At 44.4% G+C, this 144,179-nt stretch overlaps 1 protein-coding gene across 3 annotated transcripts; it reads right to left on the bottom strand.

Annotated features, from left to right (window-relative positions):
• Positions 1-27,859: 27,859 nt before the first annotated feature.
• Positions 27,860-120,948, bottom strand: RNF24 (ring finger protein 24). Of its 3 annotated transcripts, none has more exons than XM_044274880.1 (6): positions 120,715-120,948; positions 43,463-43,612; positions 36,325-36,367; positions 35,601-35,642; positions 34,851-34,930; positions 27,860-33,877 (listed from the first exon to the last, which is right to left on the bottom strand). In XM_044274880.1, exons 2-6 carry the CDS (start codon positions 43,603-43,605, stop codon positions 33,739-33,741), a joined length of 447 nt encoding a protein of 148 aa, XP_044130815.1. In that variant the 5' UTR covers positions 43,606-43,612; positions 120,715-120,948; the 3' UTR covers positions 27,860-33,738. The 3 variants fall into 3 exon arrangements, with proteins under 3 accessions (XP_044130815.1, XP_044130813.1, XP_044130814.1); XM_044274878.1 differs by lacking the exon at positions 120,715-120,948 and adding an exon at positions 47,112-47,180; XM_044274879.1 differs by lacking the exons at positions 27,860-33,877; positions 34,851-34,930; positions 35,601-35,642; positions 36,325-36,367; positions 43,463-43,612 and adding exons at positions 91,656-91,936; positions 96,735-96,976.
• Positions 120,949-144,179: the final 23,231 nt, after the last annotated feature.

Here is a 144,179-nt window from a genome sequence, read left to right as displayed (position 1 = left end):
CTGTTGGCCATGGCCAAGGTTGCAGGGTTCCTCTCTTTTGGGGTCGCTGGGCTTGACAGCACCCAGGACATTGAGCAACATAATCTTCAATTGCTGTATCCATTTGTGGCCACCAAACATAGCTCCGGGCCCGCTGCTTCATGCGCACCACACCAGGATGGCCTTCATGCAGTATCCTTAGCATGGTTGATTGCAAGTACTGGGGTACAATCACTCTATTGCCCCATTGTAGGCAACCAGCATTAGTCACAAGCTCACATTTTCTGGCAAAGTACGGACGAAAGTCACCTGAAACACTCCCTGGCCATCCAGTCTGAACATAAGAGAATATCTGAGACAGGAAAGGATCTGTGGCTGTATGTCTGGCAATCAGGGAAGGTGGACATGCAAGATTGTGGCCTGTGTACTTCCACTACACGTACCTCTCTTAGTGGGTGGTCATCTCTTAGTGGCAATCTGGAAAATGCATCTGCATTGCCATGGGTATCATGGGAGCGGTATCTGATCGAATAAGCATAAGCTCCTAAAAATAAAGCGTACCTTTGTAAGCGAGATGCGGTTGTTGTAGAAATTCCTTTCTGAGGGTTCAGTATTGACAACAGAGGTTTGTGGTCAGTGATAAGTGTGAACTCCCGACCATAGACGTACGCGTGAAATTTTTTTGTGGCCCATACAATGGCCAAAGCTTCCTTGTCAATCTGGGAGTAGTTTTGTTCTGCTGAGGTTAAAGACCTGGAGGCAAAAGAAATGGGGCGCTCCGTGCCATCCGGCATGACATGGGAAAGCACTGCACCCAGTCCATAAGGCGAGGCATCACAAGCCAGGATGACGGGTTTCTTTAAATCATAGTGGACCAGAACTCGAGAAGACAGAATGAGTTCTTTAGAAAGCCGAAAAGCTTCTTCACATTTGTCTGTCCATATCCATTTAGCTCTTGCATCCAGTAAGCGATGTAATGGGTAGAGCTGGTGCGCTAGGTTCGGCAAGAAACGGTGGTAGTAATTTAGGAGGCCAAGGTAGGACCTGAGCTGGGTGACATTCCGGGGGGTAGGGGCATGGGTAAGGGCTTTAACCTTTTCTTCAGTAGTGTGTAACCCATGACGGTCCACCGTGTGGGCACAAAACTCCAGTTGAGACTTGAGAAATTCGCATTTTGACAGATTGACACGTAAACCATACTTTTGGAGTCTCCCTAGCACAGCTTCAACATTCTTTCTGTGTTCTTCATCAGTGGGACCAGTGATGAGCATGTCATCCAGTAGACATTGGGTGAAAGGTATTCCTGCCAGTACCTCATCCATGATCCGCTGCCAGATGGCTGGAGCTGGGGCTATGCCAAAAACCATGCGGTTATACTGGAATAATCCTTTATGAGTGTTAATGGTCAACAGATGGCAGTGAATCTGGGTGTACTTGCAGTTGCAGGTAAGCTTGCTTTAAGTCTATTTTTGTAAACTTTTGCCCCCCAGCCAGTGAGCCAAATAAATCTTCAAGTCGAGGCAATGGGTATTGATCCACAAGAAGTTGGTTGTTCAGAGCTACCCTGAAATCACCACAAATCCTAATGTCTCCATTCTTTTTCTTGACAGGCACAATTGGTGATGCCCATTCACTTCTATCCACTTTCGTTATGATCTTTTCAGCCAATAGGTGGTCCAGCTCTGCTTCCACTTTTTTCCGCAAGGCAAAAGGTACTGATCTTGCCTTACAAAAACGAGGTGTAGCACCAGGCTTCAAGAGGAGGTGGGCCATCTTTCCTTTTACGGTGCCCAAAGAGTCCTCAAAAACCTCTTTAAAACGTGACTTCAGGGATTCCACCCAATGGTCTACTTTAGAAAGCAATGTACATTGGCCAATGGTAAAAGGAGGCATGCCCAGGGCTTTGATCCAGTCCCTGCCATACAGCGGAGGACCTCCATTCCTTACAACATAAAGGCGTAGACTTTGACTGTGGTTGCCTAATGTAACAAGGGGCTTTACATAACCCAAGGGCTGTAGTAGTTCCTTGCTGTAGGTTTGTAGCGTGAGCTTTGTAGGTTTTAGCGGCAGGGACAGACCCGATGCCTTTAAATCAGTCCATGAAATGACAGACACAGCTGCCCCTGTATCAACATCCATGGAGACAGGACAGCCATTGAGTGTGACATCCACTTTAATCGCCGGAGTACTCCCAGCTACTCGAAACAGTCCAACATGCTGGACACATGTCTCCTCATCAGAGCTAAAACCGTTATTGTCCATATCCACACGGAATGTCTGTTTACGTCTATCTTTAGTGGTAGTGTTCGGGGAGCGAGAGCTGCGGCAAACGCGCCCAATATGACCAGTCTTCCCACAGCGAAAACAAACGACATCCTTGAACTTGCAAGCAGGCGCACTGTGAGTAGTGTTACCACAACGGTAGCAAGTCGGGGTCCCAGAGACAGAAGAATTAGGGTGGCGAGGTTTAAGCTGAGTGGCAGGGGACGGGCGTCTCGAGCGTTGAGTGATAGCAGTGTGGAATATTTCCTCACCCTGGCTTGCAGGAGTTGTAGGTGGTGCCTTCAGTAGGGCTGGCGTCCCGTGTTGCCAACTCCATGACCGTAGCAAGGTCAGTGGCTTTCGTCAGAGTCAAGTCGGGTTCTGTGAGTAAACGTTTCTGTATGGCTGGGTCGCAGAGTCCCATGACGAACATGTCACGGAGAGCCGTCTGTAGGTAGTCTCCAAACTGACAAGTGGCAGCCAGTTTACGTAAAGCAATGATATATGTCTTTATATCCTCCCCGGCCTGCTGCCTTCTACCGTAGAATTTAAACCGCTCCGCGATTTCCAACGGCTTCGGGTTGTAGTGTGTATGTAGCGTCTGAATTAACTCAGGCAGGGACTTAGAGGCTGGCTTGTCTGGAGAAACAAGGTCTCTGAGGGTTCCATATGCAGCTTGACCCAATGCAGTGAGAAAAACTGCACTTCTCTTTTCAACAGTCACATTATTCGCTTCCATATACTGTTCCAGCCTCTCCACCCAGGAGATCCATGACTCAGCTGCAGGATCAAATGGTTGAATAAACCCTATGAAGGCCATGTGTGCTAAAATCCACAATCCTCGTCGCCACTGTTATGTCCCCTGGACACTCTGTGTCTCTCAGGTGCTGCTGGCAATGCTGCCAGTATCTGCTCAACAAGTTACGCACACAGGCCGATGTACTACTTAACCAGAGCAAGGTTTATTACTCAGAACATTATGGCATTCTTACATGGAGGAGTCTTATTCCAACAGCTTCTGTCCTTATCAGATGTAATCCCTTCTCAGCCTCATGTGTCTGCTTCCAGTTCCCCTCACACACACTGTCTGACTTCCTGGTACAGCTCCTCCTCCCCCATCATGTATCAGGAGAAAAAGGGTAAAGGTCACAGTGATCTATCACAACATCACAGGATCAATCTCCAGCAAGGGACCACTCTGATTGGTCCCTTGCCGGCATTACTGGACTGTATGCTGTCCATGACAGCGGCAGTCATGGGGCAGAAGCTTTAATCCAAGCGTTTTGCAGCGCTTGGATTAAAGAGCTGCTATGACGTTTATACACGTGCTAGTTGCACTGGGTATGTGCAGATAGGACGTATATAGCCGTATGGCAGTCGGGAAGGGGTTAAACTATATAATAAACTCTATTACCATCAAAGACATAGCCATCAGTCTTCTTGACTCCCCAACCAAGATCCGGCAGCAGGGGTGGACTGGGAAATTTAAGTGGCCCTGGAAAAAAGACTAAAAGTGGCCCCATGTTGTTGGCAAATCCAAGCTGACAGAAGTGGGGCAACACAAGTAGTGCGGGAAATTTCCCTGCAAGTTCTATGATTATTCCACTCCAGCCAAAAGTCTTCAGAACTCCTCATTAGTGTTGAGAGAATCTAAGTATCCGAAGTGGACTTATGAATTTCCTCATGCTCCGTGGTAATTTTCCGTAAAATGGCAGTGAAAAAATACTTAGTAACATATTACATAACATAAGGCCGAAAAAAGACATCTGTCCATCCAGTTCGGCCTGTTATTCTGCAAGTTGATCCAGAGGAAGGCAAAAAAACCCTGTGAGGTAGAAGCCAATTTTCCTCACTTTAGGGGAATAAAAATTCCTTCCCGACTCCAATCAGGCATCAGAATAAATCCCTGGATCAACGATCTCTCTCTAGTAGCTATAGCCTGTAATATTATTACACTCCAGAAATACATCCAGGCCCCTCTTGAATTCCTTTATTGAACTCCCCATCACCACCTCCTCAGGCAGAGAGCTCCATAGTCTCACTGCTCTTACCGTAAAGAATCCTCTTCTATGTTTGTGTACAAACCTTCTTTCCTCCAGGCGCAGAGGATGTCCCCTCGTCACAGTCACCGTCATACTTACCTCATACATTTGAGTGTGAAGAGGCTGCCGTGGCCATCTTGCTTAAAGATCCCGCGTAAAATCTCGTGCACGGTGATGTATGACATCACCATGGCAGCCAGCGTGATGATGTCATCACACACCGCACAAGATTCCGTGCTGGATTTTGAAGCAAGATGGCAACGGCGGCCTCGTCACACTCAAATGGATGAGATAAGTAGAATTAAAACTTTTTTTTTTTAACTCATCAACCCCTTAATAGTCATAGTCATATCCAGGGATATGAGATCACTATCCTAAACCATAATGCATAATAGATATCAGTTAACCCCTTAATCACCCTACACCAATAAAGATAAGGTTCTCTAGACCACCAGAGCTATTACAGGAATATTATCAGAAACCCTTAGGGCCAGTTCACACTGAGTTTTTTGGCGCTGATTTTGGAACGTTTCTGTCTCAAAATAAGGTTAAAAAAAATGCCTTAAAACAGCTTCCCATTCATTTCAATGGGAAGCAGCACTAGATTGTCTCAGCTCTCCCTTTCACAGCTCAGGAGGCGTGACTCAGCTCTCCCTATCACAGCTCAGGGGGCGTGTCTCAGCTCTCCCTATCACAGCTCAGGAGGCAGTTGAAGGATGAAGCTGAGCATGTGCGGCCTTCTCAGTGAGCAGGACAAAGAAATAAGAAAAACAAACAGCAGGTGGCGCTATACAGATAGATTTTATTGAATAATTTTTAATTACATGAAATTACAAAATAATTCATGTCCAGGTGCTGGTTTGAAAACTGTAGAGTATTTTTGTGGGACAATCCCTTTAAGAAGGGATGTAGTTACAGTCTAGAAGCTGCTGATTTATGGCCCAAACTTAGGCGAGGCCCACCCAGGAGAAGGAATGAAAGATGTTATTGTCAGGGCCCCCTCAATAGTATTATACAATGAGATTATATACAGACACTGTAGGAAACGGACGAAGTGGCTGCTTAGCCTTGTCTGAGAGAACGATCTTGACTAGCCACAGGAGTAGGGGGTTGCTAAGAAGTTTCGGTGGGGAGAAGGGAGGCATTCAAAAATGTGCTAGTGCACGGTCATTTCTACTTAAGCTGCTACTGGAGAGGTGGTTTTTCAGGTTACTTTTGAAGGTTTGGCTATGGGAGGGGGGGGAGTCTGATATGTTGGGGTAAAGAGTTCCAGAGTATAAGGGGATGCACGGGAGATAAGGTGATAAGAGGAAAGGAGAGAAGGAGGTCTTCTGAGGATCTGAGATTACGTGTGGGGATGTATCGGGAAAGCAGGTCAGGGATGTAAGGAGGGGACAGGTTGTGGACGGCTTTACAGTTGTGTTCAAAATAATAGCAGTGTGTTTAAAAAAGTGAATAAAGCTCAAAATCCTTCTCTCTAATAGCTTTTATTTCCATATACACAAATGCATTGGGAACACTACACATTCTAGTGTAAATCAAAACATGAAGAAAAATATATCAAATTAGTTTTTTTTTTGTTTTTTGTTCACATTTCTTTATTGGTTTTTCATTATTTTTTACCATAAATATGACATCATTGACATAGTATAGATCATGTCAATTTTACATCAGTATTTGGCTGCGACATAAAACATAAAACAATTGCCTGTGCCAGTTTACATGTGAACAACACAATTAGATCCCCTTGCTGCTCAACCTTCCCACCCCCCAATCCCAATCCTTCCCAATCCACATCAGACTATTCCTTCCCCCCTCCCAACCCCTTCTGCTCTTAGCCCCTGGAAATGCCCTCTACCTTGACAACTTAGACCTTGCTACGCGCAGTACTCAACCCCGTTCAGTCTACTTTTAGAACCCGTAGGCCACCTTTTAAGTCTTCCGTCAGATACCAGGATGTTAACTTGAATGGAGACATTATTCAAGGGTATTCTGAGACAGGAATGTAAACAATCAGAAACTTCTTCCACCCCGATACAGTTTTCTCCCCAGAAGTTCCTTATTGTTTAGGGCTTCAAGCCATTCCAAGTGAAACACATGCTTTAGTTGAGAAAGGACCATGTCCCTTGTTGGGACTGCCGACTCCAGCCACAGCTTCAGTAAACAACGTTTCGCTACTATCAAGAGCTTATGACCCAACTGTGACAAATGTAGGGTTCCTCCCTCTCGCCTTCCCCTGAAGCTAAGTCAGGCTGAACAATCGTATGTGTGATAGCCAGCATCGGAGAGATCTCCCCTTCAAAACTACTAACTTCCCCCAGTATCTTACTCATCTGTGCCCAAAAATCAGCCAGCGATGGGCAAGCCCAAAGCCCATGAAATAGATCCGATCCATCTAGCTTACACTTGGGACATGCCATCAACCTGTTCGTATCGCCTTTTTTGCCTGGGATATTAAACCATAAGTTGCGTGTGTAATATTTTGATCTGTGTCTCACGCCACAGTTCATTTGTAACTGCACGATACAAGTCAGCCAAACCTGAACATATGTGTGGATATACATTTTCCTCACCCAACAGAACTCTCCATTTGTCAAATATTTTTTTCCTATCCTTAGCTTTCCATTTGTCCCTCAGTAAATGATATAAAGAGGAAATTGTGGGTCTAACCGAAGTCTTGAGGAAGAGATCAAACTCATTCAGGGTCCATTCCCAGGACAGATAGCTGACAAGGCTTTTACTATAGCTCCTAACTTGCATATATGATAGGAAATCTAGTTCCTGCAATTCCCATCTTTCTCCTAGCTCCTGTAGAGTAGCCCAACGATCCTCCCCTTCTCTAAACAGGTCACCCATCTTAGTTATCCCTTTCTGGATCCACTTGTCAAATAGCCTACTATTTCCGCCCACCTGAAATCTCGGGTTATGAGACAGCGGGAGATGCTTGGAAAATTGATAAGGCAATTGAAACTGTTTCTCAACATTTTCCACGTGAGAATCGTGTCTCTCAATATAAGTGACCTCTTGACAAAGGTCGGAATCTTGGGTATGCTAGTGTGCACCAAGCCATGAGATCCCATGGTGAGGCCAATTGCATTTCCACTTTCAAGTTAGAGTAGTAGGATGTTTTATTAGCCCAATCTAGCAGGTGACGACTAAGGCACGTGAAGTTGTAACCCCTCACATTAGGAAAATTTAGCCCCCCATGCTCCTTCCTCAATTTCTACTTAACCAGAGAAATACGCGGCCTTTTTCCTCTCCACAAGAATCTTGAGAAGCCCTTTTCTAGCCTTTGTATGTCAGCATGCCTAAGCAGAAGTGGGATGGTTTGCAACGGGTACAACAACCTGGACATCCCCATCATTTTATGAGATGGCATCGTCCTACCAGTGAAAGGGAGATTGATCCATCTATCTAGGTCTGCCAAATCTTAGAGATCAATGATGGAAAGTTCAGTTGATATAGGGAGTGAGGCTGCTTCCCTACCTTGATGCCCAACTATTTAATATGCGCCTTGGACCTGGTGATAGGGAGCTTTGCTTTGCCCACCGCTGTGTACCCTTGGTATCTGGAAACAAAGTAATAGCTCGCATTTGGCCAAATTTACTCAGTATCCTGAAGATGTGCCAAACACCTTCATATCCTCAAATATCCTCTATATTTGTTCTTGTGGCCTAGCCAGGAACAGAATAATGTCATCAGCAAACAAAGCTGTTTTAAGACTTTTGTTTTGCCCACCCTGATCCCCTCAAAAAAGGTCGGACTGGCTCAGTCTCTTGGCCAGTGGCTTCTAGAGCTAAATTGAAGAGGAGGGGTGATAAGGGACAACCCTGGCGCGTGCCTTTCTGTAAGGGAAAAGGATTTGAAAGGAAACCCTGTGTGTATACTCTTGCTTTGGGGTTTTCATAAAGTCTGGATAAAAAATTCCTAAACTACCCAACAAATCCCATTCTATCCAATACCGCTTCCAGCCATGCCCACCTAACATTATCAAAAGCTTTTTCAGCATCAATGATGAGCATGGCTGGAGTTTCTCCCTCCCCCGGGTCCTGGCTGACCCTGTCCAGAATCGTCAACACATTTCTTAGATTAATGACTGCGGATCTCCCCTGCACAAATCCTTCCTGTTCAGGGGCAATCAGAGCCGGCAACATAGACCTCAGACGGTCAGCCATAACCTTGGACAGTATTTTCGTATCTACATTAATGAGAGAAATGGGTCTGTAAGACCCTGGGTCTAGTGGATCCTTACCTGCTTAATGTAAGACATGTTCTCTCTATCAGGGAGCGCCTTTCCCTCTAGCACTGCGTTGTAGAGACTCAGAAGAACTGGGGATACCTGGGTGAGCAGAGCTTTGTAATACTCCCGTGAGAACCCATCAGGACCTGGGGCCTTGGAGTTACCCAGGTGACGAATAACTACCTGGAGTTCTTCTATGGTTATACCCGCATTCAGCTGCACTACCTGTTCTTGTGTAAGCGATGGTAATTGTACCTTATCTAAAAGGGTGTCAACTAAACTAGCAGTAGACTGATCTTCATACAAAGATTTGTAATAGTCTCCCACTATTTTACTGATTCCTGCTGGGTCAGTGACCACTTTATTGTCAGAATTTTTAAGGGCCGAAAGACCAGCTTTATTGCCAAATTTATGTAGTATGGCTTCATAAGCCGTGAATCGTAAAGACTCCCTATCTTTGGTGAACCTGTCAAAGTCCCGCCGCACCTTCACCCATCTTTTCTTATTTGTTTCGGTGGGATTCCCTAGAAATACCGTATAAGAAGACCTAACTCTCTTGCTAGCCTCCTCCTGTTGTACCATCACCTTCTTTTTCAATCCAAATACATAATTCATTATCCTTCCCCTCATTACCGCCTTAGACGCCTGCCAGAACAGGCCAGGATCCTCCATATGCTCCTGATTAGCCTCCCGGTACTCTTCCCACCATCCCACTAGCTTATTCTGGAAATACTCCTTAGTTAACAGCTGGGAACGGAATCTCCATAAATAGTCCGGGCCTCTCGGATAGTCCGCGCTTAGGATTAATTCCACTGGTGCATGATCTGCTATCACTAAATCCCCCACACTCGCCTGCTCTACCCTCCCTCTCAGAGAATGATGCACTAAGATGTAGTCAATCCGAGACCACGAGTCCTTCGCATGCGAGTAAAAGGAGTAGCATCTTTCATCGGAATGCAGCTGTCACCAGGGATCCACCAACAACTCAGTCGCTTGCAGCAAATTTGGCAGTGCACTATCTCGGGACCCAGTGTGTAGATCCCCCCCCCCCCCATCACATTACTCTTCCTATCTTCTGGCGCGTTCAGTACCGTATTAAAGTCCCCCCCTACTATCTTGTTGGGACAGGTATCTCGCAGTAGAAGCTCTTCCAAATCCCTATAGAATCTTGCATTGGTATGGTTTGGTCCATAGATATTATACAAGCTGTATTGAGTGTCCTGCACCTTCAGCAATACATAAGCCCACCTGCCCTGGTTATCGGATTCAGACCCCATTACCTGGCAATTAAGCTGTCCATTAACTAGAATCAATACTCCTGCCTTCCTATGTACCGCCGGGGACCCTACCACCTGTGTGATCCATAACTTTTCCATCCTGAAAAAATCCTCCTGACCTAGATGAGACTCCTGCAGCATGACTATGTCTGGCTTCGTCTTTTTTAGGTGTCTGAGAACCCTCCACCTTTTCTGCGGTGACCGCAGACCATTCACATTCCACGATACCACCTTCATTATGTCGGGTTGAGACCTTTGAGGCAACCTGTCTAAACTGAACACCACCTGCGCTATATTATTGGGCCTTCCTTCTCTCTCGAGCAGTATACCAACCCCAGTAGCAATTGTACCCCAAACTAAACTAAAACTACCCCCCCATAGCTTGACCTTTCTTATATATTCTGCTTTGTTTTTTTTTGTTTTTTTCAACGACTCCCTTTTTTCTGCGCTGCAGGACGTTTACCGCCACCACTCGGTTGCGCCTGACACTAAGTTGTACCCCGCATTCAAATTCTCCATCTAGAACTCGATGGATCCAACCCAAACCTACAAGTCTCAGACTCTATTCTCTCCCGTCCACCCAACAGCCAACCCCAACGGTTAAGTAACATAACATAGTATGGCATCATTTCAGTACCCACACAATCATTAATTTTACCTCAAGACACGGAGGCTCATATTGCTTAACTCTTTCTTCACTTGAATATAGCAGCAAAGGAGACAATCAGAAAAAACATTTCTCCAATGAGAACATAAGTCCCTTAGCCCCACATAAAGGGACCTCCTTCACATCTCCACTTCCTCTTTCTTTGCTGCTGCTGTTCCGATAAGTACCCCACCACAGTCCTCTGGGCTGTGGGTTGGTATTTTGTCTTTATATTTTGAATTGTCTAATGTTATATTGCCTTTTTTCGCCTGTTTTTACACTCCCTTAGGAATTGTGCCTTTGTGGGTCATATTTTTTCCCCTTAGTTTATTCTGTTGGGTTATTCCCTCTCTTTTATTTCTATTCTTTTTCCGGTTATTCCGGTCCCTTTTTCCCCCCTTTTCTCTTCTGGGGGGGAAAGTTTTTCCTCCCTCTGGTGGTCGCTGACAGCCTTTTCTGCTCCGAGATCTTACCGGCCACTGAGGGGTCCCCTGTTATATTTCGGTGGTCGCATTCCGGTCGCCATTTTCTTCTCCCTCAGCTTCTTCTTCTAGGCGTTCCTAGCATCGCGAGAGTTCGGTGGCCATCTTGGATGCGCCCGAAGTCTCGCGATCGCAGGATTTCGGGCGCGCTCTCTCCACGGCTGTATTCTGTTGCCTTCAGCGTGAGATCGCGCGAGATTTCAGACGCTTAGTGCCTATTGCCACCGGTCACCTCGTCTTGCTGCGCTCCTGTCCGGTTTAGCTTCGTTATCTCTGGCTCCTAGGTTTATCCTGTTTCTAGGTACTGTAGATTGTTGCCCATTCCTAACACCATTAGAATCATCCATCATGTCCCTGGTTCCAACCCCTTCTTCTCTGCTAGGTAGCAGCCCCACTCTGGAAGCTAGCCAGGCTGTTCCCCAGAGGGTGCCCCCTCCTGTGACAGCCATTCCTTCTGCGGCAGATGCCCATGCTAGGGCTTTACAGCAGTCCATTTCGGACGACATTTTGTCCGCTATGGGCTCTGTTTCCTCAGCCCTCACCAGCTCCCTGTCTCAGGTCCTCTGCTCCCAGACAGTTACTATGACTCACGATACCACAGTGTCGTTGCCTAATACCTCCAGAAACTCCTTGACCGATGGCCTCGTTCCATCATCTGACAGCGCGCTCCGGTCGCGCAAAAGAGCCTGTCCGCGCCAGGCAGAACGTGCACGGAACTGGAAAACGGCTAGATCCCAGCCGCAACCGGAATCTGACTCTCAGGAGTCTGAGGAGGAGGTTGAGTTATTTTCCCCAGTGAACTCTGAGGGAGATGAGTTTGATTTGGATGAGGGGCAACCTGGCCCGGTTACCCGGCCGACTGCGACTAAGTCGTCTGCGATGACCGATGGGCAGGCACCCCTTACGGACCCATCTGGTTCCCCGTTATTTGACCCGGACACTCTCCATCACCCCAGGTCATCCGAATGGCTACCCGCTCCCAATGTCACTAGCTACATTGAGTCCATGACCCGCAGGCCCCTTAGCAAGGAAGCCCGGAACAAACCCGGCAGTACCTAACAGGGTGTGTGAAACTCCCACAGTTGACCCTAAGGTTGTACAATTTTTGTCTAAGTCAGGTTTTAGTCCCCGCAGAGGCCTGGACTCAGCCCTTCGGGCGTGCCAGGACAAGTTATTGGACATTATGGGGCCACTGGCCAAGATCTTTGATTTGGTGGAAACCGCAAAAACTTAGGGCCGACTGGTGGACCCCGAGGAGCTTAGAGGCTGGGTCCAACGGGCCATATGCTTGGCGGGCAATGCCAACACCTCTATCGCCATTGAGCGCAGGAAGGCCATCTTGATTAAGATGGAACCTAAATTAGCCAACATGGCCCTCACTGAGTCGGGCAAAGACGCCCAGGGGCTCCTATTTGGTGACCCCTTTATCAAGGAGCTGGGGAAATTCGTGGGCACATTTACTGCCCTTGATAAGGCGCAAACCTCTATGCGCAAGGTGTTCAGTAACCGGGTTTCCTCCAGGGCCGGCAGTTCAAGGGGCCGTCTGGCCGGCCGTTCTTCCTATCAGTCCCGCGGTTCGGGACGAGGCCTCTCGTCACCATCTTTCCGGTCCTCTGGTCCGGACCCGAGGCAACCTCTATCCTTCTTCCCATCGCGGGGTTCCCTGGGACGAGGCAGATCCCATTGGGGACAGCCAAACCTTCGACGCCCTTTCGGTAAGTCAACAGTTTCTTCCCCCTTTTTTGGATCAATGTGTAGGGGGCAGACTCCGGTTCTTTTCCCATGTGTGGGCCACGATCACCTCGAATCCGTGGATTTTGTCCACAATACTAGGATTCCACATAGAACTGGTGTCGGACCCATATCTCTTAAGGACTCCTCCGCACATTCATGCGGCCCTGTCCGCCCAATCCCTCATCGACGAGGAATTAAACCAATTGCTCCTAAAAAGAGCCATAGAGCCAGCTTCCCAGACCCCTCTGGGAGTGGTCAGCAATATGTTCCTCGTACAGAAAAAAGGGGGTCAATTCCGGCCAGTAATAAATCTGAAGGCCTTAAATTCTTTTGTGAAATACCGTCATTTCAAAATGGAGGGTATCCACCTCCTTCGGGATATGCTCCTCCCACGTGACTGGCTAGTGAAACTAGACCTAAAAGATGCGTACCTTACAGTACCGATTGCTCCATCCTCAAGGGACCTGTTACAGTTCCGTTGGCAGAACGCCCTGTGGCGATTCACGTGCCTTCCTTTTGGCCTGTCGTCCGCCCCATGGTGCTTCACAAAGTTACTTCGCCCGGTCATGGCCTGGCACCGCAGCCAGGGTGTGAGGCTCATAGTCTATCTGGACGATATCTTGATCATGGCCCGGGGATTATTCCACCATCCTGGATCACCTGCATTTGGCAATGTCTCTTCTCACCAGCTTGGGTTTCATTATCAACCGGGAAAAATCCTGTTTGATCCCGTCCAGGACTTTAGAGTTCCTAGGTTTCCTGGTGGACTCAGAGGCTTTGACTCTCAGTCTTCCCCCAGTGAAAGTGCGTACGATTCGCAAGGAATTGCGTCGCACGTTGTCTTTACCTCAGGTGTCCCTTCGTCAGCTGGCCAGGGTGATAGGTCTCTTATCATCCTCCATCCAGGCGATTTTTCCAGCCCCACTGCATTATCGGGCCTTACAGCGCTTAAAGATTGCCCACCTGCAGGCGGGAGCAACTTATGCGGACCTCATCCTTCTGGACTCAGACACTCGGGACGAGTTTGGTGGATTGCCAACCTATCAGCCTGGAATGGGAGGGCCATTTTTGGCCCTCGTCCAGACCTGGTAGTGGAGTCCGACGCCAGTCTCCTGGGATGGGGTGCCCATTGCGAGGGGGTGTCCACCGGAGGCCCTTGGGCGTTCTCGGAGACTTCTCTGCATATCAATGCCCTGGAGCTCCTGGCGGGATCCTTTGCGATCCGCAGTTTTGTCAATGGGAGGGCCAGGGCGTGTGTGCGTCTACGGATGGACAACGTCTCGGCAGTCCGATATATCAACTCCATGGGAGGTACCCGATCCAGAATGTTAACCCATCTGGCCAAGGAGTTCTGGGAATTTTGCCTTTCCAACAATGTGTCGGTGGTAGCGGAGTATTTACCAGGGCTCCACAATACTCGGGCCGATTGGAGTTCTCGTTTCATGTCCGATTCCAGCGACTGGAAATTGGACGAGGGAACTTTCGCCTCCGTGTTATCCCTCTGGGGTCCTTTTTCCATCGACCTTTTTGCGTCTCGATGGAACGCCCAGCTCCCCAGATACTTCAGTTGGAGGCCGGACCCATCCGCGGAGGCGGTGGATGCTTTCCTACAACAGTGGTCAGGGAGCCTGATGTATGCCTTTCCACCTTTCTCCCTGATCCCACGGGTTCTGGCCATGGTGCATTACCAGGCGGCAGACATGGTCTTAGTGATCCCATTTTGGAACACTCAGTCTTGGTTCGCACAACTCCTGGAGTTGTTGGTGGACTATCCCCTGCTATTGCCGCAATCTGCGACTCTTTTACAGGGGCCGGTGGGTCAACCGCACCCTCTGGTAGTCTCAGACTCTTTACGCCTGCTGGCTTGCAAGATTTCGGGAACCCCAATCTACCCGCAGATGTTTCGGAAACGGCTAGGTTCCTACTGGAGAGCGCATGGGCCCCCGGGACCAGAAGAGCTTACAAGTCTGCATGGCAGTCATGGTCTGCTTGGTGCCTGCTCAGGAACCTGGATCCCGTTACGGCCTCAGTGAATAATATTATCCTTTTCCTTTCTTCTTTGTACAAGGATGGTAAGGCCTATCGTACCATTAATGTTTTTAGGTCGGCTATTTCGTCCGGCCATAGGGGGTTCGAGGGCTGCCCGGCGGGGCGTCATCCCCTTATTTGTCGCTTGCTTAGAGGTTCGCGCCTAACCCGTCCTCCTCGTCCTCGTTTTTCGAGTTCATGGGACGTTTCTATAGTCTTATCTTTTCTGTCGTCTTGGCCGGTCAATTCGGAGCTCTCTTTGCGCCAACTTTCGGCCAAGTTAGTTACTTTATTTTGTCTCGTAAAAGGGTGTCGGACGTGCGGGCGTTGGACTACGACCCTCGCTCGTTCACCCCGGAAGGCGTGACCTTTAATATCTCACGTCGCACTAAAACCAGTATTAGGTCAGTGGATTATCCGGCTTTTCCGGAATCCCTGGTCCTTTGTCCGGTGGCATGCTTTAGGGAGTACGAATCTCGGACTTCGCCTCTGCGGACTACTTCTCATTCACAACCGTTTATTTCTTTCCGTCGTCCTCATCTTCCGGTCACCAGTGTCACCTTATCTCGTTGGGTGAAGTGGATTTATCCCTGTCTGGCATTGACACCTCCATCTTCACGGCGCATTCGGTTCGAGGAGCCTTGGCCACGTCCCTAACCCTATCGGGGGCTAAATTGGAAGACGTCATGAGACTGGTGGACTGGTCTCGGGTTTCTACTTTCAGGAGATTCTATTTCAGACCGGGTCCGCATGTTTTTTCGTCCATTGTAAATCAGGCTTTGAACTAGCAATATGAGCCTCCGTGTCTTGATATAAAATTGTGGGATTTTACTAATTTATGACGTAAAGTCATGATTTTATGAAAGACACGGAGGCGAGTATTGTCCCACCCATATTTTTCACCCTCCCCTTTGTTTATTTATATTTGGTGCTATTTTCTGTATGCTATACATTTGATCAACTTTTACCTTTACGTTATCTGCTACTGCATCAGTAGGATTGTTTGGAGTTTTTCCTCAGCTCCTTGCTATTTATATTTATGTTTCTTTCCAGGTTGATTCCAAGGCCCAGCAGTTCTGTGAATGAGTTTCCCCAGTGTTGTCGCGTCCTACCAGGAGGCCGTTTGGGGATTGTTCCGTTTTTTTGGCATCGTTTGAAGTCACGCCGGTGTTCTTCTTGAATTTCGGTGTTCCCAGTTTTCGGTTTTGCAGATCCGTTACCAAAGAAAGAGGAAGTGGAGATGTGAAGGAGGTCCCTTTATGTGGGGCTAAGGGGGAGGGACTTATGTTCTCATTGGAGAAATGTTTTTTCTGATTGTCTTCTTTGCTGCTATATTCAAGTAAAGAAAGAGTTAAGCAATACTCGCCTCCGTGTCTTTCATAAAATCATGACTTTACGTCATAAATTAGTAAAATCCCACAATTATGCTCTACTGAGAAACTTGAAACCTTGAAATATTGTAGTCTCTCCAACAATCCTTAGAGCTCTGGATACCGCGTTGGCATGCTTTACCATGCTGTAATGCACCTCATACGTAGCACAAGCTGGTATGATTAGCTCCTTCCCGCAAATGCCCTGCGGCCTCCCGGAGATCTCTGGTCCCGTGGTAAAGTTGCCCTCTCTCGAGCATTCCAGTGCTGATCAGGAGACTGTCCTTCATCTTGCTTGTCCACGGAGCCTCTCGGAGGGCCCACTCTAGTGGACTCCTCCACCCGTTGATAATCCCGCTGTTCCTTGGAACGAAATAGCATCTGCTCTGCCTCCTGGGGATCGCTGTAAAATCGCACTGAGCCATCCCGCATAGTAACTTTCAAGCGAGCCGGGTATTGTTGCTGGAACCGTATCTCCCGCTTGTATAGCTCCGAGCAAATGCGACTAAAGTCCCTGCGCTGGCAGGCCACCGAGGCTGAATAGTCAGCAAAGAGGAGAACCACATGTCCCCGGATCTTGAGGGGCTGTTTACGGGTACGGAAAGCGCGAAGGATCGCCTCCTTGTCACAGTAATCCAAATAGTGCATTATCACTTGGCGCGGCTTTCCTCCCGCCTCCGCCATATTGCCATCTCTGCGACTTTTGTTGTCCGGCATCTGGCCAATTCGGTGAGCCCTCTCCACCTTGTGTTTGCCCTCCAGGCCGAGAGCCTCAGGAAGCTCTCTTTTACATATTTCCATCAGCGCCTGAGGTCTCACACTTTCAGGCAATCCCAAGAGTCGTACGTTGTTCCGCCTCGATCTATTCTCGAGGTCTTCCAGACGGTCTCTTAGTATGATATTTTGTCTAAACAGTTCTTGGGCCTCACCATCTGTTCTTTCTAGCGCCTCCTCAACCTGCACTAACCTCTTCTCCACATCTTCTATGCGAGAGTCTTGCTGGGTCAGCGTCTCCCGGATTTCATGCAGGGATTGCGTTAGGGTCTTATTCAGAGTCTCTCTGATATCTGGTGCCAAATGCCTCACCACTTCAATCGCCAGTGCTTGATCCGGAGTATCCGGCGTCTGTAGCTGGGATAGGATGGGCGATTGGTCCCCCATTTGCGAGCTTAGCGGCACCGCTGGTGAGGCTGGACGAGAATCCTCCATCTTGCCAAGCGTGTCCTCTCCACGTGTGCCCTTGCCGCCGGTAGTTATTTTGCTCCCGCTCCTCAGAAGATAACGGTCCATGGACCAACTTGCGCCGATATGCAGCAGACCGGACCTCTCATGTTTCAGCTACTATTAAGTGCCGCTACGATGGAGCAGGGGCTCGGTTTCTGTGGTCGGTGTCCGGAGCTCTAGCACACCGCGTCCTGCATCGCAGCCCCGGAACCGGAAGTCACCATCAAATTTGTTTTGTTCCTCTAAAAATTTTTAAGAAAAGTGAATATAAGACTGTTAAAAAAAATAGCAGCGTTTTGTATTCTTCTTTACAAACTCAGACATACACTATATAAACTGAGAAATGTTTGAAGATTTTGCTTTCCTTTGAATCGCTTCACTAATATTTAGTTGTATAACCGCTGTTTCTGGGCATTTCAAGGGCATTTCCTCTTCAGCATAAGGCAGCAGGACCTCTTCAAGTATTCTGATGTATTCACACTGATCCATGATCCCTGGTCTGCGATAAATAGGCCCCAAACTGTAGTATGAGAAACATCCCCATATAATGATGCTGGTCCACCATGCTTCCCTGTCTTCACAGTGCACTGTGGCTTGTATTCAGTGTTTGGGGGTCGTCTGACAAACTGTCTCCGGCCACTAGACCTAAAAAGATCTTACTTTCATCGGTCCACAGAATGTCTCTTTAGGCCGGTCACTGTGCCCTTTGGAAAATTGTAACCTCTTCAGCACATGTCTTTTTTCCAACAGTGGGACTTTGCGGGGGCTTCTTGCAGATAGCTCGGCTTCACATAGGCGTCTTCTAATTGTAACAGTCCTCATAGGTAACTTCACACCTTCTTTCATCTTCCTGGAGCTGATTGTTGGCCGAGTCCTTGCCATTTTGGCTATTCTTCTATCCATTCGAATGGTAGTTTTTCACTTTCTTCCACGTCTTTGAGGTTTTGGTTGCCATTTTAAAGCATTTGTGATCGTTTTAGCTGAGCAGCCTATCATTTTCTGCACTTCTTTATATGTTTTCCCCTCTCCAATCAACTTTTTATTCAAGGTACGCTGTTCTTCTGAACAATGTCTGGAACGACCAATTTTCCTCAGAATTTCAGAGAGAAATGCACTGTAATCAGCAAGTACAACATTCACTGCCTTCCTTCCTTAAATAAGGGCAATAATTGGCACCTGTTTTTCAAAGAATGAATGACCTTGAACTCCACACTGCTGTTATTTTGAACATGCCTGTTGGGTCTGTCGGGTTTCTATTATTCTACTACACCTGCTAGTAAATTATTTGCCATGTAGAAATATAATTTCTACTAAAAACAGTGATTGATCAGGTTAGTGATGTCTGACTGCTATTATTTTGAACACAACTGTATATGTAGTTGTAAATATTTTAAACTGAATTCATTGGGCAATGGGGAGACAGTGAAGGGATAGGCAGAGGAGTAACTAGGGGAGAGGTGGATTAACCGGGCAGCAGAGTTTAGAATAGATTGAAGGGCAGCGAGAGCGCTAGATGGGGGGCCAAACAGGAGGATGTTGCAGTAGTCTAGGCGGGAGATGACAAGGGCATGCAGTAACATTTTAGTTGACTCAGGGGTGAGGAAAAAGCAAATACGAGAGATGTTGTGGAGTTAGAAGCGGAAGGTGGAGGTGAGGGTTTGGATGTGTGTCTTAAAGGACCGGGCAGAATCAAATGTTATCCCCAGGCAGCAGACCTGTGCCATAGTGCCAATAACTGTATTGGACAGGTCAGGTAGGGGGGCTGACTGACATGGGGGAAAGACAATGAATTAAGTTTTCTCCATGAAGCGGTAGGAGAAGAATGAAGATATAGCCGACAGACACTCTGGGATTCTGGATAGCAGGGAAGAGACATTTGGGCCAAAGAGGAAGAGTTGAGTGTCGTCAGCATAGAGGGGGTATTGGAAGCCATGGGACTCTATGAGTTGTCCCAGGCCGAATGTATAAATGGAGAAAAGTAGGGGACCCAGGACAGAGCCTTGAGAGACACCAACAGAGAGGTGCCGTGATGCGGATGTGATGTATGAATGAGAAGCACTGAAACTTCTGTTTGTGAAGCACCACTAGAGGGAGCTAGCTGTATACGGATATACACCGAACAGCCATAATATTGTGTGGATTGCCCTCATGCCGCCTAAACCACTGTGAGACATTGATACATGGACACCACAAGACCTCTTAAGGAGTTCTGTGATATCAGACACTAAGGTGTCAGCAGCACATCCTTTAATTGATATAAAATGTTCAGTGGGGCCTCCATGGATCAGACTTTGTTTTCCAGAAAATCCCACAGATGATTATCGAACTGAGAACGATGAATTTGGAGACAAGTCACTAGCTTAATCTCTTTGTCATGTTCTTCATTCCTTTGCAGTGTGGCCGGAGCACTATCCTGCTGAAAGAGGTCACTACCAGTAGAGGGCGCCTCTGCCATTATGGGGGGTACTTGTCTGTATAATGTTTAGCTTGGCGGTATGTGTCATATCTACATGACACCAGGACCCAAGGTTTCCTAGCAGAACATTGGTCAGAGCCTCACACTGCCTCCACCGCGGCTTGTCTTCTTCCCATCCTAATGCCATCTTACAGATGATGTAGTCATGATTACACGCCTTCTTCTATGCTCCATGGTCCATTTCTGACGCTCTGTGCCCATTGTAAAGGTTTTCGGCTGTGTCAGGGCATCAATATGTCTTGGGAGGCCAAGACCCTATCACCGGTTGTTCTGCCTTGGACCATCCCACAAGACCTGCAATTTTGGAGATGCTCTGACCCAGTGGTCTAGTCATCACAATCTGGCCCTTGTCAAAGTCTCTCAGCTCCTTACGCATGTTCACTGACTGGACAAGACAAGCCTCAAGTAAGGTTCAGCTCCTCCATCGCTTCCAGTCTATCTGGGTGTAATGTAAAACAAATCTCTGTACAGAATGTTCTTGAATGATCAATGCATGCAGTTCACTGTATGACCACTAGAGTGCAGCAAAGGACTGCAGTGTGATTATATCTCATTACTGACACCATAGAGTATTACTTTTCAGATTAACCCTATCATGACCTGGCGATTTTCCTTTTTTCCTTTATTTTTTTTTTCGTTTTCGTTTTTTACTACCAAAGCCGTATGTATATTTTTTATTGTGTTTTTATACTGAAAATAAAATTTAAAATTTAAAAAATTTAAAATTTCTTTCAGTCTCCATATTCTGACCCCAATAACTTTTTTGTATTTATGTGTGCGGAGCTGGGTGTAGACTCATTTTTTGTGGGGCTATTTGTACTTTTTAGTGACACCAAGTTGGGGTGTGTACAACTTTTCGATCACTTTTTATTTAATTTTTTGTGGGAGGAGAAGCGACTAAAAAGCGACGAATCGACCATTTTTACTTTTTTTCCTGTTTTCCGTATGGGATAACATTTTTTTGATTTTAATAGTACGGGCATTTTTGCACGCTGGGATACCTATGATGTGTATTTTTTTGTTGTTTTTTTTTTCATTTTGGGGAATTGGTGATTTGAATTTTTATATTTTTTATTTTTTATTTTATTTTGTCCCATCCACTTCACAGACCAGAGTCCACATACAGGTGCTGAGGTCCACATACAGGACCCTATTAAACCAGGCATACTGTCTGGTAGGGCTGATCCTGCTGATTAAAATAATACCTGTCTGGTGGAAATCGGTTGTGGCGTTCCTGAGAAAACAAAGACTTTTAACCTTCATGCAAATGAGGTCTTTAGTGCAGCGGGAAGGCCCCACCCCTCGAGGAGTTAAAGCCTTCATTTTGATAAAGAACAGAAGTCTTTTTTTCCTCTGGAACTCTGCAACTGATTTTCCCAAGACAGGTATCAATTTAATCAGCAGGATCAACCCTACCAGGCAATATGCTTAGCTCGATAGGGGGGAATCCTGCTGAAAAGTACGTTTAAAGGAGTTTACAATGGTGGTCTGTCCTTACAACAGGTCAACAATTTGTGACTGGTGGAGGTCCCACTCCAGACACATGTGCAGGCATGGAGCTATGTCTTTTTCCGCAGACTTTAGACTCACTTTTAGTGGCAAGCCTATTTTGGGCCTTTAAGGGTTGTACCACCGTTAAATGTCATTCAGCATTAAAAAGCTACTTACTTTTGTAATTTAGTTTCTGTTGAGAAATATGCTCCAGTTGTGAGGTCTTCTCTTTATATTGGCGCCCCCTGGTGTCTAATCTGTATAGTAATGTGCAAATCTACCTACTGAGGCGGTCGCAAAGCCTCAATTCCATCCTTAAGCTGCCACTAGGCATACCTATCAAAACTGTGACAGTTACAGGGAGAGATCTGCAGCATAAGGGACACATCCCCTGAGAAAGGACACCCCTCCCCAAACTGTGATAGGGAGAGTTCTGCAGCAGAAAATAAATCACACACTAAGAAAGGACATGTCCTCTGAGCTGTGATAGGGAGAAAGCTATAGCAGAAAGGACACGCCCCTGAGCTGCCAGTCATTTATGTCAGTCCAGGAGTCATAACTTTTGTCATAGTTTTGCCATCGACATAGCTGTATGAGGCTTGTTTTTTGCAGGACAAGTCGCAATTTATATTGTCATTGTTTTTAGGAGGCTTGTGGGTGAAATTTCATGATGAACCTAAAATGCACTTTAACCTTTACAGGTGAACTTAATGTGATCTTCTCTAAACTTTTGAATGCACATGTCCAACTGTTCAATGTTTCAGTACTTTTTGCACAACTTGCTGTTCTCTAACAAGAAGCATAACGGCAAAATTCACTACAGGTGTTTAATCCCTGAATCGCCCAATAAATTTCCTGGTTCCATTAGAATTGGTATGTAAACAGTCCTCCTCATCATGCTGTTCACATTTTGACATCATGAGGCCAAGACGACACCTAACAATTGATCACCAGTATCTCGTGATTGCGAGGCTTCAAGCAGGATGTTCTCAGACGGAAGTGGCCACTGAGCTTAGAGTGTCACAGAGTATCATCAGCAGGTTGTATCAGAGATACCGAGAGACCGGAAGAGTCACAGAAAGGAATAGAGGTGGACCTCCTTTGGCCACATCTTATACTGATGACCGCTTCATTGTGAACAATGCCCTGCGGAACCGGATGATGAATGCCACACAACTCCAGGCACATTTAAGGGAGGTGAGAGGCACCTAAGTGTGACAGACCATTCAAAACTGTTTACATCAACGTGTTCTGTGTGCTAGACGACCTGCAAGGGTACCTGACCACACCACCAGGCACAGGAGTCATCGTCTTCCATGGGCCAGGGAGCATCTACGATGGCTGAGGGACCAGTGGGCCTCAGTGATGTTCACTGATGAAAGTCGATTCACACTGAGCCGAAATGATGGCCGCTAACGATGTTGGAGACGTCAAGGAGAACGCTATGCATCAGCCACTGATGTCATCAGACGAGCGTTTGGTGGTGGTGGTGGTGGTGTTACAGGGTGGGCAGGTGTGTCTAGTCAATACAGAACTGCCCTAAACTTTGTGAATGGTACAGTGACAAGCCTATACAACCTGAATAATATCATTAATCCAGTTATTGTGCCTCTGCATGAACAACAGAGGCCTAATTTTATCTTCATGGAGAACAATGCGCCGGGTCATCAAGGTCACATCATTAGGGAACGGCTACTGGAGACTGGGGGACCTCAAATGGAGTGGCCTCCACTTTCTCCATACCGGAATCCCATTGACAACCTATGGGATCAGCTGAGTCGCCTTGTAGAGGCTTGCAACTCTGTACCTCAATGACCTGAGGGCCGCCCTTCAAGAAGAGTGGGATGACATGCCTCAGCAGACAATAAGTCAACTTGTGAACAGCAGGAATCGATACTCAAGGCCACCTGACAAGCTATTGAGACACTGAGACACTGACATTTTATGGGGGCATACCCAGCACTGGTGTGGGCTTTTGTTTCAATAAATTGTTTGAGATGAGGAAATTATCATTGCTGCTTCTACTTAAATGCCCGACTTTCATGATAAAATATCACTGGAGCTGGAACTTTTTAAGTTTTTCCATAGATTTTACCCGAAAGCCAAATATCCCAAACTTTTTGTGAGTAGTGTATATATAACATATAACTTCATTTTATTAATTTTTTTGTATTGAAAAAAAAAAACTGCGATTCCACAGTCTTTTTGGTTCTGTTTCACAGCTTTCACCGTGCGGTATTCTCTGGATTAGTATACACGACGGTCATTTTATATATATATTTTTTTTATTTACTACGTTTGCACAGTATAAACCCAAAATCATTTGTTTTTCTGCTAACGCATTCCAAGGCCTATGACATTTTTATTTTTCTGTCACTGGAGCTGTGTGAGGGCTTGTTTCTTGCAGGAAAGTTAACTTTTTTGCAACCATTCTCACATCCATACAACTTTTTGATCACTTTTCATTCCATTTCTTTGGTAAACTGGATGAGCAAAAAGCACCATTTCTGGCGTCATCTTTTAGATTCTTATTTATGCTCACCATGTGGGATACGTAACATGATAATGTTATGTTTTCCGTTGTTACAGAGGCAGCCATACTAGTTATGTGAAGTTTTTTATTTAATTTTTTATAGTGCACTTTTTGTAGAAAGGTTTTGCATCTTTTTGACCTATTGTTTATACTTTGCAATATTTCTGCATTCCAGTATATTGTGCCTGAGCGTGATACATTGGCAAACCACCTTAGGCCCTGCCGCAAGCTCACATGCATGGCAAACCTGGGAGTCCTTGTTATGTCTCCAACCATCATGGCAACCCATCGGCACCTCGTGATTGTGTCATGGGGGAGCCAATGTGCTTACAGAAGGAGCCTTCTTGGGCCACTAACCAGCCACTTTTTTCCCCACCTGAACCCTTGTAGACAGAGCACACAACCAAAATCTGAGTAGTTCAACGGTCAATTTCCCTTGTAGACAAAACATTAATGAATGTTCATCACCTTCTTAGTAGACTTTCTGTCTATGCCAGTAATTTGTCAGATGGTTGTGTGCCCGGTTAAGATGGCGATAAGATGGTTAGGATTAAGAAAAGATCATTATAAAAGTCTTTAGGGAATTAAGAATTTATGAAGGAAAATGCCAAAAGACTCCACCCTCATAAACCCCTTGTAGATCCTATAATCTCTTGTAGTTTGGATGACCTCACCATTGTTATGAAGAAGGAGGAGAACACACCCTGGGAAGTTTTAGAGCAACAGACATTAACTGCTTAGATTAATGGACCTGAAATTTTGAGTAAAACTTAATAGAAACCATCTAAAGAATGGAGTCACCTTGTTTTTGAGGTTTACTATCTTCTAGTCACCAACCTAATCACTCAATTTTCTTGGTGGCGATAGGTAGAGATGAGCGAATTTCATGTTGTGAAATTTGTTCACACTTTGTTTGGAGGTAAAAGCAGAACCGAGTTATGGATTCCGTTACCACGGACCATAACGCAATTCTTTGACGGAATGCCTTTAGAGGCATTCTGTTATTCATTCCGTCATAATAGGAGTCTATGGCCTGCATAACGGATCCGTTATTCTCTCATCTCTAGTGATAGGCATCATGAAACTGCCACTGTTCCTCTAATTTATTAGGACAAATTATGATTAGACAGGTCTACAAAGTCCAATATCACCTTTATTTATGGTCCACAACACTAAACTCTTGCTCCTTGCAGACACCTATTGTTGAAGGTTTGTCTGGGGTACTCGTGTACAATTGGCAACCATCACAGAGAAGGGTAATCAAATGGCTTTCAAATCCACCCATGGTTGTTACCTTAGTCACAAAATATAGTCCACCACCATTTTTAGTGGTGTTAGTTTTACTACTTGTAACTGGAGAGGTCTGAGCAGTGGAAGAGCAACTGCATAAGGCCTATTGCACACGACCACATGTATTTTGCGGTCTGCAAAAAACACGGATGACCTCTGGGTGCATTCCGTATTTTGCGGAACAGAACAGCTGGCCCTTCATAGAACAGTACTATCCTTGTCCATAATGCGGACAATCATAGGACATGTTCTATGTTTTACCAGAACGGAAATACAGAGATAGGGGAACGGAATGCACACGGAGTAACTTTTTTTTTTTTTTTTTTGCGGACCCATTGAAGTGAATGGTTCTCCATACTGTCCGCCCAAAAAAAATGGAATGGACACTGAAAGAAAATACTTGTGTGCAAGAGGCCTAATACTGAAATCCAAGTAATACTAAAAACAAACTCATCACGGTAGATGGGATAGAAGGTAGCCATGACCTTGAACTTCATAAAGAGTCCACTTGGGACCTCCTCTATTAGCAAAATAAACCAAGTTATTTTTGTCAGTTCTCCTTCCAAATGGAAAAAAAAAAATGGAATTAAGAGAAAATTGCTCTCATTAGCGGAGAGGCCTTTGTCGGGGTCTTGGGGGTGCTCTTTCTCATAATGGTGACCACCTAGTATGCATGAGGAGTGTTGAAGTCCAGCCAATGCTGCTCTTAATATATGGAAATTAATATCTTACTGCTGCTGGTAATAGAGAGGCTTAGTGTCCTTTTCTTTTTTGGAAGGAAAGCCAATTTGAATATCTTAACCAGAAACCCAAAGGTACGCAAATTAGCTTTCCTAAGAGTAACATGCCAACTTTCAGACAATTGGAGCATATTTGATGGATTTATTTTTATTTTAAGCGAATAGGACACGAAACGTATTTCAAGAAATTCAATGGTTACAGTCAGAAGTCTCCAGATCCCTTTTAGCAAGAAGGGCCCTGCTCTGCCCAATCCCCTCTGTAAGGCCTCCGACACTCATCCGTGAATCACGGACAGGTGCTGTCTCAGGTCCTCCACTGACAGCACACATGTCCTATGATTTTAACGTGTTTATTTACACCTCAGTGAAAAACCGTGGAGATATGCGTTACTTTGGTCTGCGATGAGAACTAAACAGGCCATTGAAGTCTGTGGCTCCATGCAAACCACTGCCCCATCGTGGATGGCATCCGTGTTGTGTCGTGGATCCTTCATGGACAAACCATCAACTATCTTGTCACGGATGTGTGGAAGAGACTTCCAGCAGAGAAGGTCTAGGTTTGCTTCCGTATATGCGTGTGCATATGTCTCGCAGCTTATATACAGTACGTGTAGTCGTCAGTTTATGCCTGCATTCGCTATGCAAATATGGAGGTGCACAGCCCCCAGCTGCCTTTATAGCTTACACAGGTGCTGCCCTCCATACGAGTGGCTGTGCATGGTACTGCAGCTTGCCCATTCACATCTTATGAGCTGCAATACCAGACGTGTCACTGGTTTGCTTTCCGTGTCTATTCCATTTTTTTGCGGAATGTTTGCGGAGCCATTTGAAGGGGTTGTCCGGGTTCAGAGCTGAACCCGGACATACCTCCATTTTCACCCAGGCAGCCCCCCTGACTTGAGCATCGGAGCAGTTCATGCTCAGATGCTCTCCTTTGCCCTGCGCAGGGAAAGGTCTCTTGTTTACAATAACACACTGCCAGGCAGAAGCTTCCAGACGGCAGCGTGTTCGGTGACGTCAACGACTCTGATGGGCGTGCTTTGGCGCTGCCCTAGCAGTTTGACTGGCTAGGGCAGCACTAAATCCCGCCCATCAGTGCCGGTGATGTCACCGGGCTTCCTGGCAGCCCCGTGGAGAGCCCGGTTCGTCTACGGAACTCTTGAAAATGCCTTTGCCCTGCGTGATTTAGCGCAGAGGAGAGCATTGGAGCATGAACTGCTCCGATGCTCAAGTCAGGGGGCTGCCGGGGTGAGAATGGAGGGATGTCCGGGTTCAGCTCTGAATGCGGACAACCCCTTTGATAGGTCTGCAAAAAGTTACTCCGTGTGCATTCCGTTTCCGTATGTCTGTTCCGCAAATAAATAGAACATGTCCTATTATTGTCCGCATTATGGACAAGGATAGGACTCTATTAGGGGACAGCTGTTCCGTTCCGCAAAATACTGAATGCACACGGACGTCGGTATTTTTTGCGGACTGTTTTTACGGTTGTGTGCATGAGCCCTTTCGGGAAGTAATTAATATTAAGTGGGGTCAGACACCAATACACTATTCTAACAATATTTCCATCATTGCTGAGAAATAAGTTTTAGTATATGCAAATGAGCCTCTAGGAGCAACGGGGGCGTTTCTGTTACACCTAGAGGCTCCACTCTCTGTAACCGCTGCGCCCTCTTCACTTTGAGTGTGAGCATGTTTACACTGCCTTACCCGGTCAAAGTGGAGAGGGTGCGGTATTTGCAAAGAGAGCAGAGCCTCTAGGTGTAATGGCAACGCCCCCATTGCTCCTAGAGGCTCATTTGCATATAATAAAACCTCAGCAATGCGGGCACATATGTACATGGGACCAACACAGATGCCTTCAGCTGCCGAGTGCACATGTAACAGGTCAGCCAGTGTCATAGGTACAAAACTGCTGACAGATGCCCTTTAAGTCCATATTTTGGAATGCAATCTCACAATACCGGCCAACAACCAATTCATTTGTCTTTTCACATTAAACAGATAATAGAGCGGCTCACGACCGTATTCACACACAAAAGCCGTTTTCCGAAGTTCTTCTTTATTTACAGTTCAAGTCAAATCGCATGCAAAACAGTTTTCTTCTTTCATATGAATACCGTAGTTAGCAAAAACACAGTATTTAATAGAAATTAAATATACAAAAATATAGCTTACAAAAAAAGTGAGTTTTTTTATTTACGTTTTAAAAAATATTCTGCTGCAGAATTTTCTCTTTAGTGTACAAACACGTCTATGAAACCGAGAACCTGAGGTCTCACAAACAAAACAGAAACAAACAAAAAGCACTGACTGGACAATAGAACATTGGACTGAAGGACAAGTAAACGCCGCAAAATAAAGGGGGGGGGAAATAAAAGTGTAAATGAGAAAAAAAACAAAAACATTTCTTCAGTATAAAACACTATATTAGGAGTTTCCTGTAGGCCTCATGTACATGACCGGATGTATTTGTCTGCAAACGGCAGATCCACAAAATACGGAATGCGGTCCGTGTTGCATTCACCTTATTTGCGGACCCATTGACTTCATGGGTCTGCGGTCTGCATTATGCGGACACGTGTAGGCCATGTTCCATCTCTTTCGGGAATAACATCCATATGTCCATTCTGCAAAAATATAGAACATGTTCTAAGGGCTCATTGAAGTCAGTGGGTTCTGAAAAAAAGTCGGACAGCACATAGACCCGCTATTTGCGGCCTGCAAAACAGATACAGGCGTGTGCATGAGGCCTAATCTCGCGACACCGAGACTTACTGAACACGTGACGGTATATAAAAAGGTTATTTCGAAACACAAAAATACAGATAATTTTTTTATTTAAATAATAATAAATAAAGGGCCGCGACACTCGTCATTGCCCCTGGCATATTCTTCTAGAGAGTACAAACTAGGAATGACGGATAGATTAAGTCATTGGCACCACCGCTCATTTTAAATTCTAGATACCACTCCCACCAGGCATAATAATGGAGCACAGATTCATACTCCGTTCGATATCGGAGTTTTTTTATGCTCATTGTTGACTCTGCTGAGTGACATTAGCACATAAAATGGCTGTCACTCAGTCTTAATTTTTTATTTTTTTTAATTCCGAATAGATTCACTAGATCAACTTTCAATGCGTTAATACTGCCCCCTATGGGCACTAGCATAGATACAAAGGTCTAGGAAACTCTCTCCCCCTCTGTCTGCAATTGCCCTTTAAAGTGTTAATTGGTGCACTATTCACGTGGCCAGGGACTGGACCTATCACTATCGATATGATACCAAGTGACATTTATTGGACAGGCTTTATAAAAAAAAAAATATAATAATAATACAGGGGGGACAAATCTATTGTCTGTACATCAGTGGCAACACTTTTGTTGGGATTACCTGTACACAACCATGAAGGCCAGTCATGCACTGTAACCCATTACAAAAGGAAACTGACGTCCCCTAACTTTCTGACAGATTGGTTCGGCCTACAAAATGGCTGCCTCCATTTGTGTGGCAAAGATACAATCAACCAATCCATTTCCACATAATACTAGTTAGGCAGCTTCCCAGTGAAGTTATCTGACTAGTTTCCAGTTAATATTCTGCTAGTTAAGATTTTTTTTTAAAAATTTTTTTTTATTTTTTTACACCACAAGATGGCTGCCACCATGGTCCATTTAAAGGGACAAAAATTGTCAACCGATTTGACCAAATGATGCCGACTTTTTTTTTTATGAGACACCGCAAAGAAAAGAAAAATGCAAATATAATTAGCTAATGTCACCAGAGGGCGGATAAATCCAAAGAGATCCAACAAGTAATAATACCAAAAATACCCTAAAACCCATTGTATACTCTACAGACATCTTCCTATAGGCAAGTATGAACACTCGACTATTTAATCACTCAGGCACGACTAGAAATTTACCAGTACACTATACTTAACCAATCACCATGGGCGATTCATATGGAATCAAAAAGCTAAAAAACACTTTAATTTTTATTCTTTTTTTCTTTTAAATCATGGATGGCTCGTCCACTGGAGTAGCACATTATGGATTGAAAGAACAGTACCAAAGCTGTAGATACTGTACATCATGGATCAACCAACAATCCAAAAAGTTTGGTCAATATTTTACTTTTTTTATAGTTTTTTTTATTTTATTTTTATTGTCTATTAGAAGTGCTCACAGATTAATTAGGCTTACTTATTCTGAAATACTTAAAAGGGTAGATGCCTTTTCGGGCTGGGACTCTATAAACTGAGGGCCCCGGAGGGTACAACAGGCCGGGACCGTACAGCTCAGCAACCCCACTGGCACTTGCTGGGAGATTTGTGTAACTCAATCTACAGAATGAAAATGGAGTTCAATGAATGAACGGGAATGGACGCGTAATACCGCGACGCGGAAATCCACGGCACTGTCAAAGCACTAACAAAGTTAGTTAATATTGGCAATACTTAAGTTGCATGAAATCTATACAACGTACATCTAGACCAAGTCTGCATAAAAAGCTGAGTCATTTGCATTAGTTATCCTGTACTGATCACGAGTCATCAATTATATAAACCTGCAGAGCTGCACTCGCAATTCTGCTGGCTGATGCCTTATGTGAAGTGGCACAGCTGAACTCCTTTAATGTTGGGGAAAAGTCAGATTTTCCTGTGTTAGTTTACTGTATAGTGCAGGCATGTCCAAACTGCGGCCCTCCAGCTGTTGCAAAACTACAACTCCCAGCATGCCTGGGTAGCTTACAGCTATTAGGGCATGCTGGGAGTTGTAGTTTTGCAACAGCTGGAGGGACGCAGTTTGGACATGCCTGGTATAGTGTCTGGTGTAAAGACAACGCCTCCCAACACATTACCAAAGCAAGCTCTGGGCAGACACTGAAAAAGAGGGATTATTGCGAGATATAAAAAAAAGCCTGCAGAATTGTGAGTGCAGCTCTGCAGTACAACACAGGATAAGTAATGTATGTACACAGTGACTGCACCAGCAGAATAGTGAGTGCAGCTCTGGAGTAGAATACAGGATGTAAATCAGGATCAGTAATGTAATGAATGTACACAGTGACTCCTCCAGCAGAATAGTGAGTGCAGCTCTGGAGTATTATACAGGATGTAACTCAGGATCAGTACAGGATAAGTAATATATTTACACTGTAACTCAACTTTTTATGTAGATAAATGGCATATGTAAACTTTTGTTTTTGCATCCATCACATTTCACATCAATAAGCCTTTTACAGCTAAAAAAAAAAAAAAAAAAAAAAAAAAAAAGTGCCAAATAAAGTGAGGCCTTGGAGACAAAATACTGGAAATAACACAATGGGACAGACTATATCAGTGTTTCCCAACCAGTGTGCCTCCAGCTGTTGCAAAACCAACTCCCAGCATGCCCAGACATGCCTTTGGCTGTGCGGGCATGCTGGGAGTTGTAGTTTTGCAACAGCTGGAGGCACACTGGTTGGGAAACACTGGACTAGATAATAGACTATCCAGGCTGAAAGATTTCTGAAGAAACAATTATGAAAATCGATGTAGGACAGGGCATGTGCAGGACCTTATGTGCGAGGTCCTAAGATTAGGTAGAGCCAGAAGCAATTTCTGTAGCTAAAGGAATGGAAAAAAAAAAACAAAAAATAAAAAAAAACACAGCTACCCAATTTCAAGAACAGCAGAATAGCGCCACCATTATCACCTGTCTGCATGCGGTATTACTGCTTAGTCTCATTCATTTCATTGTAGTTGAGCTGCAATACCACACGGAACCTGTGGACAGGCGTGGCGCTGTTTATGGAGGAAAATCTGTTTGGTTTTTTAATTCCAGACAAGCCCGTTTAAGCAGCCGAGAACCGTTTTTACCATGGACATGACCAGAGAACATTTGTAAGAGTCACAACTCCTCCTCCCAAAATTATAATACATTTTCATGAAATCATAATTTAAGGCGAATCAAAAGTCAGGAACCAAAACCATTTTGGAATCTCAGAAGTGAATGCAATATGGGGCAGGTCTATGGCTGCATGCATCATAGAAAGTGAGGACTTCCATTCTGAAATCCAAATCCTTCAAACGGTTCACCTCCACAGGTGACTACTCTGCTCCTCCGTGCTCTTGAGACCAGGGTGGTCACCTTCTATTCTCAGCCTCCAACCCCCACCATTTTCCTCTGAAATTGAGATGATTGACTAGTTCCTGACAAAACCCCTTGGGTAATATTATGAGACATGCCGAGACTCCTCTGTGCCAAGGAGGATCACGGGTCACCCATCTTATACATCTTAAGTGCTCTAGTTTGTATACAGTGAAGGCAGACGACATGATGGACCCCGGTAGCAATATATAAAAGGGCCAGTAAATATGAATCTAGGAACCTGAAAAAAAAAAAAAAAAAAAAAAAAAAAATCTAGATTTTCATTTTTCTCTCTATTGACAGTTTTTGAAAAATATAAATTATACCGTCTATTATCATAATAACCGTTTGAGTGGCCCGGCATTGACACTCTTGCCAACAGAGCCCTGCATGAATGATTAGGGGTTATAAAAAGGATTACATTTCCTAAGTGCCACTATCTTTAATGCACTTCACAAATTTTGCAGGTACCGGGTGAGTTTAAGAACTTCCTGTACAACTCCCCTTTAAAATGTGAAATTTGCCTTTCAATAGCTTATTCCTGTATCGAATTGTCGCTACTCTGGCAGGGACAGTGGGCCCCACGGTAACCACCCCTTTATTCTCTCGGCTGTGGTAAATACATGAAAGCTAGATGCTGAAGGAACCTCGGGGGAGTGTCCTTAAAACTGGATGCTGAAGGAACCTCGGGGGAGTGTCCTTAAAACTGGATGCTGAAGGAACCTCGGGGGAGTGTCCTTAAAACTGGAAAACTGATTTTGTAGCCCCTATCAACCAATAAGATTGTTTTCATTTTCCAAAGGGGCTCTGAAAAATGAAAGGTGGGATCTGATTGGTTGCCATGTTTCCATTTAGACCAGTTTTTGACAGATCTCCTCCAGTGTCAGAGCACAGTGACAGGAAGTGTTGTCAGAGGGACACAAAATTAAATTACAATAACTCGGTATGAGAATAAGATATTAAGAAAGCGTTTTCACATATTTAAAACTATGACGGGGTGGGGAGGGTAATCGATTTTGGAGCTCCCCTTTAAATCTGACGTGTATAGCTTTGATTTATAGCGGATGAAACACAGGAATTTTTTGGGGTCCTGACAAACATTCAGGATGAATCCAGTAGTGCAACCGACCAACGATCAGCAAAATTCACCTAAAACATTGGGTGTTGAATCACTGGCGATGGATTTCAGCACCGAGGCGACTCGTGACTCATACCTCGATGCCGTAACTAGACCTAACAAATGGAATATTGGTCAAACTGACAAAATGGCTGCATGCCAGTGACGGGCACACTAAGAAAACCACATCAGTTCATACTGCCGAGGGTTTACATATAGACGCAGGTGTACAGGATAGGTGCGCGGTTTTACGGTAAGCAGTTTGCATAGCGCGCCATTACTCCATCTGGGTTTGTTGCCATCCCTTCCCTTTGCAAATGGACAGTTGTGCCATCTCTGGCCCTGGCACAGTGAAAACTTCTAGTAAAGATTTCTATATAAAAATGTTAAAAAGGGGGGGGGGAGGGGAAGAGTCTCAGCGAAATCTTGTAAAGTGCTTGTCCAAGGCCAAAATACTGCTGCCAAGTTCCCTCGCGTCTCAACGCACAGAGGCAGGCGATGAAAGTGCTTTGGTTGCTACAGAGTCCACATATCCATGTCGGAGAATGTCGCAGGAATCCATCAGCTGCCGACCAATATTCTGGGATCTGCCCCATGGAAGCAGGGTAAGGACATGTGATGTGTGGCTCCTCGTAGGGGCGACCCACGATGACACGTTAGCTGTAAGCTATACAATGTTCTCCGCTCCGGGCAGCGGCCCCTGTGGAGGTCCGTGCTCCTGCTTGCTGTGTAGTTGTGCCAATTGCAGGACGGGCATGTTACACAGGGGGCAAACTTTCCGCACTTCCAGCCATTTAATGAGGCACCTGGAAAAAGACACCAGCAATGATTATGGAACTTCAGTGGATGTAACTCAGGATCAGTACAGAATAAGCAAAGTATGTACACAGTGACTCCACCAGCAGAATAGTGAGTGCAGCTCTGGAGTATAATACAGGATGTAACTCAGGACCAGTACAGGATAAGTAATGTATGTACACAGTGACTGCACCAGCAGAATAGTGAGTGCAGCTCTGGAGTATAATACAGGATGTAACTCAGGACCAGTACAGGATAAGTAATGTAATGTATGTACACAGTGACTCCACCAGCAGAATAGTGAGTGCAGCTCTGGAGTATAATACAGGATGCAACTCAGGATAAGTAATGTAATGCATGTACACAGTGACTGCCCCAGCAGAATAGTGAGTACAGCTCTGGAGTATAATACAGGATGTAACTCAGGATCAGTACAGGATAAGTAATGTAATGTATGTACACGGTGACTGCCCCAGCAGAATAGTGAGTACAGCTCTGGAGTATAATGTAGGATGTAACTCAGGATCAGTACAGGATAAGTAATATAATTTATGCACACAGTGACTCCACCAGCAGAATAGTGAGTGCAGCTCTGGAGTATAATACAGGATGTAACTCAGGATCAGTACAGGATAAGTAATGTATGTACACAGTGACCCCACCAGCAGAATAGTGAGTACAGCTCTGGAGTATAATACAGAATGTAACTCAGGATCAGTACAGGATAAGTAATGTAATGTATGTACACAGTGACTCCACCAGCAGAATAGTGAGTGCAGCTCTGGAGTATAATACAGGATGTAACTCAGGATCAGTACAGGATAAGTAATGTATGTACACAGTGACTCCACCAGCAGAATAGTGAGTGCAGCTCTGGAGTATAATACAGGATGTGACTCCGGATCAGTACAGGATAAGTAGTATAATGGTGATGTTCGGGTGCGATTTGCAATCCCAAATACAACAAGGCTAATTACTTACTTTCTGTGAAAGGCATGCTTGCACGGACATATACCCAGCTCATCCTTAGGCTTGAATTCTTCTAGGCAAACAGCACAAACCTACAAGGAGGAATTACATTTGAAGTTAAACTCATAAAATCCATGAAGAATGTTATAGGGGGGTTTTCTTCTCCATTCAGGTGTTAATTCGGAATTCTGCTGCTTTCTGGTTACTGGGGAGCAATGCATTGTGGGAACCCCTGTTCCATAGCTAGGGCGGAGCGGTTAGGTCACATGTCTGACAGCACAATTGGCTCCGTCTGTATCCAAGGGAAACCAGCAGAAATGTGAAAATGGCAAAAAGATTTTAGAAGATCAAAGATAAAGATGCAGAGAGAAAGAGAGCTAGGCTTGCAGAGGGGTGGGCCATTCAGGACAACATTGCTGTGACATTGTCACCAAAACATCGTCAATATATCCCTATCCTTAAAGGGGATGGCCCATCTCATGCTACTAGGATATGCTATCAATGTCAGATGGGAGTGGGACCCGCACCTGTCTTTAGAACATGGCCTCCGACGTGAAGGAGAGTAAACCAAGTATTCACGGCCTGCTCTCCGTTCATCGCTATGGGCGTTCCAAAAAGAGCGCGGTTGTTTTCGGAACTCCCATAGTGGTGAATGGAAGGAGACTGCGCCCCATTCACTTGGGGGAAATATATTGAATATTTTAGATGAATTTATAACGTAACCTAATGCATACTAGTATTTACCATACAAACAATACCAACCTCATAGAGATTCAGCTCTTTTACTTTTTCTTTTAAAATGACCTGAAAAAAAAAAAAATTATAAAACTGAAATACTTGATCATGCAGTATATATATCAGGAATAAAATACAATGCTGTATGTAGGATAGGATGACAAAAAAATAAAAATCATAGGAAAAAAAATAAAAAAAAAATATGTCAGCGCCCCTTCCCAATAAAATTTTTAGGAGGGAAGAAAGCCATTTTCTGCCACCATGCGATTCCTCTCCACCAATCAGATGAAAGGGAGGCGAGGATTAGCATATATCACAGGGGCCGTTTGATGGGTGCAATAGCACCCCCTAGCTTTCTCTTATTAGAACACCAGTACCCAACTTGTGGCTCTCAAGCTGCTGCAAAACTGCAACCCCCAGCACGAGAGAAGTGATCGGTGGAGGTCCAACTCCCCGCAACCAGCCGTTTGAAGAGGCCGCAGTGGTCCAGCGAGTGCAATGACCTATCACTAGGGCATGGGCTGCAATACCAAGCACAGCCACTATATACAATGGACGGCGCTGTGCTTGGCGAGCTATGACGAGGCCGCAGTGCTCACAAATGGCAGAATGGTCGGGGTGCTGTGTGTCAGACCCCAACTGATCAGACATTGACGAGCTATACTGAGGACAGGCCATCAATAGTGAGCTCACGGAAAAACCCCTTTAAGAAAAAGGGCCACAGAATGCAAAAACTGGGGTCCAGCCTTACCTGTTTATATGCATACAGCTCCTTACGCGTCTGATGTCGCAACCTGTAGGGGGGAGATGAGAACAAGCAGATGAGGAACCCTTGCATCAATGATGGGAGTCGTTTTCATCCGTACATGTACACCGTGCAGATCACCAAGAGATTAAAGGTTTTTGATAATTTTCCATTGGTCGCTGATCTTCGTGGACCCTGGCCTCGAAGGAATGACAAAACGTGCTTCTTGTGGGAGGAAGTGACCCGTCCACTTGTGCGATTGCGATAATAGTGGGGGGTTGTAAAACTGACAGCATCAAATCTAGTAGTCTCTCCAGCAGCACAGAGTATTTCAGAAGAGGGACAATGTAAGGATTTCGAAAAATCATTAGACAGACTGATGGCTAGGAGTGGGATCTTACAGCAGCACAGATTATTTAAGGAGAAAAGGATGCAGATATTGCAGGAAGTCAGTGACCGCTCCGCTCATGGGACTTTGTTAGCAGGAGATCACCCCCAATTTTGAGTCTGTGCACTCCCCATTAATATAACGAGTGGGCAGGTCACTGCCTGCCACAAGATCAGCACATTCCTCTCCTGAAATACTCTGTACTGCTGGAGACCCTGCTCCTGTCACACTGTCCTCACCATCAGAGTGCGCAAATCAAAGCTCAGCATACTTCTCCCCTGATAACGGAAGAAGCAAAGTTTGAAGCAGCACAGAGTATTTGAGAAGATCTATTTGATGACCCTGTGGAGGGTGAGCTCTTCACTCATTTGCGGATGTTTGTGCGAGACTACTAATGTGATGGAGACATCAGGGAGATCACAGACTGAGGGGGTTGAAAAATTAGTAGAACCTCCCAGCAGCACAGAATATTTCAGGAGAACCATGTGTGGATATTAACACTGATTATCCCTCAAGTGGAAGTGATAAAACACAAGCTGATAGGCCATCTGCACAGCAACAAGACACACGCACTAAATACTCCATGTAACCCCGGAGAAAATGTACACTAACCCACATCAACCATGTAATAAAACAAATCACCAATCAAGCAATAAAAGCGTATATCCGATAGGCTGTGATGGGTCGTTTTGCATTTTCGCATATGACGGCAACTATCCCCTACTGCGTGCGAAAAAATAAATAAAAAAATACCGCAATTCGTTTCAAAAGCATTTCCATGGCAACCAGTCATTATAAGGAAAAACATTGTTGAATTTAACTCCATTACAAGAACCTTTAGTGTCTTGGGAGTTCAAAACACAGAAATGTGTAAAACAGGCAGCACAGTCTAAAAGGAAAAAGCGCTTTGCAAAATGCATGACTAATAGCAATGCATCATTTGTCAAAAGAAAAGATCAAAGTCACGATAAATCAATGCAATAAATATATGGCTTCAGGGAAATTGTTAAGTTGTATTTAAATGTAATAAAAAGAACGCTAAAATTAGAAAGACAAATATACAATGACATGTAATAGGAGAGACATTACTTCTAATTCTAGCCACAGGGTAGGAACCGTAATGGGCTCCTCATCCACCCCACATCTTTAGTCTTCAGTTGCAGGTTGGTCCCTGATCAGGAAAAAAAACAAAAAAAACACAGCAACAACAACAAGACCCTTTAGGGCAAGGGTTTGCAAGCTGCGGCACTCCCGCTGTTTTGAAACTACAACTCCCAGCATACATACTTGCTCTGCTCAGAAATCTCATAGAAATAAATGGAGCATGCTGTGAAGTGTAGTTTTACAACAGCTGGAGTGCCGTAGGTTGCCCACCCCTGCTATAGGGCAATTCAGATATCCTTAAGCTTTATACCATTATTTCCTTAACTAGGGAGACTAAATCCAATTTAAGGGATTAATTGTATACTGATTAGAAGATGGAATATCCACAGCACGCCCAATTCTTCTGTGCAAAACATGGTGAAATTTACAGTCCCGGCTCAGATTAATACACAGAAGTGGCAGATAAGAACAGACATTTTTGACCATGTGGATCTTCCTCTGTGGTACCAGGTGAAGGACATGTTTAAGTGCCTGGAATGTTGCAGATACTTCTCCTGATATGGTACAATACCGCTGGAGAAGATCCACAGAGATTGAATCCTCCATTATCATCTTGACAGCCGTACTAACCATATAGTTCTGAGCACTAACCTAAGCCGGGATTGTAACTAAAAGATATGTTTTGCAAAAAAGAATCGGGTGCGTCGTGGTAATTTCTGTTGGTGACTGGAATACATCCTCAGCAAGTATTATTCACTTAGTCCAGGATACAACATTAAAAAAAAAAAAAGTTTCTGATCAGAAGCTGTTCATACAAACACATTACTTGTATATAATCTTAGTCATTGAGTAGGAACAGTAATGGGCTCCTCACCCACCCCGCATCTTTAGTGTACAATACTAGGCTGGTCTCTGTTCAAAGGCTTGTCATTCTTGGGTCTCATATACAGTAGATTCCTCCATGGTCACCATCCTAGGTGCATGAAACCTTCTAGATAACCACTACTGAATGACCTCATGACAAGGAGAACCAGCCCACTTTCATGACAATTCAGGATAGGGAGAGGAATCTACAGGGCGCCCCATCTCATGGGCAAAAATCCACTCCAGACTGTTGTCCAAGGCCTCTTGCACACAAACTTTGTGCATCAGTTCCGTGCATTGGGGACTGCAATTTGCGGTCCCCAATAGACTGGCAGCGTCCATGCAGCAGCCGGGACGGATCGAGACCCATTCAACTTGAATGGGTCTGTGATCCATCTGCACTGCAAAAAAATAGAACAAGTTATATATTTTTTTGCGGTGCGTAGGCACGGACAGAAACACCACAGAAGCACGCCGTAGTACTTCCGTGGGGTTAGGGTTCCGATCCGTGCTTGGGGAACCAGTCAAGTGAATGGGTCCGCCTCCGTGATGTGGAGTGCACACGGGCCGGTGCCCATGTATTGCGGACCCGCCTTATGCGGGCGACAATATGGCCACACAACATTTATGTGGAAGAGGCCTTAAGCTCTGGGCATGCAAAGGCCTATTTATACTGGGAGAACATAGAGAATTTTATGAAGCTTCTGTCTTGTTTCCACCTTAGCAGAAGCCATCATGTACAGGCCGCTTTATTTGAGAAACAGCACCACAGCGGCCCGCAGGTTGTGTCTGGTATTGCAACTCTGCCTCATTCTCTTCAGTGGAGCTGCAATACCAGACATAACCTATGGACAGCCGTGGCTATGTTTCTGGAAGAAAGTGGCCATGTTTATCTAAACCTGGACAACCCCTTTAAAGGATTTGCCCGGTTAAATCATTGTGTTATGAGCTAAGCTGAACTGGCAAAGTGCTGCCGTCAGAGGAAGCGGAAAAAGATTGAGAGCAGCCACTCCGCCATTAGCCTTCGAGTCTGTAGTATAAATCAGATTTTTCTGAAATTTCATTTTAAGTGGAGAAACATTGTTAATATTGGGTACACGCGATCTCAATGTTCCCGCCCCCTCCAAAAGGGGGCAGGGCCTATAGACATCTTCCATACCGCCACCTTGTTATTTTAGCAGTCCTTACATTCTATTCATAAACCCAAAATCTCAGGATGAATCGTGCTACTGGGTTACAAGATAGAACCAGCTCCTGATGGTGAATAGGACTGAGCTGCAATACCAGACACAGCCAAAGGACAAGGAGGGCGTTGTTTCTATTTTATTTTTTTCTGGTCTTATGCAACTTCTATATTAAAACCATTTGTATTGCACAGCTGAGACTGAACGCACAGGGGGTAGGATGAAGGTAAAGAGGGAATATTTGACTAGGACATACGAGCCCTGCCCTCCCGCCGCGCTCTTTTGTGCGATGTTTATTTTCCTACGGACAAAGTACGCAACAGCTTAAAAGAAAGAGAAACCGATACAAAGTAGCCCCCTGCTATGACTCAGCAGCCGCAAAATGGAAGAATGTTACCAAAGTAAACACAGGCGGGGAACTACGGGGGTTAAAAACCTCAGTGTCCTTAACACATGTTTTCCAGCCCTTCCCTACAAAATCTGCTTCTGGGAAAGCTGGGTGACAAATAGGCCGGTGGCTGCCCATTTACTAGATATACAGTACTCTGTAGGGAGCATGAAAAAGTAAGGCGCCAACCCCCAGGAGAAGTGCAACAATGGCCGCAGTGTGCGCAGGGTCCGCTTTATAGAAAATAGGACCCAGGGCAGCAAGAAAAACCAGTTCCTCAACCACTTGTCTAATTGTCCACATAATACTGCCATATAGTGCCTATATGATATGCAGTATCCACATAATGCAACCATGCAGTTGCCACATAATACTGCCATATATCGCCCAAATTATTTGCAGCATCCCCATAATATTGCCATATAAATATGCAGTATCTATACAATACTGCCTTAAAGTGCACAATAGTACAGTATTCACATACTACTATCAGAGTGCCCAATATGTGGTAGTCACATAATACTGCCATAGTTTCCATATAAACACCATCATATACAACATCAACCTATTACTTCCATATAGTTCCCCTGTAATACCACCATATACTGCCCAAATAATATGCAGTATCCACATAATACCGGCATACAGTGCCCAATAAGCAGTATTCATATAATTATGCCAAAATAATCATATGCAGCATCCACATACCGCAGTTCCCACATAATACCTTCACATGGTGCCCAAATATTTTACAGTATCCACATAATAGTGCGATACAGGTGCTAATATCACCATATGGTGTCCAGATATTATGCAGTACCTATATAATACTGCCACATAGTTCTTTTATAATGATGCAATTCAGTACCCAAATAATATCACCATTCAACATCGTACAGCTCCGTCTCGACAGAAGAGAACTCGGAATTATATTCACTGCTGAATTTAGGGGTAGGTGCTCTTTAAGAAACGCAGAGCTGAGTATGTCATGGACGTGAACCACTGTTGTGACGCTCCAGTTGACAAAACTAGAATAAAATAATGACTTAAAAAGTTGTCGTCAGCAGTTTGATCGCCTGAACTTCCATGTCTATGTGCGTCAGGATAGCGCGCTCCTCTTCAGGATTCATCACTGTGGTTACACAAAAATCAAAACTGAGTTACAAGTGGGGGCGCTCTTGCATTGAAGTCTAGGGGAAATGGTTCCCTTAGGCCGTGGTGAAAAGTGGTATTGCAGCTGATAAATATGCTCTATTCACATCCAGAGAGGAATTTTAATGGACTGCATAGTATCCACAGTTCCCAGTCAGACATGGAACGGTGATCTCAGCCTTCTGGCAAGAACGTAGAAGAACTAAGATTTCAACTACAGATGTGAAGAGCGAAAACATCATATATTTGAAAATCTGTGCAAAATAAGTTTGATGATAGAGGTGCAGTGAAAAAATCCTGAATTATTCAACCACCACCTGGTATGCTGGACATATGACCCATACACCGGCTATACACGGTATGTTCTCCAGACACCATAAGTCACACACCGGTTATATCCTCTGCAGAGACCGCCATGTGTACTATGCACTGTATACATGATGTATGCTCTGTAGAGACCGCCATGTGTACTATACACTGTATACATGATGTACCCTCTGCAGAGACCGCCATGTGTACTATGCACTGTATACATGATATACCCTCTGCAGAGACCGCCATGTGCACTATACACTGTATACACGATATACCCTCTGCAGAGACCGCCATGTGCACTATACACTGTATACACGATATACCCTCTGCAGAGACCGCCATGTGTACTATACACTGTATACATGATATACCCTCTGCAGAGACCACCATGCGTATTATACACTGTATACATGATGTATGCTCTGCAGAGACCGCCATGTGTACTATACACTGTATACATGATATATCCTCTGCAGAGACCGCCATGTGTACTATACACTGTATACACGATATACCCTCTGCAGAGACCGCCATGTGTACTATGCACTGTATACATGATATACCCTCTGCAGAGACCGCCATGTGTACTATACACTGTATACACGATATACCCTCTGCAGAGACCGCCATGTGTACTATACACTGTATACATGATATACCCTCTGCAGAGACCATCATGTGTACTATACACTGTATACATGAGATGTATTCTCTGCAGAGACCGCCATGTGTACTATACACTATATACATGATGTATGCTCTGCAGAGACCGCCATGTGTACTATACACTGTATACACGATATACCCTCTGCAGAGACCACCATGTGTACTATACACTGTATACATGATGTATGCTCTGCAGAGACCACCATGCGTATTATACACTGTATACATGATATATGCTCTGCAGAGACCGCCATGTGTACTATACACTGTATACATGATATACCCTCTGCAGAGACCACCATGCGTATTATACACTGTATACATGATATATGCTCTGCAGAGACCACCATGTGTACTATACACTGTATACATGAGATGTATGCTCTTCAATGGGCGACATATATACACACACAGAATACACAAAATATATATCACACACACACTCTGGAGATGGTCCTATATAATATTCATAGTAGACATAAGCTATATCCTCTGCAGAACATCACTACATGCATTCACATCTACAGGATATGCTCAGGCTACATGATAGGCAAACAGTATATAGCCATCCGGTGACCAAGTATGGCAGTTTGCTCTCCCCCAGAAGGAAGAAAACCAGTAGGTGGCCCTAGAGTACAGCTTTCTTCCTTCCATTGGAGAGATAATTTGCATACTTTTCCCAGAGAGCATTGCCTGCAAGATTCCCTGCACCGGCTGGATCTCTGCAAGGAAAACCAGTATCTTCCAAGACAGGTGACTAAGGCAACCCGAGATTCCCATCATGTACTAACACATTATATAATTGTGAAGATACTTTTGAAAGGTGCAGCTCTCCTTTACGTTTTTCAGGTTCAGAGTGTATTAGATGTTTTGCCGTTTTCTCACCCATTGTGGACAACTCTTCCTACTGGATAAGACGGCTCAGGCAAGTCACTCTGCCCACCATAATAAAGTACTTCGATTGGCGTTAACAAGCTGCAGTGCAGTCCAGTACGCATCACACCATGTATGGTGCACATGGTAGTCATGGCTGGAACAGTTTTAGAATCTGAAAGGCAACCAATCAGAATAAGCGGAGCTTACCGTATCAGGTAGCAGCAGAAGAGGAGGCTCAGGATGAAGACGAATATTGCAGTGCCGAACACCACGATGTAGATGTTGAGGGGGAGGTTCTGGAATCCAATATTAGGCATCCTGAAGCTATAGTGCTGGAAATCCGGGCTCATTGATGGGCTGTGAGATGGAAAGAATGGGATCATTAGTAATCATTTTGGATAAAAGTACACAACAGTATGGGGGCAGGGCCTGCACAAAGGTGAATCAAACTGGGACCGCTTAGTTGTTGGTAGTTCATGTCACATCTCACCAATGAGTGGTACCGCAATGGGGTCTACATTCAGTCCAGCTTCCCAAGTGTTCACTTCTGCTGGTAGGAGTTATAGCGTGTATTCCCAATGTTTATGGTGTGAATTAGCAATGTTGTCCTCGTTTTTGGGTCAAGCACCAATCACATGGCCTTTACCCCCAAATGAATGGAGCAGCAGGTAGAGCATGCACTACGCCTCTCCGTTCATTCTCTCAATAGTGCCCAAATAGTATGCAGTATCCACATAATACCGCCATATCGTTCCCATATAATACTACCATATGTGAATGAGAGTCAAGTAGAGATCTCAGCTATTTCTGGCAGTCCAATAGAGGTAAATGGAGTGGCAGCAAGCATCAGTCTGCCGCTCCATTCATTTTGGTGGTCCCACAGGTTTAGGACCCCCATTCTTGTCATCAGTGGGGCTCCCGGCAGTCAGACCTCCACCGATCTAATATTTAACTTCCATCCTCTGGATATGGGATAACTAGATATAACTGGCATACCTCGAGTTTTCTGGTAATAATTTATCAAATACCCACAGCATACCCCTTGAAACAGAAGATTCATACTTACCAATCTAGTCCTGTGCGTTGCCCCCATCTTCCGGTCCCTACGCCGATCATGGTTGCATGCAGTGCTCCAGTGGCGATATGGCCACAAGCAGCATGTCACCACTGAAGCCAGTCATTGGCTGGAGCAATGCATGTGACCATGCCCAGTTGGATGTCAACAGCACTGGGACCGAAGATGGAGACAGCAGATACAGCAAGGACGACCAAAGCGGTATAAATCTTCTGTTTCAGGGGAAATGCCGTGGGATTATTATTATTTTTTTATTTATTATAATTATTTTTATTATTATTTTTACTATTATTTTTATTATTACATTTCATTAAAATTCATGAAATATAAAATTTATTACATTTTATTTTTATTAATGTCATTATTTTTTTATTATTGTTATAATTATTATAATAATTTTTTTATATTTATTATTATTACATTTCATTAATAATCATGAAATTAATATAAAATGTATTAATTTTTTTATTAATGTTCATTATTATTATTTTTTATTACAACATTTTATTATTATATTTTATTATTTATTCCATTTTATTAAATTATTCAATTTTATTATTATTTTTTATTATTATTTTTATTAATTATCTATTATTTTTATTATTTGACCGGAAGACCCCTTTAAGTATACATTAAATAGTTCATCTCATCACTAATGTACTGATAGCCAGTAATAGCAACCTCCCACTACACTGGTGGCTGAGTGGCATTTACCTGTACCACCCTGCCTGTAAAGGAAGAGATTTGGATTTATATATGCTTTGCTCTGCAGATCCCTCAGTCTGGACCCCGCTTGAGGAGCAGCCTTCCCCTTCACTACATTCCTCCAGTTTTACAATTCCACATTTGCTCGTTACACCCTACTGACTGGAAAATTCCACTGGAGACAAAGGCGGCAATGACATGCCCACAGCCTTGTGTGCGCTCACTCAGGCTTTGTTTTCAGGAACCAATTATTCCAGATTAAGTGGAAACTTAAGGAGGGGGGTTATAATTTACCCTGTAAGACAAGAAAGTCCAGGGGTGGGTGTAGACCCCATTACGGTCCTGTTTAGAGCAGCAACATTTGGTTTAGATATATAAATTAATGACGGTCTCGCAATGTGATACATGTAAAGTATAGATGCAGATACCACCATGCTAGGACATGTCTTGGAGGGGCACTGGTGGTATAAAATAATCACAAAAGCTGTGGGGGGGGGGGGGTATTCTGTAGAGACTAGCAGGGTATACTGATATCTGGGGTGTGCAGAGTGGTCTCGCAATTAGGAAGCGCCCAATGGGGTCTACAGAGAAACCAGACACTGGAATGACCCGTCAGCTTTAGGCACTCAGACTGGCATTGAGATTTGTAGCTAGGCTACAGGTAAGAGATTACGTTTGCAGCCCTAGCCTTGCTTCAGATACCCTGGCCACAGCAGAATGGTTTGTTGGTGCCCTCCGTGTATCACCCCATCAGTAGTCCTACATCACGCCACCCCAGGCTGCCTTTTCTCACCACGGAAGGATTCTTTTCACTAAAAGTACAATAAATAGGTATATACACAGCAGTACTGCCCCATCCATACGTTGCAGGGTAAATTATTATAACTATTTTCACTTTCCATAGTGCGTCATTAGGTCCTGTTCTCAGAAACAGCAGCACTTAGAGATAAGGGGGGGGGGGGGGGGCACTTACAGTATCTGTAAGGTTAGTTTCTGACTCGTAATCACAATCCGTTTCCTGCATCAAAAGTCATATAAACGCCAGATAAGAGGCTGCATGAGACATAATACAAGACTGATATGTAACACTAGTCAATATAATAAAAACTGTGCAGGAACGGACAGTATAAGGGAGGGGTACGGTTTCCGGTAACTACAGCTTAGTCAGGGCAGGACGACGACTTCTGCAAATTCTTTCATACTTTTCCTTTCACTTTCTCACCGCTGACCATCTGCTTGCTGTCAGAGAATGGAAACATGACACCCGGAGGCTGAAAAGGGTCAATACATAACCTTGCTCAAAGCTTTGATGCAATTGTATCCAGTCTACACAATCCTAAACAGCACTACCTGCACCGATACATTGTAGCAAACTGTCAACACAAGAAAGATTGGCGCTGCATTTTGCTTGTCTGGAAAGGAAAGCGAGAATATTCCAATTCACCGACAGTGTGCAGAGATCTTGAAAATGATCCACAACTATAGACAGAGGGGACCCTATTGCAGAAACCAAAATGGAGCCATCATTTTCCCCTGATGTTAGCTCAAGCTATTCCAGCAATAACACAACTCGACGGTGCCCCCCCTGCCAAACCTGGGGCGCCTGTGGTGGGGGTGGGAGACCCTTCGCGCTTAGGGCCCAAAAATCAACCAACATCTACTACACAACCAATTTTCATAGTACATACAGTATTTAAAATGACGAAAAAAATAAAATAAAATTATATTATATATATATATATATATATTATAATTAGTCTATAAAAACAATATCAAACCTACATAAAAAACTACATAATATAAATAAAAGTCTAAGTAAATAAAATAGACAAAATTCAATTGATCAAAACTACATATAATAAAAATGAAATAAGCAACATAACTACATATAAATAAAATTTTAAAAAATAAAATTCATATATAATACATTAAAAAATAATAATATATAATAAAATAAAAACATTTCAGACTCGCATAAGGCCAACCGTGGAAATTCTCTTCAGAAAAATCATTGAAGATGCAAATGCTCTGATTATCCATAGGGCATAAAAAAAAAATAATAAGAAATGACCTTACCCATGTCGGCTGGTGTTATACCTCTGCAGCTTGACATGAACGAGAGGAAAGAACTGCATCCTGGACAGAAGCTCCAGTGAATGGAGATCTGTTTACAAGTGCCCTGGGCCCGCAGCCAGCCGTATGAGTCACAGCCCAAACCAGGGAGGAGAATGTGACAAGGGATGATGATGCTGCAGCGCCCGGCTCTGCTACATCACAGGCCCATCATATAAATGCCTGGTAATTGTACCACCCCACAATAATGACTGGGGGATTAATAGGAGGCAGGTGACTACTTGCCCCTAGGCTTCTAAGGAGCTGATGGGTGTCACAGCTCTGCATTAAATGGGCTCTCCTGCTTTTGTGAAACTGCCGCTCCCAGATGCTGAGAGTTGTAGTTATACCTTATTCCTAGGAAAGCTGGGTAGCAACCAATATGGCTGCCATTGCTATACTTACTGCTGCTACGCAAAAGAGCAAAATGTGCCATTTATAATACTGGTGTGTGCTGGGGCCCTTCTTTGGCAGGCACCAGGGCCCGGGTGTGACCGCTACCTCTGCACCCCCTATAGCTATGCTCCTAATATGCACAGAGAAGGCTGGACTCCTGCGATGTCAGTGCGGCCATCATGGCTCCTGCCCTGTAAGCAAGCCTCTGCAGATACAATGCAGTGAAGCTACGTGGGCCACTAGGTGGTGCTGCAGAGCACACAAAAGCCCACTGCAAGTAGCCAATCAGATTCCACTTCACTGGGGCCCAATTAAAGAAAGCAGGGGCCCAACTCTGGTTTCCCTCACCCAATAGTGCCAAACATGGCCCTCATCTCCTACAGCGGGGGGGGGGATCAGCAACCGTCCGCACTCCAGCAGCTGTGAAACTACAACTCCCAGCAGGCTCACTTACTTGACAACTCTATAGAAGTAAAAAAGGAGGATTCTGGGAGTTGTAGTTTCAGAACAGCTGGAGTGCTGGAGGTTGCCGATCCCTGTCCTAGGCAATGAAGGTCTGGTCCCTGGCATCGTCTATTACCACCGCCATATTGTGCTACCAGTAGTAGTCCTATAAGTACTCTGCCACATGTACAGGCGGCACTGCCAGTATACACCAGCTGATCGGAGCCAGGGTAGAAGCCGAGCAAAACCCATACATCATCATATCTAGAGATATGAGGCTTAGATACGCCAGACTGTATCACTTATAACATGCTTAGATACATTGGACTGTATTGCACATGGAAGGCTTAGATATGTTGGATCGTATCACACAGCTTAGGCTTAGATACACTAGAAAGTATCACACATAAGGGACTTGACTGTATCACACATGGCAGGCTTAGATACACTGGACAGTATGAGATGTTAGAGGCTTAGACAGTATCGCACATGATACATACAGCAGAATATGTATTACACAAAAGAGGCTTAGATACATCATTTTAGCAGACCATCCCACACTTGATAGGATCGGATACCTCAGCTAAGCAGACAGTAACACAATAGGCTTAGATACACTCCTTCAATAGTCAGAATCTCGCAACTGGCTTAGATACATGGCTCAGCAGGTTGTATCACACATGACGGGCGCAGAGACAGCCCAGCAGATAGTAGCACATGAAACAGGCTTAGATACACCAGCTCTGCAGAAAGTATCATGTGTGATATGCTTAGATACACTCCAGTAGTCAGTCTCACAACTGCCTTAGTAGCACACAAAATAGGCCTGGATACACCCGCTCAGATACACTCTTTGAGTAGTCAGACTCTCAGGGCTAGCTTAGATACATGGGTCATCAGATTGTATCACACTTGATAGGATTAGATACACTCGGATGCCATCCTCCTGGCGTTCCCCCAACTCCTCCATGGCTGGCTGGATCCTGACCTTGCAGAGTCGCTGGCTCGTCCCTAACGTGATAATGGGATTACAGTGCGGTATCACTACAGGGGGTGGGGGAACGTGTTGACAGATCAGCCCGCGGGGGGCTAATAGTGTAACTTAATAAAGGCAGGAACCATATTGACTTCCTCGTAATAACCGGCACATTGTTACCGATGAAACCTGTCACCAAAATACACCACAGGCCGTCGAGCCGCCCTGCATTTACTATGTGACGGGAAGGAATTCAGAGAGTCTCACATCCGCAAGAAAAGTCCTAGAGCCAAATTACCTGAATATTGCCCAGACTGTATCGCACATGAGCAGCTTAGATACACATGACCGTATCGCACATACTTCAGCCATTCCCGAGTCCCGACCTCCACATACATGCTCGGCTCGGCTGAGCGTGCATGTGTTCTCAATAGGTAATATAATCAGACCCCACCCGCAATAATGACTGGAGGATTAATAGGGGGCAGGTGACTGATGGCCCCTAGTCCTATATAATACAGGCTTCACAGTTCGGCATGATGTGGGCTCTCCTGCTTTTGTGAAACTGCGGCTTCCAGAGGCTGAGAGTTGTAGTTATACATTACTTCCAGGAAATCTGGGTAGCAAGCAATATGGCTGCCATTGCTATACTTGCTGCTGCTGCTACGGAAAAGTGCAAAATCTGTAACAGGACTCTCAGCCACCATGTGTCCTTTATAATACTGTTGTGTGCTGGGGCCCTTCTCTGACAGGCACCAGGGCCCGGGTGTGACTGCTACCTCTGCACCCCCTATAGCTACGCCCCTGCTGCTGTGCCTAAAACGCACAGAGAAGACTGGAGTCCTGCGACGTCTGTGCAACCATTATGGATCCTGACCTGTAATCAAGCCTTGCAGTGAAGCTACGTTGGCCACTAGGAGGTGCTGCGGAGTACACAAAAGCCCACTGTAAGTAGCCAATCAGATTCCACCTCATTATTAGCTTATCACATATAAAGGTGACCATATACCTCGGATAGCCATTCCTGAGCCCCGACCCACACATGCACGCTCGGCTCAGCTGAGCATGCACAGGCTCTCGATAGGGAGAGTGAAGTAAGCCACCGACAGGCACCTCTTGTGATGGCTTATCTCGCCGAGAACAAAAAGATCAGGCGTGTTGAACTCCAACTGCCCCAGCCTTCTCTCAGGGGGTTCCCATACACAGTCCGACCAAAATCAGTGGGGGAGATTTAACAAAACTGGTGTAAAGTAGAACTGACTTAGTTGCCCATAGCAACCAATCAGATTCTACCTTTCATTTTCCAAAGGATCTGTGAAAAATGAAAGGTGGAATCTGATTGGTTGCTATGGGCAACTAAGCCAGTTGTACTTTACACAAGTTTTCATAAATCTCCCCAATACTGTGTTCATCCAACATTAATCTAATGTGTAGACTAGCTTTGAACAGTACTATAAAACGAAAGGGGCTTGGCTTCACTGCGCTGTATCACAGAAAAGGCTTAGATACACCAGAGAGTGTCAGACCAAAGGCTTAGATAACACTGGACTGTATCACACATCAGAGGCTCACATAAGCTAAACAATATCAAACATGAGAAGCTTTGATATAATGGGAAGTATCGCTCGTCATAGGCTTAGATACACTGAACAATATCACACATAACTGGATTAGATACCCCGGAAAATGAAACGATTGATCTGATTGGTTGCTATGGGCAACTAAGCCAGTTCTACATTACACCAGTTTTGAGAAATCCCCACCAAATAGCTTAGATATACTGGACAGTATTACCGGTTATAAGCTTAGATACACCGGACAGTATCACCAGTAATAAGCTTAGATATACTGGACAGTTTTACCAATGATAAGTTTAGATATACCGGACAGTATCAACGGTAGTAAGCTTAGATACACCGGACAGTATCACCGGTAATACGCTTAGATAGACCGGACAGTATCACCGGGAATAGGCTTAGATATACCGGACAGTATGGCTGGTAATAAGCTTAAATATACTGGACCGTATCGCCGGTAATAAGCTTAGATATGCCAGACAGTATCACTGGTAATAAGCTTAGATACACCTGACAGTATCACCGGTAATAAGCTTAGATACACCGGACAGTATCACCGGTAGTAAACTTAGATATACTGGACCGTATCACCTGTAATAAGCTTAGATATACTGGACCGTATCACCGGTAATAAGCTTAGATATACTGGACAGTATCACCGGTAATAAGCTTAGATACACCGAACAGTATCACCGGTAATAAGCTTAGATATACTGGACAGTATCACCGGTAATAAGCTTAGATATACTGGACAGTATCACCGGTAATAAGCTTAGATATACCGGACCGTATCACCAATGATAAGCTTAGATATACTGGACAGTATCACCAATAATAAGCTTAGATATACAGGACCGTATCACCGGTAATAAGCTTAGATATACGGGACAGTATCAGCAATAATAAGCTTAGATATACCGGAGAGTATCACCAGTAATAAGCTTAGATATACCGGACAGTATCACCAATGATAAGCTTAGATATACCGGACAGTATCACTGGTAATAAGCTTAGATAAACCGGACAGTATCACCAATGATAAGCTTAGATATACTGGACAGTATCACCAGTAATAAGCTTAGATATACGGACAGTATCACCGGTAATAAGCTTAGATAAACCGGACAGTATCACTAATGATAAGCTTAGATATACCGGACAGTATCACCAATGATAAGCTTAGATATACCGGACAGTATCACCGGTAATAAGCTTAGATATACTGGACAGTATCACCAGTAATAAGCTTAGATATACTGGACAGTATCACTGGTAATAAGCTTAGATATACCGGACAGTATCACCAATGATAAGCTTAGATATACTGGACAGTATCACCAGTAATAAGCTTAGATATACTGGACAGTATCACTGGTAATAAGCTTAGATATACCGGACAGTATCACCGGCAATAAGCTTAGATAAACCGGACAGTATCACCAATGATAAGCTTAGATATACCGGACAGTATCACCAATGATAAGCTTAGATATACCGGACAGTATCACTGGTAATAAGCTTAGATAAACCGGACAGTATCACCAATGATAAGCTTAGATATACCGGACAGTATCACCGGTAATAAGCTTAGATAAACCGGACAGTATCACCAATGATAAGCTTAGATATACCGGACAGTATCACCAATGATAAGCTTAGATATACCGGACAGTATCACTGGTAATAAGCTTAGATATACCGGACAGTATCACCAATGATAAGCTTAGATATACTGGACAGTATCACTGGTAATAAGCTTAGATAAACCGGACAGTATCACCAGTAATAAGCTTAGATATACTGGACAGTATCACTGGTAATAAGCTTAGATATACCGGACAGTATCACCAATGATAAGCTTAGATATACTGGACAGTATCACTGGTAATAAGCTTAGATAAACCGGACAGTATCACCAGTAATAAGCTTAGATATACTGGACAGTATCACTGGTAATAAGCTTAGATATACCGGACAGTATCACCGGTAATAAGCTTAGATTTAACGGACAGTATCACCAATGATAAGCTTAGATATACTGGACAGTATCACAGGTAATAAGCTTAGATACACCGGACAGTATCACCGGTAATAAGCTTAGATACACCGGACAGTATCACCAATGATAAGCTTAGATACACCGGACAGTATCACCAATGATAAGCTTAGATATACTTGTTGCACTTACACTTTTCCTGAACTATGTGCGAATTACTACTACGATATACTACGGCGGCGACTACTACAATAAATGATTATCCGCTGCACTTTGATTAATAAAAGGAATTTATTAAAACCATTACACGTCTACAGTCTAATTATTGCTATAAATATATATATTTATATCAAAGGACATAGTAACATAGTACATAAGGCCGAAAAAAGACATCTGTCCCTCCAGTTCGGCCTGTCATCCTGCAAGTTGATCCAGAGGAAGGAAAAAAACTGTGAGGTAGAAGCCAATTTTACCCACTTTAGGGGAATAAAAAATTCCTTCCCGACTCCAATCAGGCATCAGAATAACTCCCTGGACCAACGACCCCTCTCTAGTAGCTATAGCCTGTAATATTATTACGCTCCAGAAATATATAAATATATATACTTATAGTCGCACACAGTAATATATCAACAACACCACAATACTAACCTAACTACACTACACAATACAATACACAATTCCACCCCACAAATCTATGTAAAAATACACCTACACACTCGTTACATAGCAGCCCACCCTTCTGGCTCTATACTGTCCCTATGGGGAAACACAATAGTGGCACTGCAAGGGTTAATACAAGATGCAGGCCAGGGATATACTCCAGGGAACACAATGCAGGCCAGGGGTGAATAGGGGTAAATAAGGGCAGGGGTATTAGGGGTGCCTCATGGGTTAATATTGGAGGCAGCAGTAAAGGGGTTACTGCAATGCTGGAGGGAAAGGGTTAATCGCAGACACAGGGTATGTGGCACTGCAATGCAGGAGGGAAAGGTATCACGGGGGGTGGGGCCCAAAGCCAACCCGAACACCCACATACTGCGGCAGGGCACAGGAGCACATACAGTAGTTCCCTGCCCCGCCGCCTATCACCGCCATAGGCTTTAAGCTTAGTAGGCCTGAGGCCTATGTGGTGGTAAAAGCCGGACGCAGCGTGCATGATGACGTCATCGCGCGCATTGTTTGGGTCCGCATCCGAGCCGCCGTTTTGGCGGCTCGGATGCGGACGCATTCACTTCAATGGGGCCGGAAAAGATGCGGACAGCACTCGGTGTACTGTCCACATCCGTTGCTCTGTTCCGTGGCCCCGCCAAAAAAATATAACATTCCTATTCTTGTCCGCAAAACGGACAAGAATAGGCAGTTATATCAATGGCCGCAAGTTCCGTTCCGCAAATTGCGGAAGGCACACGGGCGGCTTCTGTTTTTTGCGGATCGCAAAAAAACGGCACGGTCGTGTGCATGTAGTCTTAAAGGGATAGTGTCCACAGGAAGTACTTTTTATATAAAAAAATAATATTAAAATGGTAAGAATTTGTGTATAACTGCTACATGCAAATTTCCTACTGAAAAGGGAAAACTGGTATGTAGCGGCTCCCCCGTCCTTGTGCTGTGGTGGAGGCGCTCTGTCTCTTGTGACTCACCCAGTCACTACAGAATGAAAAAACAGGCACTCGCCGTCTGTTTAAAAAACATCATATTTATTAACTTAAAAATGAATAGTAAAGCAGATATAAATAAATATAAAAAATATAAAACAATAGAATTGAAAAACTTGCAGACTAATGCGTATTCCATCACATATTCCGTAGTAGTTAGTGCCGTATGCAACAATGCTCCCGCGTAATGGTTTATAGGACTGAACGGTCTTTGTTTCCGCTACAGATGACGACAATCCCTGTTTTTGTCGTCTAAGGCCTCATGCACACGAACGTTGTTTGTTTCCGCGTCCGTTCCATTTTTTTTGCAGATAGGATGCGGACCCATTCATTTCAATGTGTCCGCAAAAAATGCAGACAGCACACCGTGTGCTGTCCGCATCAGTGCATGTCCTATTTTTTTCTAGTTTGCGGACAAGGATAGACATTATTACAATGGATCCGCCCAAAAAATACAAATGCCATATGGAACACAATTTGCGGACTGCAAAACACATACGCTCGTGTGCATGTAGCCTAACACAGTGATTATTTGATTCACTGTAAACTGGCCACTTTCTTACGGGAAATGGATGTTGTGGTACAGAAAGAGCTCAGTGTCACTAATCAAAGGTGGTTTGTAGGTAAATAACAAAGTCAATTGGTTCCAAATAATGAATGGGAAAAATAAATGGAGCAGATTTATGCAAGACATAAAAGCATAGACTTAGGCTTCATTCACACGTCCGCAATGTGTTTTGCGGATCCACGGAGCCGCAAAACATGGACAGCGGCAATGTGCGTTCCGCATTTTGCGGACCGCACATTGCCGGAACTATAGAATATGCCTATTCTTGTCCGCAATTGCGGACATAAATAGGACATGTTCTATTTTTTTCGGGAACGAAATTGCGGACGTGCGAATGGAGCCTTATCCTGCACCAAATAGTCTCCATATAGTCAGTGAAATGCAGGTGAATGAGCAGGAGAGCAATTAGGACCTAAATTAGCAACTAAATGGCGGAGTTCTTCTGTTCTCATATTGCTGTATTCAGTCGCAGGCGGCTTTGGTGAGTGTATTAATGGTTTCTACTAGGGATCGACTGATTATCGGTTTTAGGGTCCATTCACACGTCCGTGTGTGTTTTGCGGATCCACAGATCCGTGGATCCGCAAAACACGGACATCGGCGAAGTGCGTTCCGCATTTTGCAGACCGCACATCGCCAGCACTTAATAGAAAATGCCTATTCTTGTCCGCAAATGCGGACAAGAATAAGACATGTTCTATTTTTTGGGGGAACGGAATTGCGGACCCGGAAGTGCGGATCCGCAATTCCGGATCCAGGCAGCACATCGTGCTGCCCCATCGAAATGAATGGGTCCGCAATTCCATTCCGTAAAATGCGGAACAAAATTGCGGACGTGTGAATGGATCCTTACTGATATTATCGGCCGATATTCAGGATTTTCAAAGTTATTGGTATCGGCATCTATTTTGCCGATATGCCGATAACAAATCGGGAACAAGTATCGCGCTGATGTCAGCGAGATCAGTGTTTCCTCAGCAGCACAGGGGAGAAGGAAGCAGTTTTTTCCCTCCCTCCTGTGCCGCTGCCACCAATGAGAGGAGAGAGGAGAAGAGGAGGGGCGGGGCTGTGGCCACTGCGCCACCAATGATGTTGACTCACTTATTCATTCAAGTTTAACAGGAGGCAGGAGCTGTCCGCAGAATCACATAGCCGCAACCGACCTCTATGACAAGTAGCTGCGATCCGTGGCAGTTAACCCCTGCCGCACCTGAGGGGTTAACTGCCGCGGATCGCAGCTACTTGTCATAGAGGTTGGGAGCCGGCTATGTTATTCTGCAGCCAGCTCCCGCCTCCTGTATATGAATTAATGGGCGAGTTATCTTCATTGGTGGCGCAGTGCCCCCCCTCCCAACCCCAGTATTAGAAACATTGGTGGCGCAGTGCGCCCCCCCACCCAAGCTCCCCAGTATTAATCATTGTTGGCAGTGGCCACAGGGTCCCCTCCCCTCCTCCTCATTGGTGGTGCAGTGGCAGCTTCTGATCGGAGCACCAGCAGTGTAATCCTGGGGCTCCGATCTGTTACCATGGCAGCCAGGACGCTACTGCAGTCCTGGCTGCCATGGTAACCTCCCTGCTGCCGTGTGCACAAAGCACAGGGCAGCAGGGAGAGTGTGAGGTCCTATTCTTCCTGATAGAGATCTATCAGGGTGAATAGAACAAAGGTTCTGAAAGTTAGTAAAAAAAAAAAAAAAGTTAAAAAAAAAACACAAACACCAAAATATTAAGTATAAATGAAAAAGAAAGATTTACAAAAAAAGCTACACGTTAACAATAAACATTTTCATTTTCAGCAGATTTGTGTAGAAATTTTTAGTTTTTTTAAAAATCTCAATGCACAGAATATATCGGTATAAACTATCGGCTATCGACCTGAAAGTTCACAGATTATCGGTATCGGCTCTAAAAAATCTATATCGGTCGATCCCTAGTTTCTGCTCACTTAGATACTGTATACATTTAGGCTAACATCAGCGGCGTCCCACCTGATGTTTCACCGCTCACCCGGCCTCTGCTCGTGTGTCACTTGCTAGAAAGGCCGGCAATCCCGCTGGTAGGTCTGGCCGTAACGGTTTGTGCGCCGAGATTGGCGTCCCACGTGGTCCACTGGATATCACGTGGGATATAGAGGCCGTTCCTCCGCTCCTATGCCCAGGATGTACAGTGTTGGTATTGATAAGTCCAAAGTGTGGGCAAACGGGAATTGGGTTCTGGTGGGTAGTCCAGTCTGTATGCCTGCCAGACGCGTTTCGAGGTATTCCTACCTCTTCCTCAGTGGCCATACTTGAAACTGGGATCTACCCACTTTTATACCCGTACTTATTGAACTGCCACCAAAACCCGAAATGGATCATTTCCCCAAAAATAATCATTTTCAAAAGGACCTAAAAGTTATGGAAAAACGCACCTGCCGTTCTTCTGCGTTTTCAATCTATGTGTATATGAGAAGATAGTTACACTGAGGTCTTTCTGTACCACAACATCCCTTTCCCATAAGAAAGTGGTCAGTTTACAGTGAATCAAATAATCATTGAGGATAAAATCACTGTATAAGGGGACAAAAACAGGGATTACTAACTACTACTGAATATGGGATGGAATCCGCATTAGTTTTTCAATTCTATTATTTTAAGAGGATATTTTGTATTATATTTTTTATATTTATTTATATCTGCTTTACTATTCATTTTTAAGTTAATAAATATGATGGGCTTTTTTTAAAACAAAACTTACTATACAGATGGTTAAACCAAATTTTCCTACTGACCACTAGATGTCAGCAAAGGTGATCCCGAAAAAAGGAGACGAATAAAACAATGCAAACACAGCCAAAAGCTGGGTCCTGGCGACCAAGAACCTCTGGAGACCTTCATCAAAAAATGAAGGCCATTACATCAGAGATATTTTACTTTCACAGGTTCTTTGCAATAAATCCAAAAATCTTATTCCACAATACAAATACTCACATATAGGAATGGAATCATGAGTTTCTCTTGCCGTGCAGTTAATAGTACCATGCTCAGTCCAGATAAATAGTGCCATACCATGTCCATATAAATAGCACTATGCAGTGTCCATATACACAATACCTAGTTAGTGCCACCTTGCCTGTCTGAATTAATATTCTCACACAGTATTCAGACAAAAAGTTCCCATAGAATGCCCATAAAAATAATATTATACCCATATTCCCCATACCGTGGCTGGACAGTCCCAGTCATTTGCCAAAAGTAGATGTTCTTTCTTGAGGGTCACCAGCGGTATGCGCCCGATCAGAACTCAGTACACTTTCTAAATGAGCAGCTTAACGGCAAACCAAATATCCGCTGACATAACTGTGACTGCAATACCTAATGAGCCCAGCCCTGACTAAAGGTCTCATAGCATCCGGCTGTCTATACATACCATGAATAGTAGCACCAACGTGACCACTAGCTACTATAATATTGCTCTTTACATACAAGAAAATAACTACTACTTTATTGTCCCTGCATTCTAGAATATAACTGCTATAATACTGCTCTTATGTACAATAATATAACTAGTATAATACTGCTCCTATGTACAAGAATATAACTACTATAATACTGCTCCTATGTACAAGAATATAACTACTATAATACTACCTCCTATATACAAGAATATAACTACTATAATACTGCTCCTATGTACAAGAATATAACTACTATAATACTGCTCCTATGTACAATAATATAACTACTATAATACTGCTCCTATGTACAATAATATAACTACTATAATACTGCCTCCTATGTGCAAGACTATAACTACTATAATACTGCTCCTATGTACAAGAATATTACTACTATAATACTGCTCCTATGTACACGAATATTACTACTATAATACTGCCTCCTATGTACAAGAATATAACTACTATAATACTGCCTCCTATGTACAAGAATATTACTACTATAATACTGCTCCTGTGTACAAGAATATAACTACTATAGTACCGCTCCTATGAACAATAATATAACTACTATAATACTGCCTCCTATGTACAAGAATATTACTACTATAATACTGCCTCCTATGTACAAGAATATATCTACTATAATACTGCCTCCTATGTACAAGAATATAACTACTATAATACTGCCTCCTATGTACAAGAATATTACTACTATAATACTGCTCCTATGTACAAGAATATATCTACTATAATACTGCCTCCTATGTACAAGAATATAACTACTATAATACTGCTCCTATGTACAATAATATAACTACTATAATACTGCCTCCTATGTGCAAGACTATAACTACTATAATACTGCTCCTATGTACAAGAATATTACTACTATAATACTGCTCCTATGTACAAGGATATAACTACTATAATACTGCCTCCTATGTACAAGAATATAACTACTATAATACTGCTCCTATGTACAAGAATATAACTACTATAATACTGCCTCTATGTACAAGATATAACTACTATAATACTGCCTCCTATGTACAAGAATATAACTACTATAATACTGCTCCTATGTACAAGAATATAACTACTATAATACTGCCTCTATGTACAAGAATATAACTACTATAATACTGCTCCTATGTACAAGAATATAACTACTATAATACTGCTCCTATGTACAAGATATAACTACTATAATACTGCCTCCTATGTACAAGAATATAACTACTATAATACTGCTCCTATGTACAAGAATATAACTACTATAATACTGCTCCTATGTACAAGAATATAACTACTATAATACTGCTCCTATGTACAAGAATATAACTACTATAATACTGCTCCTATGTACAATAATATAACTACTATAATACTGCTCCTATGTACAAGAATATAACTACTATAATACTGCTCCTATGTACAAGAATATTACTACTATAATACTGCTCCTATGTACAATAATATAACTACTATAATACTGCCTCCTATGTACAAGAATATTACTACTATAATACTGCTCCTATGTACAAGAATATATCTACTATAATACTGCCTCCTATGTACAAGAATATAACTACTATAATACTGCCTCCGATGTACAAGAATATTACTACTATAATACTGCCTCCTATGTACAAGAATATAACTACTATAATACTGCTCCTATGTGCAAGAATATAACTACTATAATACTGCTCCTATGTACAAGAATATAACTACTATAATACTGCCTCCTAGCTGTGAGGACGTGTGTGAGTAGCTCTCCTGAGCCTGTGGATGTCTGTCCAGAGCCCAGGGTGTGGCCAGCCCGGGCGGGGAACTTCCCTCAGCAAGGCCCAGGCTTCCAGGCCTACACTGGGAGAAAACTCCCAAACCATTTCTAAAGTGGATACTAATCCCAAAGTTTCCAGTCAGCAGCAGAATGAAGGAAGTATTGTTGTTCTGAAGAAAGAAGAAGAGAGGAAAGTGAGTGCAGTGAAGATGCAAGCGGATCCCAAGTCCAGCCAGCAAGGTGCAGGGGTGATGAGCACAGGCCGTGCAGCAGGTGAGCAGCTCCCCTCTCCTGCACACAGACAGAGACGGACATCACTGGAGAAACAAACACTGCAAGAAAACCTGAAGCAGCAAGTTGTGGCTTCCAGCATGGCCTGTCAGGGCCGCACCAGATCTGCAGCAATGCCTCTGCAGGTAACCAGGAATGCCATGTCTACAAACACTGCAAAGTGTGAACAGGCCTCGGCAGATGCAACCGCAAGTACTAGCAGTAAAGCTGGGAAGGCAAAGCTGCAGGAGACTGGTGAATCCAAACAGCCTGGACCCCTGCCCCGACCAGGACAGCAGGTGAAGGAGACCACGAGAGCACCTGAGCTGCAGATGGCGGAGGAGATCCCGGCACTGGTAAGGAGAATGGGGGAGTTAAAGCATCACAAACAACTGCTACAGATGCAGATAGACTGTATATATAACCTGAAAACTGCACACCCCGATAGTAACACCTTGTATGATACCAAGCTGCACTCACTGAGCATAGAGCTGGCACAGGTGGTGAAGGAGATGGACTGTGTCCTGGAGAGGATGGGGCCCCTGGCCGAGTCCTACGGGAACCAGGAACGCTTCTCACAGCAGAGACAGAACAGTGACTCTGGATCCCGCTCCTCTGGAGCACAATCAGGGTCCGTGTCCCCAGATGAGGCCCGGCGAGTGACACAACCAATACTGAAGCCTGCAAGTTTCTCTTTCCAGAAGGGAGGTGGGCAAGTGCAGCAGCAAGAACCTTCAGCTGTCCCTGAGCAACATCCTGGATATGTGGCACCACAAGTCCCAGCAGAGCCAGCCCAACAGCAGGACAGTGGACATGTATCCATGGGTCAGGGTGATGCGGTGACGCAGGAGAGCTCTGTTACTGGGGCACAGACCGGGGACATTGATATTGTACCTGAGGGGTTGGGGGCTGGGGATACTGTACAGTCTGTGTGGGATATAGAGGTGGATGGTGGTCAGGAGGGTGTACGGAATGATGTCTGTAATTTCCCCCCCTTAACACAACCTACGTCGGATGAGACTGTCCCTTCTAGTGCAGACGCGCGGCCCAATACTCAAGGTAGTGAGCCCCGTCAGGATCCTCCCAGAAATGCCTGGAGCCGTGGCGCTCCATCCTTCACCTCCAGTGCAGGCTATACAGGCCAGGCGTTTAAGAGGAGGAACGTGGTAAGGTTTAAGCACCGAGGCACCAAAGAAGACCTCCCCGATAGGAGGTTTGTGGTGAGGGAACTCCTGTGCCACCAGATGGGGTTTGCTCCAGAGGACATCCTGGCGGTGATAAATCTACCAGACAGGCAGGGCTATGATGTCAGCTTTAAGCTTATGTCTAGTCTGGATAGGTTCTGGGCAAACTTTGCCAGGGTTAGAGACACCGAGGGCTGGAATAAGTTCATTTTCATTCCCATTTCCAAGCCAGACACTGTTATTGTGAATGTCATCTTCTGGAATGAATCTGTTCCTCCCCAGGACATTGTGGTGTGGCTCCGGAGGCACTGTGACCTCGTGTCCGATCTCACTAAGAACAGGGACGATGATGGTGTCTGGACTGGAGGGTGGAAGGTGCTGGTGAAGCTGCGCCAGCACAATAACATCACCTTACATCTCCCTAACTCCTTCTTTATCGGTAGAGAGAAGGGCGTCTGTTTTTATCCTGGGCAACCTAGAAAGTGCTTCAAGTGTGGCAAAGTCGGTCATGTGGCAAATGTGTGCACAGTGGTCAAGTGCAACCTGTGTGGTGAGCTCGGCCATCTGAGTGCCACATGTAAGAACGTTAGGTGCAATCTCTGCGGGCAGATTGGCCACTCACATAAGGATTGCCCAGATGCCTGGCATAACGTATGCAGGGAGCTTCCAGATGAGGAGTTAGCGGAGGCCGCAGACGCTATAGAGGAGGAGGCTTTGATGTCAGGGACCATACTGACGAGGCACGAGGTACAACAGGGGTCAGGTGAGACAACACCCGAACCTCAGCCTTCAGAGAGCACACAGGGCACCATGGAGGTGGTCACTCAGGACCAGTCTCAGGCAGCCGCCTCTGTATCACCGTCTGTATATGAAGAGGCCAAGAGGAACAAAAGGAGGAAAAAAGATAAGTCTTCCCGTAAGTCTGAGGAGGAACATAACCTGGGCCAAAACACCAGGAAAAAAGTCAGTACCGGTGCAGGCGTCATGGTCCTATCAAACAGATATGAGGCGTTATCAGAGTCTGATGGGGATTATGAGGAAGAGCAACAGAGAATAGATAATGAGTGTGAGGCAGACACAGGGGACCCCCCAACAAAGAAGAAGCCCCCTCCTGTAGAAGCCCTTGTAGAGTCAGATATGGAGACCGGTGGTAGGCAGGAAGCCTCTGATCCTGACCTATGTTGATGGGAGTCACTTATCTGCTCTTTCTATGTTGTCTTGTGATGGCTGGGTTTTTTCTAAAAGTTGCTTCGAGCAATGTGAACAGCATCAAAGTAAGAAGGACCAGATACGCGGTATACGATCACCTCAGATACCTGGATGCAGATGTCATCTTTCTGCAGGAGACACGTTTGAACACCTTGGGGCATCTACGTGAGGCTGAGAGTGAATGGCGGTCTGGTCCTTCTTGCTGGTCGCTGGCTGTGGAGCCTTATGCCGGGGTGGCCATATTGTTTAACACAAATGACGTGACTGTGCACAGGTTAACGGAGGTAGCTATGGGAAGGTGCCTGGTGCTGGAAGTGACCATCCATGGTAGACGGCTCCGCTTTATTAACATCTACGGCCCACAGACAGTGGCTGAGAGAATCCAGCTGTTTAATGATGTGAAGCAGTATCTTTTCACCTCTATACCTGTAGTAATGGCGGGGGACTTTAATGTCACTTTGTCATCAGGTGACCGGTCCTCGGGCAGGGCGGTGGTCAGAGACTCCAGAGTCTTAAGTAATATAATATCGCAGGCTGGCCTAAGTGATGTCTTCACATGGGGTGGCAGGAAGCCAAACTTCACATATTCTTGTGCTGACAGAAGCAGTAGAATCGACATGGCGTTTGTGAACCCCACAGAGACTGTTAGCGGGATAAGTGAGAAGGTCGTCCCCTACTCTGACCACCTGGCTTTGTTTTTTTGCTTGGGAGCCACTAGACGCTCTGATATTGGTAGAGGGCTATGGAGGCTTAATTCTAGCCTCCTGGATGATGTCTATGTCCAGGATTGTGTCCACTCTCTTTTCCAGGTTCAGCTTCAGAGAGTGGACTTTTATAACAACGTGGCCGACTGGTGGGAGGATGTCAAGGTGGAGATCAGATCCCTCTTACAGGGACTGTCAATTAAAAGAGGGAAGAGTAAGTATAGCCAGTATCTCAGGCTGCGGAAAGAATTGGAGTCACTGTATTCGGCGGGTGGGGATGAAAAACAAAAGATCGACCAACTGAAATCTGAGATAAGTCAGTATCAGTACAGCAGGTACACCTCCCTGGTTCTGGAACGGGATTATGGGACCTTAGGGGCTCCTGATCCCTTTGAGAATTGCAGGGAACGTGTGGCTAATAGATCGGTGGCAGGTCTCACTGACTCCCAGGGTGTTTTGCAGGAATCTCGGGAGGGTATCCTGGGGGTGGTGAGATCTTACTATGCTGGCTTATTTCAGAAGAAGGTTTTGGATAAAGAGAAGATGACTCAATTCTTGGAGGCAACTCCAGGTCCTGATACTAATGATGTGGACTTTTCTCCTTTGACAGCAGAATTAACGGTGGAGGAAGTTAAAGTGGCCATTGATCAGTTACATCTGAAGAAGGCACCAGGTCCAGATGGTATAACAGCAGAATTCTATAAGAAGTTCGTAGACCACTTGGCCCCAATCCTCGTGGACGTGTACAAAAATTGTCTAGAAAATCACCTGATGCCTCCGTCCATGAGGGTGTCCTCGCTAATTCTGCTGTCTAAAGGTAAGGAGCCTAGTGACATCAAGAACTGGAGGCCGATTGCCCTCTTGAATGTTGACAGGAAGATTCTGGCAAAAATCATGTTCTCTAGGTTAGTCTGTTTGTCCCGGGCACTGTTGGCAGGCTGTCAGTTTGGCACAGTAAAAGGGCGGAACATCTCTGGAGCAGTCATCTCGATAAGGGAGATGTTTGAGAGATGTAAAGCTCTGAGGTGTGGGAGATATGTTGTAGGTCTGGACCAGGCTAAAGCTTTTGACAGAGTGGATCACGAGTATCTATGGGCCACTTTGTCAAAGTACGGTATTCCAGGACAATTTGTAGATTGGCTGAAAACTTTATATTGTGAGGCGAAGAGCTTTCCTCTAATCAATGGTTGGCAAGGGGACACTTTTGAAGTAGAGGCAGGGGTGAGACAGGGTTGCCCTTTGAGTCCACTGCTGTATGTGTTTGCCTTGGACCTGTTCCTGAGGTCACTGCAGGAGTGCGATTTTCAGGGGGTGCCGGTCCCCCACTGCTTGCCTTTGAAAGTAGTTGCCTATGCGGATGATGTGACTGTGGTGATATCTGAGCCTCGTGAGGTGCAGATGTTGTCTGCAGCCATCAGAAGCTACTCGGAGGCCTCAGGGTCTCTAGTCAACCTTGAGAAGAGTCAAGCTCTCTGGACTTTAAGTACTGATCCAGACTTTGATCTGCCACAATTTGCAAAGGCCTCCACCTATATTAAAATCCTTGGGGTCAAATTTGGGAGGGAAGATAATGCCAAACTAAATTGGGAAGAAAAGTTGGATTCCGGAAATGCAAAGGTTCAGCGATGGAAGAACTGGAGGCTGACCTATAGAGAAAGGGTTACTATGTTGAAGACTTACCTGGTCCCCGTCTTCTTGTACGTCTCTGTTGTCTTTCCTTTGCCAGAACCTTTCTCGGCTAGGCTCTTTAGCCTGTTCTTCCAACTTTTGTGGGGGAACAGGTTGAACCCAATAAAAAGAGGGATCACCTACCTACAGAGGAGAGAGGGTGGGCTGGATATGTTAAATCCAAGGGTGTTCTTTGACTCCATGTTTCTGAAAGTTAATTTTGGTTGCCTGGACTCAAACAGCAGCTCCCTGTGGGCGAACAGTGTCAGGGACTGGATATTGCCTTTTGCAGAGTCTTGGGTGCGAGGCGGCAGTCTCAAGAGGGGTCGGTTTACTCGTGGCTTCCTCCCCCAGTACCTGGAATATGGTCTAAAGTGTGTGAAGAAATGGGGAATAGACAAGGTGTATCTGGAGACTAAGACCAGGAAGGATCTCTATATAAAGATCTGTAGGGCCTTCTATAACTTGCAGCCAGCACTGAGAGACTGTACAACGGCCACCTTGCAGGAAAGTCTTAGGTTCCTCAACGGACCAAGGCTTCCTGCAAAGTTGTTTGACATTGCCTGGCTGTCATTCCATGGGAAGCTTTTTGTCAGAGGCAACTTAAAGTTCCTGAGTGTTCTAGATCGCATGTGTCCCTTGGGCTGTCAGCAGGAGGAGACTATGGAACATTTTATAACCGAGTGCTGGGGAGGGCGACAGATATGGCAGGAGATAGCCAGCAAGCTAAAAATCCCAAGGCTGCAGTCTCTGACCTACCCAGACATTGTATATGGTGTGACATCACAGGTAGCTGACATTGACCGGGGGACCCTGCATTTGATTATAACCATCGTTAAATACTATCACTGGCAGACAAGAACAAGAGTGTCCATCCACAGTGAGCCCTTCAACCATGAGAAAGCCGTAAACCTCATCCTGTCAGAGCTAAGGTGGGTCAGGTCTATAGAAGTTAGGAGAAAGGGCGAGAATGAAAAATTATGGAAGAATGTATATTTGGAGTAATTTCTGGTTCATGTATCCTGGAATTATGTTTATTTATTCATCTTTTCTCCCATTTATTTGCAATGTACTCTTAAGTTAAAGTTATTATAAACCTATTATTTTGATGATATGTATGATTTCAGTTTAATAATTGTTTGTTCATTCTCATTTCGGAATGTACTATTGTATTTTTGCTTGTTTTATACTAATAAAAATTGCCTCCTATGTACAAGAATATAACTACTATAATACTGCTCCTATGTACAAGAATATAACTACTATAATACTGCTCCTATGTACAAGGATATAACTACTATAATACTGCTCCTATGTACAAGAATATAACTACTATAATACTGCCTCCTATGTACAAGAATATAACTACTATAATACTGCTCCTATGTACAAGAATATAACTACTATAATACTGCCTCCTATGTACAAGAATATAACTACTATAATACTGCTCCTATGTACAAGAATATAACTACTATAATCCTACCTCCTATGTACAAGAATATAACTACTATAATACTGCCTCCTATGTACAAGAATATAACTACTATAATACTGCTTCTATGTACAAGAATATAACTTCTATAATACTGCTCCTATGTACAAGAATATAACTACTATAATACTGCTCCTATGTACAAGAATATAACTACTATAATACTGCTCCTATGTACAAGAATATAACTACTATAATACTGTTACTATGTGCAAGAATATAACTACTATAATACTGCTCCTATGTACAAGACTATAACTACTATAATACTGCTCCTATGTACAAGACTATAACTACTATAATACTGCTCCTATGTACAAGACTATAACTACTATAATACTGCTCCTATGTACAAGACTATAACTACTATAATACTGCTCCTATGTACAAGAATATAACTACTATAATACTGTTACTATGTATAAGAATATAACTACTATAATACTGCCTCCTGAGGACACGTACAGTGCTGCCCATTATTATTCATACCCCTGGCAAATTTTGACTTAGTTATTTTTATTCAACCAGCAAGTAATTTTTTGACGAGAAATGACATAGGTGTCTCCCAAAAGATAATAGGACGATGTACAAGAGGCATTATTGTGTGAAAAAAAAACATTTCTCAGCTTTTGCTTACATTTGAGCAAAAAGTGTCCAGTTGGCGTAAAAAAGGAGAAGCCTTCAACCCAAAGAACACCATCCCCACTGTCAAACATGGTGGTGGGAACCTAATGCTTTGGGGGTGTTTTTCAGCCAATGGACCAGGGACCCTAATCACAGTAAACGGCACCATGAAAAAAGAGCAATACATGAGGATTCTCACCGACAACATCAGGCAGTCTGCAGAGAAACGTGGCCTTGGGCACCAGTGGACATTTCAGCATGACAATGACCCAAAACACACAGCAAAAGTGGTGAAGAAATGGTTAGCAGACAACAACATGAATGTTTTGGAGGGGCCCAGCCAGAGTCCAGACTGGAATCCAATCTGTGGAGGGAGCTAAAGATCAGGGTGATGGCAAGAAGACCCTCCAACCTGAAAGATGTGGAGCTCATTGCTAAAGATGAATGGGCAAAAATACCTGTGGGGACCTGCAAAAAGCTGGTCTGCAATTATAGGAAGCGTCTGATCGCTGTAATAGCCAATAAAGGCTTTTCTATTGATTATTGAGAAGGGTATGAAGAATTCTGGACTGGACACTTTTTGCCCAAATGTAAATAAAAGCTGAGAAATGTTTTTTCCCACAATAATGCCTCTTGTACATCGTCTTATTATCTTCTGGGAGACACATATGTAATTTCCCGTCAAAAAATTACTTGCTGGTTGAATAAAAGTAACTTTAAGTCAAAATGTGCCAGGGGTATGAATAATTATGGGCAGCACTGTATCTGGAAGAATGTCTTCCTCTTCAGAAGAATATAGTGGTGCGGCGCCCCCCAGAGCTGACAGTGTGGTCTGCTCTAGAAGAGTCCTTTCATGTTGGATTACGTTTCCCATCCTGCGGTGCGGTGGGGGGACCAGGAACCTGATAACTGTAACATGAGTGATGCAGCAGATGTTTCTTGTGCTGGCTCTATGTGCGAGCCGCTGCAAGGTCACCCAGCTGCTGGCATTACCACACACACTGGGCCCTGGGGATCCATTAACCCAGCGGTCTCCATCCACCGGGCCGCAGACCAGTACCGGGCCGTGAATCATCTGGTACTGGTCCGCAGAGTGTGCTGGTGTTAAAGAGGACCTTTCATGGGTCCAAACATAATAAACCAAGTAGCAGAACATGGGATGTCCCTGCACTTACTATTATTTCTGTCCGTTGCGTCGCTGTGGCCCCCGTTTGGACCGCGCTACAGCCAGGGAGAGGGAACACCCAGGGAGAGAAGCTGATGTCTCCTCCCTGGTGTTCCGATGCTATTACTTAGCATACAGCGCGGGAGAATGTAACGGGGGCCACAGCAGCGAACGGAGCGCCGGACAGAAATAATAGTAAGTGCGGAGACATCCCTGCATTAACCCCTACTTGTTCTTCTACTTAGTTTATTATGTTTGGACCCATGAGAGGTCCTCTTTAAATGACGGGGACGGGAACTGTTGGCTCCTGTGCCCCGTTGTTTAGCCTCAGACTGAGGCAGTGCTAAGGTGCAAGATGGTCGCGATATTGACATCATTGTGACCTGCTGTGATGGGTCAGAGGCGTCGTGACAACGTCATCACACCGCCAGACACCGGTGCAGGAGTACCGCCTGTACTGTGATGCAGGGAGCCGGATGGAGGTGAGTATTTTGCTCTTTTTTTTTATTTATTTCCTTTGTGAACCCTACTGGGGCACCAAGGAGGAGGCACTATACTGTATATATATATTAAAAGGCAATACTGGGGGGCACTATCTGTAAAGAGGCACTACTAGGGGTCACTATATGTAAAGAGGCACTACTGGGGGGCACTATATGTAAAGAGGCACTACTGGGGGGCACTATATATAAAGGGGCACTACTGGGGGGCATTATATGTAAAGAGGCACTACTGGGGGGCACTACATGTAAAGAGGCACTACTGGGGGGCACTATATATAAAGGGGCACTACTGGGGGTCACTATTTGTAAAGAGGCACTACTGGGGGGCACTATATATAAAGGGGCACTACTGGGGGGCACTATTTGTAACGAGGCACTACTGGGGGGCACTATATATAAAGGGGCACTACTGGGGGGCACTATCTGTAAAGAGGCACTACTGGGGGGAACTATATATAAAGGGGCACTACTGGGGGGCACTATATGTAAAGAGGCACTACTGGGGGGCACTACATGTAAAGGGGCACTACATGTAAAGAGGCACTACTGGGGGGCACTATATATATATAAAGGGGCACTACTGGGGGGCACTATATATAAAGGGGCACTACTGGGGGGCACTATACATAAAGAGGCACTACTGGGGGCACTATATATAAAGAGGCACTACTGGGGGGCACTATCTGTAAAGAGGCACTACTGGGGGGCAATATATATAAAGAGGCACTACTGGGGGGCAATATATATAAAGGGGCACTACTGGGGGGCACTATATATAAAGAGGCAATACTGGGGGCACTATATATAAAGGGGCACTATACATAAAGAGGCACTACTGGGGGGCACTATCTGTAAAGAAGCACTACTGGGGGCACTATATATAAAGGGGCACTACTGGGGGGCACTATACATAAAGAGGCACTACTGGGGGCACTATCTGTAAAGAAGCACTACTGGGGGGCACTATATATAAAGGGGCACTACTGGGGGGCACTATATATAAAGAGGCAATACTGGGGGGAACTATCTGTAAAGAAGCACTACTGGGGGCACTATATATAAAGGGGCACTACTGGAGGGCACTATATATAAAGGGGCACTACTGGGGGGCACTATATATAAAGAGGCACTACTGGGGGCACTATCTGTAAAGAAGCACTACTGGGGGGCACTATATATAAAGGGGCACTACTGGGGGGCACTATATATAAAGAGGCACTACTGGGGGGCATTACATGTAAAGAGGCACTACTGGGGGGCACTATATATATATATATAAAGGGGCACTACCGGGGGGCACTATATATAAAGGGGCACTACTGGGGGGCACTATATATAAAGAGGCAATACTGGAGGGCACTATCTGTAAAGAGGCACTACTGGGGGGCACTATCTGTAAAGAAGCACTACTGGGGGGCACTATATATAAAGGGGCACTACTGGGGGGCACTATATATATAAAGAGGCAATACTGGGGGGCACTATCTGTAAAGAGGCACTACTGGGGGGCACTATCTGTAAAGAAGCACTACTGGGGGGCACTATATATAAATGGGCACTACTGGGGGGCACTATATATAAAGAGGCAATACTGGGGGGCACTATACATAAAGAGGCACTACTGGGGGGCACTATACATAAAGAGGCACTACTGGGGGGGGCACTATCTGTAAAGAGGCACTACTGGGGGGCACTATACCTAAAGAGGCACTACTGGGGGGGCACTATCTGTAAAAAAGCACTACTGGGGGGCACTATATATAAAGGGGCACTACTGGGGGGCACTATATATAAAGAGGCAATACTGGGGGCACTATCTGTAAAGAGGCACTACTGGGGGGAACTATATATAAAGAGTCACTACTGGGGGGGCACTATACATATATATATATATATATATATATATATATATATATATAAAGGGGCACTACTGACACCCTGGCGGTCCGCGAGAAAATAGTTTTGTGTGAAACTGGTCCTTGGCACAAAAAAGGTTGGGGACCGCCATTCACTGCCTTGTCCATCAGCTGGCTCTGCTACCGCACACAGGCCTAAAGACGAGTACCGTGCGTTTTCCATTGTTTTATCCCAGAACATAAGCTGTCCTGTCATAGAGGTCACTCAGTATGTAAAATGTCACCACTACGACGCCTCCCTCCTCTCCGGCTGCGCTAATCTTTTTTTAACCACATCTCTATTGCGGAAACAGACCCCAGATCAGAAGATAATGCTGCTTAAAGGGAAACATTACCCTCCTTTATGCTCGAGGATACTTCCTTGAATAAAACATTGCTGCAGGGAAAGCAAAACTTAAAGGGGTTGTCCAGGATTTAAAGAAAAAACGTCTGCTTCCAGAAACAATGTCCCACGTCGCAGTACCACAGGTTATGGGGGGCACTGCAGCTCAGCCCCATTCACTGGCTGCAATACCAGGCACATCCCAGGTGTGGTGCTGTTTCTAGAATGGAGGTGGCTATGTTTTAGGAAATTCGCCAGGCACAAAGCTTCGTAGGGTTAGAGATCCATTGCTTCATTCTGGAGAAAAAATACATTCAATCCATATGAAATGAACAGTTAAGTGCACTGAGGGCGGGCCCAGAGCACTCTGTGCACCCTTGCTCCTCCTGCTTCTTCTGCCAGCTCCTTCTTGATTGACAGGGCCAGTTTCATGCATAATCATCTCACCTGAACCTGTCTATGAAGAATGAGAGGAAGGAGCAAGGGTGCACAGAGTAACTTGATCCCGCCTTCAGTGCACTTAACTGCTCATTTGCATATGGATTAAAAGTACTTTTTCTCCAGAATGAAGCTATGGGTCGCCAAGTAAAAGGTATCATAACATTCAGTTGATCTAGCCCGACCCATTGTACCTCGTCCTAGTCCTGTCCCTTTAACTAGTCCTGGACAAACCCTTTAAAGGGGCATTTCTAGTATTTAACATTTATTCATATTCACTTTTTAAGTAGCTGGAGTTTTCCTTTAACACCTTAACGCATAATCATATACATGTATGTGATTGGCATTAAGGGGTTGTATGGAGGGTGCTGACTCCATACATGGCGAGTGCGAGCTGACCGTGTTCGGCAATAATGCCAAACAATTCCGATCATTTAACCTCCCCAGATGCCACTATCAATAGCATCTGTCCTTCGATCGGAGCCCCAGTGGTGAGATTGCAATTATTACAGCCTGAGGCTTTATGAAGGTTCCCAGGCCTGTCATGGCTAGCTGCCTGAAAAGCTGTGCCTGAGGCACGACCCGACAAGCAGGATGAGAGGATCTCATAGTATTCTATTGCAGTCTATGTGACAAGTGATCAGAAGATCACATATTCAAGTCCACTAAGGGACTAAAAATTACAGTATAAAATGTAAGAATAAATAGTTATTAAAAACCACCAAAATATTAAAAACCAGATCACCCCATTCCCAATTTTACATATAAAAATAAACAAAAAAATAAACTAAATAACTGGTATAGCCACGTCCAAATGATTAAAATATTAAAATATTTTTATTGTGCGGTGAACACACCTTGTTCCCCCCCCCCCCCCCCCCTCCCCAAAAAATTGAACAAAAATTTTTAAGTTTTTCAAAGGTTATTATTAAAACATGGTAAAAACTATACAAACTTTACTCCTGTCCTGATTTTGAGAAAACACAGAGACGGAATATAGAAAAATTCAGGAGAAAAGTAATTGTCAATAGTTTTAGTGTTCATAGCTTGCAACATATATGCCTAAGGCCTTGTTCAGATTTCCATGTACGTGTCACGTCCGTTAAAAAAGCGTACTGTTTCATCCGTGAAGCTGTCTGTGAAGGATCCGTGGCTGGTCCACGTGTCCATTTTTACCATCTGTGTATCATCCGTAATTCACTGACGTTGCTCAGCTGAAAATTAATTTCTAAAATATCTCTTATAAGGCCTAGTTCACACGAACGTATGGCTTTTAAAGTTTTTTGCGGTCCGTTTTTCACAGATCCGTTGTTTCGTTTTTGAGTTCCGTTGTGTTTCAGTTTCCTTTCCGTTTTTCCGTATGCCATGTACAGTATACAGTAATTACATAGAAAACATTTGGGCAGAGCATAACATTTTCAATAGATGGTTCAGAAAAACGGAACGGATACGGAAGACATACGGATGCATTTCCGTATGTCTTCCGTTTTTTTTGCGGACCCATTGACGTGAATGGAGCCACGGAACGTGATTTGCGGAAATACGGAAACGGAATGCATACGGAACCATTGCGGAACCATTGAAATGAATGGTTCCGTATACGGACTGTATACGGAACACAAAAAACGTCCCGTACACTCGCAAACAAAATGTTTGTGTGAACTAGGCCTTAGTCTACAGTGAAAAACGGACACAACACGGAAGTTTGTCCGCATCACGGATCAAAGTAGTGTATGTCCTCGTGATTAGTAAAAAAAATACTGAAATGTGATTTAAATCAATGGGTATGTGTGCTGTCCGCAGAAAATGCGGGCAGCACACGTAAGTGAAAAACAGAAATGTGAATGAGGCCTAAAAGAAGCTGCTTTGCTTTTTATGTCAATGCTGGGATTTCCTGCTCTGATAGAGGCAGAGAGCTCTACCACGCAGTGCTGAAAACCAGAGCAGTTGCTGCAGAGAACAGAGGGAGTGGATCATGGCTACAATGAAAACCTCACTCTGTAGCATAGGACTGGGAATGATTTTCACATACATTACATCAAGGACAAAGTTTTATTTGTGCTTACAATGCCTTTATTCCGTCTTCAGTTTTTATGACAACATCTAGACAGAAAATAGTAATTTCCACCTCCTGACAATCAAAATTCAGGAGAGAAGTTATGCCAACATTTTTAGTGTGCACGGCATGCAACATACTTTTCTAGAAGTAGCTGATTTTTTTTTTTATGTCATTGCTGGGATTTCCTGCTGTGGGAGAGGCAGAGAGCTCCTCCATGCAGTGCTAAGACCCGGAGCTGTTGCTGCAGAGAACAGAGTGAATCATGGATAAAATGAAAACCTGACAGTGTAGCATGGGGCCGAGATGATTCTCACGTATATTACATGACGTAGGTGATGTTTTTGTGCTTACTATGCCTTTTATCATATCCTCCCTAAAGACTTTAGGCCGTGCTGACACCTGGCCTATAATTGCACAAGACTCTAATTACATTTTCCTCCTGATTTATGGAGTTACTGACCTTGTTCTGTCTGGGATCGTTAAGCAGACGTCATACACACATAACACAAAAATCATCTAGAAAATCCCATCATATCAGCACAATTTTAAGTCTAGCACTGATTTGATATGCTGTACATAGTACCCGCATCCTCTATTTACCGCTATATGGGTATTCTGATGGATAGACTGAAACTTTGCCCTTCCCACTATGACTCCCTAAATACTGGACTCGATCTTCTGAAAAATGTCTGCCATCACAAAACAAAAGTCCAATCTTCTGTGAAGAATGGAGGGGAGGTGATCTGTTGGGCCATCAAGCAGAGACTTAGAATGGCTGAAGTCAATTACTTTTTTGGATACATAGCCCACAGACAGGCTAAATATGATATCTCAAATTAGATGATGTCATCAGTCCTGTGTGATGATGTCACTCACTAGCCTTGACTCAGAATATGAACACTTAGATACTTTTTAAGGAGAATTCATTTTGACCCGATTCTTGTCAGGCATTTCCCATTAAGACTTGTGGTTCCATGCATTTCAAGTATCCTAGTATCTGAACACTTTTTAATGGAGATATGTTCCTCTCCCCCTTCTTCTCAGACGCTTCCTATAAAGAGGAGTGGTTCCACGCATTTTAAGTATTCTAGTATCCGAACACTTTCTAATGGAGATATAGTCCCCTTTCCCATCTTCTCAGGCAGTTCCCATTAAGAGTAGTGGTTCCACACGTTTCAAGTATCCTAGTATCTGAACACTTTTTAATGGAGATATAGTCCCCTTTCCCATCTTTTCAGGCAGTCCCCATAAAGAGGAGTGGTTCCACACGTTTCAAGTATTCTAGTACCTGAACACTTTCTAATGGAGATATCTTCCTCTCCCCCTTTTTCTCAGGCACTTCCTATAAAGAGGAGTGGTTCCACACGTTTCAAGTATCCTAGTATCTGAACACTTTTTAATGGAGATATGTTCCTCTCCCCCTCCTTCTCAGGCACTTCCTATAAAGAGTAGTGGTTCTACACGTTTCAAGTATTCTAGTATCTGAACACTTTCTAATAAAGATATATTCCCCTCCACCTTCTTCTCAGGCAGTTCCCATAAAGAGTAGTGGTTCCACACGTTTCAAGTATTCTAGTATCTGAACACTTTCTAATGGAGATATATTCCCCTCCACCTTCTACTCAGGCACTTCCTATAAAGAGTAGTGGTTCCACACGTTTCAAGTATTCTAGTATCTGAACACTTTCTAATGGAGATATATTCCCCTCCACCTTCTTCTCAGGCAGTTCCCATAAAGAGTAGTGGTTCTACACGTTTCAAGTATTCTAGTATCTAAACACTTTCTAATGGAGATATATTCCCCTCCACCTTCTTCTCAGGCAGTTCCCATAAAGAGTAGTGGTTCCACACGTTTCAAGCATTCTAGTATCCGAACACTTTTTAATGGAGATATATTTCCCTCCTCCTTCTTCTCAGGCAGTCCCCATAAAGAGTAGTGGTTCCACACGTTTCAAGTATTCTAGTATCTGAACACTTTTTAATGGAGATATATTTCCCTCCTCCTTCTTCTCAGGCAGTTCCCATTAAGGGTTTCCGTGGGCAGTTTAACAAGTAGGGAAATAAAAAGAAAGTAGGTCATATCTAGTTCCAATCTCCATTTATAGCTGGGATACTCTATTGCCAAAATCTGTTTGGATGACTCCCAAGATTGTGCAAGTAATTGCCTTAAGAAATACAACTGAAAGATGAGCAGCAGATCCTGGGCCCGGGGAGTGAGGGTCTGAGCGCTAGCAGCGCGTTCCAGCTCCTATTACAGCCGTATACCTTATACACACAGTGCTGGTCCCTGCTGTATCTATATTGAACAGTGGTTATTTAAGATTATATTTAGCTATTTATAAGTCATATACCTCTATGGAAAATATGGGAACCACTGGGATGAGTCGTGAGGGTACCAGTTCTGTCAACCCCCCATTTTAATGGAGCATGCATCCTGCCACTCCATTGGGATAGCTGAGTACAGCGCTCAGTCGCATAGAGTTGGAATGGAACAACAGCATGCATGCTCAACCTCTGCATCATTTAAACAGGGGAATCGGGAGCCCCGTTCTTGTGATTGGTGGGGGTCCCAGAGACCCCCATTTATTACAATGTATCCCCTTCCATTATTCGCTTTAAAGCCCGCCATTTTACAGTTTACAAATATAGATAATTTATATTCATTACCAATTATTTACTGATTATGAATTAAAATCTGTATTATACTCCAGAGCTGCACTAACTATTCTGCTAGTGGAGTCACTGTGTACACACATTACATTACTTATCCTGTACTGATCCTGAGTTACATTCTTTATTATACTCCAGAGCTGCACTCACTATTCTGCTGGTGCAGTCACTGTGTACATACATTGCATTACGTATCCTGTACTGATCCTGAGTTAGATACTGTATTATACTCCAGAGCTGCACTCACTATTCTGCTGGTGCAGTCACTGTGTACATACATTACATTACGTATCCTGTACTGATCCTGAGTTACATCCTGTATTATACTCCAGAGCTGCACTCACTATTCTGCTGGTGCAGTCACTGTGTACATACATTACATTACTTATCCTGTACTGATCCTGAGTTACATCCTGTATTATACTCCAGAGCTGCACTCACTATTCTGCTGGTGCAGTCACTGTGTACATACATTACTTATCCTGTACTGATCCTGAGTTACATCCTGTATTATACTCCAGAGCTGCACTCACTATTCTGCTGGTGCAGTCACTGAGTACATACATTACATTACGTATCCTGTACTGATCCTGAGTTACATCCTGTATTATACTCCAGAGCTGCCCTCACTATTCTGCTGGTGCAGTCACTGAGTACATACATTACATTACTTATCCTGTACTGATCCTGAGTTACATCCTGTATTATACTCCAGAGCTGCACTCACTATTCTGCTGGTGGAGTCACTGTGTACATACATTACTTATCCTGTACTGATCCTGAGTTACATACTGTATTATACTCCAGAGCTGCACTCACTATTCTGCTGGTGTAGTCACTGTGTACATACATTACATTACGTATCCTGTACTGATCCTGAGTTACATCCTGTATTATACTCCAGAGCTGCCCTCACTATTCTGCTGGTGCAGTCACTGAGTACATACATTACTTATCCTGTACTGATCCTGAGTTACATCCTGTATTATACTCCAGAGCTGCACTCACTATTCTGCTGGTGGAGTCACTGTGTACATACATTACTTATCCTGTACTGATCCTGAGTTACATCCTGTATTATACTCCAGAGCTGCACTCACTATTCTGCTGGTGCAGTCACTGTGTACATATATTACATTACTTATCCTGTACTGATCCTGAGTTACATCCTGTATTATACTCCAGAGCTGCACTCACTATTCTGCTAGTGCAGTCACTGTGTACATACATTACATTACTTATCCTGTACTGATCCTGAGTTCCATCCTGTATTATACTCCAGAGCTGCACTCACTATTCTGCTGGTGGAGTCAATGTGTACATACATTACATTACTTATCCTGTACTGATCCTGAGTTACATCCTGTATTATACTCCAGAGCTGCACTCATTATTCTGCTGGTGGAGTCACTGTGTACATACATTACTTATCCTGTACTGATCCTGAGTTACATCCTGTATTATACTCCAGAGCTGCACTCACTATTCTGCTGGTGCAGTCACTGTGTACATACATTACATTACTTATCCTGTACTGATCCTGAGTTACATCCTGTATTATACTCCAGAGCTGCACTCACTATTCTGCTGGTGCAGTCACTGTGTACATACATTACATTACTTATCCTGTACTGATCCTGAGTTACATCCTGTATTATACTCCAGAGCTGTACTCACTATTCTGCTGGTGCAGTCACTGTGTACATACATTACATTACTTATCCTGTACTGATTCTGAGTTACATCCTGTATTATACTCCAGAGCTGCACTCACTATTCTGCTGGTGCAATCACTGTGTACATACATTACTTATCCTGTACTGATCCTGAGTTACATCCTGTATTATGCTCCAGAGCTGCACTCATTATTCTGCTGGTGCAGTCACTGTGTACATACATTACATTACATTACTTATCCTGTACTGATCCTGAGTTACATCCTGTATTATACTCCAGAGCTGCACTCACTATTCTGCTGGTGGAGTCACTGTGTACATACATTACATTACTTATCCTTTACTGATCCTGAGTTACATCCTGTATTATACTCCAGAGCTGCACTCACTATTCTGCTGGTGCAGTCACTGTGTACATACATTACATTACTTATCCTGTACTGATCCTGAGTTACATCCTGTATTATACTCCAGAGCTGTACTATAATAGCATAGTATAATACAGGATATACAGTAGCTCAGGATAACTACAGGATAAGCATGCAGTGACACCAGCAGAATAGTGAGTGCAGCTCTGGACTATAATACAGGATAAGTAATGTATGTTCACCGTGACTCGACCAGCAGACGTACATAATATGTGAAACGACCTTTATATCTGAACATAAGCTGTGATGTTCAGAGATGGACACGTCCACTGAATCAAAGTGTTCTTCATTCCTTCAGCATATCTCTCAGCCTCGGGGACATTTTAATTACCATAGCTCGGGAAGGTAATTATCTTGTACCCACATATGACAGATGAATCCACTGAGCGCAGCCGTAAACCTCACAGTCCTGTCCTGTCTTGCAGGGCTGGATCCTGCTCCAGAACACACAAGTCCCCTGTATCAGGCCGGCATAGCTGAGCTCCTGCCCCGGCTCTGCTGAATGAGGGTATTGAGCAATGTGATCAGGATGGAATGATCTGACGCATACAAAATAGGGCACTGACAACTGGCCCCTTGAAGAGCTCCGCATGCCAAGCATCGCTGCCCCAGTCCCACGCCAGCTACAGATTACACCTACTTTATGGCCATGACTTTCTTTTCAATTTTTCACAATTTCCAGGGGTGTAGCTTTAGGGAGTGCAGAGGTAGCTGTCCCACCAGTGCCCTGGTGCCTGAGGTGGCCCATGGGACCACCTGCTTACACATATTACATAGGGGCCCTTCAGCTTCCAGTTCTGTGCATTGTCCCACATGTACAAATAATGTCCTCATCATCTTGTGCGAATCTTGACGTGTTATCCTCCAATCTCAGGATTTCCTATTTCTTCTTAGCTCTGACTTCATTTTTCCCTGTCATCCCCTGCTTGTTCAATGTAGAGAGGGATGAGTGTGTGGAGTGAAAATTTGACGGTTGGTTGTAGAGGTCATGCTCATCTCAAGCTGGCCCTGAAGTCACTGCACCTCTGGCTTAACCTTTCCCTGCCATCACCTGCTGATTCAATGTACAGTGTACAGGTCCTACTCAGCCTCCCTGCAACCCCTGCTGGTTCAATGTACAGGGATAAGTGTGTGGAGTGAATTTGACGGTTGGTTGTAGAGGTCCTACTCAGCCTCCCTGCAACCCCTGCTGGTTCAATGTACAGGCATGAGAGTGGGGGGTGACTTTGGAGCATGATTGTACCGGTCTTCCTCAGTCTAACCCGACTCAGAAGTCACTGCAACTCTGACTTCACTTTACCCTGCAGCCCTCACTGGTTCAACCTACAGGGATGAGAATATGGGGATGAATTGGAGAACGGTTGTACAGGTTTTGCTTAGTCTAACCTGACTCAGAAGTCACTGCAACTCTGACTTCACTTTACCCTGCAGCCCTTACTGGTTTAACCTACAGGGATGAGAATATGCGGGTGAATTGGAGAATGATTGTACAGGTTTTACTTAGTCTAACCCGACTCAGAAGTCACTGCAACTCTGACTTCATTTTACTTTGCAACTCCTGCTGGTTCAATGTACAGGGATAAGAGTGTGGGGTGACCTTGGAGCATGATTGTACCGGTCTTCCTCAGTCTAACCCAACTCAGAAGTCACTGAAACTCTGACTTTACTTTACCCTGCAACCCTTACTGGTTCAACCTACAGGGATAAGAATGTGGGGGTGAAGTGGAGAACAATTGTACAGGTCTTGCTCAGTGAAACCTGACCCAGACATCACTGCAACTCTGACTTCACTTTACCCTGCATCCCCTGCTGATTCAACTTACAAGGATGAGAGTATCGGGTGTCTTTCCAGCATGATTGTACAGGTCTTGCTACGTGTACCCGGCCCAGACGTCCCTGAAACGCTGACTTCCCTTTACTCTTCAACTGCTACTGGTTCAAGGTACAGGAATGAACAGAGGTCGCACTACGCTTTTTCCAGAAAAGTAAAAATACTCCTCTGACCATTTTTGTGGAGTATTTTTACCCGAGGAGGAATACGAAAGTTGCGGTAATTCAAATACATAATACGTAGGCCTACACTAACATCTGCGTTTGGAGCCTCTTTCACAGATTCGGTCGAAAGACCAGACATAAAAGCCGGATATGCAGGAAAAAGACAGATCCTGAAAGGAAACTGAACGGATCCCATCCCAGGCGGCGGAGTCTGCTCAGCTTCTTCCCTGTCAGTCAGGCCTACATAGTTTTTTTTCCCTGAACTTTGCAGGATGGAAAAACGCGCTACACTACGCTTTCCCATCCTGCAGAGTTCTGCAAAGAAGTATTTATATATTTTACAATGGAACGCCATAGTGACGGACGCCACAGTATAGGAAAATGCAGTATGGCATCTGTCCGAGGTGTCCGTTAATGTATACGGTTCTTGTGTACGTTGAACGCATCATAAAAACCCATCCTTACATGCCCGATCCAGCACTTCTGTTACTTTTGTTGCTCTGCACATGTAACGGAGCAGAACAATAGAAATAAATAGCGCTGGTGTGAACATGGCCTAAGAGGTGGATATTTATGCGGGGGGACCAGTCCAATATAGCGGATTTAACCCTGTACTTTATCACTTGGCTATAATAGCCTGCCTGCATTCACTACACACTACATACGTCACACACCGCTGTCACCGGGGCTGTTTGTCACCTCTGAGGAGTCCTCTTCAGCTCCTCCGCCGCCATGTTTCCAGGGGTTCTTGTCCAGCGCGCCCGCTCTCCTTACTATAGAAACTCCCGGCCCCTCCTCCTTTCAGCTCCCGCCGGCTTCCCCTGCTGCATCACTCCGGCGCCTGCCCAAACCAACCAATAGCAAAGCTCCTTTCTGTATGGATCTTTGCTATTGGTCATTTCAGGCACAAGCAGCATCGCTGCGCTGTCCGTGCCGTTCACAGCTCGCCCTGCGCTTTGGAGGAAAAGTCCAAGGTGTATTGGTATGCCTGGCTTAGACTTTTTCCAGGGAGTAATATGGCGTCAATGACGCTTGTACAGGCATTATTGCGACCTCTGGGGATGAGAATGTGGAGTTGAACTGGAGAATGATTGTACAGGTCCTGCTTAGGCTACTTTCACACTAGCGTTAATAATACACCTACAGTGTACCATGTGGCAGACGGGGGCATTAGATCACCAGGGCCTGTGAGCAACTGCCACCCTTTATAATAGAAAGGTGGCAGCCACTACCGGAAGGCAGACTTTGCCCACCACAGCTGTCACGTCCCCTCCCTTCTTTTGGCGGGCGATACAGAGTAAATTACTCAGCAGGGGGCGACAAGGAGCTCAGGAAAGAAATTCTCCTCTGGAGACCAAAGAGTAAATGTACGTACCTGACCTTTCAGAGAAATATTTGATTACAGGGCAGCTATTTTAGTGAATAGAATACGAGATTGTATCAGAGTTTTCGCACGGAGGGATGGGGTCCTGAATGAGGGACTCCTCTATTTGATATCCATATGCCCTAATGACAAGATCTGCTCATGTCCAATGATGTTTCCACCAAACACGAAGGGTCATTTGTCTTGCCCCTAGGTAGGGCAGTAAAATATCCAAAGAGGCTTCGATCCACTGATAACATAATGGGAAGGGGGGGGGGGGGGGGGGGGGGCGTTCCCCAAATAGTCAATGATTTCTAAATTTTATCACATTCAGTTAATATTGATCCAGTTCCATAAACTATCGCTCAGTTCGCTTCATAGACATATATAAGGGTCTGAGATGTAGCTTAGAGATGCTCATCAGTCATTGGCACTGTCGCCACTTAGATTGAGAGGCATATGTGCCCACCACAGTCTGCTGGCAGTAGTATGGCAGACGGCCATGTCAGGCGGCAGCTGAGAAAGCAGTGAGGTGTTAGTGGGATCAGCTGTCATTCAGCCGCCTGTGCAAATACTCCAAGGGGATCACTGTAATATTGTTTATGTAATGTCCCGGAGGGCTATTACCACTCCTTTTTGGCACCTTGCTACCATCTCCTATGTGCTAATGTGTATTACCTAATGTACTTCGTGTCATCTCCTAGTAATGTGCATATTTATTCATGTAACTGGTTATGTTCGTGTAATTACCTGGTCCACCAGCAGATGGCGGCAACATTGGCAGCAATAGTTTCTCTGGAGAGGAACCTTTAGAGAGTAAGTAGATTAGTTAGTAAGTGAGTCAGTGTCTAGGGAGAGGTTGTGAGTAGGCCAGCAGAGCACCGTCTGCTCCACTAGGCCCAGAGGCCCTGCCTCTGAAGTCTACATGGTTGCTTGTCCCCTCCTGGGCTTGCATTGCCTAAGATTCCAAGCTAAAGCTTGAGCTTGAGGTACTCCAAAGCCAGGACAAGAAGTTCCTAGGATATAAGAAAGAGAGAGACTACAGCTAAACTAAGTTCCAGCAGAAGAGGAAGCGTTTCCTATTTACTCCAGCTAGCATAGCAGAGCTGAGATTGTTGCAGAGAAGTATTTGCCTGCCAAAGTTAAGCCAATACCTGCCGATGAGCAAGATACCGTTTGGAAACTGTTTGGATTACCAATTTATGCCAAGTAAAAGCAACTGTTCAAACGTTACTACCAAATCTGGACTCATTTATTGTACTCATCCACCATCCAAGTTCACCTATCCCTTTTGCACTGCTTCGGACCACACCGGGTCTGGGAGACACAGATATCCAGGTAGGAACACCGTGACACGTGTTTATAACATCTACAGAGACCGTAGGCCACTCTACACAACTCTACACCACACCAATCCTACCCTGGGTACCAACATTACCATCTACAAAAGGAAGCCTTGTGTTTCCGCTGCTTAACCACAGCTGGCGTCACGTTTACTTGCTCTATAAGAGGCCTAAGGGGCAAGGGATACCCCAGGCGCGGCCAGTGGGCCCGTTGCATCAAGTGGCGTCACAAACAGGATTCTGACATCACCATACTGTGTGCCACTAAGAACAGGAGTCAAACAGCAAAATCATGTGCCTATCAAATTTATTTGCCTGTTGGATTTACATGCTATGGCGCAGCTTCTTCATGTTCAACAGAGGCGCGAAACTAAAGAAGCTCAAGCAGCGAGGAGGATTTTGAGTCCCTCCCCTAAGGAGCTGGACTATCTCTACCTTCATTTAAAAGAATATTGACTTTGGGGGCCACAACGTGGACTGTTCCTGAAGGGTGAGGACCTGTTGACATTGTTTTAACATGTTTTTATTTCATAGGTTGCCCTTGTTTTAGTCCTCACCCGGATGGTCATGTTAGTAAGGACTCCCCCCAGTGGTCACTGTCTCCAAATTGTGCTCAACAGCGCCAACTGCCTTTATTTTCTCCCCCCCCCCCCCCCTTTTCAGGTTATTTGGGAGTCTTTGCTTATGGTTCTCATGGCCTGTGCTGCTACTTTGATACCCATGTGGATTACAAACACTGTTTATACCCATGTGGATTACAACTAATGACATTGTTCCTATGGATTACAATTATTTCCATTTGGATTACAAGTAACTTTTATTGCACTTAAAGTGACACTGTAATGCACTTCATCTTCAAGAACAGAAGAAGAGACTCTAAAGGGACTCTTTATTGCCTTATTTCATTATTAAAAGTGTACTTTATTAAAATTTTGCACTAATGTTTTACATTTTCAGCAACGTTCAAGTATTGTGCCAGTGAGTGTATTTCGTTACAGATGCCACAGTATGTTTACTATGCACTTATTGTACAAGCTATACATTTCACCATCTTAGCCATATGGTCAGCACCTTACTTCATTGCTCGCAATGGACTGCCTCTGAGTGCGTCTGGTACGTTCCAAGCACGTCCTATATATTATTACTCAATAATGTTTGCCTCTGAGTACAATTTGAACTAATGGCCTTAAACCAAGTGGTATTGTGCTAAGTAAGAAAGTACACGTAGAACTAATGGTTCTAAGCCAAGTAGTTATGTTCCAAGCAGGTCTGGCCACCGGGTCTGCTCGGTCCTTTCATGCAGGCCATGGTTTGCTTGTTGGCCAGTCTTCTCCTCCTCTGCCCGTAGAGCACGTGTGTGCAAGCTCCCTCTTACCAATCCTGACCAATCTTCATCGGTCAGGATTGGTAAGCCTGGAGTACTTTAGGCATCTTCCACTGTGGGAGAGTGCCTAAGCAGTAGGTTTCTTATCCTGCTAGAATACTGCTAAGGTGTCTATTCTGTTTTCTGCACATGTACTGAATTTCTGACTGTTTACTGTTCTGCTGCCTGACCTGTGCCAACCTCCATGTTGATCCTACACTGCCTTCCCGGACCTCGGAGCAGTACCCATATTGCACGTACTCCAACAGCCCTGACCGCAGCCTGTCCCTGGCTACGTTTTTGACTGACCCCCTTGAGTCAGCTGTCAATCACACAGAGACTATTCCCGAAGGTAGTGGCCTGGTGGTTCCCCTGCAGCGAAGTCCAGATTCCTGTACAGGGGTTAAAGGATGAATACCATGGAGCTGCCAGAAAAAAGCCCTTAGGAGAAGCCCAAAGTCAAATCTGTTGGTTGACACAGAGGCTCCACACCCACTGCAGTAACAAAGAACCTGACGCCAGAGGCTGTGATTACCATGTCACTTTTTGGAAATAGTTAGAAATGCCAAAAGCAATTATATTCCTAGCAGAAATAATTTCGATGGGAATTATGGACAGCGAGAGATTGACAGACTTGTAATCAAAGTCTCATCCACATGCCTGCAGCAATCTTGACACATTCATCGCACTTGTCTCCAGAAAATAAATTTAGTAGCAAGGCCGATCAAATATCTCCATGTGACCAATCAAGTAACAGGATATATGGAATACTAGTAAGATGAAACACGATTATCCCCTTCAGTAGTGGTGTTCAGATGACACTCTCAGAGCCTGTGTGTGCAGGTTTTCTTCCTGTGCGACTAATGTTGGCTCTTCCGCTGAGGCTTGTCTAAACATAACATTCGAGTTATTTCTGTATTGTTTACACAAGTGCTAAAAAAAAATTAACTTTTTCTTAACATTTCCAGATATCTGCTTCCCTACACGATGATTACCACATCCTCATGACCTTTACACTCAGGTAACAAAACAGGCTGATATCTCATTACATCTAGAGGTCTGGTTGTGTTAAAATGAGCCATTAGAGGTGGCGTTTAACCCCATCGCGGTTCCAATAATTGTAAACTTATCCAATCACGTGAAGATAAGCAGATATATGCACATTAAAGAGGTTGTCTGATCTGAGACAACAGGGGAATAGCGCTAGGATATGCCCCCCATTGTCTGATAGGTGCGGGTCCCACCGCTGGAACCTGCACCTATATCGAGAATGGAGCCGCCAAAGTGGTGGCTGGAAGACTCCAGTCCGGCCACCAACAAGCACTCTCCCCATAGAAGAGAATGGGAGTGCACCGCGAATGACCGGCCACCGCTCTCATTCACTTCTATGGGCGCTGACGGAAATAGCCGAGCCAACGGCCCCGTAGAAATTTATGGAGGGTGGCTGCGCATGCACAGTGCATCCTATACTACTTCCGTGGCTCTGTTTAGGAGATAGGTGCAGGTCCCAGTGGTTGGACACGCACCTATACAACTATGGGGCCATATCCTAGCGTTATGTCCCCATTGTCTCAGATGAGACAACCCCTTTAAGGGATGTTGTAAACTTCCATTTGGAAGACAGTCTGAGTACACACCCTACCAAAGCCAGGTGCCGAGCAGTGGTGTTTCTGCCACAGAGGAAGCACATGGCACTGATGTGGGGGCAAAGGGCACCCATATTGATACTATCTGAAATTTTTGGAGAAAGGTCTAACTCCGAAGCCCTTTATTCATGAAGGAATCTCCAAAGCCTCCTGTGGCCCCTGGCCCATTCAGGAGGTACTGTAATAGCTCAATGCTGCTATTCCTGAGACAGAAGCAGGAATTACAGTGGGGTAATATTGAAGCATAATGTATTCCTCTTCTCTACAACTATGACTAGCTATATATTGTTAGATGAGATGCAACTGTTACAGAGCAAGTGTGGACCCACTGTATCACTTGAACAGAGTTGGCTTGAGGCTACGCTCAAGGGAATTATCAAAGCGGGCCCCTTGTTTTCACCCTTCAACCACTATATAGGTATCTGGATTTCATTGCAGGGGGATCACAAGGTCGCTACTTCCTGGAGTAGTCTCTGTTCAAACGCAAACCCACAGGTTGTGGAGCACCGAGCGATCAGGCTAAACTTTAGTCAAGAACAGGCCGAGGTCAGGGCAGGCAGATTACCTACAATCCAATAAACAGTCTGAGGTCAGGGCTGGTAGCTTCGAGTCAGTAGAGAGATCAGGCAACAAAAGGTCACATCTGGGAAACAGGTGCAACGGGCGCCTTCCCCCAGGGCCCTTCCTATCGCTCCCCAGGTGTAGAAAATGCTGAGTGGTATGTTGCAGCCTAAATTGTCTCTTTATGTGTGTCACGGTGCTCCTACCTGGATACAGCTGGACCCCAGGCTTTTGCTCCAAAGCAATAAATAGGGGGAATAAGTGAGGGATTTGAAGAAATAACTTGAGTCCAGACCTTGAGATGAAGTTCAATGGCAGCTTTACTTGAATAAATGTTTCTCCATACAGTTTCAGGCTTTGTCTTGGTTCCAGCAGGCTTTAGCATTAAACTGGCAGGCAAACTCAACTCTGCTCTATCCTTCTCTCACTCTGCTGTACTGATAAGCTGACTTGGTAACTTGGCTTCTTCTTTATGCTGCACTTCACTTTTTAGTCGGACTTATCTTCAGCCAAAACGTAGGTTAGAATCCTAGCAGCTCCAACATGGAGTCTCAACCAGCACAAACCAGAACTGCCCCACCTCCTTCTGGTAGCAAGCAGTACTGGCCCACTTCTGCCCAAAGGGGGAGAATGGAAAGGTTAGTTCCATTCTCTCTAAGGATAGCTCTGCCATTTTCGCTGCCACCTGCTGGTGAACCAGGCACATCACATGTAATAAACAGTTACATAACAAGATTATGAATGCACATTGTGGAGGACCTGGAAACACATACATAAGATGACATTATATTAGCCCATTAGAGATAGTAGCAGGAGACCTCGTGCCATCTAATTATGCTCTGCTGCCGGCAAACAATCAATCTATATGGAAAGTAGCCATACTGTGGAGGAGATTGTTGCATGTAAATATAGAGGTCTCCTCCGCCGACAAGCAGGCCATTTTCTGTTCAGTTAAGCAGTGTAAAGGATAGATAGATAGATAGATAGATAGATAGATAGATTCTTGTAATGTAAATTTTAAATGATAGAAGTAAAACTCTTTATTAGTAGAAAGCTTCTAGAACATTCATGTGATACAAAGTAACACTCATGACAGGACAGTAAACAATTTACTGACTGTTTCCTATCCCTGTGTGCGGTGTCAGGTGATGGAGGAGACTGCACCAAGTCCATAACTTCTCATCTCTCCATGAATATTATGAATATAAAGCCAAGGTCGCCCACTGTTTGGCTGCTGAATAACACAGAGTTTGCCACATTCTGCAATGACATAACAATCAGCATGCTCCTAACAAGGCCCCTCAGTAACACCTCCTGTCAGCAGAACGGATTAACCTTCTAGATGTGGCCGATTATACAAGGATTTCTTTGGCTTGTGACAACAAACACTCGCCGTCTTACCTCCAGTGGGCAAATCTTCCTATTCACACAATGATACAGAAGTGGGGGGAAATTTGGACAATTTGAGGCACTTAAAGGGATATAACATCCTCTTGATGTGTATGTTTTACGCTGTGTTGCTAAGTTACTCGGAGGACACGGCCGTCATCCTCTTCAAAACTCAGGTGAGTGCATAATCTGCCCGAGTGATGAACCAATAATGGCTGCTGAAATCACCATCTGCATGAACCATAAAGCACGCTCCATTATCACAAGAGCCACTCACAGCCTGCTGTATCCATGGCAGATATATCCATAGATAAGAGGAGACTATCATGGAGGTGTCATGGGAGATCGAGCGCTGCAGTTAACAACATCTATCTATCCATCTACTGTATCTACATCATATCTATCTATGTCATATTTATCTATCGTATTTATAATATCTAGCTATCTTATATCTATCCATATTTCCATCAATCATCTATCTACCTATCTATGTCATATCTATCGATCTATATCTATCTAGGGAAGAAAAATGGCAACACCAGACAAAAAAAAGGGGCAAAAAGAGGTGCAAGCCCAATGGGACAAAACTATTTCCCAAATAAACAAAAATAGCAAAAAGGCAGCACTCTCAAATACAAAAAAAGGAAACAAAGTTTGTTCACCCATGCAGGACGTGACATTTCGGCTCTATATGCAACAACAGCGGGTCCCTTTAAGATGAGATAATTGTTTTGTGACGCCAGTTGCAATGAAGCAACAATGAGACGGAGTCCCTTTAAGAAATGGTGTTGGTACCCAGGTGTAGGAATGGCAGAGTGATATAGGGTGGCCTATAATGTACCTTAATGTTTTGTGCATTGTGTCACGGTGCTCCTACCTGGAACCCCAGGCGTCGGCTCTGAAGCAGACAAATAGGGTGAACAATTGAGGGATTTGAAGAAATATTGGAGTCCAGACCTTGTGATGAAGTTCAATGGCAGCTTTACTTTGCATAAACGTTTCTCAAAACGGTTTACAGACTTTATATCGGTTCCAGCAGGCTTTAGCATTAACTCTGGCAGGCAAAAAAATCTCAACTCTGCTACATCGGTTTCTCTTTGGCTCTGCTGTACTAACAGACTTAAATTGAATCTCTGCTTCTGCAGGATGCTGCAACTTCTCTCTGTAGTCTGACTTTGGATTATGCCAGGGAATAGGTTAGAATCCTGGCAGATCTAACATGGAGTCTCAACCAGAACACACCAGAACTCTCTACCTCCTTCTGGTGGCAAACAGGACTGGCCCACTTCTGACCAAGAAAGGAGGGGAGAATGGAATGGTGAGTTCCATTCTCTCTAAGGCTACTTTCACACTAGCGTTCGGGGCTCCGCTTGTGAGTTCCGTTTAAAGGCTCTCACAAGCGGCCCCGAACGGATCCGTCCAGCCCTAATGCATTCTGAGTGGATGCGGATCCGCTCAGAATGCATCAGTATGGCTCCGTCTGTCCTCCGCTCCGCTCAGCAGGCGGACACCTGAATGCTGCTGCAGCGTTCGGGTGTCCGCCTGGCTGTGCGGAGGCAAACGGATCCGTCCAGACTTACAATGGAAGTCAATGGGGACGGATCCGTTTGAATTTGACACAATATGGCTCAATTTTCAAACGGATCCGTCCCCCATTGACTTTCAATGTAAAGTCAAAACTGATCCGTTTGCATTACCATGAAGAAAAAAAAAAATATATATATATTTTTTTTTTTTTTTTGTTCATGGTAATGCAAACGGATCCGTTCTGAACAGATCTAAGCGTTTGCATTATAGGTGCGGATCCGTCTGTGCAGATACCAGACGGATCCGCTCCGAACGCAAGTGTGAAAGAAGTCTAAGCGTAGCTCTGCCGTAGTTGCTGCCACCTGCTGGTGAACCAGGCACATTACATGAACATTTAAATAACATTATTATAAACGCACAATGTCTAGGGACCTGGAAATAAATGCACAAGATAACATTATAGTAGCATTCACAGATAGAAGCAGGGTGTAGGAGTGATAATGCCACTCGGGGGGCGTTACATATACAGTCATGTGAAAAAATGAGGACACCCTTTGAAAGCATGTGGTTTTTTGTAACATTTTTAATAAAAGGTTATTTCATCTCCGTTTCAATAATACAGAGAGATTAAAGTAATCCGACTAAACAAAGAAAACTGAAGAAAAGTCTTTTCAAGATCTTCTGTAAATGTCATTCTACAAAAATGCCTATTCTAACTGAGGAAAAAGATAGGACACCCTTGCCCCTAATAGCGAGTGTTACCTCCTTTGGCTGAAATAACTGCAGTGAGACGGTTCTTGTAGCCATCTACCAGTCTTCGACATCGGTCTGAGGAAATTTTACCCCACTCCTCAATGCAGAACTTTTTCAGCTGTGAGATGTTTGAGGGGTTTCTTGCGCGTACAGCCCTTTTCAAGTCACCCCACAGCATCTCAATGGGATTCAAATCTGGACTTTGACTTGGCCATTCCAGGACTCTCCATTTCTTCTTTTTCAGCCAATCTTTGGTTGATTTACTAGTATGTTTTGGGTCATTGTCATGTTGCATGGTCCAGTTCCGCTTCAGCTTTAATTTTCTAACTGATGGTCTCACATGTTCTTCAAGCACCTTCTGATACACAGTAGAATTCATCGTGGATTCTATGATGGTGAGCTGACCAGGTCCTGCTGCAGCAAAGCAGCCCCAAACCATGACACTTCCACCTCCATGCTTCACAGTTGGTATGAGGTTCTTTTCTTGGAATGCTGTGTTTGGTTTACGCCAAACATGTCCTCTGCTGTTGTGTCCAAATAATTCAATTTTGGACTCATCTGTCCAAAGAACATTATTCCAGAAGTCCTGGTCTTTGTCAACTTTATCTCTGGCAAATGTCAGTCTGGCCTCGATGTTTCTCTTGGAAAGCAAAGGTTTCCTCCTTGCACACCTCCCATGCAAGTTAAACTTGTACAGTCTCTTTCTGATTGTAGAGGCATGTACTTCTACATCAACAGTAGCCAGAGCCTGCTGTAGTTCTCGAGATGACACTTTAGGGTTTTTGGAGACCTCTTTTAGCATCTTGCGGTCTGCTCTTGGGGTGAACTTGCTGGGGCGACCAGTCCTGGGCATGTTGGCAGTTGTTTTGAAAGCCCTCCACTTGTAGACTATCTTCCGGACAGTGGAATGGCTGATTTCAAAATCTTTTGAGATCTTTTTAAATCCCTTCCCAGACTCATAGGCTGCTACAATCTTTTTTCTGAAGTCCTCTGACAGCTCTTTTGCTCTCACCATGGTGCTCACTCTCACTTCAACAGTCAGGAGCACACCAAACTAAATGTCTGAGGTTTAAATAGGGCAAGCCTCATTCAACATGCAGAGTAACGATCTACTAATTATGTGCACCTGGTGTGATATACCTGTGTGAGATCTGAGCCAATTTAAGAGGGAATACATGTGAGGGTGTCCTATCTTTTTCCTCAGTTAGAATAGGCATTTTTGTAGAATGACATTTACAGAAGATCTTGAAAAGACTTTTCTTCAGTTTTCTTTGTTTAGTAGGATTACTTTAATCTCTCTGTATTGTTGAAACGGAGATGAAATAACCTTTTATTAAAAATGTTACAAAAAACCACATGCTTTCAAAGGGTGTCCTAATTTTTTAACATGACTGTACTAGAGCCTTTCTATCTATGCTCATACGCTATCTCTATAATATCTATCTATCCATCTATCATTTATCTATCTTGTATCTCTCTATCTATCTAATGACTTGGGGGTAGTAGTTGTACACAGCACACACAGTCACATGGTAACATTGCGGCTTGGGGGTTATCTCTGATGTCCTGCAGGGCTGGGGTCCTGGGTTCTGTTCTTCCTGTGTTCTTGGCTTTCCTCCAACACTCCGAAAACATAGTAAGAGGTACATAGTCTTCCTATGGCACCGCCCTCGCTCCATGACTGTGCTTCGTGTGAGAAAAGCACATTATAAATGTACGTCGTTAGCAGTTTTTTTTGTATAAATATGTAAATGTAACACAAATCGCAAGGACAAGCTGCGTCTTGTGACTGATCAGAGAGCAAATGACACTGTTTATAAGGGGACATGGGATGGGGTCTCTTATCTCCCCCCTTTCGATGTGATACGCCATCACTAATGACATCACATACATCCTAACCAGTAAGCTGCACTACTGAAGTACGTCCTGATGCTTATAATAGCTGAATGGGAAGTGGAGAAGAGGAGCCAAGCAATGAGACTCCTGCTCTATATAGAAGTATCTAGAGTACAAAGTACCGAAGGTTGGAGAAGGTTTAAGATGATAGGTAGCTGTACACACATTTGCGTGATGTTCATGGGCTGACCAGTCACACATATGTGCTTCAGCTACTGCTACCGCTCACGGGTGTTCATGTGATTCCACTAGAACGACCTCGACATCTGACGTTCTCAGCAGAAAGTCCAAAAACATAGCAAAGGTCACATCACCAGACGTCAACAGCAAAATCCAGTAGAAATATATGAAAATATATCTCAGAGGGCACAAGTTGGAATCCATGTGCCGAACAATGGGCTGTTGTGCCACGTGGAATACTTACCAATAGTCCAAAATTTGTCAAGACAGTCCTGGGAACTGGGCAGTGTGGCTGCTTTGTGGTCATTCCAGGGCTTGTTGGTGGCATTCCCAGGTGGTTTGAGGTATAAATGTTTAAAGTTTTACTTTTTACAGGTTTGTAAGTATACGCTGGGTATATTTGTAGTTTAGCTTGGTGGATGTTATTTTTGTCAACCCCTCCATGAAGCCCAAATATCAAGGGTTGTCCACATGGTCCATTCTCTACTATGGGACTGTATCACTTGAGGTTGCTAAGCAATTAGTCAACTTCCTGTCTGGGTGACCAGCGTCAAGGTACATATAACTACTTGTATTGAAGTAGTCACAGAAAAACTTGATCGGCTGTAGAATAGACCCCCCTAAACTTGTTTTAGGAATGGGGGGGGGGAACACAACAACTTCAAGGAATGGACATGGATAGTTTAGATAAATGTATCCCAATGTGCCATCTGTGCTGAAACTGAGAATTGCAGAGGGTATTTTATTGAAGATAAGATGGCCGTATACAGAGGCTTAGCTAGAAATGACTGGGCCCCACAGCAAATTTTTGAATGGGGTCCCCCTCCCCCAGTAAATTTTTTGCAATCCCTTCCTTTCATGCCGCCCCATTCCTGTGGCTAGTAAAGATTGCTCTCTCAGACCAGGCCCGGTAGCTGTTCCATCCGTTTTCTACACTGTCTATACTGTCACTGTATATTATTTAATTGTGTAATACTGTTGAGGGGGCCCTGACCAAATCTTTTAGTCCTCCTCTTCCTGGATGGGCCCCCTTCTGGGTCAGGGCCCCAAAGCAGCCGCTTCCCCTGCTTCCCCTATAGTTACGCCCCTGGCTGTATACATCGCTGTTGGTTGAACACTTGTCCAGGTGACAACTATTTCTGTCAAAACCACCCAAGATCAGTCCCATTCTAATGTGAACATAGGATAGGGCATGTTGAAATCCAACATAGGCCATTTGCTTTGGAGTCAGAGGACCTCATCCTTGTAAGATTATTGATATGGGAAAGTCTGTCTGATAAAAGATAGAAACTTATCCACTATGCATGGTATAGTGCTCTGCTATCTCCGGCAGTCCTATAGAGGGTGTATTGAGCAGTAGTGCACATGCTCAACCTGCTGCTCTATTCATACAGGTGTACGGGACCCCGGGTCTTGTGATCGGTGGGGGGCCCAGTAGTCAGACTCCCACAGATCAGATTCTTATCTACATCCACAAGGCCGGCATGTAATGTGTTACTGATAAAAAGTCCCAACAAACAGTAAGCGAGGAAGGTCAATGACCACGGGGGCCCTCATTATTTTGCAAGTTGTCTGAAGGCAACATCCATGGATAATAATACTTGACCCTCATCCCGTGAGGTCAAAGACTTTCTAAACTGATTTCCAAAAAGGTCACTATGGTCCTGTTGTCTGGGGAAGTGTTTCATAATGGTTTACCGCAGTTGAACTAACTACTGGGCCCCAGTGCCAAGTGGGCCCTATCCACTCATGGCAGCTGAGAGTGTTTATTTTTTACTGCATAGGAGAGACAACCCAATGGCAAACATTTCTGCCAAAGCAGATCTCCATGTGCTACAGAACATTTTCTGATAACCTGTGTCTTAGCACAAAGCTATAATGCCGTTCTGACCTCTGTTCCCCTTTTGCCTTAATTGTTTTATATATTGAAGTTACAGATATTCTTCTGTGAACTTCTTGTCCCTCACTAAGAGAGGTCTAAAACAAGACTGTGCAGCATCTACATCAGGGATGCTCAACCTGTGGCCCTCCAGCTGTTGTAAAACTACAACTTCCACCGTGCCCTGCTGTAGGCTGTCTGGGCATGCTGGGACTTGTAGTTTTGCAACAGCTGGAGGGCAACAGGTTGGGCATCCCTGATCTAGAGGTAGTCTGTTGTAAAGCAGACAGAACTTCCTGTGATAAGTAATCTAAAATTGGTCACCAAGACAGGAAGTCAAAGGGGTTGCTTGCCAACCTCATGTACTACAGCTTGCAAATTAGAAGGTGGTGGGGAAGGGGGGGCACATAAAATTCTACAACTTGAGTTATGGAAAATAATGGAAAGTGGAAATCCCTTCAAATATTGTCTATGTCTGGTATCTCACAAAGATGTCAACATATGTCCACTAGTGGAAGCAGAAAGACGTTATCCTAAGGATCTACTTCTTATAAAGGAAGGAATGTAAACATAGGTTCCACAATTTGAGATATGGAAAGGGCCAAGTGAAAATCCCCTCAAAAGAGACCACATTTATCAAACAAATATTGTCTATGTCTGGTATCTCACAAAGATATCAACGTATGTCCACTGGTGGAGGCAGAAAGGCTTTATCCTAAGGATCTTCTTCTCAAGAAGGATGGGGGGATATAAACATAGGTTCCACAATTTGAGATAAGGAAAGGACCATGTGGAAATCTCCTTAAAACAGACCCTATTTATCTATCGAATAGTGTCTATGTCTGGCATCCAGTAAAGATGTCCATGCATGTCCACTGGTGGAAGCAGAAAGGCTTTATTTAAATGGTCTTCTACTTATACAGGTAGTCAACGTTGTCAGCTGAATGCTTGTTGACCACCAACTGTTCCTTCTGACTCCATAATCATGCACGCTCGCAAAGTTGGGAAATATTTGGGAGAGTCCCATATGCTTTGGAGACTGATCCTGTTGAAATTGTCAAATTTGGCATCCAAATATGTAATGTGCATAAGTACAAAGATGGCAATCATGTGATCCCCAACCTATCTATACGGACCAGAGAAAGTGACTATAGCATATCAGGATATTTTACATATGATATACTCCTAGGAACTGCTCCTAAACTAGGAAGGATAAACCAGCCTAAACCAATTCTACAAGAACCAAAGCCAAATCATCTTGTCAATTCTGCCCCATAATCAGTTCCATCCATGGCTCTCATAACTTCTAGTCATATTCCGAGAATACTTTTTTTTTTTTACAAAGGTTGACTTCCATCCGGAAAGACACCTGAAATAACAATTCGATCGATGATCATTTAAAGGGCTTTCTAACACTGCCCCATGCAACCTGTTTTGGGTTGAAGAAGATTGTTTGGTCCCTTTACAGTCAGCAACACACGCCATGTTTATACAGAGAGATGTGCATTGTGTTGCCAACAACTATGATTTTTGGGCCTGCATAAAAGATGTTAACAACAGAGAAAAAAGCATTTGCTGATGCCACCTCCAAGGGATTATGGTTTGAAAGGTCTCACATCATCATACATGTATATTATCTATGAAGAGGAGCTGGTGGTGAGAAGATATATGGAACCAGCTACACTATTGGGTCCAAAAAAGAAACTGATGACAAGTGCGGTCGAAGGATGTGAGTGGTATGGACCTTTTGCATGTGGAAGAGATGTCACATTAGACAGTCTGCATGTCTAAAGCTGTCTCTCGCGTACCAATCTCAATATCTCACTGACATATTGTGCACTTCAAAGATGAGTAATTCTACAATTTGCACATTCCAGATGGCCAAAATTATCCAGGGACCAGTCTATATAACCCAGGGATGTTCTACAATGCTGGATAAGATGAACATCAAAGTCTTGTCTGACCCATCCACGTCAGATTTTTTTGCCAGCTGTCACTAGAAATGGATCAGGGTCTATGGAGACTACATTGTGTAGTGTGCCCCTCCTGTACAGAAAGAGGCAAAAGTACAATAGAAAAAGTTGGCTATTTCATGAGATATCTTCGTACCGTGAGGAACATCCAGCAATGAAATTTGCTACACATTCTTGATATCTTTTGAGTGTCATGGATGCTAATGAGTAGTAGGCTATATAAACGGTTTTACTGTATGTGGTAGTGGACATCATAGTGGAGATCCAGGTCCATGGCACATGGTGGCAAAATAGTTAAACTGAGGTCATATTGAATGCTATACAAAATTATTTAATATCAATACGTCATACTTTTTTTAGTACTAGAGTTAGGAAAGGTCCAATATGAAAATAAAGATATAGAAGGCCTCAAACTGGGGCAAATACATTTACCAGTGACCTCTGTACAATTCTCCTAGATCAACAGTCATCATGAAATGGAAAAATTCCAGTAATCTGACAGGATCAAAAAATTTTATTAGGAATTTCTAAAAAATACAAAAATGACTTACCCATGGTACATGCCCATTCACGGTTCCATCAGTCACACCAGAACTGACCACAGACGACCAAGAAAGCCAATTGATTGACAGATTTTTAGAGAATGTATTTGTACTACATTTACGTAACCAAATTCTAGAATTTTTGTATGTTTTCTTCAGGGACTTCTCCTGTAAACGGACAGGCTGGTTTGTAAAGTGATATCTTTTTCTCATCTTTGGATAACGCAGCAGGAATAATGTGGTAGGTGGTCCTGATAAAAGCATTATTAATAATGAGATAAGATTACAGACCCTCAAGTGAACATCCAACAGATATATACAACCCAAGCCGAATGATAGTGGAAAGACAGGACAGGATAGCTGGCATCATTATCTTATCTGCAGATAACGAGCAGAAACTCCTATGTGGAGCTTGGCTGTGTGGGATCTGGACCATCATGGTGGACTTACATAAAAAAAAAAAAAAAAAACTAAAATGCTGCAATGTTGGGAAGTCCGTCACATGACCTGCATAGTTAGGACCACATTTAAAATAATTTTAAAAAAGGCTTACGCGTTTCAATCAGGACTTCGTAGTCACAGCTGTAAAAATCAGTAGGCTATTCAATGGCTACAAATGAACCCACAAAGTCATTTTTATAAATTGCCAATTAGAGGGGAAGATAAGGACATGATGCCCAGCTCCATCCATGAGCAATCTGGACTATTAAGAACACTCATGGGTAGGATCAAGTCAACAGCACCCAATTAATTTTAAATCAGCATTAGTGTTGGGGGCTTCACCTCTAAGTAAACCCTTTTGGACATTGAAGAACCCCCAAACACTTTATGCATTCCTTCAATGCTTTAACCTACTACCAGGCGCGGCAAGTCACTTGGATATAGTACCCACCTTAATTCAGTCTCCAGGACATGCGAGACGGATTCATTGATAGGCCCTGCTTCTCAGTGACCCCACACAATCATTAAAAAGAGAGCTCTTGTGACAACCCCTAATTCTGTTAAAGCAATTCCCTAAGTGAGAAAAGTCCCTTACATATCACGCCTGACTCATTTCAGTCCCTGACCAAAACTTGATTTAGTAAGTCTCAATACTTTAGAATTTAAAGGCGTCTTTCTGGTGCCAGAATCCCTTTAAAGGGGTTATCCAATGACTAATGTAAAAAGGGAAAATCAGATACAGTCCTGATCAAAAGTTTAAGACCACTTGAAAAATGGCAAAAAATCTTATTTTACATTGCTGGATCTTAACAAGGTTCCAAGTAGAGCTTCAACATGCAACAAGAAGAAATTTTGAGCATTCAATTTAATGAAAACAACGAATAAACTGAAACAGGCTGTTTTTCAGCTGATCAAAAGTTTAGGACCACATGCCTTTAAAAGGCCAAATCTGTGCAAAATGTGGATTCATTGTCATTTTCTGTCAGGTAGTCACACGTTGTGATGGCAAAGGCAAAAACTCTCCCTTTTTGAACGTGGTCGGGTAGTTGAACTGCATAAGCAGGGTCTCTCACAGCGCGCCATCGCTGCTGAGGTGGGACGCAGTAAGACAGTCATTTGGAATTTCTTAAATGATCCTGAGGGTTATGGAACAAAAAAGTCAAGTGGAAGACCCCAAAAAATTTCACCAGCACTGAGCCGGGGATCCAATTGGCTGTCCGTCAAGACACTGGACGATCCTCGACCCAAATTAAGGCCCTTACTGGTGCTGACTGCAGCCCCATAACCATCAGACGGCATCTGAGACTGAAGGGCTTCAAAAACAAAAAACGTCTTCAAAGACCTCGTCTCCTTGAACGTCACAGAACTGCTCGTTTGGACTTTGCAAGAGAGCACCAAACATGGGACATTCAAAGGTGGAAGAAAGTTTTATTCTCTGATGAGAAAAATTTTACCTTGATGGTCCTGATGGTTTCCAACGTTACTGGCATGACAAGCAGATCCCGCCTGATATGTTTTCTACGCGCCACAGTGGAGGGGGCCCCATTATGGTCTGGGGTGCCTTTTCCTTCAGTGGAACAATGGAGCTTCAGAAAGTGCAGGGGCGTCAAATGGCCGCTGACTGTGTCCAGATGTTGCAAAGAGCATTCCTCATGACTGAGGGCCCTCGTCTGTGACTGGGTTTTTCAACAGGACAACGCTACAGTACACAATGCCCGCAGGAAAAGGGACTTCTTCCAGGAGAATAACATCACTCTTTTGGCCCATCCTGACCCACCATTCCACTGATCTAAATCCAATTGAGAACCTTTGGGGATAGATGGCAAGGGAAGTTTACAAAAATGGACAACAGTTCCAGACAGTAGATGGCCTTCGTGCGGCCGTCTTCACCACTTGGAGAAATGTTCCCACTCACCTCATGGAAACGCTTGCATCAAGCATGGCAAAATAAATTTTTGAAGTGATCAACAATAACGGCGGAGCTACTCATTACTGAGTTCATGTTTAGAAGTTGGATTTCTGTTTTGGGGGGTTTAGTTTTTTTTGGGAGGCGTGGTCCTAAACTTTTGATCAGCTGAAAAACAGCCAGTTTAAGTTTATTCGTTGCTGTCATTAAATTGAATGCTCAAAAAATGTTCTGTCTCACTCCCATTTCTTCTTGTTGCATGTTGAAGCTCTACTTAGAACCTTGTTAAGATCCAGCCATGCTAAATATGATTTTCTGCCATTTTTCAAGTTGTCTTAAACTTTTGATCAGGACTGTATCACATAGTGCATGACAAACTATTTCTAACAAAGTTAGAACCAGCCCTGTACCCCACATGCATCCAGAGATCTCCTAATTCATTGCTCTGCTAGATTGATATCAATCTGACATCTCAAGTGGAGTGTCTATTCTGCTGCAGCTCAGGGGACGTGTCCATGTTCTCCCAATCACAGCTCAGGGGGCGTGTCCATGTTCTCCCTATCACAGCTCAGGTGGCGTGTCCACGGATGAAACTGAGCATGTGCGGCCTTCTCCATGAGCAGGACAAAGAAATAAGAAAAAAACAGCAGGTGGCGCTATACAGATACATTTTATTGAATAACTCAGTGGCTATACAACATTTTTGAATACATGCAATTACTAAACTACTCAGATCCAAGCGCTGGTTTGAAAACTGTAGAATATTTTTCGTGGGACAACCCCTTTAATTCTGATATGCTAAGTAGCTACTATTTTCATAAATGTTGACTTTCCTCTGAGATAACTCGCATCCGGCAAGTGTCGCCAGCCTACCGATATGCTGGAGGAAAGCCCATAGCTGAACCTTTCAGCAAAGTAATTTAAGCCCAGCAACTCAATGTTATGAGCCTTGATTTACTGATCTGATTGTAAGAGATTAGATTTATCCCTTCAAATCATCTAATCTGCTAAAGGGTAGAGTGCGGCAGCTGTCAGGGCGGATGGCGGGCATTCAAGAAAATTGCTCAAACATGTCACAATTGGTAAAATCCTATGTCGAGAGGCAAGGTCAGAGGGGTAAGGATGATAATTAGACTCATTTCACACTCCCTGATTTCTGCCCCTGTAATGGTCCTTGAACAATTGGGACAACTTTTACTGTATCAATACAGAACCCAGAGTTTCCCCATAATAGCGCCCCCATTCTAGTCACCAGCTAAGTAACAGCTGAACGCCCCCAACCTCAATCAGCTCTTTATTGGGGGAAGTGGCCACTGGATAGAGTTTATCCCGAGAGGACAAACTCTGTCTCAACGTGAGATGCTACAAAGAAAACAAGCAATAACCAAATGTTCTGAAATGTACAGATCTTACAGGCAAACATCTGACACCAGCTGACTATGGGCAGGACAAAGGGACATTCTTGAGTGTGCAGGTGTCACAGGACCAGCTATGGTGTGTACAAAGCACAGTGAGATCCTACTGATGTTTACACTATAAGCAAATGGGGCTATGACTCCGGTTAGACAAGTCTATGATAGGAAGGAAACACAGAACTGTATCAGTGTGGACATTACATCATGGCTTGCTGGACATGGTGAGATTTTCACTACAAGAATAATACTATAGTAACTGCTATAATGCTGCCTCCTATGTAAAAGAATATAACTGCTATAATACTGCCTCCTATATGCAAGAATATAACTACTATAATACTGCTCCTATGTACAAGAATATAACTACTATAATACTGCTCCTATGTACAAGAATATAACTACTATAATACTGCTACTATGTACAAGAATATAACTACTATAATACTGCCTCCTATGTACAAGAATATAACTACTATAATACTGCCTCCTATGTACAAGAATATAACTACTATAATACTGCCTCCTATGTACAAGAATATAACTACTATAATACTGCCTCCTTTGTACAAGAATATAACTACTATAATACTACTCCTATGTACAAGAATATAACTACTATAATACTGCTCATATGTACAAGAATATAACTACTATAATACTGCTCCTATGTACAAGAATATAACTACTATAATACTGCCGTTATGTACAAAAATATAACTACTATAATACTGCCTCCTATGTACAAGAATATAACTACTATAATACTGCCTCCTATGTACAAGAATATAACTACTATAATACTGCCTCCTATGTACAAGAATATAACTACTATAATACTGCTCCTATGTACAAGAATATAACTACTATAATACTGCTCCTATGTACAAGAATATAACTACTATAATACTCCTCCTATGTACAAGAATATAACTACTATAATACTGCTCCTATATACAAGAATATAACCACTATAATACTGCTCCTATGTACAAGAATATAACTACTATAATACTACCTCCTATGTACAAGAATATAACTACTATAATACTGCTCCTATGTACAAGAGTATAACTACTATAATACTGCTCCTATGTACAAGAGTATAACTACTATAATACTGCTCCTATGTACAAGAATATAACTACTATAATACTGCTCCTATGTACAAGAATATAACTACTATAATACTGCTCCTATGTACAGGAATATAACTACTATAATACTGCTCCTATGTACAAGAATATAACTACTATAATACTGCTCCTATGTACAAGAGTATAACTACTATAATACTGCTCCTATGTACAGGAATATAACTACTATAATACTGCTCCTATGTACAAGAATATAACTACTATAATACTGCCGTTATGTACAAAAATATAACTACTATAATACTGCCTCCTATGTACAAGAATATAACTACTATAATACTGCCTCCTATGTACAAGAATATAACTACTATAATACTGCTCCTATGTACAAGAATATAACTACTATAATACTGCTCCTATGTACAAGAATATAACTACTATAATACTCCTCCTATGTACAAGAATATAACTACTATAATACTGCTCCTATATACAAGAATATAACCACTATAATACTGCTCCTATGTACAAGAATATAACTACTATAATACTACCTCCTATGTACAAGAATATAACTACTATAATACTGCTCCTATGTACAAGAGTATAACTACTATAATACTGCTCCTATGTACAAGAGTATAACTACTATAATACTGCTCCTATGTACAAGAATATAACTACTATAATACTGCTCCTATGTACAAGAATATAACTACTATAATACTGCTCCTATGTACAGGAATATAACTACTATAATACTGCTCCTATGTACAAGAATATAACTACTATAATACTGCTCCTATGTACAAGAGTATAACTACTATAATACTGCTCCTATGTACAGGAATATAACTACTATAATACTGCTCCTATGTACAAGAATATAACTACTATAATACTGCTCCTATGTACAAGAATATAACTACTATAATACTGCCTCCTATGTACAAGAATACAACTACTATAATACTGCCGTTATGTACAAGAATATAACTACTATAATACTGCGCCTATGTACAAGAGTATAACTACTATAATACTGCTCCTATGTACAAGAATATAACTACTATAATACTGCCTCCTATGTACAAGAATATAACTACTATAATACTGCTCCTATGTACAAGAATATAACTACTATAATACTGCTCCTATGTACAAGAATATAACTACTATAATACTGCCTCCTATGTACAAGAATATAACTACTATAATACTACCTCCTATGTACAAGAATATAACTACTATAATACTGCCGTTATGTACAAGAATATAACTACTATAATACTGCTCCTATGTACAAGAATATAGCTACTATAATACTGCTCCTATGTACAAGAATATAACTACTATAATACTGCCTCCTATGTACAAGAATATAACTACTATAATACTGCTCCTATGTACAAGAATATAACTACTATAATACTGCTCCTATGCACAAGAATATAACTACTATAATACTGCTCCTATGTACAAGAATATAACTACTATAATACTGCCTCCTATGTACAAGAATATAACTACTATAATACTGCCTCCTATGTACAAGAATATAACTACTATAATACTGCCGTTATGTACAAGGATATAACTACTATAATACCGGCACCAGAATCATTACCAGGCAATTAGCACAATTCTTTATTTCTGTGTATATAAAAGACTTAGCAGGGAATGAAGTTTAACTTTGTTCATGATGTCAGGGGGACAGGGGTGATGACATCAGCGGGGGATCCGCTCGGCTGTGGCCGATTTATTTTTTATACCACTGTAAAATGAAAAGTTATTACAATATGGATAATATTATTCGGCCCCCTGGGGCATGGATGAAAAGCTCGCTGGAGACAGATAAATCTCCGCTTCTCTGACATAAACCCACATTGAGCAGCTGTCCTCCAGGCAGGAACCACACACAGGGCCGGCAGGACGCACAATACAATACCCCGGTGCTACGGGGCCACCTGTGTCAGCCAAGTCCTAGCAGGGCCCGAGAGAGCAAAACAGACCCGAGCTGTAAAAGAAAAACTGCTTTTCTTGCCCACAGCAACCAATCACAGCGCAGCTTACATTTTTAAAGGCTGGAACATGAAATGAAAGCTGTGCCGTGATTGGTTGATACAAGCAGCAAAGAAGTTTTTTTATTGGGCGGTGTCATAAACCGCCCCCAAATGTCAAGCTGTTACAAAACATGACTAGTACATGACTGTTCTAGGACCGGGGACCTGGCACCATCACGTCAGGTAACCCCCCCATCCATCATATTTATTGGACGCATCAAAGTTTCTTGAGGGGACCGCCCTTTAAGTAGCGTATATTATGTTATATTATAAAGATGTAGCAGTGAGGAATTTGTCATTTAAAGGAATTTTCCATATACTTTCCATACGGGTGGTCATGGAACGCTCTGCCTTTCAAGGAAGGCTCTGCCTCTTTCATGATGTGTCATGCCCTTTCAGAGTAGATCTGGGCGCAGGGGCTGTATCTAGGTATGCCAAATGACGCAGCATCCTGGCACCACCTACGGTAGGAAGCGGCTCTCCTTGAGCTGTTCGGGAGTGTTGACAGCCCTTCTGGGGGTCCGGGAGGTCTCCCCTTTTTTAAGGGAGCATGGTTTTCCAGGATATCACAATGAGATGTGCAAATGACACCTGCAGTCCTGTGCAAAACCACAAATTGCCAAATGACAAAATCAGCTCTGCTACATCTGTAGCTATCTGTCACACTCAGGCCTATGTGAAGCGGACAGCTGGAGGCCTCTTCCCCCGGCTCTTCCATTCATTAGCTCTTGTGCAGCAAGTGCTGTTTACAAGCCTGACATTCTCATCCACATGCTAATTGCATTCATTAAAGTGATAAGCGCGGGGCCCTGGCATCTGCACAAGGCACTCAGGTCATGTCCTGACAAAGCACAGGGGCCCTAGTGAGCGGCGGCTGCTTATAAAGGGACAGCGGACGATAGCCATCAAGAAGATGGGGCAGGAATGGTTCACCCTTTCCTGAATCTCCCTGGCATCAAAGGGTTGATGACTGGGAATAATAGAAGGCATAAGAGAGATGGAATGGAGGGACCCCGGACATTAAGGAGCGGTACTCGCATTGCCTGCTGACCTTTAGGTGACCATCACAGGTTTTCTGCCCAGTGATGGTAAGGCTATTTTTAGCCTGTGATTTTGGAGGGAAAAGTTTTCCCGCTTCTAGTCAGGATCGCTGGGCAGAAGTTTGATTCTGCCTGGTGATTTCCATTTGATTGGTCAGATTGATTGACCTATTGTGACCCAGGGTTCCGGGGTAGGGTTACCCGGACCCTGGTAACAATGGTCCGATTGGTGGAAGGGGACGGTAAATGGGCTATAAGTGTCTGTGCCCCGCGGGCCGGGTTGCCTTTCGTTTGCACCTGCCCGTGGAGCCGGATACTTTGTGCGCCCTTCCCGCCCACCCCTATTTTGTCGAATGTTGGCCGTGGTTCTAAAGAGGGTGGTTTCGATAGTCATCCTGTGATGGGAAGGACTCTGATGTATGGTTATGGTTTGGTTGAGTTGGAGTTAATGACTAGGATCACAATTTGTACCATATTTTTCGCCCTATAAGACGCACTCCCCCCTCCCAAAGGTGCGTCTTATGGGGCGAATACTGCCATTTACACTGATACATCGCTGACCGCGATGCTGCCAGTGGTGTATCAACAGGGAGGGAGGAGGGGTGGGGGCCGGCATCTGGTGTTGTAATGGCAGCGGGGCCCGATGCAGTCACTGTATTCTATCACACCGGGCCCCTGCTCACTGTAGTATTAATAGGTAACAAGTAGGCATGGGCGCTGTTTTATACTATAGTAATCCTCTGCAGCATAGAGAAATCCATGTACTCACTTGAAACACTTGGTCCTGCCTACTATATTGGCCTGCCTTTTGTCAATTTGGACCTGTCTACAACATGGGGCCATTTTTATTTATTTATTTTTTCCCAGGCCACTTTAGGTTCCCAGTCCACCCCTGATGCCATCCCTTATCTCAGCCCGCTTTATAAATCAGATTTTTGCAAGAAGTGTCACTAGGAAATGAGTGAAATATAATTCCATGCTGAATTTAAATTACCAAAAATGAAGAATGGCATTTAGTCTTAATATTTATTCACCACACCATCCCAACGTGGAATGTGACAAAGCAATTCAGTATGCAGACATTTCATTATACACTCATCCATAATGATGCTTACATACAGTTCTGTTCAAAATAATAGCAGTCAGACATCACTAACCTGATCAATCACTGTTTTTGGTAGAAATTACATTTCTACATGGCAAACAATTTACTAGCAGGTGTAGTAGAGCAATAGAAATCCAACAGACCCAACAGTCATGACATGCATGCTGCTGATTCTGTGTAATTCAATCACTAATTGAAAGGGACATGTTCAAAATAATAGCAGTGTGGAGTTCAATGAGTGAGGTCATTCATTCTTTGAAAAACAGGTGGCAATTATTGCCCTTATTTAAGGAAGGAAGGCAGCGAATGTTGTACATGCTGATTACAGTGCATTTCTCTCTGAAATTCTGAGGAAAATGGGTCGTTCCAGACATTGTTCAGAAGAACAGCGTACCTTGAATAAAAAGTTGATTGGAAAGGGGGAAACATATAAAGTGCAGAAAATGATAGGCTGCTCAGCTAAAATGATCACAAATGCTTTAAAATGGCAACCAAAACCTAAAAGATGTAGAAGAAAGCTAAAAACTACCATTCAAATGGATAGAAGAATAGCCAAAATGGCAAGGACTCGGCCAACAATCGGCTCCAGGAAGATGAAAGAAGGTCTGAAGTTCCCTATGAGAACTGTTACAGATAGAAGACGCCTATGTGAAGCCGAGCTCTCTTCAAGAAGCCCCCGCAAAGTCCCACGGTCTAGTGGCCGGAGACAGTTTGTCAGACGACCCCCAAACACTGAATTCCAGCCACAGTGCACTGTGAAGACAGTGAAGCATGGTGGACCAGCATCATGATATGGGGATGCTTCTCATACTATGGTGTGGGGCCTATTTATCGCAGACCAGGGATCATGGATCAGTGTGAATACATCAGAATACTTGAGGAGGTCCTGCTGCCTTATGCTGAAGAGGAAATGCCCTTGAAATGGGTGTTCCAACAAGACAACGACCCCAAACACACCAGTAAACGGGCAACATCTTGGTTCCAGACCAACAAGATTGACGTTATGGAGCGGCCGGCCCAATCCCCAGATCTTAATCCAATAGAAAACTTGTGGGGCGACATCAAAAATGCAGTTTCTGAGGCAAAACCAAGAAATAGAGAAGAACTGTGGAATGTCGTCCAACCATCCTGGGCTGGAGAACCTGGTCACAGGGGCAGAAGGTGGTGACTCCGAGCAGCACAGACGTCCAGCAGTTCTCAGAGACAGCGGTCATACAACTGAATATTAGTGACGGGATTCAAAGGAAAGCTAAATCTTTATTTTTTTTCAGTTTATATAGCGAGTGTTTGAGTTTGTAAAGAAGAATACAAACACTGCTATTTTTTTGAACAGTCTAATATTCACTTTTCTTCAATTTTTTAAAGGAACAACACAAATTTTATATATTTTTCTTCATGTTTTGATTTGGAATAGAATGTGTAGTGTTCCCAATGCATTTGTGTGGATGGAAATAAAAGCTATTAGAAGGATTTTGAGCTTTATTCACCTTTTTAAACACACTGCTATTATTTTGAACACAACTGTACATCTGTAAATCTGATTAGTAAAGCTACAAGGCACAGCACTTCCTGGTCTCTGCAGGCTACTTTCACATTTACATTGTGAATTCCGGCAGACTGTTTTGGCAGAGAACAGCCTGCCAAAGTCCTCAGGATCCGACGCTGCCAGATACAAACGGACTGCCTGCTGTCCCCAAAAAGTACAATGGGGTTCGGCAGATATCTGTACGCTGTTTCGGCAGACAAGTGGAGAGTTTGCCAGAACAGTGTGCCAGAGTAAAACTAGCCTAACCAACACATAGTTGGACTGGCACTGTGTTGAGAGGAAAGGAGGGGAAAACAACAGTGGCACTGTGCCATCCATTATCTCATCCCGCTTTATTAATCAGAACATTGTAAGAACTGTTAAAGGGAAACTAAAGCCAGAATCCAAAGAAAAAATAAACTACCAACAAAACGTACTATAATCTCCTCATGTGTCTTTGTTGTTTGCTCTTGTTTTGTCAGATATCACAATAGCAGATGATGAAAACTAAACTATAAAAGCAGTCCGCTGTTCTCTCTGGCTGCAGCCATGACTTCTCTCCATCCCTCTCTGATGCCAGTGCACGTGAGGCAGAACACTGAGCAGGAGGAGGCTGGGCTTAGCCTGGATACATTTAGTCTACATAGTGAGCATGGCCATTGTGTTGGAAGGAATCTTCTAGTTTCTAATAATACAAAATAGAGTACCAAAATATAGTACCAGCTTTAGTACATACATAGTACCAGCCATAGTGCCAACAGTACCAGCTCTAGTATATACATAGTACCAGCCATAGTGTCAATAGTACCAGCTCAAGTATATACATAGTACCAGCCATAGTGCCGATAGTACCAGCTCAAGTATATACATAGTACCAGCCATAGTGCCAATAGTACATACATAGTACCAGCTATAGTGCCAATAGTACCAGCTCTAGTATATAAATAGTACCAGCCAGAGTACCAATAGTACCAGCTCTAGTACATACATAGTACCAACCATAGTGCCAATAGTACCAGCTATAGTATATAAATAGTGTCAGCCATTGTACCAGCTCAAGTATATACATAGTACCAGACATAGTGCCAATAGTACCAGCTCTAGTATATACATAGTACCAGACATAGTGCCAATAGTACCAGCTCTAGTATATAAATAGTGTCAGCCATAGTGCCAGCTCTAGTATATACATAGTACCAGCCACAGTGCCAATAGTATCAGCTCTAGTATATACATAGTACCAGCCACAGTGCCAATAGTATCAGCTCTAGTATATACATAGTACCAGCCACAGTGCCAATAGTATCAGCTCAAATATATACATAGTACCAGCCATTATACCAGGGGCGTAACTAAAGGCTCATGGGCCCCGGTGCAAGAGTTCAGCTTAGGCCCCCCTTCCCTCAGTGCTTTGTGTGTCTTTTTATGCGGCACAAGTGTCTTTGGGCCCCTTCAGGCTCCTGGGCCCGGTAGCGACTGCTACCTCTGCACCCCCTATAGCTACACCCCTGCATTATACGAATAGTACCAGCTCAAGTATATACATAGTACCAGCCATAGTGACAATAGTACCAGCTTTAGTATATAAATAGTGTCTGTCAGCCATAGTACCAGCTCTAGTATCTAAATAGTGTCAGCTCTAGTATATACATAGTACCAGCCATAGTGCCAATTGTACCAGCTCTAGTATATAAATAGTGTCTGTCAGCCATAGTACCAGCTCTAGTATATACATAGTACCATCCATAGTGACAATAGTACCAGCTCTAGTATATACCTAGTACCAGCCATAGTACCAATAGTACCAGCTCAAGTATATACATAGTACCAATAGTACCAGCTCTAGTATCTACATAGTACCAGCCATAGTGCCAATAGTACCAGCTCTAGTATATACATAGTACCAGCCATAGTGCCAATAGTACCAGCTCAAGTATATACATAGTACCAGCCATAGTACCAATAGTACCAGCTCAAGTATATACATAGTACCAGCCATTATACCAGGGGCGTAACTAAAGGCTCATGGGCCCCGGTGCAAGAGTTCAGCTTAGGCCCCCCCTCCCTCAGTGCTTTGTGTGTCTTTTAATGCGGCACAAGTGTCTTTGGGCCACTTCAGGCTCCTGGGCCCGGTAGCGACTGCTACCTCTGCACCCCCTATAGCTACACCCCTGCATTATACGAATAGTACCAGCTCAAGTATATACATAGTACCAGCCATAGTGACAATAGTACCAGCTTTAGTATATAAATAGTGTCTGTCAGCCATAGTACCAGCTCTAGTATCTAAATAGTGTCAGCCATAGTACCAGCTCTAGTATATACATAGTACCAGCCATAGTGCCAATTGTACCAGCTCTAGTATATAAATAGTGCCAGCCATAGTACCAATAGTACCAGCTCAAGTATATACATAGTACCAATAGTACCAGCTCTAGTATCTACATAGTACCAGCCATAGTGCCAATAGTACCAGCTCTAGTATATACATAGTACCAGCCATAGTGCCAATAGTACCAGCTCAAGTATATACATAGTACCAGCCATAGTACCAATAGTACCAGCTCAAGTATATACATAGTACCAATAGTACCAGCTCTAGTATCTACATAGTACCAGCCATAGTGCCAATAGTACCAGCTCTAGTATATACATAGTACCAGCCATAGTGCCAATAGTACCAGCTCAAGTATATACATAGTACCAGCTCTAGTATATACATAGTACCAGCCATAGTGACAATAGTACCAGCTCAAGTATATACATAGTACTAATAGTACCAGCTCTAGTATATACATAGTATTAGCCATAGTACCAATAGTACCAGCTCTAGTATATACATAGTACCAGCCATAGTGCCAATAGTACCAGCTCTAGTATATACATAGTACCAGCCATAGTGACAATAGTACCAGCTCTAGTATATACATAGTACCAGCCATATTACATACAGCTGAATAGCTCATCTCCCCAGTTAGCAGTGATAATTCCTCCCTTCACTGATAATTCTGCAGATTTGCCTTTCAGCCGCTTTGGAAAGCTGGGTACCATGGGGAGGAATGCTGGAGATCACTATGCATATATAGTATATAATATATATATTCGTCTTGATATTATATTTATGGATATAGTATATACCAAATGTGGCCTCCATTACATCTCTGCTGAGGTTGTTACCCAGCTTTCCCAGACTGCTGAATTCCAAATTTTCCATGTTATGTCTTGATAAATCCCATCGTACAGTTGGACCAACTTGCCGCTCAGGGTTCTGGAAAAGCTGGGTGACAACAACACTGTGCAGCTGCATTGGTGACAACAGATTATGCTGCCCTGGTGTCCTATCACAGATTCACACACTATATCAGGGCGGCATCGTGTGTATTTTATAGAACAATATGCCCCATCACCATCTGTAGAGATTGTTACCCAGCTTTCCCAGACTGCAGAATGCCAGATCAGCTTATTGATGAACTGGTAAATCAGGAGCCTGGAAAAGCTGAGTAAGAAGCCCAGTGGCAAATTCTCTATACTGTAGCATATCTGCGGCGTTGCTAGGGTCTCAAAAGATCCGGGGCCCAAGCACCAATGCATATGGCCCAATTCTCTAAGTTGAACAACCGCAGGTCCTTTTCAGCTACTGCATTTAGAACTGATCACATGACATGTGAGGTCATCACAGGTCCCTCAGCTCTTGCAGTCCATTTGATTCAATTGTACTGAGGACTGCAATACAGTTGTATCTATCTGGCAGGCAGGACTTGGATAAAACATCAGAGGAATGTTTTGACCTAGCGACGCCCCTGGCATAGCTAGAAAGATTTGTCATTCAGGGTCCCAGGAAAGCTGGGTAAAATACTTCATGATGATAATGGCTGTAAGGCTAGTTTCACACTAGCGTTAACCACCTCCGACAGGGAGCAGCCTGCTGTAGATTTCTGAATCCGGCACTGCCGGAAGCTGCCAGATCACCGTCTGGCCCCATTGACTATCGTGGGGAGCGGCAGAGATCTGGCTGCAACTTGGCAAACATGCCGAGAATTAGCCAGACAGAAACCGCTCCGGTTCAAAAACAGGCCGATCTGGCATTCTACTGGCCGGCGGGTGTCAGGTAGCGCTCAGCACTGCCGGATCCAGACATCCTCGGCAGGAGGAGATGGTAAACGCTAGTGTGAAACTAGCCTAATACGCTGCGGAATATGTTGGCACTAAGTGAGTAAAATAAATAAGTTCTATGGACCTGCTTAATAATACAGTAAGTCTACCGAAATAAATCAGAGCCCATCTCTAGCTGAAGATGGAGAAGCAGGAACATCTGTTTTACTGCTTTCTACACCAGTTTTTCAGATGTCCATGAAGAAAAGACTAAAGACAAATGTTTCTGAGCAGGTTATGCTTCTTTTTTTCTTGTTTTTCAGGGTTTAGTGTCCACGGATCCGTTGTTCCGTTTTTGAGTTCCGTTGTGTTTCCGTTTCCTTTCCGTTTTTCCTTTCCGTTTTTCCGTTCCGTTTTTCCGTATGCCATGTACAGTATACAGTAATTACATAGAAAAAATTGGGCTGGCCATAACATTTTCAATAGATGGTTCATAAAAAACGGAACGGAAACGGAAGACATACGGATGCATTTCCGTATGTGTTCCGTTTTTTTTGCGGACCCATTGACTTGAATGGAGCCACGACCCATGATTTACGGCCAAATATAGGACAAGCTCTATCTTTCAACGGAACGGAAATACGGAAACGGAATGCATACGGAACACATTCAGTTTTTTTTGCGGAACCATTGAAATGAATGGTTCCGTATACGGACCGTATGCGGAACACAAAAAAACGGCCCGTACACTCGCAAAAAAAAAGTTTGTGTGAACTAGGCCTAAAACCTCATGCACACGACCGTTGTGTGCATCCGTGGCCGTTGTGCCGTTCTCCGTTTTTTTTTGCGGACCCATTGACTTTCAATGGGTCCGTGGAAAAATCGGAAAATGCACCGTTTGGCAGCCGCGTCCGTGATCCGTTTTTCCTGGCCGTGAAAAAAATATGACCTGTCCTATTTTTTTCACGGCCAACGGTTCACGGACCCATTCAAGTCAATGGGTCCGTGAAAAATCACGGATGCACACAAGATTGTCATCCGTGTCCGTGATCCGTGTCCGTGATCCGTGTCCGTTTTTTCCTATCATTTCAATGGCAAACTTGACTTAGATTTTTTTTTCATTTTTCATGTCCGTGGATCCTCCAAAAAACAAGGAAGACCCACGGACGAAAAAACGGTCACGGATCACGGACCTACGGACCCCATTTTTGCAGACCTTAAAAAAAAACGGTCGTGTGCATGAGGCCTAAGAGGGATAGGACAGCCGAAGGGCCATGAGCTGAAGGGAAGGGTTTAGGTTAAGAAATTGGTATTGGGGAGGGGGTGGACGCTGTTTCAGTTTTCGCCTCAGGCAGCAGGAAGGCTAGGTGCACCCCTGATTATACACACATTCATAACGATGACTACAAACATTTTTAGAAAAATCTGACTAATAAAGCTACAAGACACAGCACTTCCCAGTTTCTTAACCAGCAGACCTAGACTGGGACAGTGCTGAGCAGAGGAGGGGGAATAGTGCAGCGGCACTACGCTATCCTTTATCTCAGCATGCTTTATTAATCAGATTTTTGTAAGAAGTGGAAATGAGTGATGTCATACTAGGCTGAATGAGAATGAGTGGCATTTAATCTTAATATTTATACAGTACATAACGCCAACCTGGAAGATGCTCAGCTAATCCCGTATGCAGATACCTCATTATATGCACATCCATAATGATGCTATTAATTAAAAAACAGTCTGTGACCTGATATGCTAATAGGGTACAGCTATGTTAGGGGTGTAGGTGTACTTTAGGTAAAGCTGTACTCTGACAGAGTATCTCTTCAAACATGGTGCACTGACGTTGAGTCTCAAATGTCACATTAAACTGGAACAGGTACTAAAAATAGTCAAAAAACACAACAGAAATCATAATTACACATCTAATAAAAGCTTAAAATCCAATCCCGCATTGCCTCATGTGTGATGCATGTCCTATTTATATGGCTCAGAGTACCAATAAAGGATAAAGATGCTAATACATTTAAAATTATGTCTATGTCATGAGAAAAGAACAAAAAGTACAATAACAAAAATAGCGTAAATTCACCATTCAAGCCCTATGCAGTCATCTGGTCTTTACTGAAATGCAGCCATCAGGCCGCTACCTTTAGGAACAGTCCCAGTGGTTGGCTGCTGACCCAAGTACTAGGGCAACAAACCACTGAATATCATGGACAACCACTAAATACTAGAAAATGGGGCAAAAAACAAACAAACACTAGCACCAGGGACTGGAGCAACAACGCACTGGAAACCAGGGACTGGAGCAACAAACCACTGGAAACCAGGGACTGGAGCAACAAACCACTGGAAACCAGGGACTGGAGCAACAAACCACTGGAAACCAGGGACTGGAGCAACAAACCACTGGAAACCAGGGACTGGAGCAACAAACCACTGGAAACCAGGGACTGGAGCAACAAACCACTGGAAACCAGGGACTGGAGCAACAAACCACTGGAAACCAGGGACTGGAGCAACAAACCACTGGAAACCAGGGACTGGAGCAACAAACCACTGGAAACCAGGGACTGGAGCAACAAACCACTGTAAACCAGGGACTGGAGCAACAAACCACTGTAAACCAGGGACTGGAGCAACAAACCACTAAATACCAGGGACTAGAGCAACAAACCACTGGAAACCAGGGACTGGAGCAACAAACCACTAAATACCAGGGACTGGAGCAACAGACCACTGGAAACCAGGGACTGGATCAACAAACCACTGGAAACCACGGACTGGAGCAACAAACCACTGGAAACCAGGGACTGGATCAACAAACCACTGGAAACCACGGACTGGAGCAACAAACCACTGGAAACCAGGGACTGGAGCAACAAACCACTGGAAACCAGGGACTGGAGCAACAAACCACTGGAAACCAGGGACTGGAGCAACAAACCACTGGAAACCAGGGACTGGAGCAACAAACCACTAAATACCAGGGACTAGAGCAACAAACCACTGGAAACCAGGGACTGGAGCAACAAACCACTAAATACCAGGGACTGGAGCAACAAACCACTGGAAACCAGGGACTGGATCAACAAACCACTGGAAACCAGGGACTGGAGCAACAAACCACTGGAAACCAGGGACTGGAGCAACAAACCACTGGAAACCAGGGACTGGAGCAACAAACCACTGGAAACCAGGGACTGGAGCAACAAACCACTGGAAACCAGGGACTGGAGCAACAAACCACTGGAAACCAGGGACTGGAGCAACAAACCACTGGAAACCAGGGACTGGAGCAACAAACCACTAAATACCAGGGACTAGAGCAACAAACCACTAAATACCAGGGACTGGAGCAACAAACCACTGGAAACCAGGGACTGGATCAACAAACTACTGGAAACCACGGACTGGAGCAACAAACCACTGGAAACCAGGGACTGGAGCAACAAACCACTAAATACCAGGGACTGGAGCAACAAACCACTGGAAACTAGGGACTGGAGCAACAAACCACTAAATACTAGGAAATGGGGCAAAAAACAAACAAACACTAGCACCAGGAACTGGAGCAACAAAGCACTAAATACCAGGGACTGGAGCAACAAACCATTAAATATCAGGGACTGGAGCAACAAACCACTGTAAACCAGGGACTGGAGCAACAAACCACTGGAAACCAGGGACTGGAGCAACAAACCACTGGAAACCAGGGACTGGAGCAACAAACCACTGGAAACCAGGGACTGGAGCAACAAACCACTAAATACCAGGGACTGGAGCAACAAACCACTGGAAACCAGGGACTGGATCAACAAACCACTGGAAACCACGGACTGGAGCAACAAACCACTGGAAACCAGGGACTGGAGCAACAAACCACTGGAAACTAGGGACTGGAGCAACAAACCACTAAATACTAGGAAATGGGGCAAAAAACAAACAAACACTAGCACCAGGAACTGGAGCAACAAAGCACTAAATACCAGGGACTGGAGCAACAAACCATTAAATATCAGGGACTGGAGCAACAAACCACTGGAAACCAGGGACTGGAGCAACAAACCACTGGAAACCAGGGACTGGAGCAACAAACCACTGGAAACCAGGGACTGGAGCAACAAACCACTGGAAACCAGGCACTGGAGCAACAAACCACTGGAAACCAGGGACTGGAGCAACAAACCACTGGAAACCAAGGACTGGAGCAACAAACCACTGGAAACCAGGGACTGGAGCAACAAACCACTGGAAACCAGGCACTGGAGCAACAAACCACTGGAAACCAGGGACTGGAGCAACAAACCACTGGAAACCAGGGACTGGAGCAACAAACCACTGGAAACCAGGGACTGGAGCAACAAACCACTAAATACCAGGGACTGGTGCAACAAACCACTAAATACCAGGGACTGGAGCAATAAACCACTAATCATTTGAAACCAGAAACATGGCCAAAACATCTCTGAACACCAGAGATTGGGACTACACACCAATTAATGTCAGGGACTGGAGCACCAAATATTAAAGGGAACCTGTCACTGGGATTTTGTGTATAGAGCTGAGGACATGGACTGCTAGATAGCCGCCAGCACATCCGCAATACCCAGTCTCCATAGCTCTGTGTGCTTTTATTGTGTAAAAAAAAAAATAATTTGATCCATATGCAAATGAACCTGAGATGAGTCCTGTATGTGAGATGAGTCCAGCGTTTAGGAGCCCAGCACCGCCCCACATCCTCAGAATCACCTCCTTACTCCCCGATGTAAGAAAGCCAGAGCGCCGTAATCTCGCGATGCGCGAGCTAGCGCATGCGCAGTGTCCTCATAGTGTTCCTTCCCTGTGCTGGCATCAGCCTCAGGGAAGGAACTGCGCATGCGCTAGCTCGCGCACTGCAAAATTACGGCGCTCTGGCTTTCTGACGATGGGGAGCAAGGAGGAGATTCTGAGGATGCGGGGTGGTTCTGGGCTCCTTCACGCTGGACTCATCTCAGGGACAGGACTCATCTCAGGTTAATTTGCATATGTATCAAATCGTTTTTTTTACACAATAAAAGCACACAGAGCTATGGGGACTGGGTATTGCGGATGTGCTAGCGACGATCTAGCAACCCATGTCCTCAGCTCTATACATCAAATCCCGGTGACAGGTTCCCTTTAAGTCATCATAAACTAGAGCTGCTCTAAAGGACTCAGGACGTTCAGGTCTTTCCAAGAGAGAAGCAGAAACACCAGTTATGGGCTTGCCATTTGGACATGCCCTTTAACCCCTTCCCGACCAGCGCCGTAATAGTACGGCGCTGGCTGGGTCTTTAAAGATGGCGCCGGCTCCTGAGCGCTGCGGGCGCCATAGCCACCTGCTTCTTATAGCAAACACCCGCGGATCATGTCCGCAACCGGCAGTAATGCTGATCGCGGACATTTACCCTCTGAAATGCAGCAGTAAATCCTGACCACGGCATCTGAGAGCACTGAAAACCAAAAGTGCGAGCTTCCGGTGGTGCTCCGGATCCCCCGTGCGGCGATCGGAGGAGCCTGAGCTTGTGTGCAGCAGCCCCTGTCTTTGTGAATGACAGGAGGCTGCTGCATAGTATTTCCTATGGATCCCTTGCCTGTAATAGGGCTCCATAGGAAACAAGCAATTTTCTCATAGACTCCAATGCTAGTGCATTGGAGTCTATGAGAATAGCAATCTAATGACTGCATGTTATAGTTCTCTATGGAAAAAACATTTTCCCAAAAAAATAAATAAAAATAAAAATAAAAAAAACACACATCATGGGGTGAAAGGGTTAAGGATGGAGTTAGTACAGATGCTATGACCCAGGCACATGCCACTAGATCTGTGAGTCTTCCCTGAGGCTGCCTGTGCATTAGGCCTTATGCCTACGTTTTTCGGGTCCGCATCCGAGCCGCAGTTTTTGCGGCTCGGGTGCGGACCCATTCACTTTAATGGGGCTGCAAAAGATGCGGACAGCACTCCGTTCCGAGGCCCCACAAAAAAAATATAGCATGTCCTATTCTTGTCCATTTTGCGGACAAGAATAGGCATGTCTACAATGAGCCGCCCGTTCCGTCCTGCAAATTGCGGAAGGCGGCTTAAGTTTTTTACGAATCCGCGGTTTTCGGACCGCAAAAAACAGAACGGTCGTGTGCATGAGGCCTTACACTGGCTAAGTTCTTCAGAGACCCTTGGAGCTATTGTCTTCTGTTATTCTTATGGCTGACCAATGGGAAAAGATTGCAAAAAGTGACCCAATGGGCATTTTGTGACACCCGTCCAGGCTGTGACTCCCCTTTAAAAGTCTTTCTTGCTTTGTTGCCTAGCAGCCAATCAGAGCTCAGCTTTCATTTTTAAAACTGCTCTGGTAGAATGAAAGCTGCGCTGTGATTGGTTGCTATGGGCAACCAAGCGAGTTTTACCTATTTAGACAGTTTCGATATATCTGCTATGTGTTATGTCTAGGGCAGAGGGGGTGGAGCATAGCAGAGGGATTCCTTGTGTCATACTCCGCCCCCTTCAGCTAGACATAACACAGTAGAGTGTTCCTTTAAGGAATTTTCTACTTTATTCTGACGACTGTTTTTGTGTCACAAGATAACCTGTGTACATACGGCTGGAAGGTTAGGTATGTACAGTAAGTGGCTGCCGCTGCTCAGTAGGGGTCAGGTTATCTCAGGAAGTTCCCTGTTAGTAAAGTCTGGTGAAAAGCATTCAGCAAGCAGAGGATGAAAGAGGGGGGTGAAGAATCCCCCCGCCCCCGCGGGGGGTCCGCAGTCCTAATTACCCTGTCCATGGACTGGCTGAACATAAATATGTCTTCAACTTACTAATATTTCAATACTTCACCCTTTTCAAGATCTCTGCTTGCTGTCAGAAAACCAAAAACATTCTTGCTTACCTCTTGAGGCTGAAAAATTGTACAGAGCCTCACAGCTGAGGGTTTGTTACTCTTGCATCCAGTCTAGGCAACCATCTAGACTCCAGAACCGATCTGGCCTGATACACTGCGACAAACTCAGAGCAGGTTAGATGTCGTTCAGGCTTGATTGAAATGTGACAAACCCCCATCCGGAGGCAAACCGGAAAGGTTTCTATTCATTGACAGCAAGCAGTGACGTTGACAATGGCGTGAGACTGAAACACAAAGTAAAATAGAGAGAGTCTGCTCGGTGCGGCTGCGTGGCTCTGTGTACAGGGAGGCTCTGGATGAACAGTCAACAAGGCTGAAATGGCTGATAACGGGGAGCAATAGACAGCACGGGAAATGGACGGGAGACTGCCGAGACCGTGAATATCCTGTCATGTACAGCAGAGCTGAGAGGGTCACGTCCCGCAAACCACATGGTGTATATGGGGGATGATATGGATCAGGCAGTTGGATTTCAACATGCCCAACCCTTTTTATTCCTGAGGGCAAAAGCCTCAACCCTTTTAGGACCCATGCATGCTCAGCTGAGCAAAGCATGCATGTGTACGGAGGATCAAGTGAGATTGCAACCTGCTGCGTAATACAAACAGGTTCAGCTCTGCTACATCTGTATACGTTATTCCACCTCTATCCCTGCAAATACTTCCCTAGCGCCGTACAGCGCGATGCCCAGTGTCAGTGCCGTCATGGGATACCATAGAAGTCAATGGAGATGTTGTAGAACGCCGTCCAGGGGAACTCTGAGTAACTTCCCATATGGACCCTCCAAACCAGAGTAGGCTGGGGGCCCCTCAAAGTGCTGTCACCCCAGGCCTTACGCACTCCACACTTGAAGGGGGTTTTCAGTTGTATGAACATAACCCTTTATGAAAAACTTTTAATATACAGGACTTTGTTTCGTTTGCTGGCAGTTATCATATCTCTGCTTGCTGTCAGTGAGTGAACACATTCCAGATTGCGGATCCGCGTTTTTTTTTACGGATCGTGGTCTGCATTTTGGACATGTTATACCTTTTTGCAGAACAGACATATGGATGCGGAAGGTACACGGATCATCCATGTGCTTTCTGCATCCGCAAAAAAATACGGCATATCGACCTATTGAAGTCAATGGGTCTGCAAAAAAAAAATGCAGGCGACACACGGACCGCGTCCGTATTTTATGATCTGCAAACTGCAAAAATGATACCGTTGCGTGCATGAGGACTTAGGGTAGGGTCAACATGGAGTGGGCAACAGTGCGCCCAAAATCATACGGGCATTAACAACGCAGTGAAAACCGCGCCAGCGTGCTACCCGCCCTCCCGTTGGCGCCATCTTCCACTGCCTGTACTGACAGGCCGTCAGCTGTGTGAGCACGGCCAGGTCTTTTTAGGCCGCTCCATCTAAATACAACATGTTCCCATTCGCTAACAGCAAGCAGAGATCTTATCGAAGGTGAAAAAATTTAGTCAAACCGTAAATCCCCTTTAAGCAACTTGCCGCACAATGTGAACAAGGCCGACAACAGAAGCAGATCGCCAAGGCGTAATATTACAGCACTGAGCATTATAACACCCCGGAGCGTACCAACTGTCAAGCAGGGGGGGGACCGGTTTCTCCGCAGTACATTTTTCTGTCATTTTTTCACAACATATGTGCACGAGGGCGCTGACATCGCCGCCTGGCTGCCTCAGGACAACTGCTTTTGTGTATTTCCCCTCAGTCTGCCAATGGCCAGCATTTCCAAAGTGCACACACCCCCCCCCCCCCCCCCCCCCCTCCTTTCTTCCCTATGAATCCTGCAAGTCTGCATTCACCTTCAGCAAGCTCCACATGGGAGCAAAGACAAATACAAACAGCACAGGGCCGGGGGTAGAACCTGCACCACAACGCACAGGAAAATGCAGGAAAGTGACACCCTGCAAAGCTGGGATTTAAGGGGGTCATTACCACCTTAACTATGCAAAGGGGGAATTACCATATATTGCTTTATAGGGAGGGGGGTATATGAAGTAGATGCCACAAAGCGGCATGGAAAATTACAGCAATGCATGCAAAGGCGCTGCGGGCATCATGCCTGATACAGGCAATTATAGGGGGGGGGGGGGGTGCACGGAGAAGCCTAAGAACCAATATTGGACTGAATCACCATTCAAAGTTCTAGCGGATGCAATGCAGATAAAACAGTTGGATCTCGCCATCCGCTGCGTCTACCGCAATGCAATGCACCCTACATGGCACATGGACCATCGTAGGGCTTAAGCCTTTCGCCCACATGGCTCAACTGTATCGACTCCCCAGAAATAACGGGGTGACGGTGCCCGTCGGTCGGTATTGCATGAGGGTATCATTATTATAATGGCATATGAGCCGGTGATGTGGACTCACCCAGGGAAGAGGCAGATGTAAGGTCCAGAGGTTGATCTTTATAGCGAATCCCAATGCTGCGGTTGGGCACTGCGATGGGTTCTGGCATAGAACGGGCAAGGTCCTGATGCCCCGGGCTCCCACTCACCACTGGTTGGCTAGTAAGAGAAAAATGATCATTTGTCTGGCAGGATTTCTTTCCTTTGCACGTAGCAGAAGAGAGGGAGCTGAGAGGTTTCCTCCCTCCCCTGCCAATCATCCCCTGCCTGTCTGTATACAGAGGGAGGGCCGGTGGGCAGGCCCCGGGAAGGGGCAGGGACAGAAAGAGCCAGGGTGGGAGAGGAGGGGAGCACATGGGGAGAGAGAGATGCAAGATGGAGAAAGACAGACAGAGGGAGGGAGGCGAGAGAGAGAGAGGACGCAGGGAAAGAGAGGCCAGACACAAAGGAAGAGAATGAAACGCATTAGAATTCCACTATGGACGTGGCCCCATCACAAGTCTCGCCGAATAGTAAAACCACAACCTAATCAAACCTAAGTATTCAGCTTTCCGCCTCGCTGAGTCTGAAAAAGCTGGGTGACAGTCCCTGCTCTGTGGGTGACAGTCCCTGCTCTGTGGGTGACAGTCCCTGCTCTGTGGGTGACAGTCCCTGCTCTGCTCACTAACAGCCATACAAGAGAATTGGGACACACTAACCTTAGTTTATATAAGGTGGTCCTAAAGGGGACCCCACTGTCTACTTGAAAAAGGAAATCCTATGGGAAAAAAATATAGTGATATAAAACCCACAATAATCACCTGATAGACACATGGCCCAATACTCAACCACACGTCCGGTGACTGCGGTGGGAAAGAGTAGGGCTGCTCAGGGGCCACGGTAGTGAGTTGTTACCAAGCCCTTCTTACTCACCATTCAGTCGTCCATATTGCACTGTAGTGTGGTCACCTTCACCTGGATGCTCCTGGATAGTCCTGGATACTGGTGGGGTCTGGATAGATTCTATATGCTCCACTGGAGATGCACGGTATAGGACGTGCACAAGTGCCTATATAGGAGGGCGCCTGAAACGTGTTAAACTCGCTCTGACATCCCTTGTGCCAGCAACAAGTTATATTCATCAAGCTGTGTATATAGGTATCCGTTAAAGTACTGAATTTTTCCCTTTTTAAGACGCATCTAGGTTTTAAAGGATGAAATTCTAAAATATTTTTCATCAGACCTCCAATCTGTATCAGACCCTCAAACTTTATCAGACCTCAGATCAGACACCCAATCTGTATCAGACCCCCAAATTTTATCAGACTTCAGATCAGACCCCCAATCTTCATCAGACCCCCGATCTTTATCAGCCCTCAGATCAGACCATCAATCTTCATCAGACCCCTGATCTTTATCAGACCTCAGATCAGTCCCCCAATCTTTATCAGACCCCCGAATCTGTATCAGACCCCCAAACTTTATCAGACCTCAGATCAGACCCCCAAACTTTAACAGACCTCAGATTAGACACCCAATCTGTATCAGACCCCCAAATTTTATCAGACTTCAGATCAGACCCCCAATCTTCATCAGACCCCCGATCTTTATCAGCCCTCAGATCAGACCATCAATCTTCATCAGACCCCTGATCTTTATCAGACCTCAGATCAGTCCCCCAATCTTTATCAGACCCCCGAATCTGTATCAGACCCCCAAACTTTATCAGACCTCAGATCAGACCCCCAAACTTTAACAGACCTCAGATTAGACACCCAATCTGTATCAGACCCCCAAATTTTATCAGACTTCAGATCAGACCCCCAATCTTCATCAGACCCCGATCTTTATCAGCCCTCAGATCAGACCATCAATCTTCATCAGACCCCTGATCTTTATCAGACCTCAGATCAGTCCCCCAATCTTTCAGACCCCCGAATCTGTATCAGACCCCCAAACTTTATCAGACCTCAGATCAGACCCCCAAACTTTAACAGACCTCAGATTAGACACCCAATCTGTATCAGACCCCCAAACTTTATCCGACTTCAGATCAGACCCCAAATCTGTATCAGACCCCAAAACTTTATCAGACCTCAGATCAGACCCCAATCTTTATCAGAACCCCAGACTTTATCAGACCTCAGATCAGACCCCCAATCTATATCAGACTCCAAAACTTTATCAGACCTCAGATCAAACCCCCAATCATTATCAAACCCCCAATTTTTATTAGAGCTCAGACCCCCAATCTGTATAAGGCCTTAGATCAGACCCCCAACCTTTATTAGACCTCAGATCAGACCCTGAATCTGTATCAGACACCTTAGATCAGACACCTCCAATCCTCATCAGACCTCAAATCAGACCCCCAATCTTTATTAGAGCTCATTCCCCCAATCTGTATAAGGCCTCAGATCAGACTCCCAATATTTATTTGACCTCAGATCAGACCTCCAATCCTCATCATACCTCAGATAGAACAAAATAAATAAATTTACTTACCTCTCCTGCTTAGGATAGCATCTTCCTGCACTCCCCACTCCCTGATCTTCTGCCAGCGCCGCGCAGCACTGTGACCTGATGTCACACAGTGTTAAGTCATAGTTCACGCCTACATGCCATACGTCCTGACACTATACACAGTTAGGACACAGCACAGCGGGTGCCCAGAAAAAGATCAAGGAGCTGTCAGTACAGCCAGTGCTAGCAGCTCTACAGTCGTGGCCAAAAGTTTTGAGAATGACACAAATATTAGTTTTCACAAAGTTTGCTGCTAAACTGCTTTTAGATCTTTGTTTCAGTTGTTTCTGTGATGTAGTGAAATATAATTACACGCACTTCATACGTTTCAAAGGCTTTTATCGACAATTACATGACATTTATGCAAAGAGTCAGTATTTGCAGTGTTGGCCCTTCTTTTTCAGGACCTCTGCAATTCGACTGGGCATGCTCTCAATCAACTTCTGGGCCAATTCCTGACTGATAGCAACCCATTCTTTCCTAATCACTTCTTGGAGTTTGTCAGAATTAGTGGGTTTTTGTTTCTCCACCCACCTCTTAAGGATTGACCACAAGTTCTCAATGGGATTAAGATCTGGGAAGTTTCCAGGCCATTGACCCAAAATGTCAACATTTTGGTCACCGAGCCACTTGGTTATCACTTTTGCCTTATGGCACGGTGCTCCATCGTGCTGGAAAATGCATTGTTCTTCACCAAACTGTTGTTGGATCGTTGGAAGAAGTTGCTGTTGGAGGGTGTTTTGGTGCCATTCTTTATTCATGGCTGTGTTTTTGGGCAAAATTGTGAGTGAGCCCACTCCCTTGGATGAGAAGCAACCCCACACATGAATGGTCTCAGGATGCTTTACTGTTGGCATGACACAGGACTGATGGTAGCGCTCACCTTTTCTTCTCCAGACAAGCCTTTTTCCTGATGCCTCAAACAATCGGAAAGAGGCTTCATCTGAGACTATGACTTTGCCCCAGTCCTCAGCAGTCCATTCACCATATTTTCTGCAGAAGATCAATCTGTACCTGATGGTTTTTTTTGGAGAGAAGTGGTTTCTTTGCTGCCCTTCTTGACACCAGGCCATCTTCCAAAAGTCTTCGCCTCACTGTCCGTGCAGATGCGCTCACACCTGCCTGCTGCCATTCCTGAGCAAGCTCTGCACTGGTGGCACTCCGATCCCACAGCTGAATCCTCTTTAGGAGACGATCCTGGCGCTTGCTGGACTTTCTTGGATGCCCTGAAGCCTTCTTAACAAGAATTGAACCTCTTTCCTTGAAGTTCTTGATGATCCTATAAATTGTTGATTGAGGTGCAATATTAGTGGCCACAATATCCTTGCCTGTGAAGCCATTTTTATGCAACGCAATGATGGCTGCACGCGTTTCTTTGCAGGTCACCATGGTTAACAATGGAAGAACAATGATTTCAAGCATCACCCTCCTTTTAACAGGTCAAGTCTGCCATTTTAACCCAATCAGCCTGACATAATGATCTCCAGCCTTGTGCTCGTCAACATTCTCACCTGAGTTAACAAGACGATTACTGAAATGATCTCAGCAGGTCCTTTAATGACAGCAATGAAATGCAGTTATAAGGTTTTTTTGGGATTAAAGGGGTTGTCCGGGTTCAGAGCTGAACCCGGACATACCCTTATTTTCACCCCGGCAGCCCTCCTGAGCCTGGCATCGGAGCATCTCATGCTCCGATGCGCTCCCGTGCCCTGCGCTAGATCGCGCAGGGCACAGGCTCTTGTGTTTACAATAACACACTGCCGGGCGGTAACTTCCGCCCAGCAGTGTGTTCGGTGACGTCACCGGCTCTGAGGGGCGGGCTTTAGCTCTGCCCTAGCCGTTTTACTGGCTAGGGCAGAGCCAAATCCCGCCCATCAGTGCCGGTGACGTCACCGGGGTTCCTGTCAGCCCCATAGAGAGCCCCGGTACGTCACCGGAACTCAGAAAAATGCCTTTGCCCTGCGCGATTTAGCGCAGGGCAAAGGAGAGCATCGGAGCATGAACTGCTCCGATGCTCATGTCAGGGGGGCTGCCGGGGTGAAAATGGAGGGATGTCCAGGTTCAGCTCTGAACCTGGACAACCCCTTTAAGTTAATTTTCATGGCAGACAAGGACTATGCAATTCATCTGATCACTCTTCATAACATTCTGGAGTATATGCAAATTGCTATTATAAAAACTTTAGCAACAACTTTTCCAATTTCCAATATTTATGTAATTCTCAAAACTTTTGGCCACGACTGTACACTCCATGCTCCCCAGGCCTCCTGCATACTAATGAGGGCTTACATAATAAAAGTACTCATTAGTATTTGCTTTATAAGACGCACTGCTATTCCCCCCCCCCCCCCCCCCCCCACACACTTTCTTATAAGGTGAAAAATATGGTAACTTTTGCCCCCTGATGAACAAGGCATCTTTTTCTGGGGAAACACGTCAGGACAAAGTATGAGTTTGGGACTTATAAACCACAATTTTTTTCAGGGTCACCATGGCAGTGTTGTGAGCTTAGCCCCCGAGAAGTGAGGGCGGGTTCTCTGCTTCTAGGCAGGGGTAGCTGAGGGTCATTGGAAAGATAGAGGAAGAGATCTCTACCTGAAGAAACAACTATTTTTTGGCCCTGACTAGTGTTGAGTGAACTTGCGATTTGCAAGTTCGGCATTTTGGTTTGGGTTATCAAAGAATTCCGTAATGGGTTCTGTTACCACGGACCATAACGGAATTCTATGACGGCATGCACCACAGAAGCCTATAAGAGGCATTCCGTATTGCATTCCGTCATAATAGAAGTCTGTGCTGGCCACAGACTTCTATTATGACGGAATAGAATACGAAGGCTTCCATGGTGCATGCCGTCATAGATTTCCGTTATGGTCCGCGGTAACGGAATCCATTACAGAATTCTTAGATAACCTGAACGCCGAATTTGCAAATTTCACGTTCGCTCAACACTAGTCCTGACCCTACTGCTATCAAGGAAAATGTGACTCCACTGCTATGAAGGTGCATCTGGTATCTATCCTGACCCCACCAGTATCGAGGACTATCCAGGAGCATCAGAGTGCATGTGATTAACTGCAGTCCAATATGGACGAAGGAATAGTGAGCAAGAAGGGCTTGGTAACAACATAGTGCCATAGCCCCTGTGCTGAGCTCCTCTTACTTACTGCAATTACGGGACGGCATGGTTGAGTATTGGGCCATGTGGAGGGTCTTAAACATAAAATTTACCAGGATAGACTTAAAGAACTTAGGGGGGTCATTTATTAATATTGGCGATTTATCCGTCGGTCTTAATACCCCTGCGTTGGCAGCTGATGCGTAGCGGTGAAGGTGCCTAAAATATGCCTAAAATATATATTATATTTCTTAATAAATTACCCCCTTAATCTGTATAGCCTTGAGGAAAGAAGGGAATGGGGCGACATAATCAAAACCTTTAAATATGTTAAAGGTTTAAATAAGGATCAGGAGGGAAGTGTTCTCAATAAAAAGCTAAACACAAGAACAAGGGGGCACAATCTGAAATTAGCTGGGGATCAGGAAATATTATTTTACTGAAAGAGTGGTTAAAGCTTGGAACAAACTTCCAGCAGAGGTGGTCGGGAAAAATCTACAGTAAGTGAAATCAAACCTGCCCTGGATAAACAGAAGGCTATCCGAAGATAAAAAAAAATATCTAAGGGCAGACTAGATGGACCAGGATCTAAGGGAAGACTAGATGGACCAGGATCTAAGGGCAGACTAGATGAACCAGGATCTAAGGGCAGACTAGATGGACCAGGATCTGAGGGCAGACTAGATGGACCAGGATCTGAGGGCAGACTAGATGGACCAGGATCTACGGGCAGACTAGATGGACCAGGATCTAAAGGCAGACTATATGAACCAGGATCTAAGGGCAAACTGCATGGACCAGGATCTAAGGGCAGACTAGATTGACCAGGATCGAAGGGCAGACTAGATGGACCAGGATCTAAGGGCAGACCAGGATCTAAGGGCAGACTAGATGTACCAGGATCTGAGGGCAGACTAGATGGACCAGGCTCTAAGGGCAGACTAGATGGACCTGGATCTAAAGGCAGACTAGATGGACCAGGATCTAAAGGCAGACTAGATGAACCAGGATCTAAGGGCAGACTACATGGACCAGGATCTAAGGGCAGACTAGATGGACCAGGATCTAAGGGCAGACTAGATGAACCAGGATCTAAGGGCAGACTAGATGAACCAGGATCTAAGGGCAGACTAGATGGACCAGGATCTAAGGGCAGACTAGATGGACCAGGATCTAAGGGCAGACTAGATGGACCAGGGGCTCTTTTTCTGGCGTCAATCTTCTATGTTTCTATGGGGTCATTTATTAAACTGGTGTAACGTAGAACTGGCTTAGTTGCTCATGGCAACTAATCAGATGACACCTTTCATTTTCCAAAGGGGCTGTCCAAAATTAAAGGTGAAATCTGATTAGTTGCTATGGGCAACTAAGCCAGTTCTATGTTACACCAGTTTGATAAATTACTCCCTATGTTTCTATCAGATGATAATTGTTATCATTGAATGATATAATTTTAATCTGAGGTTTTATATAATTGGTTTGGAATAAAAATGACTTTATTCCTAGGGATTTCAGTGACAATACTGTATCACCCTGTGAGCGATGAATATCCTCTGTACAGCACTAGTGATTCTGTCATTATCTGCCCCCACCTCTTGTCTCTCTGCCTCGTCTCCTTCTCCGTAATTACAGAATCATTTATGGATCCCTATGTAATTACATAACTGCGCATCACACCCATCATTATAATATACAATGGCTTTACCGGATGAACCGGGCCGGGCGACTCCTTGCGTGGAACGAATGAAGTCACTGGTCTGGAACTGGAATATAATGGGAGGATATAAAACTGAGCGTAAACAGGTCAGATGCCGATGCCCTCCACCCCCTGACATAGTCACACATCATTGCGCCATTTGTTATCTAGCCAGTTTGGACAACTACTATCTATTTGAAAATCCTGGTTCCGCCACAGTCCACAGATACTGTAGTCCTTATTTCTAGTAGTGACATGCAGTGATTGGCTGTAGCGGTCTCATGACCAAGAAAGGGACCGTCAGGTGCCATCGGGAGCCGCAATGCTGGAACGTAGGGAATTTCCAAAGCTGAATGATGTTTCTTTTTTACACCCACCCACCATGATGTTGGAGTTAAGTCAGGCGGTAGTGAAGTGGTTACATCCCTGGTGGTCTATGGTAGTTGATGAAAACATCTGAGGTGGTCTGGGGCAGTGAGGAGTTTAATACCTAATATTTATAAGGGTCATAGGGTATTGAGTGGGTTAATCATAACATCCTTGGTGGACTATGGTTGTGACAAGGTTGCAACCAACATCTCAGGTGAACTAGTGTAGTAAAGAGGTTAATGCTAGTATCCTAGGTGGTCTGTGGCAGTGGAGAGGTTCTCTGAAACCAACAAGGGTGCAAAAGTTATAACATAAAAAGGACTGTACTGAGTGCCCCAGGTCCAGTTCTGAGCACCCACTGGACCAGAAGTATCTGGACCAAGGTAAATACTGAGGCCACTAATTGACCAGCAGCGGGACTGGGAGCAGTGGAGACGGGGACTCAATGCTGGACGTGAGTCTCAGTCTTGGAGAACCGCTTTAGTGCTCTCTGTTACCTGCCAGCTACTGCAAATTACGGAAATTGCCCTGGCTTAAAGGGTTTTTCCAGGATTAGGGTCCATTCACACATCCGCAAAACACGGACACGGGCCATATGTGTTCCGCATTTTGTGGACCGCACATGGCCAGTACTTTAAATAGAAATGCCTTTTCTTGTCCATTTCTGCAGACAAGAAGAGGACACGTTCTGTTTTTTTGCGGAACGGAAGTGCGGATACGGACAGCACACTGCGTGCTGTCCGTTTCTTTTCCGGCCCCATTGAAAATGAATGGGTCCGGATCAGTTTCGCAACGTTGCAGAACGGATCCGGATCCATTTTGTGGACGTGTGAATGGACCCTTACTGTGGTATTTCTCACATAGCTGTTCACTAGTGTTGAGCGAACTTTGTGTTTCAAGTTCGGAGTACAAGGTTCGGGTTATCTAAGAATTCCAGTATGGATTCCGCTACCACGGACCATAACTTATATGGTCTGTGATAGTGGAATCCATAATAGAAGTCTTAGATAACCCGATCCTTGTACGCCGAACTTGAAACACAAAGTTCGCTCATCCCTATTGTTTACCCCATGTACATCTTCCCCATGCTTTATTTTTTTTAACTCTCCTGACCTGTTTTCGCCATGTAAACCAATCCCTCTGGTTTGTTTCCATCTATATGAGGCACTTCCTGTTCCTGTCTCCAACCAACCCCATGATGCACTTCTCCTTCTTCTGTCACAGCTCCTGCCCCTCCCCTAACAACATCCAGCTAGTTTATAGCTCCTCCCAACTATCTAGTTACATAGACACTCCCCTATCACTGGCCCGCCTATGGACATGACATCACAGGAAATAGGAAAAAGCTGCATGGACATGGTCATGTGACCACAGCCCTGAAGGAGGATTGGGGCAATAAAGGTAAAAGAAATACATTACAAAGTGACAGCGGCTTTCATAAAGGATTATTTTAAAGGATATTCATGCGAACCAGAAAACCCCTTTAAGGTACTGCTGTCTGTAGGTCCTTATGTATCACCTCAGGAACATAGTTGCAGGAGGTACAGAGGGGAAAGTCGCTCCTGGACTCTGGTGTCTAAGGGGGCCAAAGGCTTCTCTGCCATAAGAAGACATTAGTCCATCAAGACATCAGTAGTGGTCATTGTTTGGCCATGCCCCTGTGTATTGCCCCGGAGGACGGTGAAGGGGGGGGGGCGATGACGGTGACTGGCGGTGAGACGTACCCGTGTCAATTGAGTAGTTATTAGACGACTTTTCTTCTGGCTGTGACATACAGCCGCTCTGTGTGGTGTCTTCTGCCGCTGAAAGTGACACGAGGGCCACCAGAGGTGGGTCATCAGCTGTCCAGTGTTTTAGGAATTTTTTTTTTTTGTTTGTTTTGGGGGGCAACCAATTTAGGCCAGTGAAATGTGTCATTTAGGAGCCTGGGAAAGCTGGGTGACAAGTCCTCGGCATTCCATACTGGTATATCTGGGAAAGCTGGATAACAACCTGTAGAGCGGCCATGACTTCTCACATAAGGATTGTCACCCAGCTTTTTGGATTCTCAGTAGTCAGAGCTGACTGGTTTCGGTTCTGGACAGGATCTATCGCTGGAGGACTAAGAGATTATTTAATAATTAGTATTAATTATGCAAACTGACCAACTGCCCAGAGCTGCCATTCCCAGTGCCCCCTGAGGACAGGTGCCCCTGGGGCTAACGAAAAACATTCAGCATTATTTAGCAGTGTATGATTTGGAAATTGGACTGCAGTATTATATGGAAACTATATGTCAGTATTATGAGGGCTCTTAAACGGAGTGTTATGTGGACACTGTATATAATTTGGGCACTATATGGCGGTATTACGTGGGCTGGGCTCTTTATAGAAGTATGATTTGGATACTGTATATTTGAGCACTATATGGCAGTATTATGTGGGCTCTTTATGGAAGTATTATTTGGGCACTATATGGCATTATTATGTAGGCTCTTTATGGAAGAATTATTTGGGCACTATATGGCATTATTATGTAGGCTTTTTATGGAAGTATTATTTGGATACTGTATATTTGAGCACTATATGGCAGTATTATGTGAGCTCTTTATGGAAGTATTATTTGGGCACTATATGGCATTATTATGTAGGCTCTTTATGGAAGTATTATTTGGATACTGTATATTTGAGCACTATATGGCAGTATTATGTGGGCTCTTTATGGAAGTATTATTTGGGCACTATATGGCATTATTATGTGGGCTTTTTATGGAAGTAGTATATGGATACTGTATATTATTGGGGCACTATATGGCATTATTATGTGTGCTCTTTATGGAAGTATTATTTGCATACTGTATATTATTGGGGCACTATATTCAGTATTATGTGTGCTCTTTAAGGGAGTATTATCTGGACACTGTATATAATTTAGGCACTAAAAGGCAAGTTTACATGGGCTGGGCTCTTAATGGAAGTATTATTTGGATCCTACATATTATTTGGTCACTATATGGCAGTATTATGTAGGCTTTATATGGAAGCATTATTTGGATATTGTATATTATTTGGGCACTATATGGCAGTATTACATTGGCACTTTATGGAAGTATTATTTAGATACTGTATATTATGTGGCAGTATTATATAGGCTCTATATGGAAGTAATATATTGATACTGTATATTATTTGGGTATTATATGGCAGTATTATGTAGGTGCTTTTAATGAAGTATTATTTGAATACTGTATATTATTTGGGCAATATATGGCAGTATTATGTGGGCTCTTTAAAAGGCTTCCCTGGATCAAAATTGTGGTGGCCTATACCCAGGAAAAGCAATGGATATCGTATTGATGAAATATTTATGGCCTAGCCTGAGGATAAGCCATCAAAATTTCAAACCTAGAAAACTCTTTTAAAGAAGTCACACAATACTGCCATATAGTGCCCAAAAAATATACAGTATCCAAATAATACTCCCTCAAAGAGTCGGACCCCCGCCATTCTGATAGTGATAGCTTATCCTAAAGATAGGACTTCACTTTAAGGCAGTATCATTTGTATATAACATATTTTTTCTCCCTATCTACAAGCCTGCATGAGCGTCCTCCTTGGATCTTTTATCCCCTCTCCATCTCTGATCTACCACCATATATAACCTCCTCCCCCTCACTGCTGCTACCTTGAAGGGCTCATTTCCATGACCATGCGGAACGGGTGCTGACCAATTCATTTTAATGGGGCAAATTATGGTCCCCAATGCACAAAACGGCCGAGCACGAGCCCTAACACTGAGAGAATGGAGGATGGATTTATGTCCGATTCAGCAGCAGCACCAGCTAGGTGAAGGATTTACACATACTCTGCTGGGAGGATATGGTAGGAAATGTTTAATGAAGACTATTTAGAAAGTTTCTTGATTTTGCATTTAGGAAACATATAAACATTTATTTCATAGCATGTGGATTTCAGGAATGGTGTTTTAAGGAACAGAGGGGCTTTTGGGCCCCATCTGAATCAAGGAGCCAGGTGCGGCTGCTTTCTCTGCACCCCCCGTAGCTACCCTGTAAGAACTCTGCTAGTGTCAAAATGTGTGATAGGCAGAGGAAGCACAGGGGCCGACGTGCAGCCAGACGGATGGAGATGTCATTACAGCTATTGCACAATATACTTACATTCCACACATTCCTGGCGGATGATCATACCCGGGTATAAATAGACATGGCCGCTTGTATGTAACATGCTACTGAGACGTAAAAGGTGGCACAGGAGGATCCTTAAATATTCCGGGTGTAGTAAGCCATTGCCTGGTACAGGCTGGGCACTTTGCCTTTAAATATCCTCATACATAAATTGAAAAATATGACTCTAAAGAGGGAGAGCGGCAGCTATAGAGGAAACACATCGGAGAGGCGAAGTCCTCCAACCCTAAGTAATCAATACAGAAAGTGATTCTAATGAGGATACAGGTAGATCATTAATTAAGGTTCAGACGCCAGTAATGGATGAATTACCACAAAGAGAAGAAGTAGGCAGAACAATCCATTTCAACGGTGATTATAGTGACAGCTGATAAAATATCACTAGTGCAGTAACTATTTCAAAGACTAATGGTAAAAACATACTGCTCACTAAGTACAAGCAGATACTTTATACTACTTCCGCTATGTGTAAGAATATACTATAATACTGACCCGTGTGTGTAAGAATATAACTACTATAATACTGTCTCCTATGTACAAGAATATAACTACTATAATACTGTCTCCTATGTACAAGAATATAACTACTATAATACTGCTCCTATGTACAAGAATATAACTACTATAATACTGCCTCCTATGCACAAGAATATAACTACTATAATACTGCTCCTATGTACAAGAATATAACTACTATAATACTGCTGCTATGTACAAGAATATATCTACTATAATACTGCTCCTATGTACAAGAATATAACTACTATATTACTGCTCCTATGTACAAGAATATAACTACTATAATACTGCTCCTATGTACAAGAATATAACTACTATAATACTGCCTCCTATGTACAAGAATATAACTACTATAATACTGCCTCCTATGTACAAGAACATAACTATTATAATACGGCTCCTATGTACAAGAATATAACTACTATAATACTGCTCCTATGTACAAGAATATAACTGCTATAATACTGCTCCTATGTACAAGAATATAACTACTATAATACTGCCTCCTATGTACAAGAATATAACTACTATAATACTGCTCCTATGTACAAGAATATAACTACTATAATACTGCCTCCTATGTACAAGAATATAACTACTATAATACTGCCTCCTATGTACAAGAACATAACTATTATAATACGGCTCCTATGTACAAGAATATAACTACTATAATACTGCTCCTATGTACAAGAATATAACTGCTATAATACTGCTCCTATGTACAAGAATATAACTACTATAATACTGCTCCTATGTACAAGAATATAACTACTATAATACTGCTCCTATGTACAAGAATATAACTACTATAATACTGCTCCTATGTATAAGAATATAACTACTATAATACTGCCCCCCTATGTACAAGAATATAACTACTATAATACTGTCTCCTATGTACAAGAATATAACTACTATAATACTGCTCCTATGTACAAGAATATAACTACTATAATACTGCCTCCTATGTACAAGAATATACCTACTATAATACTGCCTCCTATGTACAAGAATATAACCACTATAATACTGCTCCTATGTACAAGAATATAACTACTATAATACTGCCTCCTATGTACAAGAATATAACTACTATAATACTGCTCCTATGTATAAGAATATAACTACTATAATACTGCCCCCCTATGTACAAGAATATAACTACTATAATACTGTCTCCTATGTACAAGAATATAACTACTATAATACTGCTCCTATGTACAAGAATATAACTACTATAATACTGCCTCCTATGTACAAGAATATACCTACTATAATACTGCCTCCTATGTACAAGAATATAACCACTATAATACTGCTCCTATGTACAAGAATATTACTACTATAATACTGCTCCTATGTACAAGAATATAACCACTATAATACTGCCTCCTATGTACAAGAATATACCTACTATAATACTGCCTCCTATGTATAAGAATATAACTACTATAATACTGCTCCTATGTACAAGAATATTACTACTATAATACTGCTCCTATGTACAAGAATATTACTACTATAATACTGCCTCCTATGTACAAGAATATAACTACTATAATACTGCCTCCTATGTATAAGAATATAACTACTATAATACTGCTCCTATGTACAAGAATATTACTACTATAATACTGCTCCTATGTACAAGAATATTACTACTATAATACTGCTGTAATAGCAAACGCCAGCTTGTGCTCGGACCTCCGGGACACGGATGGTGCAGGATTGCACTCAGACAGCGACAAATGTAAACGATTTCCAGCCACCGGTGTTGGTAAAATCCATTCAGTTTTATTTATTTTCCATTAAAAAGCAGTTACAAATGGTAAGTACAAACCAGGCCTTACATCTCTCTGACGCGTTTCGGGTGCATGTTTTTACACCCTTAATCATAGAGTCACTATAATACTGCCTCCTATGTACAAGCAGGTGTGTAAGTACCACTGTATCAGCCATAGCAGCTGGGGCCCTCGGTAGCAGGGGGCCTGGTCGCCAAGCTCTGCTAATGGCTGATAACAGAGAGAATAAAAGAGCTCCAGGCACAACAACAGGAAGCACTGAGCAGGACCTGCTGTTTATCTGCCAAACAGCAGAGCTGAAGGACCTGTGCTGATGTCACCATGGTGTGATCAGTGCAGAAGGGGCGGAGCTGAGCAGTGGAGAGGTGAATTGGTGGTTAAAGGACTTGTCCCACAAAAAATATTCTGCAGCTTTCAAACCAGCCCCTGGATCTAAATACTGGTGTAATTGCATGTCATTAAACATTTAGCACAGCCACTGAGTTATTCAATAAAATGTATCTGCATAGCGCCACCTGCTGTTTGTTTTTCCTATTTCTGTGTCCAGTTCACTGAGATGGCCGCACATGCTCAGTTTATACCTCCTGAACTATGATAGGGAGAGTATGGACACACCCCCTTAGCTGCAGCGTAAAGGGCACGCCCCCTGAACTCTCAGCCTGAATAGAATCTAGCAGAGCAATTAGAGCAATGGATGAGGAGATCTCTGGATCCATGTGAGGTCCAGGGCTGGTTGTAGCTTTGTTAGAATGAGATTGTCATGTACTAGATGATGCCTGATTTTCTTTTTTACATTACTCATGGGAGAACCCCTTTAAAGACCTGTGCTGACATTATGTGACAAGAGGGGAGCTTTGTGTGGAGAAGCCATGGATTCAGTGTGAGCCAGAGAAATGCTGAGAGTTGTAGTTGTCGCCTCTTATGCCTCCTCCCTGTAATGTCCTCTGATATCACACAATAACAGCCTGGACATGCTGGGAGTTGTATTCCTTTTATCTTATTCCTCCTCCCTGTATTGTTCTCTCATATCATACAATAAAGGCCTGAACATGCTGAGAGTTGTAGTCATCTCTTCTTTTACCTCCCCCTGTAATGTCCTCTCATATCGCATAATAACAGCCTGGACATGTGGGGGGTTGTAGTTCTCTCCTATTATACCTCCTCCTCCTCCTGCCGGGGCCGGCGCTGTTCTACCGCAGGGTTACCTGACCGCTCCGGTGCTCGAGTGGACTGAACGGAAAATCTGCGTCATTCTCCTTATTTTCAGCCTGGACATGCTGAGAGTTGTAGTCCTTTCCTCCTATACCTCCTTCCTGCAATGTCGTCTGAAATCACATAATAGCCTGGATATTTTGGGGTTTGTAGTTCTCTCCCATTATACCTCCTCCTGTAATGTTGTCTGATATGACATAATAACAGCCCGGACATGCTGGGAGTTGTAGTGCTCTCCTGTCAAAGGGAGGCGCCGAGTCTGGAGACCAAAGCAGAGATTTATCTTCCAGTCTGTCCTATAGATTATCCTGCCCACTGTCACCCTAGGACTACTTGATCATATACTTTCAGGGCCCGCCCCATTTGGCAGCAGGGGCCCGGCATATGTATGGTGGCAGTAGTAGACAGACCCCTGCGCTGCGCAGGCTGTTTATCAGACAGTACCGAGATCTTTTCACCATGTGGCGGTTAAGCGTCCATGTATATGGGGTTGCTGGGAGGGATAGCTGACGGCCTAGGGAGCGCTGTGTGTGGGGGGTGACACGACAGCACCTAGGGCAGCTTAAACTTTAAATACGGCTCTGAAAAGATACTCTGAGATCCTCTCCACTAAGTAATAAAAGTTGCTAAATTTCAAGGAGCTTTTTTGGTATTTCATTTTGGAGGAAGTCTTTCTGCTCAGCATACCGCCATGTAGGGCAGATGCCATGAAACACAACCATCCCTCCCCTGGGAAAGCCCAGTCTTCTAAGGCCTCGTATCACGGCCCGCATGCGGCGGGTACGCAATACACTGGCACCGGCCCATGTGCACTCTGCATCACGGATGCGGACTCATTCACTAGAATGGGTCCGCAATCACGGAGATGCGGAACAGAAGCACGGATCAGAACCCCACCCCACTACGTGCTTCCTCTCCGTCCCTCCGCACCGCAGAAAAATAGAACTTGTTCTATTTTTTTTTGCGGTGCAGACGGATCACGGACCCATTCAAGTTAAATGGGTCTCAATCCGTCCCGGCCGCCGCCTGTGCATTGGGGACCGCAAATTGCGGTCCCCAATGCACGGAACGGATGCACAACGTTCGTATGCAAGAGGCCTAAGCCTGAGGAACGCTTCTCTATATTTTTCTGGAACAGACCCCTGTAGACTATAACTCAGTGGACGGCGGAGTTTTCGAACATGGTGACGTCCTTCTAGCACCGCCATCTTCTTTCCTCACATAACACCACAGAGCAGTCGACAATCGCCATCAATAGAACCAGCTCAGATTCGTGTCTCCCTGGTGTTTCTTAAAAGATCCCGCCTGATGACGTCACAGCTTTGCGTAATGCGTCTTAAAGGGATCTGTTGTGAAGAGGTAGCGAGCGAACAGCTGATTGATGTGGTGACTTTGGTATTACATGTCAGCCATTGAAATAAAAATAAAGAGAATTGGTCTCCTCTGTGCCTATCGGTGGTGGTCCTGAACGTAGGACCGCTCCTCTATACGGGACATACAGACAGGAGTGGTCTTCATGAAACATCCCCTATACATAAGGAAAAGTTCTCCAACTTTCTAATATAATCGGTGGTTCCATTTATTTATTTAGCATTTTCAAGATCTCTACTTGCTGTCATTGAACAGAACTGGTCTTGTTTATATCCCTCGTCACGTCCAACCAGCGCAGGTGCCAAGCTCCTCCGTTCTCCAGCAGTGAAAGACACATGAGCCTGAGATTTATGTTGTCCACATCCTCAGTGGTCTACATGATGAACCTCCCCCTATAGCTGCCCCGGGGCTCACATGGATGGGGTTATGGTTAGATCAGTGGCGTAACTACCGGGGAAGCAGGGGAAGCAGCTGCTTCGGGGCCCGGGCTGCCAAGGGGGCCCGACGCCCCGGCAGCGTGTGTGACAGTTTATTTTTAAGTTAGTTAAATATCGTGTTCAGGGCCCCTTCACAGCAGCCGCTAGTGTGATCTAACTTTACTGTCTGCTAAAGTCTCCTGGTCTGGGATTCGAACCCACAACCTCCAATCTATTAGTGAATCAGTGGCAAAGCATTTACCCTCACAGCCATAAAGGCTGCATTACAACTGACTGTTAAAAAAAAAAAAAAAAAAAAATACATCTATACACATGACAGCTGCCCAAACACACCTAGCACTGCTATATCTGTATATGACAGCTGTCCCTGCACACTCAGCTCTGCTATATCTCTATATATGACAGCTTCCCCAGCAAACCCAGCTCTACTACATCTATACACATGACAGCTGCCAAAACACAGCCAGCTCTGCTACATCTATACACATGACAGCTGCCCCCAACACACCAGGCACTGCTATATCTCTATATGACAGCTGTCCCAGCACACTCAGCTCTGCTATATCTCTATATATGACAGCTGCCCCAGCAAACCCAGCTCTACTACATCTATACACATGACAGATGCCTAAACACACCCAGCTCTGCTACATCTATACACATGACAGCTATCATATATAGAGATATAGCAGAGCTGAGTGTGCTGGAACAGCTGTCATATAGAGATATATCTGAGATACTGCTATATCTGTATATGACAGCTGTCTCAGCACATTCAGCTCTGCTACATCTCTATATATGAGCAGCTGCCATGTGTATAGATGTACACTTAGCCAGCTATAACAGTAGAAGTCTCATATTTTTTCAGCCAGCATCAAGGCAGCTCCTATGGTCTAGTGGTTAGCTGCTCTGCCTCTGAAGCAGAAGGTCGTGGGTTCGAATCCCAGCAGACTCTTTTCTGAAATACAAGCACTGACTCCATATAAGGAGATACAGGGCGGGACACAATACAAGGCGGGACACAGGAAGAGGCTGCATCGCATCGCTGACATGGAGGTAAGTAGAAGTGTTTATTTTATTTTTTTTAATACCCACTGTTACTGCCATGGGGGGAGCGGAAGGCACCTGATACTGGCACATGGGGGGGGAGTGGGGTTGGCACCTGATACTGGCATGGGGGGGGGGGAGAGAGGCACCTGATACTGGCAAGGGGGGGGGGGAAGGTGAGAGCTGAGAGGCACTTGATACTGGCACTTTTTTTGTGGTGGTGGTGGGGGGGAAGATGGCACTATGATACTGGGACATGGGGGGGAGGCACCTGATACTGGCACCTGGAGGGGAGAGGGGGGGTTGGCACTTGATACTGGCACATGGAGGGGGGGAGGCACCTGATACTGGCACATGGGGAGGGGGGAGGAAGAGAGGCACTTGATATTGGCACTTTTTAGTGGGGGGGGGGGAGATGGCACTATGATACTGGGACATGGGGGGGAGGAGAGAGGCACTTGATACTGGCATGTGGGGGGGGGGGGGGGGGTTGGCACTATGATACTGGCACATGGGGGGAGAGGCACTTAATACTGGCACTTTTTTGCGGGGGAGATGGCACTATGATACTGGCACATGGGGGGAAGAGAGAGGCACTTGATACTGGCACATGGGGGGTGGGAAGGAGAGAGGCACTTGATACTGGCACATGGGGGGAGATGGCACTATGATACTGGGACATGTGGGGGGGGGGAGAGGCACTTGATACTGGCACATTATTGGGGGGCATTATGGGGGACACTAGGCTGGCAGCCTATCAGAGGCCGGGCACTGAGGGGCATCTACTGGGGCACTATATATGGGGCATTTTATACTGGTACATTTTGGGGGGCACTAGCAGGAAGGGGGAGAGGAGCACTATGGGGGAATTTACTGGGGGCACTATATAGGGGTATTTTATACTGGCACATTATGGGGGCACTATGGGGACATTAGCTCAACTGGGGGCATTACAAGGGTGTATTTTTTGCACTGTCACATTATAAGGAGAATTATTACTACTGGGGGGGCATTATGGTGGGTTTTATTACTCCCCCATGGTATGACCCCCTAGTAGCAGCACCAGCCTCTCCCTGCTTTGCTATCCCACTGCCCCTTCTCCAAATCCTTATTATAAAATCTTTCTCATTAGGATAAAACACAACATCAGCTCCGCCGAGCCCCCGGCCAAGTGTGGAAGTGGCGTCCGAGATCCCCAAGGGCCGAGCCAAGTAACTGTAAGTGTTCATGTGGAGTATGTTTATGTTATGCACATATAGCCTACACTGTGCCCCACAATATACAGTATACCGCTACACTGTGCCCCACAATATACAGTATACCTCTACACTGTGCCTCACAATATACAGTATACTGCGCCACACAATATACAGTATACCTCTACACTGTGCCACACAATATACAGTATACCGCTACACTGTGCGACACAATATACAGTATACCTCTACACTGTGCCTCACAATATAACGCTACACTGTGCCACACAATATACAGTATACCGCTACACTGTGCCACACAATATACCTCAACACTGTGCCACACAATATACAGTATACCGCTACACTGTGCCTCACAATATACCTCTACACTGTGCCACACAATATACAGTATACCGCTACACTGTGCCTCACAATATACAGTATACCTCTACACTGTGCCACACAATATACAGTATACCTCTATACTGTGCCACACAATATACAGTATACCGCTACACTGTGCCCCACAATATACAGTATACCTCTACACTGTGCCACACAATATACAGTATACCGCTACACTGTGCCACACAATATACAGTATACCTCTATACTGTGCCACACAATATACAGTATACCGCTACACTGTGCCCCACAATATACAGTATACCTCTACACTGTGCCAAAGGAGTGGGGTTTACACAGGAGGAGGGAGGTGCGAAGCGCGCTGAGGGGGGCCCTTACAAATATTTGCTGTGGGGCCCAGTCACTTCTAGTTACGCCCCTGGGTTAGATAAAAGGGGTGTACTGCCAGTTTTTGGAGGTAGGGCCTCATGGAAGATGTGACGCAGAAAGGCGCACCAGGGCACTCCGCAAAGCCTCACTATATATACTTTCTGGGGCAAGTTCATGGCAGCATCAGGGCACAACGTCTAAGTACCAAGAGAACTTAATAAGATCGAGTGTCAGGCATCCTGTGATCGTGAGGCCTGGGAGCACCGCCATCTGTCTGATATAGATTCCGGGTCTCTAGGTGGCCGCCATATGACGGATCATATTGCTGAGGAGGGAACAGATTGCAGGATAACATTCACAGCCATTATAAGTGCCGCTCACTCGTGCACTGAGGGTGGTGGACCATGGATGGCTGCAGTTCTCGGATGCGTTTTTTGCTCTAGTTGTGCACGTATCGGGTAATTATCCCAAATCAAAGACAGAACGCGTTAGCCATATTTCGAATTTATTTTCCTGATGTACTTGGCGATATTATGTTACTCAAGGTTGGCGTTAAAACAAACCAAATCATCGCATCTGAGAAATTGTGCTCCCCAACAGAGATAGTCCGGAAAGGGGATGATAGGAGGTCACTTATAAAGTCGTGTTACCCACGGTCCTAGTTCTGGTGAGGCGTGATGTGTTTTCCAATATATGCACACATTACTCAACCATCCATTAAAACAGCTTGGCCAACAACGACCAGCAGAGTGATGTCAAGTGCCCCCATAATGATAGCTAAACAACCACACCCAATAAAAGGGAAAGTGTCCCCACACTAATCAGCAGATAGTGGCCATAATACTGGACCAGCAGAGCATGCCCATCATGCTAGACCAGCAGAGTGTGCCCATAGTTGTACACCAGAAGAGCTTGCCCATAATTATAGACCGGCAAAGTGAGCCCATAGTTGTACACCAGATAAGCGTGCCCATATTCATAGACCGGCAAAGTGAGCCCATAGCCCTATCCCAGCAGGGCATGCCCGTAGTCCTAGATCGGCAGAGAGTGGCCATAGTCCTGGACCAGCAGATCATGCCCATCATCCTAGACTAGCAAAGTGTGCCCATAGTTGTAGGCCAGAAGAGCGTGCCCATAGTTGTAGACCAGAAGAGTGTGCCCATAGTTGTAGACCAGAAGAGTGTGCCCATAGCCTTAACCCACTAGAGTGTACCCATTGCCCTAACCCAGCAGAGCTTGCCCATACTCCTAGACTAGCAGAGCATGCCCATAGTCGTAGACCAGCAGAGTGTGTCCATTGTCCTAGACCAGAAGAGCGTGCTCAGTCATTAACCAGCAGAGCATGTGCATAGCCCTAGACCTGCAGAGCATGCCCATAATCCTAGACTAGCAGAGCATGCCCATAGTCCTATATCGGAAGAGCGTGCCCGTAGGCATAGACAAGCAGAGTGTGCCCTGAGCCCTAGACAGCAGAGCATGCCCATAGTCATAGACCAGCAGAGCATGTCCATAGTCACAGATGAGTAGAACCGTTGTCAAAGCCCAGCTGAGCGTGCCCATAAGCTTAAACAAGCAGAGCGTGCCCGTAGTCATAGACCATCAGAGCATGACCATAGTAAGTGCAGTGCCTCCAAAGTAAGTGATCAGCCATAATCAGTGACCGTCTTATACATAAAACTAGACCCTCAGAAGATCAGTACACTGCTCCCCTGAAATACTCTGTGCTGCTTGGTAAACTCTGCACCTTCTACTGTGTATATCTCAGCCTGTGACCTCCCATTTGACTCCATACCCCCTCCAAATCATATGAAGCCTCCCACATATTCAGGACACTCCCCTCCTAAAACACTCTGTGCTGCTGAGGACCAAGCCCACTTGTCACCATACTCCTCCTCACATCATGACACTGCAGGCCTCTTCTCACTACCATGACTCGAGTAGACAAGAGGTTTAATGAACTCCTGTAATACTCTGTGCTGCTGGGATACAATGCTTCTTCTGTCATCACTCATTGCAGCACAAACCTGACTGACATCACACACATCAGTCACAGCACAACGTACAGGTACGGCAGATGGTGGTCTGGATCAATGTCACAGATGAAAAACGTAAGGCTGATACATGGAAATGGATAATCGCATATTGCATATACTGATATATGTGACAGCTGGGTTAAAGGAACTGTACTGTGGCTGTATTCTCCCACCTTCTACTGGTCCAGGGGCCCGCTCACAGACAAAAGCTCATTAAGCATTCAGCTATGTCTGGGGCAGCTTCACGTTTCTTATCTTGTGTTCCCAGTTTCCTCCCTCCGTGTTATAGTCAGGAAATCACAAATAACCAGAGAGACATTATATAAACTGGAAAACTTACCTCCAGTCTCACACTGCGCCAGACCTAGTCATCGTGCCCTGACTGACGGGCAGTCAACCGGGTCACTGGCCCATTGGGCTGAACTTTTCCTATCAAGTCGTCCACAGGTCATAACATTCTACAGTTTACATACAAAATAAATCCAGATAAAAAGCGATTGAGTTACTGTGTAGAAACATTTCTTATCCTGTACTGACCTGGAGTTACATCCTGTATTATACTCCAGAGCTGCACTCACTATTCTGCTGGTGCAGTCACTGTGTACATACATTACATTACTTATCCTGTACTGATCCTGAGTTACATCCTGTATTATACTCCAGAGCTGCACTCACTATTCTGCTGGTGGGGTCACTGTGTACATACATTACATTACTTATCCTGTACTGATCCTGAGTTACATCCTGTATTATACTCCAGAACTGTACTCACTATTCTGCTGGTGGAGTCACTGTGTACATACATACATTACTTATCCTGTACTGATCCTGAGTTACATCCTGTATTATACTCCAGAGCTGCACTCACTATTCTGCTGGTGCAGTCACTGTGTACATACATTACATTACTTATCCTGTACTGATCCTGAGTAACATCCTGTATTATACTCCAGAGCTGCACTCACTATTCTGCTGGTGGAGTCACTGTGTACATACATTACATTACTTATCCTGTACTGGACCTGAGTTACATCCTGTATTATACTCCAGAGCTGCACTCACTATTCTGCTAGTGGAGTCACTGTGTACATACATTACATTACTTATCCTGTACTGATCCTGAGTTACATCCTGTATTATACTCCAGAGCTGCACTCACTATTCTGCTGGTGCAGTCACTGTGTACATACATTACATTACTTATCCTGTACTGATCCTGATTTGCATCCTGTATTATACTGCAGAGCTGCACTCACTATT

The sequence above is a fragment of the Bufo gargarizans genome, unplaced genomic scaffold, assembly GCF_014858855.1.
Source record: "Bufo gargarizans isolate SCDJY-AF-19 unplaced genomic scaffold, ASM1485885v1 original_scaffold_2114_pilon, whole genome shotgun sequence".
In the NCBI taxonomy this organism is placed as follows: domain Eukaryota; kingdom Metazoa; phylum Chordata; class Amphibia; order Anura; family Bufonidae; genus Bufo; species Bufo gargarizans.
The sequence above is the reverse complement of the archived record's forward strand: the minus strand, read 5'-3'. Positions and strand labels throughout refer to the sequence as shown.

Coding starts and splice junctions, on each gene's coding strand:
- RNF24 (XM_044274878.1), bottom strand. CDS start 47,170: ATGCAGTTCTTTCCTCTCGTTCATGTCAAGCTGCAGAGGTATAACACC. Junction 43,613..47,111: donor TATAACACCAGCCGACATGG/GTAAGGTCATTT, acceptor TCCATCTCACAG/CCCATCAATGAGCCCGGATT. Junction 33,878..34,850: donor AAGCATGCCTTTCACAGAAA/GTAAGTAATTAG, acceptor GTCTTTTTCCAG/GTGCCTCATTAAATGGCTGG.